General features: G+C 37.7%; 4 protein-coding genes and 1 long non-coding RNA gene across 7 annotated transcripts in view; 3 read left to right on the forward strand and 2 right to left on the reverse strand.

Moving 5' to 3' along the window:
* Positions 1 to 2,307: 2,307 nt before the first annotated feature.
* On the reverse strand, positions 2,308 to 19,061 carry LOC115430454 (uncharacterized). Its single transcript, XR_003936939.1, has 5 exons — positions 18,871 to 19,061; positions 11,908 to 11,913; positions 11,855 to 11,860; positions 4,586 to 4,590; positions 2,308 to 2,318 (listed from the first exon to the last, which is right to left on the reverse strand). It is a non-coding gene; the product is annotated as an uncharacterized LOC115430454 (long non-coding RNA).
* anxa4 (annexin A4) lies at positions 9,240 to 24,813 on the forward strand. 2 transcript variants are annotated; one of them, XM_030150462.1, is made up of 13 exons: positions 9,240 to 9,341; positions 12,012 to 12,059; positions 13,469 to 13,556; positions 14,670 to 14,764; positions 15,515 to 15,628; positions 16,836 to 16,926; positions 18,576 to 18,655; positions 18,773 to 18,829; positions 21,515 to 21,608; positions 21,856 to 21,951; positions 22,246 to 22,304; positions 23,744 to 23,866; positions 24,022 to 24,813. In XM_030150462.1, the coding sequence occupies exons 2-13, from the start codon at positions 12,051 to 12,053 to the stop codon at positions 24,076 to 24,078; spliced, it is 963 nt and encodes a 320-aa protein (XP_030006322.1). In that variant the 5' UTR covers positions 9,240 to 9,341; positions 12,012 to 12,050; the 3' UTR covers positions 24,079 to 24,813. The 2 variants fall into 2 exon arrangements, with proteins under 2 accessions (XP_030006322.1, XP_030006323.1); XM_030150463.1 differs by lacking the exon at positions 9,240 to 9,341 and adding an exon at positions 9,384 to 9,511.
* A 7,807-nt stretch (positions 24,814 to 32,620) lies between these two features.
* On the forward strand, positions 32,621 to 62,544 carry LOC115430440 (AP2-associated protein kinase 1-like). Of its 2 annotated transcripts, none has more exons than XM_030150446.1 (20): positions 32,621 to 33,635; positions 35,807 to 35,925; positions 37,900 to 38,008; positions 39,523 to 39,665; positions 41,012 to 41,133; positions 41,357 to 41,438; positions 47,493 to 47,625; positions 47,753 to 47,856; positions 48,164 to 48,246; positions 48,396 to 48,556; positions 50,089 to 50,210; positions 52,501 to 52,833; positions 54,164 to 54,306; positions 54,437 to 54,618; positions 56,623 to 56,700; positions 58,606 to 58,674; positions 58,935 to 59,042; positions 59,906 to 60,076; positions 61,563 to 61,670; positions 61,939 to 62,544. In XM_030150446.1, exons 1-20 carry the CDS (start codon positions 33,476 to 33,478, stop codon positions 62,037 to 62,039), a joined length of 2,631 nt encoding a protein of 876 aa, XP_030006306.1. In that variant the 5' UTR covers positions 32,621 to 33,475; the 3' UTR covers positions 62,040 to 62,544. The 2 variants fall into 2 exon arrangements, with proteins under 2 accessions (XP_030006306.1, XP_030006307.1); XM_030150447.1 differs by having other exon boundaries at positions 56,626 to 56,700.
* Positions 62,545 to 74,498: 11,954 nt separating this feature from the next.
* oaz1b (ornithine decarboxylase antizyme 1b) lies at positions 74,499 to 84,291 on the forward strand. Its single transcript, XM_030150464.1, is given in 6 exon segments — positions 74,499 to 74,705; positions 78,612 to 78,663; positions 78,665 to 78,751; positions 80,015 to 80,187; positions 81,809 to 81,894; positions 83,189 to 84,291. Coding segments are annotated over 6 exon segments (654 nt in total). The 5' UTR covers positions 74,499 to 74,580; the 3' UTR covers positions 83,320 to 84,291.
* Positions 84,292 to 99,315: 15,024 nt separating this feature from the next.
* Positions 99,316 to 144,179, reverse strand: part of uhrf2 (ubiquitin like with PHD and ring finger domains 2) — a 104,488-nt gene continuing 59,624 nt past the window's right edge. Inside the window, exons 8-16 of the mRNA XM_030150445.1 lie at positions 114,833 to 114,940; positions 113,395 to 113,499; positions 112,091 to 112,197; positions 110,783 to 110,945; positions 109,039 to 109,176; positions 107,633 to 107,867; positions 106,460 to 106,608; positions 103,727 to 103,825; positions 99,316 to 100,612 (exon numbers count right to left, since the gene is read on the reverse strand). Coding sequence (XP_030006305.1) covers positions 100,466 to 100,612; positions 103,727 to 103,825; positions 106,460 to 106,608; positions 107,633 to 107,867; positions 109,039 to 109,176; positions 110,783 to 110,945; positions 112,091 to 112,197; positions 113,395 to 113,499; positions 114,833 to 114,940 — 1,251 coding nt within the window. The 3' untranslated portion in view covers positions 99,316 to 100,465. The remainder of the gene's footprint in view (positions 100,613 to 103,726; positions 103,826 to 106,459; positions 106,609 to 107,632; positions 107,868 to 109,038; positions 109,177 to 110,782; positions 110,946 to 112,090; positions 112,198 to 113,394; positions 113,500 to 114,832; positions 114,941 to 144,179) is intronic.

Here is a 144,179-nt window from a genome sequence, read left to right on the forward strand (position 1 = left end):
ATCATGGTGCATTTGCTCACAACATTGAATGTAATTTATTAAGATCTCCATTAGCAACTGAAACATCAGCGTCCAGCTGACTTGTTTCATACTGGAGATACTGAACGTTTAGTGGAGCGGGGGCAGAAATTGCTTGCAGGTTCCAGTGAGCTCTTTGCACTTTCAAAGCTCTTCTTAAGACAAGAAATGTGACATAGCATGTTTTGTGCCATTTTATCTTTTCGATTTCTCTGTCCAGAAATTTCTGGATTCTATGCAGAGCATCAGTATATTCTACATCTTTGTTTTTCACTCTTTTACTTGCTCTGACTCTAATAAAATTCAGGGGTTCCTCAGATGGTTTTCTTAGCTGTTTATCTTTGCTATATTTGCCATAGTCATTTTGACAAATAAAATATTTTTGTCAATTTATATCTCTTGCTATTAGGGTTTTTATTTTTTATTTATTTTTTTAAAAAAATTTTATTCTAGGCTTACAGCTCTCTCTGGTTACATGTTAGCTTATCTGAAAGGCAAGGAAATGTTTATCACTACTCTAGCCTGGTGGCATCTTATGAGGAGGCAAAAAAAAAAAAAAAAAGAGAAAAAAAAGAAACATGGATCACTTCAATGTCATCAGATGTAAGCTGAGTAATTGACTAGCTAACAAGCTGGTTAACACTTTTAGCCAGCAGAATCTAGAATAGGATACTGTGAAGCAAATAAATTATTCCCAGTACACATGCACAAAAAAATTTATTTACCTTAGTTGTAATTTAGAAGGTACAGTAGCTTAGCTACCTACCTAGGAAGTTTAGCTAGTTGGGAGACAGGTTTGCCTATCTTTTTCAGTAACATTTGGTGGTAGAATCTAAGGTTTTTTGTTTGTTCCACAACCCAGTAAAATTTTATCTTTGAGTTGTTTTTATATTGCATCCTCTTAATGTTATTAATAAGACACATTGTGTATTGTTACGTTTCCTTCAAAACAAATTCCAACAAGTGGTTCCAGGCAAAACAAACCCTGGCCCTCGCACATATTGTAGCTTATTTTGGCATCAATCCAGCTGATGTCATCATGTCTATGCATGTGCAGATATCAGCATATCAACTGCCTCTATTTATATGCCAATTCTGAAGTAAATTGAAACAAAATTTGTTTTTATAAACATGTGAAATTCTGCCCATTATAAGTAAATGGGAAAAGAATTTTTTTTTTTTTTTTTTTTAATTCATAAAATATTTAAACTTTGACCTACTTTTCGCAAAATGCAATCACATCTGTTTAAGGTCACTGGCAATCTATAAACCCAATTTGGTATGAATTCAAAAAATAGTTTTGCTGCTAAAGTGTTTACTAATCATCAAAGAAACAAACCGAACCAAAAACAATACTCCTCGCCTCTCCTTCTATTTATTCTTCTATTCTATTATTCGGGGGTTGGGGTAATGGAAAGGTAGGCCTTAAAAACTCTGGTGTGGAAGTGGGAGTCAGTGGTCAGGATGAAGGTAGACAAAAGGGATGAAACATGGCCAACTGACAAACTAAGTGGGGGACGTCAACCAAGGAGCCACTGTTCTCTGGACAGTTCACAGCCAGCTGAGCTGCGGAGCTCCAGCTCCTTTTAAAGCCTACCGGACTAATTGCAGCCAGGTGAGGGCACCACAGCAGGTGAACCTGAGAATCCCAAACGGCCTGTGGCTAAGCTGTTATGTAGTTTTATAGTATCAGTGAGCTAAAGTTTAGAGTAAGGTCAACCATGTCATGTCTCGTCAGGTGTGTCAGTCTTGTTAATGTTTCGTGTTTCATGTCTTGTCTTTGGTTTTCAGTGTTTAATTAGTGTTTGATTAGTCACTTTATGTTAAATTAGAGTCGTTCACATTTGGTCCTGTCTTGCACTTCCTGCTTTATTTTGTACACATCTCTTCCCTCTTGTTTCAGACCTTGACTTCCTCCCTTTGTGTGTTTTCCTGCCAGTGTGATTGTTAGCCCCACCCCTGATTGGTGTCACCTGTGTCCCCCTACCTCATGTATAAATAGTCCCTATCTCCCTTTGTCTTGTGCCAGTTTGTCGTAGTCTGTCAGCGTGTTCATGTCAAGCATCCAAACCAGGTTATTTCATGTTTGCCAGTTTTGCTTCAGTTTTTCTGTAAGGGTTTTGTCTTTCATAGAGATTCTTTTGAGTAGTATTATATATCCTCCTTGGGAGTGCTTTTTGTTCAGTCCCTTTTTCAATATTAAAATACTTTTGTTAAAATCTTCAGTTTACGGTGAGTCGTGCATTTGAGTCCACCATTTTGGGTATCAAGGACTTTACAAACCACTGCCTTTAACTCCTCTCACTCTCTCATGAATGAGGAGTTATTCAAGTAATAAACATTAAACAAACAATAAATAATGTCAAACAACTGGACCACTGAAAGTTTGCTTCATGGAGATACAGCAAATTGATAGGACCAATATTTTGGGAGATATTAGTAATTTTGAATACAATAGCCTTACAATGACATTGCTATACCCAGAACGTTTTGGCGGTGACTGCTAGTCAAATGTGGTACAGCATGCACGAATACACCACAGCAGAAAAACTACCACATCTAGAACCTGTGGATCCCAGTGAGTCAACGCATTAGTATTTCGTATGTTCTATTGTGTCTCTTTTGGTGTTGAAGCTTTAATTAATTTGCACACACACGCACACACACAAACACACAAATCACAAGTCATATGGCCCCATAATATGACAAAAAAAAATTTCAATTCCATGGCTCCTATAATGGGAAAATGGTTGAAACTGGTGGAATACAGTAAAAATGTCAAATATCACTAGTTCTCTTCAAAATGAAATGTTGACATTACAGAATGTAAGATTATATAGTATAACGGCATTGAGATTAAAAATGTGGTTGGCATTTTTGTCCACAAGGGAAACCAAGGGAGTATCTGACACTACAGAAAAAATACTAATGACATCAAATCAATTTTGTCACTAATTTGACATATCCAAGGCTCTAATAACCACCAATGTCCCATCCACCTACTATTTATTATTATGGAAAATATCAAATTTTTTGTGTCTTTTTGTAACAAATCATCCAGAATTCAAATAAATAAACTGGCATTTAAAGAGTTAAAATCCTGACAGTTGTTGAATGTTGGGTAATTTTGTTTAAAGCTGAAGCTGTTTAAGAGTTCTTAAAAAAAAAAAAAAAAAAGAAAAAAGAAAGAAAGAAAAGCAAAAAAAATATAGTAGTGTATGAGGATTTTATCGCAGTTTTTTGTGCGTGTACAGTTTTGCCACAAAGGTAATGAAATTTTACAGAGCATAAGGTTCAACCGAAAGTCCCTTCCAGTCCATTGGACAGATAAGTCTGCAGTGATCATACACAGTTGTACATGAGATACTGTTCTGTAGCTGTAGAGCACTGTACTGGTAGATCACCTCCTGACTGTTTCCAGGTGGTTGATATTTTGTCCCACATTAATTAGACATATCTACTTATAATTAAATTGTTATAAGTACAAAAATGTGCAGAACTTCAATTCGTCTTTTTTAGGCATTTCTGAACTTGAGTTGTATTGAGGAAGAAGTCAATATAATTTTCCAGTGTCACATTTGAACCCATAAAGACCCTGTGCTACTTTTGTGTCAGCTCCCAAATTATTATTTTTTTCTCTATTTAACCTTTAAGTGATTTATCACCATTCATTTCTGTTACATTCATTTCTGTAAATGATTTTAAAAGTATGATGGAGAATGCAGTGAAGGAGGAATGTCACAGTTTTTCTTGACGGTTAAAAAGTTGTTATTGTGTTTTATTGTTAATTGTGTATCATGTATGTTTTTTATGTTGTTTGGAATTTGTATGTCTGCTGCCTTGGCCAGGTCTCCCTTGCGAAAGAGATTCCTAATTTCAATGGGACTTCCTGGTTAAATAAAGGTAAAATAAATAAATAAATAAATAAATAAAATCCTCTGTATTTTGCATTTTTCACTGCAAATCATGTATTTTCCTGTATTTACTTTCCTATATTTAATGTAGATGTTCGTGAAAACAGTAAATTCAAATGTTATTGTATCAAAACAGAGAAAACTGAAGTGACAGTGACTTGTTCAGCTAAATCTCTCATTAACTGAACATAAACCCAGTGTGTCCATCCACTGTCATTGATCCAACTCCATGGGTTTTACTGGTGAATCAATGTTGTAGAAGATGACGGTGTTTCCACGGTAACTACGGAGCCTCTGAACGTCCAAATGGGTCAAATCTGATGACCATGAAAAGATGAAGAACTGTATTTTACATCAGTTATTTACATGGAGTGATAGGAGTAGTGGATCAACAAGTATTAAACAGTTTAGATCAGTAGATGGTTTAGGTTAAAGGTGGATGTTTGGGTCTTTATGGGTTAAATCATCCCAGCAGTGGACATTTGTGTGGACAGAAGTTCACCCAGTCTGATCATCATCATCATGGAGCTGCACTGAATCATCAAAACCTCCAGATGTCACTGCAGGCCTTTGTTATCCAGGACAGAGACAGTAGTTTTACTTCAACACATGTTTTCAGTGTAAAGTGACCCATCCCAAAAAGCTGAGCTCACATACACTATAAGGTGAATATTTATTCCTTAGTGAGAGTTGGAAAAAAAAAAAAAAAAATCAGGGAGTTACTGTGGTATAAAATGATAATTTGTGATCACAATGTAACAAATATTTGAGAAATATAGAGGTACAACATTGTTATTATAATAAAAACTATTGAATCCTTGTGTGAAAGTAAAACAGCATTTTTTCAGAACTGACAAAACAAACTCTAGAGATGAAAAAGAAACATTTATTGAAATTAGATTCATCAAAATATACAATTATTTCTTGACACTGTCCTCAGCCTGAGTCTGGAGGAATGTGATTATTACGATAATTAGGTGGAGAGGGTTCATTTAAGGACACATCCTCCTCCTCACAAAGCCAAGTTTATGTTCAACACAATAAATCTGTTTGATAATCTGATATGATATCACTGATTAATACAGTTTTGGATGGTAGAGATCTAATATTCAGGAGGACACATTTTATTTTCTTGTGCTTTTGTATTGTTGGAGTGTTGTTGTTGATTTTTATTAGGTTTTAGTGTACAGCTGTTTTTGTCTTTGTTTTAAATAAATTAACTTTAGATGGTCGGGGACAGACAGAGCCTCTATAAGGTTTAAAACAAGTATCTGCTCTGGAGGCGCAGAGAAGTGTGTAAGACTGTAACAGGCCAAAGTATACCCCCAGGCCAGAATATACCCCTGTTATATCAGTAGTGTTGAGTGATATACACAAGAATTATTTAATTTTTCAAGACTTTTTTGGGGTTCAGCTTTGTCAGACAAGTTAAGTTAGAAAGCTGACTGATTCAAATTTTAAAACTCTAATTTACTTTTATGACTTCAACCAGAAAAACCTTAATCAGTAAAAATATTAGAGTTCCACAGAGATCAAAGATCACTACCACACTTCTCAGTAGTGTTTACACATTAAAATAAAAGCACACTGAAAATAAAACATTATAATATAATTGGAACATAATGTTCATGTACTGTACATACTACAGTAAAGTAGTATATGTAGTATATGTTAAGTTGTATATTAAGTAGTATATGTTTTCCCAGTTATCAGTTAAAGCACTGCATAGGAGGCATCGCCTAAAAAAGATGCAAAAAATGGACAAAGACATATTGTATTTGGATGGACAGATCAGGAAGGCCCGCCTAGGAATTCAATTAGTGGAACACCAGTTCAGGTGGGTGCAATGTCACAGGTGACAGTTGATAATAGTTTGGAACAATATTACAGATCCTAACTGTTGTATTTTTACTATTAGGGAATAAAGAAGAACAAAATGTGAATTCTGTGTCTTTATTTGACTGGTGATGACTGTGGTAGAGGATTAATCTGAAAAGTAATTCCTGCAAAATTAAATCTGATGCCCTTCCATCCTGGACATCTGCAGGTCAATAGGATGGTCATCCTCAGGGTCAGTAGCATGGTCGTCTTTGGGGTCATTCGTCTGGGGTTAGCCTAACCCTAACCCTAACCCTGTGGGTGTTGATCTCCTCTAATAGTGCCAGTATTATGGAGAACAACACATGCCATAGTGATGTCACTTACCCTCTCTGGGGTCACCCTGAGCTTACACTGGCACTGGGACCAGGATTTGACCATGTTTATGGTCATCTGAACCCTGCAGTGGAACACATTAAAATGTTTTTTGAGGTCAGGGGTCAGCAGAGAGGGCTGGCATGGATGTCTTCTGTCTCCTAGAAGGTACCAATCAGCCTGTCCTGTAAGTAAAGTGGATACACGTGGGTGTGTTTTATATCAGGGAGACAAAAATGATATTTGCACAAAGTGTTCAGTTTCTTACCATGTACCATGTTATTTACAAAGAAAATACTTACATTTGTGTTTCTTTCATCACACTGCTACACTTTTTTGCTGTGTTTACCTCCATCTTGCCAATGATTCAAACAGAATTATGGGAAATATCTCATACTCTTCCATTTGTTGTGTGGTCCTGAAAAATCTCCACTGGGAGGGCCAAACAGCCCTCCCCCCTTAGCCCTTCCCCTCTGACTCATCGAGAATCCCCATCCTTACCCCGTCACATGAATGTGCAAGATGGGGGTGGAGGGGTAAAGGGGAGGGGCCAAGGGATGAACTGGCATTGGGCCTTATCTGTGGGATGCTACGGACAACCCAGGTCTAACAGTGTGTTTCAAGTGGGAGGAGTCAGGTGAAACTCAGGGTTTCTTAAAGAAAACCTGCCAGTGAGCAGGTTATGTTCACAGATGAAGTTACCATGGTGACAGACACAAGGGTTTACCTCTCTTTCTGGAATGGAAAACCCAGAGTTTCCCTCATCTCAGGGTCAACAGACTCAGAGTTTTTACATAACCCCCTTTCTGGAACACCCCTCAGTACTCCTTCAGTCACATGTGTCATGATCGAGAACAGCAGGCCCTCCATGTTCTACGGTGCAGACATGTAAAGAACTAACATTATGATCCTAGATATCAATATTAAAGTTTAACTAACTCAACTTCACAAATGCACTGTACCATCAGGAACATAACTGTGATGTGTGTGAGGGTCATGAGACATTGTTGACCAATCGGTGTTCCATTCAGCATACCAACATCACTGTGTTTGTAAAGAATGAAGGTTACACACTAATCAGATTGTGTATAATGTGTATTCCTCTGTTTAAATGTATGTGGAGGAATACGTTCCTCTCTGTCCTTCTTCCATCTGTATCTAATTATCTTGAATTTCCAGACGCTACGTCATCAGTCACTCAGTATTTGTGAACTTCAGCCACACCCAGAAAATGACAAGTTATCTACCATTCTCTTCTGTAAGAATTTAATCCTTTTAATACTGTGATATCTGTTCCATTTCTATGTTCTACCCCTAAGAATAGAGGAAAGTTAAACTAAAAGCAGAAGGGTTCCAGCCTTATCTACAGTAGGGTGTGGTCCTAGATAAGTACATAGTAAATAAGTCCTCTTAAATAAATGTACACATAGCTCTGACTATGGGAAAACAGCCTATTAAAAATCACATTATATAAAATGTATGTATAGTAGTAAATCCTATTTGGAAATACATATGCTTACAGTTAATAATTAACCCTTTCATGCATGAATTATGAGAACCTTAGTCAATAATTTTTTCTTGAGTGTTTTTATTCCTCTTTAGGCATGAAAAAAACAACGCAATTGAAAAATTTTTTATGAATCTATTTTTGTAGAGTTACAAACATGTCCACTCAGCTGGACACCATGCGTTTAATTTTTGAAGCAAAGAAACATGTATTTAAAACTCATCATCAGAAAGTGATAAACTGTGTAAAAACTATGAAATAAAAACATTTTTAATGCAGCTAATCTGATGTTTTCTCACATTTTATCATACTCTAATACTAGTTATTATTCACTTCATGGAGATAATTTACAAAAAAAAAACCTCTTTATTTAAGAAAACAGTTAATTGTAGTGTAATTACAGTGTTAGTGTTACAATTATCCTCAAACATGTTAGTGCAGATCATGTTTATCCAGAACAGCAAAGTTACAGTAATGGTATGAATGTCAGTGTATGGCACAGGTGTCAAACATGCATCCCGTGGGCCAAAACCGGCCCGCCATAGGTTCCATTCCAGCCCACGGGATGAAAGTGCAAAAATTAACCTGAACAGTCAAGGTTATCAAAATCATTTTGGTTCAGGTTCCACATACAGACCGATGTGATCTACAGTAAAAATAACAACACAATAACCCATAATTAATGACAACTACAAATTTTCTTTGTGAAAAATTATGTGGAAAAAATTTAAGTGAAAAAAATAAGATGACACAGTGAAAATATTTACATTTACAAAACTATTCTTTCACAATAAAATGCAAATAAACACATAAGTATAAACAAAGATGAACAACCTGAAATGTACAATTTTAACAATATTATGCCTGTTACCAAATGTTTATGTATATTGTGTGTAATGTAGATGTATGAATAATAAGTCGAGTCATAATATTGTTAAAATTGCACTAATTTTTCAAATGAAATGTCTGTTTTTTCAGGTTATTCACATCTTTTTTTGTAAAATGTAAATATTTTCATAATTTAATTGGGTTGTTTTTGTACTAAAACAAAAAGAAAAACTTGGATTTGTCATTATTTATAGGTTATTAAGTCATTATTTTACTGGTCTGGCCCACTTGAGATCAAATTGGGCTAAATATGGCCCCTGAACCAAAATGAGTTTGACACCCCTGATGTATGGGATGATGGATGAACGTCCACTGTATTGGCTGATATGCAAATAAAACAGCAAAACCCATGAAGATACAAGTAGAACAGCTGTAGAATAGCTGTCCACTGTACTGACCACTATGCATGAAAGGGTTAATAGTAAAGGACAGTCTAAAATCATTTATGAGCTCATCAGTTGTGGTTCTACACTTTAGTTGTTTATGTTTGTCTTATTTATTTGTTTGATTTTCTATAGTCCTTTTTTTCCCCATAATTTCCACTCTACTGACTTTCACGTGCTCGGAAGGAGGGTCTTGTCAGATGTATCAGAAGGGGCGGGGCTTGAGGTGCCTTGTGAAATATCCAAGGGGGCGGGGCCTGAGGTGTCCTCTCAACTATTGAAGGAGGCGGGGCCTAAGGTGTCCGCTGTCATATCCAAGGAGGCGGGGCCTGAGGTGTTTGTTGTCATATCCAAGGGGGCGTGGCCTGAAGTGTGTTAGCTTAACTTCTTCTTTCTCTTCCGCTTCTTCTCTGACCATCCGTCTCTCCTCCAGCTGTGGTAAGGTCTTCTCCGGGGACATGTTCGTTCCGTTTCTTTGTCTTTTTCGTTCCGTTGCTCTGTGTTTGCCTTGTGAACTTCAGGGTGTGTCTCGGTTCTGACTCATTCCAGTTCTCCGGTACCGTGGACACCGCCCTTCTTCGTCAATCACCGTTTGTTTGTGCTTTTCGGTTCCTACTGACTCATCTGTAACATTTCGTCATATTTGTGATGTTTGTAGAGATAATTTCAAATGCTTTAATAACTTAGTGGTTGTTGTTGCAGTTTTTTCCTACTCGTCTGTTTCCAGTAAAGTTGTGATTGTACTTGTCTGCTACTCAGCCTTTTGGAATTCAATAATATTACAATTCAGGATGATTTCTATCGTATTTTGTATTTGCTTTGTTGCATTCTACTGACAAGTTCATGTCCAGGAAACTAAAACAGGCAGTAATGAAAGCACAGTCTGTCCTGTCAGTGGAGTACTTTCAGAGACATCAAAAAACCCACACATGGACATGGAAAAAACCAGTAATGTGACCAGTGGAGACCCTCTGCATGTAATTTATGGCAAAAAGACAAGCGGGTTATGTAATATTTATATTCCAAACTCTCAACCATAGGGGAAAGATGAACTCATTCACAGCTGCTTTAATATCAATGAATGAATGAATGAATGAATGACTGCTCTGGATCACTAGGGTTTGGATTACTGTTGTATGTATTTGCATTATGGTGTCATCAAGTTATTTCCTTCAAACAATAATTCACAGTTGCTTATTTGGATAGCAGGTCGAATGAATTAACATTATGGTAATGTTAGGCAAGGCAAGGCAAATTTATTTGTATAGCAAAGGGATGTTGTTTTAGATGTATCCCTCTTCCAACACACCTGATTCAAATGATAAGCCTATCATCAAGCTCTGCAGAAGCCTGATAATGACCATCAGGTGTGCTGGAAGAGGAAAACATCTAAAACATGCAGGATACCGGCCCTCAAGGACCAGGGTTGCTGACCCCTGGTTTTAGCCCAATTCATACACAGGGCAATTCACAGTGCTTTACAAAACTGGAAAAGAGACGGGTTAAAAACTCACAATTACAATTAAAACATAATCAATAAACATAAATAATAATCAGTTAAAACAAAGTGAAAGAGAAGAGTGCAGATAGAACCCTTTCAGTTGTTCTATGCACAGTTGAACAGCTGTTTTCAGCCTGAACTTAAAAATTGTCACAGTAGAGGTCTGTCTCATGTCATAAGGAAGACTGTTCCAGAGTTTAGCTGCATAGAACTGAAACGCAGCTTCACCTGTTTAGTCCTGACTCTGGGCACCAGCAGAAGACCAGTCCCTGAGGTTCTCAGGGTGTGAGATGGTTCATATGGGTCCGACATGTCACAGATGTACTTTGGTACTAGACCATGGAGAGACTTATAAAAGAGCAGAGCTGTTTTAAAGTTTAGATAATCTCTGGTCAACAGAAAACAAATCCATCACAAATCCCTCCTGTTTTCTGTGAGATTTGTGTTATCAATAGTTTAACCAAAGTTTGAGAAGAGACAGGTGTTCATTGTATCACAGAAACCCCCAGCAGCCTAGGGTCAGGGTTGGGTTCTGGTGATGCTGCAGAACTGAAGGATGGTTCCAGTCACCTTAGATCAGCGGTGTCAAACTCATTTTCGGTCACGGGCCACATTCAGCCCAATTTAATCTGCTGTGAGCTGAACTAGTAAAATAATAACATAGTAATATATGAATAACGTCAACTCTAAACTTTCCTCTTTGTTTTAGCATGAAAAAAATTACATTATGGAAATGTTTCATTTACAAATTATCCTTTAAAACAATGAATAACATAAACAAACTAAAATTTCTTAAGAAAAACAAGTTCAATTTTAACAATATTATGCTTCAGTTTATCATTTTCACATGAGCATTATAACTTACAGATCACAGTGGATCTACAAATACACAAAACTTTTAATAACAGACAGAATATTGTTAAAATTTCACTTCTTTTAAGACATTTCAGGTTGTTTACATTTGTTCAGGTTATTCACGTTTTTTTTTGTGAAATGATAGTTTGTTTTAGTGTATGTACAGTAAAATTACATGAAAATGTTTGCATTTACAAAGAGAAAATATTTGAGTTTTCATCATTTATAGGTTATTATGATAGTATTTTACTGATCTGACCCGCTTGAGATTGAATTGGTCCGAATGTGGAACCTGAGCTAAAATGATTGTTAATATGTTCAGTGTAATTTTTGCATTTCACACATTCATCTCATGGGCTAGACTGGACCCTTTGGCAGGCCGGACTTGGCCCCTGGGCCGCATGTTTGACACCCCTGCATTAGATAGTCCCAGTTATAAACTTTTAAGTTTATTGGAATATTTATGTATATATAATTTTTCAAATTTGATCATAATAGGATTTTAAGTGCAGTTCTACATTGAAGAGATGAAGCGACACTAATGCTGATAATCTGATCTCTGTATGTTCCTGTGACTTCAGAGGTTTGGATAAACTGGAGGCTTTTATGGATTTATTTGAACACTCTCATAGTAAACGGCTACAGAACTCCAGCCTGGAAGTAACAAATGTATTTAACAGTTTTTCTGTATGTTTTAATGACCATCCTTTGTATTCCATATGTGAATATTATTTCCCTGTCTTTTTTTGTAGTCTTCTACACCCTGACTTTGAAAATCCACTCATCCCATCATGGCAGCAGTAAGTTGGTTCTGTACTATTTAGTACGTATACATACACATTCTTCCAACTCTAGACACAACATTATTTTGTTGTGCTTTCTTTTGTAATAGAGGAAGGAACAATTACATATTATCATTTTCTATATTATATATTGATCATATTATAAATGTTGGTATTATGATACCAGATTACTAGAGATGCATTAAAAAAAAAAAAAAAACAACTGTTAGTGATATATGTGCTTTTCAGTACAGTAAAACACTCACACACTGTTTAAGACCATTTTCTAAAACATTCAAGACTGTTTTTGGCCTAATGGACAGGATATGTTTTGGGTTACCAATTAAATTTGGGTTTCAAGCTTTAGCATTTATCAAAACTGGTTTACCTGTTCCAGAAGGTGGTGCCGTGTTAGCGGCAGTAAAAGTGGTCAGTAAGTTTAATTGATGCACAAATTAAATAGATGTATAGAGATACGAATAGTGGTGTAGAAACTCTATAATGAACTGGGTCACAGTTGTTTGTCATTTGAAAAAAAGAGGTTCCTCATAAGATAATTGTGGGAAACACTGCATACACTTCCTTTGAGAATAGCGTTACGTTAGAAATGTATATTTGTTAAGGTATTATTATATAAAATGTCAAGAATGTCTCTAATCTGAACTATAATTGTAGTTTGAACAATGAAAACACCCTAACCCTGAATGAAGGCTGGGTTCACCGTGTATGTGTTAGCAGTTCATCTCAGGGCTGATTCAGACATAGAATGACCATTTCCTCTCACGTTGACATAAGGGTTAGGGGTAGGGTCACAGGATTGTTATTAGGGTCAGGATTAAGTGGGTGGAAGTCAGAATGTCCAGGCACAGAAAACTCTGCCCCTCGCATGTACTGTAGCTTATTTTGGCATCGATCCAGCTGATGTCATCATGTCTATGCATGTGCTGATGTCAGCATAGACGTAGACAGCATAGACAAACTTCAGCCATTATAAGTAAATGAGGGGAAAAAAAGATTGTAAAAATTCAGAAAAATTTTTAACTTTTACCTAGTTTTCCCAAAATGTAATCACATCTATTCTGTCTCACTGGTAATGTATAAACCCAATTTGGTATGAATTCAACCAATAGTTTTGCTGCAAAAGTGTTAACAAACAAACAAACAAACTGAACCAAAAATAATACCCCTTGCCTCCCTTTCAGGGGTTGGTTTGAATATGATTCGATAAATACTTGGATTGTTTTTTGTTGTTTGTTTTTTTTGTCTTGAATACCTCAAAGAAGACAACGCTTTAATTTTGTCACTTTTATATTTTTAAAATGCAACACTGATAAAACAGATGAATGGACAAAGGTGTGTTTCTGTTCATAAATGTTTATCATGTTCTTTATTTAGGAATATGTTATTTTTTAATTGTTTCTGATTAGATCGGAAACCGTGGGACAGTGACTGAGGCAAGTGGCTTCAGTGCAGAAAAAGATGTCGAGAAACTTAGGGGAGCCATGAAGGGAACTGGTGAGTGATCAATACTATTATTAGAAAATGATATGTTTAAGTCTAACGTTCAGACTAGGGTTTTTTTTTTTTTTTTTTTTTTACCTGTCCTGTTCAGAAGTTTGTCCTCCTGTATGAGTATACTGGTGACAGTTTTGATCTAACCACTACCACCGACCCCCAGAGCCCAAAGGACCCTAAACCACACCTCAGAACCCCCCTCCCTCTTAGCAAGCAAATCCTCAGGGAGACCACCCACCCCACTGGGGAAGGCAGACGGACTGACAAAGGTGGAGATAACTCCAGTAGTGCTGAAAAGCCAGACCTGACACCAGGCCCCCACACCAACAGGGGGCATGGCCACAGAAAAGCACCCTCACCCCCCGCTTGCCTGCCATACTCATCCTCCCCCCAGTCCGTAGCTGTGTATGTGTAATGTGGTCTGCAGGTGTGATGAGTGTCTAATGTGCAGTTAAAATTGAGGTTGGACTAACCTCTTCCCCCTGGCCCTAGGTGCTTGAAAGGCTGGTTGCTCCAGGTTTAGCTGACCTGGGGCAACAGCAGCCAACAGCCCCCAGCCCCTTAGGCCCCAGGCCCCAGGCCCCCAGGCCCCCAGGCCCCCAGGCCCAAAGCCCCCATCCCCTGGGCCCCAGGCCGACCAACCCAGGGATGCCAACCATGGGGCAGCCAGCCTAGGGATTGTGTGTATGGTGGGTTCATGTGATACTGGGAGGAGTTGGGGCCACAACAGAGAACCAGCGACGGGCCCACACCCCCGACCTCCGCCAGCGATGCAAAGTGTTGAATCTTAGTGCTTGAATGCAGGTGCAGTCTTAATTATCATAGTTCATTCATTCAGGAGAGTGTGTATTGTATTTTGCCTCAAAGATGCACATTCATCAAAAACTTAAGGGGCCTATGACAATAATTGCTTTTTTTAAAAACAGTATATTTCTGTTCCGTTGATGTTAATGTTTTTGTAGGTTGGATTATTCTTCCCCTGATTTAAGATTCCTGATTGATTTCCATACTCATGGCAGTAAAGCTATGTTCATGAATAAGTCTTTGTCCTAAAGATGATGCCACAACCTGTTGGTAAAAGTGGTATGTGTTTAAAGTATTTTGTTGTTGCAGGCACTGATGAGTTGGTTATCATCGACATCTTGTCACATCGTACCGTGGCCCAGAGGCAGCGCATTAAGGAGGCTTACAAGCAGGCAATAGGAAAGGTAAGTTCTGTGGATTTTTTTTACTTTAAGGTAGAACTATTTCTGATACAAAAGTGCTTTTTTTCAACATTTAACAAACATGCAGGAAAAGATGCAAAGAACTGACTCCCGCACCACAAATAATGTTGCTGGAGGCCTTTGGTAGTAGCACTGGCTACCACCAAACCATGTCCCTGTATGTTTTGCATTTCAGGTTTGCTGGGTTAACATCTAACTGATAACGTGTATGTTAATTATTAACTGTAAAAAAGAAATAAGCCAACAGTAGTAAAGACCTGAACAAAGAGAACTTTGTTGTTTGTAGGAAAGGAAGTAATTCCCTATTTAAAAACATAGGTTGTTTAGGTATGCTTTCCACTGACCACTTCTCTTTTTTAATGATTATATGGATCAATATATTAATGATTAAAAGAGTACACTGTGCAGAGCCTAGCAAAGGATCAATAAGGTCTAACCGTAAATTCTTAATGGATGGAGCAACAGAAACTGAAAAGCAGAATCTGAGCCTAAAGGATGAGTGAAACCACCATTGGAGAACTGTGTTCAGATCAATGTCCCGTCAGTTCATGGGCCCCTCCAGTGGAGTGAGGAATGTGTCATGTCCACACTGTCAACACTAGTATGGACATAAAACCTGTCAGACTGATTAAGTCAAAGTCAAAGTGCACGGTGACAGTCTTGTCTTGGTGTAGTTCTGTATCTGATTGATTTTCTGCTTCATTCATTCATTCATTCATTCATCTATTGCAGGACCTGGCTGACGATCTTTCCTCTGAACTGAGTGGGAACTTCAGGAGTGTCGCTCTTGGTCTGCTGATGCTGCCTCCTGTTTATGATGCCTATGAGCTGAGAAATGCAATGAAGGTCAGAGTCAAAGCGTCTTTATCTGTCTAAAGAATAACTGCTGAGGGTCCATTTTTTCCTTATTTTCCGAATCCATGCAAAGACCAAAGCCAGCGACAAAGATATGGTACCAACGTTTATGCAGTTACAGAGTACATAGAACAAATCTGATTAACATGTCTCATCAATTTATTTTGTAATGAATGTTTTAAATTGTAAAGACACTTTGTGGACACCCTGTATTGTGTTATACTTTGTCATTTTATATAATATTTGAAGTTAGACAGACATGCAGGTAAAATGTCAAGATGATGAATCAGTATTCATAGTTTGAACAGAGGGTGAAGTTCACATTTATGACCTGGTTTTAATGATTTGCATCCGGAATAGGAACTAAGTAACTTGTGCAATCAACAGGGTGGAGAAGTACTATAGTGTTAAACTGTAACAGGGTAGAGAAGCACTGTTAAACTGTGACAGGGTGGAGAAGTACTATAATATTAAACTGTAACAGGGTGGAGAAGTACTATAGTATTAAACTGTAACAGGGTGAAGTACTGTAGTATTAAACTAACAGGGTGGAGAAGTACTATAGTATTAAACTGTAACAGGGTGAAGTACTGTAGTATTAAACTAACAGGGTGGAGAAGTACTATAGTATTAAACTGTAACAGGGTGAAGTACTGTAGTATTAAACTAACAGGGTGGAGAAGTACTATAGTATTAAACTGTAACAGGGTGAAGTACTGTAGTATTAAACTAACAGGGTGGAGAAGTACTATAGTATTAAACTGTAACAGGGTGGAGATGTACTATAGTATTAAACTGTACCAGGGTGGAGATGTACTATTAAACTATAACCGGGTGGAGAAGTACTATAGTATTAAACTGTAACCGGGTAGAGAAGTACTATAGTATTAAACTGTAACAGGGTAAGAAAGTACTATTGGTATGGTTGTGATTTTGGTTGTAGTTATTTTTTGGTTGTAGTTATGGTTATGGTTGTAATTATAGTTATAGTTATGGTTATGGTTATGGTTGTAACTATAGTTATGGTTGTAATTATAGTTATGGTTATGGTCTAGTCATGGGAGATGATATTCATACCAATCATAGGATGCATCTTGGCACTCTTCAGCTTCATAAACCTGATTTTTTTTCTTCAGTTCTGACCTCCACTGTGTCTTCATATGTGGTTTTAATGTTCAGCTTTCCCCACTGACCACAGGGAGCAGGAACAGAAGAGGCTTGTCTCATTGATATTCTGGCTTCGAGGTCAAATGATGAAATAAAAGCCATCTGTGCTGTCTACAAGAAAGGTAACAGTCTGTGCTGTTCACCTGTATGTCTGTTGATGCTTATGGATGTGAATGATACTGAATATTCTGTGTCTGTCAGTGACCCGTGTTTCTTTGTTTGGAAATACAATCAAATCCATTATTAGGTAACAGTGGATGGCATCAATGATTCATGAGTCCACTTGTGGCTGTATATATATCGTCTGCTTATTTGCCCCTTCATGGTTGCAGTGACACCACCCAGTTTTCTTTTTCCAAGGGCTGTTGAAGCCACGTTGTCTTTCAGTTTGTATAAATAATATTTTGCACAAGTGTTTTTACCACTGGGAATTGTTTAAAATGTTTGTATACCTGAACACATATGGATACGTGGCCTTATTTAATACCAGCTATATACCGGTAATACTACTTCCTAAATGACAGTGTGCTATTCAAAGCAGTTTTGTAATGTAAATATACAAAAGATTTTAACATAATGTGGTGTCAGCACTCAACATTTCCACTCGCCACAGTTTTTACAACTTAAAAAATGAATCTATTGACCATGATTTTAAATGATTTGTTGACATAATACCATTAATAAAGGTTTAAACATAATTTAAGTGCTACATCCACTGACATAGACATTATTTACTCCTTCAGTATTGACACTGACACCATTTTGCTTCTTTTACTTGATGAGTTATTTCTATGTATAGTGTGTATTTAGTAGAATGCAGATCCATACTGTACACATTTAGATACCTGGATGAATGAAAACCATTATACCACTTACACACGTAAAACACAGAAAAGCAAAAACTACACGTATTGTTCATTTCTACTGTTAATGTGTAGTGATGGCTCTGTGTGCTCAAAACAACACATTTGAGTTTTGTCTAGTTGTGCAAAAGTAGGTTGCATTCAAGCAATAAAAACAGAACGTTACAGTTGAATATAATACAGGTTAAATAAAACAAATAAATAGGAAACTTTGGAACAGTCTGGATATCCAACACAAGCAAGGCCAAAATATCCAAGGATTTAAACTGTTATATAAACAGACGGTCTGGTCCCAGTACAAAGACAGAGGGTCCTAATACTTATGTTACATCAATATTCTGTCTTGACTTATTTCGTTTGTTTGTTGTTTTTGGTGCGTTTGTTGATTGTTATGTTTTGTTTGATTGTTGTTGTTGTTTACTTGGCCTTATTGTTTACTTTACTGTGTATTCATTTGCGTTGCCTTCAAGGATTTATGTATGTATGTACTTATTTATTTATTTACTTTTCTGGTATGTCAATATGGGTGTATATGTATGTGTATGTGAGGATAATAAGTGAGGTTAATTACTCATAAGAGATCTAAGGGACTTGACTTTTCATATATTCTGCTGATAGGAAGCTAAAGGATAGACTGTTGTGTGCAGAAGGGGTGGGATTAAATAAGTTCTACTTCCTCCCACTCCTTTTCGAATGTGCAAATGAAGTCATACTTTGTTTTCGTGTATATGTAGTTTTTGTTTTTTTTCCCATGATTTCTTACTATCTGTTTTATTTCTAAGGACTAAGTAAAATTACTTTGTTTTGTTGCATATTCGAAATGTACTAAACTTAACAAAAAAAAAAAAAAAAAAAGTGAAGACTGAAAGCAGATGAATGAATGTGTTGACGCTGTCGTCCATGTCCAGAGTATGGGAAGAGCCTGGAAGACGCCATCTGTGGAGATACTTCTGGAATGTTCCAAAGGGTTCTCGTGTCTCTGCTCACGGTCAGCAAACATTCAGCCCCGTTCCCTCTTCAGCTTCTCAAAAACACACAGTTCTTGTCTTCAATAGTGAACTCTTACACTTATTTTTTTGTTCTTGATCTGGTTTGTGTTTTTCAGGCCGGACGGGATGAAAGCAGTGCAGTGAACGAGGCCCAGGCTGTTCTAGACGCCAAGGCAGGACATCCAGTTGAACTATGAACAAGACAGTTGGTTACAGTGTTGCCAGATGGGAAATGACAAATTATCGTACCAGAAGCTTAAAATTATCGTATTTTGAGGAAAATTATCGTACATACCTGATTTGACGTTGCTCAGGACCATCTGCTTCCGTAAAACATGACCACAGATGGTGTATAGTATGTCTTATAATGCAGTTTGACCTTTAAATTAACTAACAGCACTGTTGGAAAAAAGAACAGCACCCCCATCTGTGGAGGAGGGTGAGCTGCTGCACTGAACAGCCCAGAATATCAGTCACATTGAACCATATAATGAACCATCATGGATCAAGGTCCCGCGTCATAAATATTTAAAAATGAATCTGTTTATACATTAGAAATAAACCTCAGTCTATCCACTTCAACCACTAAAATGCTTAATAATGGAAAAACTTGCTGAAGAAAGGTGTTTTACAGTTTTATTGGGTTCAAAACACACTTTCTAAATCAAAAATGAAAATCAGGTGTCTCTTCAAACAACACTTTACTGGAGCTGCTGAAACCTTCAGGTTTTAGAGTCAAAAATTAAAATCACAGTCATGTCCCTTGAAAGAACGCTTCACCTGAGCTGCTGAAACCTTCATAAACTTTTGATTACATTTCGTGTTGCCGTGCTACGTTGTGCATTGATTGGCTGTAAAGAGACACATGAGACAATGCGCAGCATCGGGTGCAGTGCAGGATGTATCCTGTTTGTGTTTGTTAATATTCATGTATTGAAGGGCTCACATTATGGTACACTATGAGATTTTTGGAATTATTGATCGTACAGAGGGTGAATTAATCGTACAAATACGATAATTATCATACGTCTGGCAACGCTGGTTGGTCATCACTCATCACATGTTATTTATACAACACCACATCATGACAATAGTTACCTCATGACACTTTACATTTGGAGCTGGTCTAGACCTGGTCTATTTCTGGAATGGTTCTCTCTCTCTATTGATTTTGTTTGTCAAAGGTCAAGGGTGTGACCTGACACATCCCATCTTTGGCCTTAACTGCCACTAATAGAGACGTCTGTATGAACCCATTATGGTGCAGGGTTACAGTAATGATGCACCGTCCCACAAATATTACCTTCTAGTTCTCTTCTTTCACATTCATAGATTTTCACCCTTGCATACTATATGTATGAATTCACATGTTCATACAATCTAAATTACTAATTTGATCTATATATACCTTGTATAATTTAAAAATTTTTTTGTTATGCTTAAACCACGTTTCATTGTTATTATTAGGGATGTCCCGATCCAATCTAAGATCGGTATTGGCTGCCAATCTGGCATTTTTTAGAAGATCGGATCGGACTGGATTTAGTCACTAGTTTGGGCCAATTTGGGGGGGCAAGAGGGGGCCTTAAATAAGCGTCCTGCCCCCTCAAATTAATGTTTCCAAAGGTAGGGAAAAGGAAAATGAGCTGCACAACAGCAGGAGGCTTAGAGGAATTGGTAAAGTGTCTTAAGATTCATTTTTACTTTGTACGGTCGTATGGTCTGTGCATACTCATTGTGAGGTATGTACGGCACGGAACACCCCCACCCCCATGTAATCCCTGGATAGACTTGTCCATAGACGCTCTATAGCAGGGATGGCAAACATAGGGCCCGCACGCCAAAACCAGCCCACAAAAGGTTCTAATGTGTCCCACAGCGTGAATTTGGAAAGTACAAAAATGATACTAAAGTTATTAAGAGTCAAAGGTGTCATAATAGTTGTTTTAGTTCAGGTTCCACATTCACCCAGTTGTGATCTCAAGTAAAATAATAGCATAATAACTTATAAAAAATGAGTCCAAATTTAAATCAAAATTTCATTGTAAAAAGTATCGGATCGGTATCAGCAAAACTAATCATAAAAAAAATCAAATCGGGTCGTAAGCAAAAAAAAAAAAAAAAATCCAGATCAGGACATCACAAATTATTATTATTAGCATCCAGTGACTTAAATGTTATGAAATACCATGAATGAGATGCAGGATAATAAATTTAAATGACATATATAATAAACGTCCATTCTGCACATTTCTTATTTTCGCCTTCATGGCCATTTGAGTAGATTTATGAGTTTACAACATGTACTTGAATGCATCATGTTGTTCAGCAAATTTCTTACTTTTCAATTGTCTCCTGAATGCAACACAAGTGTTTCGTAAAGAGAGTAATACATGCATGAATGTCAGCAAACCTCAATGGTGTTAAGAAGAGGTCATCAAAACTCCTCTACAACAATGTGAGAGTCAGATAAAGTCACAGATGATGTTTCTGTGGTGACGGTGTTCCTCTGAGCTGTTGAACCATGGGCTCACCTTGGTTTTTCGCACACTTTTCCATTTTGGATTCAGACTTGTTCAATAAATAATGACTGATGTCTGCTGCTTTATACCTGAAGTTAGATTTCAATTATTTTAAAACCCAGAAAGGACCAGATGATTCTTTTAATATCCTGCAACCTAAAACTGAAACTGTTGAATAAAAATAATAGTGTATTTAGTTTTTGTCATCAATGTCCATACATCCATTTCTTTCGTATATTCATGCATGAATGAGCGACTGTAAATACATGTGGGATAAAACTACTACAGTTGTTTCTGTTGTGTGTCTCATGTGTGTATTTGTTGTATCGGTTGTAGGAGATCTACGAGGCTGGTGAGGCTCGATGGGGAACGGATGAAGTGAAATTCCTCACTGTTCTCTGTGTCAGGAACCGAAACCATCTGCTCAGAGGTATTCCAACAAGTTTGCATATATGATGTTGCAACTCTTATCTCCATGTTTGTCTTTGTCATCTGCTGTGGTTATAAACTTTTATAACTTCTTCAAATTAGCAACTGGCAACAGAGACATGCAAAGGAACATGGAGAGTTAACAGAGTCACACAAATATGGACGTATGAGCTTCTAGTGGAAGTTCAAAATGTAATTCTCAAACACAAAGACATGATCCACTGATTACACAATGTCTCAACCTTAAGTGTTTGAGGAGTATCAGAAGATTTCTGGAAGAGACATTGAGGAAAGCATCAAGAGGGAGATGTCTGGAAGCTTAGAGGACATATTCCTGGCCATCGGTGAGTGTCAGCTGATATAATAGTACAAATAAGACCTGTAAATACACCTGTAAAACAGTCCGGTTCAAAGTTACTGTAATGGATCTCCAACAAAGAAAGTGGTAGAAGGGAAAAAAAAACGTGTTAAAAAGGAAAAAGAAACAATGTTTTGAGTCCAAAATATGAATATGAACCTTTTTTCATTTTATAGTTTAATTTTACAGATATGACCTGTTTCTTTGTTGGGGATTCATGACGATAGCTTTGAGAGACAGACAGATGCAGAATATAAGTTTTTTTTTTTTTGTATTCCAGTGAAATGCATGAAGAACAAGCCTGCATTCTTTGCTGAACGACTGTACAAGTCAATGAAGGTATATATTTGAATGAAGCTGGTGAAATATACAACAGCTGAATACTACAATACTGTCAAGTACAGCAGTGACAGTGATCTGAGGATGTGACAGTAGTGCAAAGAAAACACAGTACTGGAGGGGGGGGGGGGGGCGTCCAGTCCACAGAGGACAGTATAACTGACTCATGACTTTGTCAGAACAGATTTTACTGCTCAGTCCAGTTTCAGTGATGATCCTGACCACATGAATCACATGACTGTATTCTTGAACAATTACAAACCCTAACTTAATTGGATTTGATGCCTTTAGTCCTGTCATAAACCAAATAACTGTTCCTGATCAGTTAATTATAAACAAAATTAAGATCCTGGTCAAGACCAAGTGGATCATGTCTGTTAAATAAACTTGACTAGAATAGAACTGGACAAACTGTAATACTTCAATAACTGTAAATAGAAGTTATTTTTGATGGAACCAACAGCTGTGGGTTGTCCATCCATCTGTCCAGTCCATATATGAAACAGGCATTTCACAAACTCCTTGAAGGTTGTCTGAAAGAAGAGGAAATACAGTAAATGAATGAATGAATTTATTTTGGTTTGTACATCAATAATTGCACTTAGTACAATAATTACGATAATCATAAAAACCAATAAAGGAGTAGGCTAGAAGCAAAAGCTTATTTTTTTGCCTATTCTTTTCACCTGATACACTGCTTACATTAAATTAAATGTGTACAGCATCGAGCATTCACACCATAAACAAAAAAATAAATAAATGAAAAACAACAAAAACATATCTACCATCTCAATTCAATATTCCTAAATAATTTGAAACTCAAGGCTTTTTTTTTTACTTTGCCAAAGGAGTGAATGTGGTAACTTAAATGCATCATTAGGTCCATCCCATAATTTCACACCCACAACCCCAGTCCATCTAGACTTTACATTTGCCCTCACTTTAGTCCACAAATATGAAGATCTCTGAAATTAGAATTACTCTCTCTTAATTCCAAGAAATCACGAATGGTATTTGGGACAATACTATTTATATCCCTCATCTTCCATATACTTATTTAGAAAAAAAATGTTTATACCTCTTTTTAAGTATATTTATGTTTGTACTTTGCTTTATATCATTCTTTAAAGAAAAATGTAGTTAGATTTCACAGAAAATCAGGATTGTAATTATGGAGCAGAAAATAGAGGCCTAGGCGATTGATTACTAGAAGGAATGTTTGTCATAATTTTGAGATTTTCTTCTTATAATTATGTGATCAGAATCCCATAATAATAAGATCTTTTCCTGTAATTGTGATATTTTTGTAAATTATTTGTGAATTATTTTAATGTGCTGCTGTACTGTTAGTAATAATAACTTTGATTCCAGGGTTATGAAGGATTCCATGAAAGAAGCTGGGTGTTTCTCAGGACTGACACTGTTGTTTCCTTTGTCAGGGTCTGGGTACCACAGATAGCGTCCTGGTCAGAATAATGGTGGCTAGAGCTGAGATTGACATGTTGGATATAAAGGCAGAGTTTCTGAAAATGTACAGCAAGACTCTCTTCTCCTTCATTAAGGTGAGTCTATATATAAACTGTCTGAAGGTTTGGACTGTGAATCATTTTAAGGTATGTCTGGATGGTTGATTTTCATCTTGTAAAAGTTTAAATGTGAATCAAATTGCTGCATATATAATTTTTGTTGGAAGCTCACTTTTTTTTTTCTTAAATAGGGAGACACATCTGGAGACTACCGCAAAATCTTACTGGAACTCTGTGGAGGCGAGTAACGGATACAAAAGAAAATGTGCCTAAGATTTCATCCAGCAAATCCTGTTATTAGTCCCCTCTTCATACATGACTCCCCCTCCTGTACTTTTATGCTACGTTCAGACCGCAGGTAAATGTGTTCCAAATCCGTTTTTTTTTTTTTTTTGCCCATATGTGACCTGTACCCAATCTGTTAAAGACAGTTTGAACAGCACTAATCTGATTTTTTTCTTATCTGACCCAGGCCATTTTCAAATGTGGTCCTAAATCTGATACGTATCTGATATTTTCCAATGTGACTTCAGTCTGAACGACCAGGTTGCATTTATCCAACCTTTATGTCATTGAAATAGATAGATACTTTTTAATCCCGAAGGAAATTCAACAAACGCGACAAATGTCACAATTCTGCGTCCTAGGACAAGGAGTGGCAGGAAAACCACATTTAGTTCCGTAAACACAGTGTGTGTCTGCGTGGTCACCTATTACATCAGGACCTCTTTTGTGCATGTGGCTCACTTCAGGGTCACATTCAGTTCATACTCAAAACGGATAGAAGTCGCACTCAATGTGTAATAAGAACGAGCACACAAAAAAAAACAACTAGATTTCACCAAAAAATCCGAATTGTGCATGAAGACCTGCTGTCTGAACGTAACCTTAGATTCTGTGTTCTATGGCCTTTACATTTCACTAACACTGTCTTATTTGATTGTTTTCATACAAATTAAACCAAAGATCAGTGACCTCTTAAACGTCTGTGTTTTTGATTCTGTGGTAAGGATTAATTAGCACTATTAGATAAAGATAAATGTGTCTCACATCCCTTATGTACATAAAATAGAAATATCACACCTCCAGCTCTTTGCTTTTTTACACCATATTTGTATCATTGTGCAGTCGTTGAAATTAATTTGTTTACTAGTTTTCAGTTCCTCATGTTTAGAGTCACAACTGATATTTGACTCAGTTACATTAAAAGGATCTGCCTTATTTTTAGGACATTAACCCTTTCATGCATTAATTGTGAGAACATTAGTCAGGATTTTTTTTTTCTTCAGTGTTTTATTCCTCCTTAGGCATGAAAAAAACAACGCGATCAAGGTTTTTTTTTTTTCTGTGGAGTCACAAAAATATCCATGCATTTAATTTTTGAAGTAAAGAAACGTGTTTAAAACCCAATATCAGAGTGGGATATGAAAACAATGAAATAAAAACATGTTTAATGCAGCTAATCTGATGTCTTCTCACATTTTAACATATTCTAATGCTATTAATTCCTCACTTCGTTGAGATAATGTGCAAAAAAAACCTTTTTGTCTAACAAATAACAATTGATTTACACTCAAACATGTTAGTGCAGATCAGGTTTATCAAGAACAGCAAAGTTACAGTAATGGTATGAATGTCAGGATATGAGATGATGCATAAGTGAACACTGTGTTGGCTGATATGGAACTAAAACAACTAAACCCATTAATATACAAGAGAACAGCTGGAGAAGAACTGTCCACTGTAGTGACTTATGCATGAAAGAGTTAAAAGGTATTTTCAATTTAAGGAGGATGTTCTGTAGCTCATTCTAAATTTGTAAATGCTAGCAAACATGTAGCATCATTGTGCTAGCTAATGTGTTACATGGTTATGTTTGTCAAGGGACGATTTGAGTCTCTGGACGATGTGAGTTGCGCATGTGTAGAAGCATTTAACTCTGTCGGCCATGTTTTACAACTCGCTACGGCAACCTCAGTAGAACAAATCACTGTTGTATGAGTCAAATTATGTTAAAGTGCAGAGACTTTACCTTCAAAGAGTATCTTTCTAGCAATCAGAAGTCAATTTATATGCCTCCTTTAAGTTTATTTCACAGATGAGAGCCTATCCAGCTGACAAATGTTTTGATGTAAATCTGGGGGGAACTGAGTGGTGGAGAGTAATCACAGCCCCGTAGTGAGTCGTTTGTCCTAGCGTGGTTGCCATTGTGAGTCGTAAACAATGGCTGACAGATAAATGCTTCTACGTACGCGCGACTCAAATCGTCCCTTGACAATGTGAGCTAATGTGTAGCATGGCTATGTATAACGGTGCTTCAGCTGATTAGGGCAAACCATATGAATATGAACAGTTCTTCAAGTGTTTTTCATTGAGGCTAAAGATTCCTCTACATCAGTGGTTCCAAGCTTTTTTGTCTCCTGACCCCATTTTAACGTCACAAATTTCTGGCAACCCCAGACATTCGAAACAGAGACATTTTTTTGCTAAAATTAATTTGTTTTTGATCATGTAATAGTTTGCTACACTATGTTGCAAATAAAGGTTAATTTTAGTGGACATTTAGTCTATGTAATGTATATTTTTCTGGACGGAGGCAGAAAAGCCAGGTGTAGATTACTGCACAAAGGGAGAATTTGATTTTCCTTGGTCAGGATATGTACAGTCAATCCAGCTTGGATTTACAAGGCTGACAATTAATACTGAACAAACAAGAACTCAAACCATGAATTATGAAAGAGCTGCAGCATCTGAAACTGACCACAATGAACATTTGAAAGATAAACAGAACCACAGTGCTTCAGTTTCAGCTTCAGTTTGTCATGTCTGTTATGGATTGGGATTGTCTCCCTCAGCTCACCATATATTTATTTTTTATCAATTACTAGAAATTTCAGGTGACCCCATTTGAATTCCAGGTGACCCCACGTGGGGTTGTGACCCCAAGGTTGAAAAACACTGCTCTACATTCTTATTTTTCTCCTTTTCTTATTCTACAGTCTGTTGTTTTTTTTCTCCTTTGTTATACCCCACCCCCCACCCACCCCAGAGGGCAGGTGTATAATATATACCAGGGATTCCGTCTGTCTGTCCAATATTTTTGTCCAACCCATTTGTCAAACACTATTCACCCAATTCTTTTCAAAACTGACACCTGACATGTTCTTTACATGTGTTTTTTTCTTAATTTGGGCCTTTTTTTTTTTTTTTTTCTTTTTAAAATATTTTTGAAAAGATTGAAAGTTCAGACTCCAAATGAATCCCTGGGTCAGCGGGGCAAAGTGTTGTGTGACTGGGTGGGGGTATTAGTAAGCTCCGCCTACCTTTTCACTTGTTTATTACATTTTGGAGTTATTAAACTCTGAGATGTACAACTGAGTTTCTGATTCCACATGATTGGATTAGAGTGAGTTCTGTCAGCTGAGTCTGTTGAAAATGAGGAGTGTCTTCTTTGTCCAGCCTGTTCCACGATGACAAAGATAGGATTTATCGGTCGAATTGGGTTGTAAAAGGGTGATTCAAGGTGTGTGACGCATCATTTTCAACTATGCATTCTTTCTCACAGGAGTCATTTTGTGTAGGACCAGTTGAATGTGACCTCTGTGCTGCACGAGTTTTAATCCTTTCAAATGTTCCAGCTACTGATATGGAATTTTAACTGAAGAATTCTCATGCGTTGTCCATCTGGAAATGTTCCAATGTTTTATTCCAGTTATTGTGTGTCTTATTCATCTATTTTCTCCCATACAATCAGGACTTCTTGTCTGTGTGACCTTTATATTTTAGCATTATAGCACAGTCATTCTTCAAATCAGGGACAAAACACATCCATTATATTAAAAAAAATGTACAGAATGTTATTAATATCCAATGTTAGCACAACAAAATGATTCCATGTTTTTGAAATATTCTTAATTCTAATTTATACAATATATGACCAGGGCCTGAAAAAAATGATCCAGACTGTCATTAGTACAATAGTTTAAAAAAAGACAGTTTATGTTAATTAAACGTCACAATGGATTTGTACAAGTACCTGAGTAAATAATTTCATGGGTGTCAAAAGCTACAACTGAAAACTCATCATGTATAACACTGGTCAACAACAAATTTATTGTTTAAGTTTTTTGAGTTGATTTAGGATAATTTTGGTGTGCTGAATCCAAAAATCACATTAATTTTGCTCAGTCGGGTCAACTTTCTGAACTATGCTACATATTGGCTTTTTAACATTTTTGCTTACATTTATGGGCATTTTCACATCATATGATACAAAATTCCTTCATATTTCTTGCAATAAACGAGCTCTGAAGATTTTACTTTTGCCAATTTATGATTAATGTTTTTTTTAATGTTACAGGTGAATGAAATGGCTTCGACTAGAAGATCTTGCAAAAATAAGCCTGACGTATTCTGCTACATCTGCGGTGAATACATAATAAATAATAAATACATCCTGTTAGAAAATGATTTTTTTTCTCTTAAAACCTATTTTGGGTGAGAACTATACAAAAAAATCAACTGATAAAGTCACAAAAAATGTAATCAATTTTGTGAGAAGATCAAATTTTTCAAAATCAAATTAGCAAAACTACCTGACCTGATTGAGAAAAACAGATGTCATTTTTGGATTTAGCGGTGCAAAATGGTCCTAATTCAGTTGGAAAAACCTAGACAACTTGCAAAAAAACATTTTTTTGTAACCCAGTGTAATCATTGTGGGCAGTGAAACCCTTACCCCCTTAACCCTTACCCCCTTAACCCTTCCTGACAATGACTGTTCAGCCTATGGGTTCAATATAACACAACAGAAGTATATTCCTAATACAGTTCATTATGGACATAGGCTTCATAGGAAATATTCGTATAACTGGTTGTTGGTGTTTGAACCTCCTGACCTGAGCAGTTGAGTCATACCTGGGTCTATTGCAGACGTTAAATACCAACCTCTTATAGATCATGACTATAACATATAGTTCAGTATAAGATATAGTATCAGTGTTTAAAGGTCAGTCTGTCATCAGGGTTGTCCAGTGTAACTGAGAAGGACATGAGATGGACCTGGAGATGGGAGAGAAAATCATCACATTCCAGGTTTCAAGAGCAGAGGGTTTGACCAGTCTGGATGTCAGGATTAGAGGTCGACCGATATGGGTTTTTCTAAGACCGATGCTGATTTTTTTAAAAACTGGTCAGCTGATGGCCGGTATCTTTTGAGGCTGATATTTAAGGCTGATTCTTTTTTTTTTTTTTTTTTTTTTTTTTTTAAAGTACATTGACTGTAAAATACAATTGAAACAGTCAGATAATTAAGATTTTTATGTAGCAATATAAATGAAATTATTAATACACATACACATAGTACTCTTTTAAAATTTATTGAACTTCAAGTGCTGCCCACACAGGTGCCTGATCAAATATCTCATAACATTTTTACTACTGATCAAATATCGGCTTTCAAAAAATATTAAGGCCAATGGCTGATATTGGAAGAAAATCTAAATATCAGCTGGTCGATATAATGGTCTTCCTCTACTGAGGATTAAATTGGGATTTTATACACACCTTTTGTACCTGCTTGTTCTGGGGTTTTTGATGCACAAATTGAAAATGTATGTAGAGATGACGACATGAAAACAGACCTAGTGACCACTGACAGACTGAAACTTTGGTCGATCACAGTGTCTCAGACCTTCTCTGTGTTTAACTGTGATTATCTGGTGAAACTGGACAGGTGTTTTAACTTTTGCAATAAGACTACAACAAGGTTTGTTTTTGAAAAGATGGGAAAGATGGATTAGGTATGTCACATCAGTTTGTCCATCATTTATCTAAAACCATGTCTTATGTCCATTTCACCCCTTTTTTCCTTTTAAACCTTTAAAAACTGTCGTGAGACAGGTTAGTTTTACCCTACTGATGATGTGTTGTTGCAATACTAATCCTGCTTTTAAACGGCTTTTAAACAGCTTTTAAACTTTGTATTGATGTTTTTTTTTTTTTAAATATTATTATTATTTTATTTTTTTAAATCACAAATGTGCACCCCAGTATTCCTGTTCTAGGGAGTTTAGTTCTTAATTGTGTATTGTAAAAATTACATCTTTGGTGTTGCTGAAGAGGGACCAATCATCCCTATTTGTATTGTCTGAGGAGTCACGGACATATCGCTGTGAGATTCAATTGTAATTTTCAGATGAATGGATGAGAATGATGAATAAATATGGGAACCATGGAAAATACCAATAAGAAAAGAACTGAGAAGAAACTGGACAGATTTCTGGGTTAAACCTGCAGTATTTCCGGGGTCAGACCGCAGAACGCCAACAGGACCAGAGCAGATGCCATGTTTGCCTGCAGAAGACACATACGGTCCACGCCCACGCCGACTTACATTTATATCCAACGCAAGCTCATCTTAGCATCTGTGTTAAACTGAATAATATGCACCAGACACGTCCATCTGTTAATATAAAGGGACACCTGGTGTCCACAGTGGGAGAGGGCAGTTTGCTGCTGTGGGCTTTTGTTCATCATTGAGGTCAGTGTGAGATCCAGCCTCCTTTACCTGGAGAAATTACTCAGGTAAATGAGTCCAATGATGCCTAAACAGAAAAACTGCCAACACTCAGTATCTTAGAGCACATTCAAATTAATTCTGGAGCAGAAACATCTAGAAGCACTCGGAGAGCGCAGACCTCCGCCAAGGCTGATCAGTGGCGCCCCCCGTGGCCCCCCCCACCCCCGATCACCACCAAAATTTAATCATTTCTTCCTTATCCCATTTCCAACAAACCCTGAAAATTTCATCCAAATCTGTCCATAACTTTTTGAGTTATGTTGCACACTAACGGACAGACAAACAAACAAACAAACCCTGGCAAAAACATAACCTCCTTGGCGGAGGTAACAAACAAGTGTTTTCTGTGAAAAGACTTTTAAAGTGTGACTTCACCACAGTCAAAAACTATAGTATGCACCACCGTGTCACCCTTACAAAGTATATATATATATATATATATATGAAGTCAGTGGACTAGTGTATTTGAACTTACACATTGACTCAGGCTTCAGTTTTCTCCCATGATGCTTCTCTCTCCTTAGCAGCAGCAACAGCAGCAGAGTTGCCTTTTCTACTGAATACCTTCATATTCCCCGTACGTTTGAACTAGAACCTCTTGTTCCAGTGGAGTAATAACTGGCATGTTTGTTGTCAGCAGTTGCCATGGTGAATCCAGGTATCGGGGCTCCACTGATAATGGCTTGTTTATTGTGGTTTGTGCATGTGCATAACTCTGGGTAAACCTACTCTGGGTTGATTGAACCAATTCAAAGCTGCTGTTCTGGAACCGAATACTCAGAGTTTAGGGTTAGACTTAGAGTTTGTTGAACCTGCTATCTGAAATTCTCCTGGATGTAGAGTTTTAATCATCAGGATCAGGATACACTAACCCCAACCCTGACCCTAACCCTAACCCTAACTCTAACCCAGGAGGATCAGGAGACTTTAACTCTAACTCTAACCCTGGAGGATCAGGAGACCCTCATTGTAACCATGGACACCTGTGGTCCATGGATGTATTAAAAGGCCTTTTGCGACTGATTTCATTCTTCCCTCTGTACAGATCACAGATTTTCAAATCACCTCTCTGTAATCTGACCAAGAGACAGACTCAGACTCTCAGACATCAATAATTATTTTATTTATGGACAAACAACATTTCATTATTAGAATTAAGAAAATTATTGAAATTATTGAAGGGTTTAAAAACTACATTCCCGAAGGAATCTGAAGGAAACTCCATATATTTCCATATGTTTCCATGTACATATATCCACATATCTATGTGTATATACACATAATTACACGTATATCCACATATTTACATGTATTTATGTATATCCATGTATTTCCACGTTTACACACACACACACACACACACACATATATATCTCCACATATTTCCATGTTTATCCACATATATCCACATATTTCCACATATGCACATATATCCATATATTTCCACAAATATCCACATATTTGCACAAATATCCATGTATATATTTCCAATATTTCCATGTTTATCCACATATATCCACATATTTCCATGTATGCACATTTATCCATATATTTCCACATATTTGCACAAATACCCATGTATATATTTCCATGTTTATCCACATATATCCACATATTTCCACATATTTGCACAAATATCCATGTATATATTTCCAATATTTCCATGTTTATCTACATATATCTGCATATTTCCACGTATGCACATATATCCATATATTTCCACAAATATCCACATATTTCCACATATTTGCACAAATATCCACGTATATATTTCCAATATTTCCATGTTTATCCACATATATCCACATATTTCCACGTATGCACATATATCCATATATTTCCACATATTTGCACAAATATCCACGTATATATTTCCATGTTTATCCACATATATCCACATATTTCCACGTATGCACATATATCCATATATTTCCACAAATATCCACATATTTTTACATATTTGCACAAATATCCATGTATATATTTCCAATATTTCCATGTTTATCCACACATATCCACATATTTCCTCACATATCTCACTGGAGCTGCTCTAAACTACAGCTTGGTGCGGTATGTTACGTGTTTGACCTGTGTAGTTTTTCAGAACATGGACATTTGGATTATGAATGGAAGCAACAGACAGGCAACGCAACATAATCATCAGTTACTCAACAGTCAGGGATGGGGAGGCTCTGGACTACATTACCCAGAAGCCCCCCGCGCGTCAACAGCAACGACTGGGATGTAGCGACATCGCTGGCAGCCAAAGATTGCTGTGATTGCAGTGATGTGGATGCTGAGTAGATACCTCAGTATAATGTTTTGATAGATGTCATATTGTGTAGTTCGGGCACATGAAGGCTTTACATTCATGTGAACTCTGCGGTTGATCGTGTCGATGAGAGGCAGGTTCGCGCTAATGCGTTAGCTTAGTCAAATCATAGTGTTGTAAATGGACGCAATTAAATAAGGAGACGAGTAGGTAATGTGGCATCGCACGACAGATTCACTCGACTGAGGATGGAAACAGTTTTTCTGGGAACGTTGTGTCACCGGTTAAACGTGGGCTCCATCGCAGTGTAAAACATTATCTTCAGAGGATACTGTGGGTAACCTTACACGAAATGTCATAGCGCGTGAATAGCTAGCACTGAGCTAGCTGTAGCTGTGTAATGGCTGGATCAGATGAAGAAGGACCTAATGTTATCAACAGCAGCCGTCCGTAAACAGCTGCCTGCTTAGAGCTCAAACATGCTTTCTCCGGAGATGCTTTAGCCTCCTAGGTGGTGTAATTCATTTACATAACCGTTAGCTGTATCCGCTCTAGCTACCACCATCTGGCTTGGGTTGGCTAGCAAATGGGAATTTCGCCACAAAAAATCCAAGCTGTCCGCATCATCTTCAGTGTCAAAGGCATCCGTGCACATTCGGAGGCTGTAGATAAGACTGTCAGAGCCTGATCTGCATCATCTGAGTCTGTGGTGCAACTCAAGTACAGCACAGACGGTAATCTGCGCATCTGGGAGCAGTGGGTTTGAAGCCGCAAAGAGCATCATTACGACAACATGAGGAAGTTCTTTGATTCTCGTCGGGAGTTGGTGAGCTCTGGGCCTGGTTCTGGAGGAGGTGGAGGATCTGGGTCCAGTCATGCAGGTGGAAATTTCATTGGACGAGCCTTCACCGTTGGGCGGTACCAGGTTACAGTGGAGGAGATCATAGCAGAAGGTGAGTCTGAGTGTGCTCTGTCCACACATCAGGACATGGATGCCATTGGCTTCTCTACATTTAAAGGCATGTCATTGAACTAAGAAGTTGGTGTGTATGCGTCAAGTGCATGAGTCACATGACAACACAGGAATGCAATTCTATACCTTCTCCTCAGCAATGATAGAGCAAAACATTTGGAAATGCACTTATGCCAAACCCAGGCCTACTGCCTTCTTTCAGTTGTACATAAACAAGAGTTTCCTGTTTTGGATTCAGATGTGTGAATGAAATGAAGGAGTTATTAGTTTGTTTTGAGTATGATTTAGTTTTCATGATAGTTTGGTATTAAATTCATCTCTTGATTCAAATGCACAATGATTCTTGGTGCATCTCAACATTAGAGGTGTAAGAAAATATCGGTTCTGCAATATATCGCGATATTTCATTTCACAATACTATATCGATATTAAAAAAGTACTGTATAGATATTTTTAGGTATTTATTCAAATGCAGATATTGTGGAGGTCCATTTTTGTTTTTTGTTTGAATTTTATTTATTATTTAACACTGTTTTGTTAAATAATGTTAGTTCCTTTGTTGGGATTGAATTAAAATAATATTCTGATGTTAGTTCTAAACTAATAGAATATGAACATTTGAACAGGATCTTAAACTGTAATGTCTGTAAAACATAATTTAAGTTTGAACACAGGGACATTTTGTGATGTAACATTAGATCCTGTTCTTATCAAATAAAAATATGTTTAGTATTTGTACATATTTCTGGTGTAATTCCAGGAAATAATCTTTTAAAAAAGAAACAAAACAAATAAAAAAATTTGCCTTTTTAACAGTATCATGATATATCGTGTCGTGATCCTAGTATTGTGATTTGTATCGTATTGCCAGATTCTTGCCAATACACAGCCCCACTCAACATGTCAGGTTCCAATATTACTACATTTGACTACCATTTATACAAGCCGTCAGGCAAATCTGAATTCCCGTTTAATTAGAAAGGCCTTTCAAAAGCACCGACCACAGGCTGTAATATGAACAGTGTCTTATGCATCTTATTTTGTGAGCATCATGTTGCATCTTTGAATTGAGAAGTTTCCACGCCACACGTTAGACTTCTGCAGAGAGGCAGTGAAACGTCATTATTTCAGTAATGAAGGGACACGGCTTACGGGGTAATTAAAGGGTAAAGTTGATCGAAATCATCTTGTGCTGAATAATGTTAATGTGTTTTTTCAGTGGTCTTTTCTGGCTGTAGACAAACTCCAATATTTCTCAGATGAATTGACTGACTGTACATAAACTGATGCATTTTCTATGAGTTTTCATCCCCATAGGCATAAGGTCATTATTATTGCTACAGTGTTAATCTTTCATCATGACTGTTCAGTCAATAATAAGACAGTGTTCTGGTCAGAATATCTGCATTTATCTTACATACACATGTGGAACACATGCAAATATTAAAGCACTACAGTGTCTTACAATACCCTTTAATAAATGACGGGCTGAGCATGCAGAGTAAAATCAATGAGTCCGTCGTTGCTGAACTCCACAAACTGAATTTGAGGTCTGATCCACACCAGATGGTTAAGCTTCAATGAAGGCCTGTGTGTAAACCCTGCAGCATGACATGACTAATACATGACACTATAAGGCTGCACCAGTTGGATTCAGAAGACTGTGTTGTTACTGATTTTCAAAATGCTTGTATGTGGACATATGATTTATTTGATGTAATCATTAGTTTACACGCATATAAAACAGTTGGTGACACTAACAGAACATGTCTTCTCATTGTTTTCTACATAGTTTGACTGTTTTTCTGTCAAAGTCCTCATCACATTGTTTCTTATGACGATGATGGAGAATGAGTGTTGCAGGGTTTATTTAGAGTTTGTGCATGGTTGGATATTTCAGTAATGTGCTTTGTTTACTGAAGTCATGTCATATTTGCTGTATTTAATGCTCATATTTCTCATAAGGTGTATGTGAATAATTAAACTGTTGTTAGATTTATACAGACAAATGTGGTAAACTTAGTTTTTAATATTGCCACATCCTTACTTTGATGTTGATTTGAATCGGACATGTCCAAATGTTAACAAGCAGGATTTGGGGTATTGGCCTGTCATCTAACCAAGGTTTCACATTTTCATTGGTTCCCACAGGTGGTTTTGCAATAGTTTTCCTTGTGAAAACAAATCAAGGAGTGCGTTGTGCGCTGAAGAGGATGTATGTCAACAATGAGCATGATCTGCACGTGTGCAAATGCGAAATTCAAATAATGGTGAGTTGAACCATTTCTCTGCTGGTTTTTATTCTGGATTTACAGGTTTGTCTGTGTGTTTTGAAACCACAATTCAAAACACGTGTCTTTTGAAAACAAATTGTGCATATTTGGAAGAAGTTCCAAAATACCCTTTTCTGTCCATAAAGCAGCTGATTTTAGCCCATGCTCGGCCTCTAGTGGATGGTTTGGATGGAGTGTGCATGTACACAAAGTGCTCCCTTCTATTTTGCCTGAGCTGCATCATAGAACAGGTTGATGTAATATTTCTATGCATGTGAAGTATTAAAGCAGCGTCTGACTTTGATCCCAGATGTTTGTTCAAATGTGTCCAACCCCAGTCAGACCCTAATTATCTCTAATCCATTAGTCTTTCTGTGCTTATGCACCTGAATCACTTCCCTCATGCTGAACGACTTTGAAGATGACTCCATCATAAACACAGTCCGCTTGTTTACAGAACAAACCCAAACGTCACTCGGGCCTTTTTGGAAATTTTATTGTGAAGTGCATTGTGGTCATGTGAGTTCTGTGCAGCAGCAGTTTGTCTGTGCGTTGGTGAGTATTGAACCCAAAATGTGTCCTTTACCTCCATCCACCGACTAGACTCATTCTGGAAAACCACCCTGGTGAACTGGAGGAGTTTACAGTGGAACCATCTGGATCGTTTTCTTGCTGAATCTGTGAGAAACCGCTTTTGCTTGGTTGCTGCATGGAATTCCCATTCCCACAATGTACTTCGCAACAAAATTTCCGGAAAGGCCCAAGTGACATTTAGGATTGTTATGTAAGCAAGTGGACTGTGTTTATGATGGAGTCATCTTTGAAGGTGTTCACTGTGAGGGAAGTGATTCAGGTACAGAAGCACAGACAGACTAATGGATTAGAGATAATACGGATCTGACTGGGGTTGGACACATTTGAACAAACATCTGGGATCAAAGTCAGATCCTGATTTAAGGACTACTTTTTCCTTTTTTTTTTTTTTTAATATTTTTCCAACACAAGTTGTTTTTGCATTTTAATTATATCTTAATCCAAAATGTAAGACCAGCAAATACCTTATCGTGTCCCCGCTTAAAGAAATACTGTTTATTTTCACATGGTCCAAAATAAGGCTGCATTGTTATTCAAATCACAGCCTTAATCACAACATCAGCCTGTGCAATAGTAGAATCGCCAAACACTGTCGTTTAGGTCAGATTCTGGAGGATTTAGGTTATGAACAAATAAATATAACCTGTGTTTACCTGAATGGTGATAATTTGACACTGAACACAGAGAGGTACTGTGTAAAACATGTCAAATCAAAGTTTCATTTTGTTCATCAGTTAAAATGTGTTTGTTTTTGAAAAAATATACATTTAAAATGAGAAATCAATAAGAAATTGAAATTCTAATCGCACGTTGGAATATTGCCCACAATATATATAATAAAATGTTTTTCCAAATTGTGCAGCCCTTGTCAAAAGAAGGATACGTTTTATGATATTGTTGTTGTTGTTATTGCTGATATTGTTGACGTACAAATGTCCTGAGAGGAGCTCAAATATGTTAATATTTCTTCAGAAGCCTGGAAGAATTTGCTTTTCAATTGTAGAAGTGTTGCCTTAAAATTCTTTCTTTCTTTCTTTCTTTCTTTCTTTCTTTCTTTCTTTCTTTCTTTCTTTCTTTCTTTCTTTCTTCTTTCTTTCTTTCTTTCTTTCTTTCTTTCTTTCTTTCTTTCTTTCTTTCAATGGCTGCTCAAATAACTAAAGCAACTGATTCTGCAAACATCCAACAGAATGTTGTACATGCCAACAACTTAGGCCTAAGTGGGATTTTACACTGTTGCCTATATAGTTGGAATAAAATATTTTATTTTGTTTTATTTTACCTTATTTTCTTGTACAAGTATCTCATGTTGGTGTGTCCTTTTTGCTCAAGAGGTTTTGCACTTTGTTATGTTAAATGTTAAACTTTCTGCTCTTGCAGAAAGACCTAGTTGGCCACAAGAACATTGTTGGTTATCTGGACTCCAGTGTCACAGCGATGGGTTCAAGGGACGTATGGGAAGTCTTCATACTCATGGACTACTGCAAAGGTGAGTTCTGAAGGAAACAAATACAGCTACAGCATTGAATAACTGACAGATTATATACAGTACACCATGAAACCTCTGTTATGATCCATCACAGTACTGAATTATATATAATAGAAATGTCATATATTATGTTGATCCAAAAGCCATGGACAGAATGAGTAAACATAGGCTGTTTATTGGCTTATAGGGTTCCAGTTCTTTTTGTGTTTTCGTACCTTAGAAAGAGGCTGTGTGTCTCTCAGTGAAAAATGAGAGAAAACCGCCCCCCTGTTTTAAATGAATCAATAACGCACAGTGATATAAGGCCCCTGTTCTGTGAGCAAAAGGCAGGAGAGTCAGCAGCAAGTCTGTCAGAGGATGATTGGAGAGTTTCCAGAGGATTTTTATGTTTAAGATGCTCCACAAGGAGGCTGCACCTAAAGGTGAATTCTCCTGTTGGTGTCCATGACCATGGTACTGATGAAGATCTGGAGTTGGTCCCTGAACCCCTTCAATGGCAGAACACTTATACTGTGTGTGCTAATGCTAATGCTAGGTACTGTGTCTGTTTTAGTGCTGCCACTAACGACACATTTTCTAACCACTAATCTTTCGATTAGTCGACTAATCTAAATGACTAATTTAAAAAAAATGATTAAGTGCTTGTAATTTTGTTGTATCCATTTTATTTTGAATTGGGGTGGGGGGGGTACGGCTGCAGGAGCCAATGCCGGTATTCTGTGACAGGAGACCAGCATGGATTGCCTTGGCACCACAGCATACCCGTGCCATCACGGCATACCCGTGGCACAAAGCTGCGGCCATACCCGAGGCTTGTCTCTGGCAGCGGTTGCAGGGAGATCCTGTTCTTACTGCATTTGAGATGGGGGGGAGACCAAAAATAAATAGGCAGTTAAGAGTAAAACAACTAAAAAAATTGCCGTTGACTAATTTACGTGGTTGATTACGTCAACTAATTGTGGCAGCACTAGTCTGTTTATTGCGATGGGTAAAATACGGAAGACCATATTTCCCTTTGGGGGTAATAAAGCAAGTTAGCCTTTAACCTTTAATCTTATATGGATATAACACAAACACAACATAAGACAACGCTATAAGAACCGGAGTGATGAAAACCTGTACCACTTTGAATTGATAGAAATATCAATTAGGTCTTAGTTACAACAACAGACATATGTTCTAACAATGAAACAGGCACCAAAATATGGATATTTGTACATGTAAATTTAGTCAGAATCAGGGTTCACTCCTTTTTCTCTGTATCTGTGTTGGTTGGTGATGGTGTGTTGATGTAGGTAACTGTAGGTGCAGTGGATTCATTGACATTATCTTGGTATCTATGACTGATGTCCTGGTAGAAAAGTGTATCTGGTATGATAATGGAGGTAAAAATGAAGTCAGTATGGCAGTTCATGGGGTATTCTTGTAAATTGGACTCATAAGGAGACATAAAATACATAATTTTGGATCTAGGGGTAATTTCTCTGTTGCTTGTGCTGCTGTGTATGATGCAGGTGGGCAGGTGGTCAATTTGATGAATCAGCGGCTGCAGACCGGCTTCACTGAGGCTGAGGTGCTGCAGATCTTCTGTGACACCTGTGACGCTGTTTCTTGCCTGCATCACTGCAAGACACCTATCATCCACAGAGACCTAAAGGTGAAAGAACGTGTCTGTATTTGTTACAGGGAGCATCTAGACCAGGGGTCAGCAACCCTGGTCCTAGAGAGCCACTATCCTGCATGTTTTAGATGTATCCCTCTTCCAACACACCTGATTCAAATGATAAGCCTATCATCAAGCTCTGCAGAAGCCTGATAATGACCATCAGGTGTGCTGGAAGAGGGAAACATCTAAAACATGCAGGATAGTGGCTCTCTAGGACAAGGGTTGCTGACCCCTGATCTAGACTGTCCTCTGAAAACAGATGTACCTTCATCATAGTGTTGTGACAGGCATTGACTAACTCATTGATATGTTTGCATGAGTTGAAATTGTGTTTAATGATTGGATTGGATTAAGGAGACTGGTCACCAATAGCATAGTTGTCACATTAATGTGGCGTTACTGGCATAATTCACTGCAGATGTTCTTATTAACATCAAATATTTTAACCCCATAAAGTCTGAACCATTAAATCATTGACAGAAAATTCCAGTTCTTTGAAACTGGAGCCTTTATTGGTGCTTCTGAATAACCAAAAAATTTTTTTTTTCAAATGTCAATTTCCATGTATGAGTTTCAATTTCGTATCATATTTGATCCATCAGATCTCAATGCTCAAATATTATTATTTTTGAACAAACAAAAACATAATATAACACAAATGTGTAACAAATTGGTAATTCCTTTTCAAAACTGTCAAAGTTCTTCCTCCTTCCTCATTAATGACAGTCTTGTAGTGTTGCTGGAAAGGCCTCTGGTGAATGAATTCCTCCCCCCTGGTGGATTATCTGTGTATTACATGTATCTAATTGTATACATTAGGTTTTTCAAGAAACAAATATCACACTGATCATGTAGAGGGCTTCAAAACTCATTTGGCGTTATAGGGTTAATTATATTCAATGTGGATGGACAACCAGTCTTACATACATATAAGTAATAATGATACATAATGTAACTTAGTATGTGGCTTCCTCAATATATCACATCCCTTTTTTAAAGAAATTGAAAACAAATGCAGTTTTTTGTAGATTCAGAGAAGGATGAGCTCAAAGGATCATGATGACCACTGGAAGTGGAGTCATAATCCAGTATTTCAATCACAAAATTTTGCACCACTTTAACATGACTTTAACATGTTTTCCAAGAGTTCTGTCAGATTTCTGGAGGACTCTGGGGATGAGTGATGGCTATTTCTAATCAGAATCTCTGCATTTTTCAAAATTTGAAGCAATCTTATTGCAATATTTAGTTTGTAAGTGATGAATTGCCATAATTATTCACTGCACAGTATTTTCCTCACAGCAAATAAAATAACTTTGATCTTTGTTTGTTTACAGGTGGAGAACATCCTCTTGCACGACAAGGGTCATTATGTACTGTGTGATTTTGGCAGTGCAACAAACAAGTTCCAGTGTCCACAGACGGAGGGAGTGGCTGCTGTGGAGGAGGAAATAAAGAAGTTTGTACATCTTTTCACTGATCTGGGCATATCTGCATCGTCTAGCCCTTCAATCCTCTTTTATATAATGTGGCACAGCTTGTTGTTTTAATGGAAATACTGAATTTTGTCCATGTTCCTGCAGAGCACTGCTGTAAAAATTCTGATGTATTGGCTTCTATGAGAGCATTATCTGCAGCATATTTGTGTTACTATTTTGTCTTCTTCTTTTGTCTTCTTATAGGTATACCACTTTATCATATCGGGCCCCTGAGATGGTGAACCTGTACAACAACAAGATCATCACCACAAAAGCAGATATTTGGGTGAGGGATGATTACACTGCCTACATTTAGATAAAATAAGTGTAACTACGAGTTTGAATATTATATCCTCCACTGTTGTGAGACATAGTCAAAGTACTGACTGTACATGTGTTTCTCAAACAATCAGTTGTGTCAGAAATTGAAAATTGTACTGTGTTGGGAAATAATTCTTTGATTATGTAAATTTACCCCTTTAAAAAGACATGAACAGTCCATAATCTTTATAGTAGGTTTATTTCAACAGAGAGGGACTGAGTATCTACAAAAGATTCCAGAAAAAAACAATAAATGAAGATTATAGATTTATTTATATTTGAGTGATTGAAATAAGTATTTGATCCTCAAGCAAAATGTGACTTGGTACTTGGTGGAGAATCCTTGTTGGCATAGACGTCAGACGTTTCTTGTAGTTTTATCACCAGGTTTGCACACATCAGGAGGGATTTTAGGCTACTGTTCTTTGCAGATACTCTCCAAATCCTGAAAGTTTTCAAGGCTGTTGCTTGATAACTTGAAGTTTCAGCTCCCTCCACAGATTTTCTGTGGGATTAGGGTCTGGAGATTGGCTAAGACATGTCCAGGATCTTAATGTGCTTCTTCTTGAGCCTTGTTATCTTAACTGTATGTATTTGGGTAATGCTGGAAGATCCATCCACAGCCCATCTTTAATGTTCTCATCCAAGATTCTACAGTGCACCCTAACCCTAACCTGTTCATCGGCCCCTCAATGCAGTGAAGTTTTCCCGGACCTTTAACATCCCCAAAACAAAAAACACCCCCAAAGCAGAAGGTTTCTACCTCCCTGTTTGACAGTGGGCATGATGTTCTTGGGGTTATATTCAGTATTTCTTTACCTCCAAATAAAGTGACTCAAGAACTCAATTTTGATCCATCTGACCACATCACATTCTCCAAAGCCTTCTGTGAATCAGTCAGGCCTTCATTTGTAAACTTCAGACGGGCCTGCGCATGTGGCTTCTTCAGCAGGCATGGCAGAATCTCAGTCCATTATGGTGAAGTGTATAACCAATGGTTTTCTTGGTGACTGTGGTCTCAGCTCCCTTGAGATCATTAACAAGGTCCTCCTGAGTAATTTAGAGTCGATCCCTCACTTTTCTCAGAATCATCCTGACACTACAAGGTAAGATCTTGAATGGAGCTCCAGATCGAGGTGGTTGACTCCTTTCTTGTATTTCTTCCATTTTTAGCTTACCGGCTAATAGGTTGTAAGCTATTGTCGTCATGCAGCGTCCGTCGTCGTCATCGTCTGTCGTCTGTTACAAATATTTCAATCGTCTTCTTCTCTGAAACTACAATTCCGATTGACTTCAAACTTGGTATACAGCTTCTTTATGATGATGTCAACAAAAGTTAGTGAAATTATTTGGATCCGGATCTGATTCTGGATTTGAAAATTTCCCCATTATAACAGATAGGAAGTGGATCGATGCAATAACTCTGTAAATATAAATGATATCAAGTTGAAATTTCTACAGTCCAGCCCTGATGGGGAGATGACCAGAACATAATGGCCACATGCTGATCAGGATCTTCTTCTGGATCCAGGAACTTATGGAAAATTTAACATGGGCTCTTATGGGGAAAACATTTCAATCGTCTTTTTCTCCCAAACTACAGTTCTGATTGACTTCAAACTTGGTATACAGCTTCTGTATGATGATGTCAACACAAGGTATTGAAATTATTTCGATTTGGATCTGATTCTGGATTTGGTGTGACTTTGAAAAATTTTCCCATTATAACAGATGGGAAGTGGATTGATCCAATAAATCAGTAAGTATCAATGATATCAAGTTGGAATTTGAGTTTTTTACAGATCTGATTGGAATATGACCAAAACATGGGCTATTTCTGTAATATAATAAATACACAGAACTGGGTGATAATAAATGGCGTCTGGATACATTTCCCATAGCTTTTAATTTGGCCGGTAAGCTACAGGGCCATTGGTCCTATTTTTGAATTATGAGACCAACAGTGGTCTCTTCCGTACTAAGCTTCTTGCTGATGATCTTTATAATGTACCTTTATAATATATATTTGTTAAACAAAAAAGGAACATTCTTGAATAGATTGAAAATTAAGACTCAAAATTAATCCCTGGATAGGCAGGGGTATCAGTGAGCAGGAGGGGCAAAGTGTTGTGCAATGCGCAGAGGTATTAATAAACCCTGCTCACTTGTTCCACTCGTTTTGATAATTTTGTCTTACACCTCAAAAATTTTTTAAAACTGTTTCTCAAGATATTAGATTATTTAATTTCAAGCTTGATCAAATCACCTTTTTTGCATTACATATCATGAATCTCTCAGTCTGGTTCAATGGCAACTACCATCCTGCAGAGTTGACAGTTGTCCAGAAGACACTCCTTGACACATCCCAAACACAAGGAGGACGAACCACGCCACAGAAGGTCATGCTGAAAGGGCTCACTCTTCACAGAGTGCTCTACCAAAGTGTATTCTTGGAAAGTTGAGTGGAAGGGAAAAGTGTGACAGGAAACTGGGATGACCACAGGAGAGGAGGAGGTTGTCAGGCAGAGCTGATTTTAGAACATGGGTGTTGTTCGCAAAGAACAAACTGTGGCTAAAGTCACTGTACCAAGAGCCAAGGTTCGAGGAGACTATTGGGACCCGTAGGTAGATTTGTTCTGTAGAAGCAGGAGAGGACATCAAAATACACACAGGCATTTAAAACACAGGACAGAAGTGGAGACTAAAGCAACACTAAACAGAGGCATGGGCCGGTACTTAGAACGTTCTCTGATCAGCATTACAAACAGAAATCAGGATTCAAAAATAAAAGCCACTAAAATGCCAATAAAATCCTGTTGAGAATGAGCAGGGGACAATAAATAAGTTAAAACCAGATTAAGCTTCCAATAAATAGAAATAAATAATGTGATTGAAGCACACAAAGACTTGTTTAAAAGAGAAACTGCAGCAGGAACAAAACAGTTCCTTATAGCATGTTGTATTAGCTCTCAGAACTTTAAATCTCCATCCAGACGACAGGAGCTGGAACTCACTTACTCAAGGCTGAGAGTCATCATTAGAGATGGAGCTGGCTGTGACAGTATACAGTGACCCTAGGTACAGCTGGGACTGTCCAATGAGCGGACTAGACCAGACTAGACCATTCAATGGTTAGATTGAGTGAGTTCCTTTCTTTTAAGGGCAGGTTCCCAAACCATGACTCTAGTAAAAAAGATTTAAAAAGTAAATAAATACATTAAAAAGAGTAAAAGTAAGACTCATCATGCATGGACATGTCCAGTAAATGGGCTACAAGTGTTCCATTCCTAGTGACATGCCTGAACTGTAGACGTCAGGAGAGTCCTACCTGAGCTAAGGAGAAAAAGAACGGGACTACTGCTTAGTGGTCCCAAGTCTCCATTACACATCAAGGTTATAATAGTTTTGGATTTTTCATTAAAGTTTAGTTTTATTTATTTTGACTTTTTTTTCTCTAATTTAGTTAGTTTTAATTAGTTTTTAGAGCAGGTTTGCTAGTTGTTATTAGTTTTTGTTATTTTCTAAATGCTTAGTTTCAGTTTAGTTTTAGTTTCTTTATATATTTTTTGTCTTCTTCACCGTCGTATTCAAATAAATCGCAGACAGAACTCTGCTGCTTTCTCCCAACTTTAGTCTCCATGTTTCCAGGTAGAGTGGGGACCAGAAGATGACTGTAAACCACAAGTGACGACAAGTGACGGACCGTTCAATGTCATATGGTGCCACTAGCTAAAATTGCTTGAGGGAAATAAATCAATTTCATATCAATCTGACATTGACAAAGACGAAAACAAAGGGAATTTTATCCATAATTTGTATAAGTTTTAGTTAGTTTTGTAAGCACACAATACAATTTCAGTTATCGTTTTTTTCTTTTAATTATAGTTTTTTTTTTAATTTCAGTTAACGAAAATGCTTTTACAATTCTAGTTTTCGTCATTTCGTTAGTTTTCGTTGACTGTAATAACCTTGTTACACATTCAAGCAAATTTTGTTTTTCTTTTGGAAATCAAGAGCCCAGAGTCTGGAGGAAGAGTGGAGAGGCACAGAATCCAAGCTGATCAAAGATTTTTGAGCATGTCACGCTTTCGTCTGCTGATGAGCTTTATGGACATGAATTTCTTTTCCAGCAGGACGTGGCATCTGCCCACAGTGTCAAAACTATTCAAACCTGGCTTGCTGACCCTGGTATTATATATTGTCTATGGATTCAGGTCAGAATCCCTTCGTATATGAGTTAATGTTCAGAGGAAGATTCAACAATACAAATGAGCTGAAGGCCACTGTCAAATCAATCTGGACTTCCCTACGTTGGTAGTGCCACAGGATTACCTCCATGCCACACCACATTGATGCAATAATTAGTGCAAAAGGAGCTCCAACCATGTATTGAGTGCATAGATCTACATACTTTTCAGAAGTTCATCAGGAAACTCATTTCCACTGCTTGTATCCATGATCTTATTGATTTTGTCACTACCCTCAGTTCATGACTATAGGTGAAAGTAGGAATGTAGATCAACCAGTAAATTGAGAGCTTCACTTTTTGGCTTAGCTCCCTCTTCACCACATCAGGCCAATCTACTTGTTGATCTCTCACTCCATCCTTCCGTCATTTGTGAAAGAGACCCAGAGATACTTAAACTCCTCCAATTAGGGCAGGAGCTCTTCACTAACGTGGAGGAGGCTCTCCATCCTTTTGTGACAGAGAACCATGGCCTCAGACTTGGAGGTTCTAATCTTCATCCTGGCTGCAAACCACCTCAGTGTAAGCCAGAGGTCATAGTTTTATGATCCAGCAAGACCACATCATCTACAAAAAGCTGAGATGTGATACTGAAGCACCAAATCCGACAACTTCCGCCTTCTGACTGTGCCTAGGAATTCTGTCCCTAAAAATTCTGACCAGACTTTGACAAAGGGCAACACAGGCAGAGGCCAACCCCCACTGAGAATGAATCTGAGTTGCTCCATTCATACAGGGACTGAACTATATATAGATGATACCTCTCAACCTCCGGCAACAACTCATCCTTCTTCCTCACTAGGATGGTGGTGTTCCAAGTTCCTAGAAGCAGTTTAGGCAGCCAGGGATCTGACCACCAGGGCCTCTGTACCCAGCTGACACCTGATTCACAATGCACCAGACCCATATGGCTCCTTCTGTGGGTGATGGGCCCACAGGAGGGTCCTTTCATGTGGCTCCTTAGGGCTGAGCCCGGATAGGTCCCATGGGCATAGACCTGGCCACCAGGCACTTGCCAAGGAGCTACTCCTCTAGGCTTGGCTCCAGGGTGGGGCCCTGGTAACCCTGATCTGCGCAAGGGTATCTGGATCCTTTATTGTTCCATCATAAAGATCACGAATTGTGCTTTGTCTGACGCATCACTTAGGGCCAGTTTTTCATTGTGAGACCCGAATAGGAGCCTCGATAAGGCTTATTTGGCTTTGGCTTATTTTGAATCTGGTCTAGACCTACTCTAAATGTAAAGTGTCATGTTATAACTTTGTTGTATGATTTGGTGCTATATAAATAAAACTTGATGTGATTTTGATTTGATAACATAGCTTTTACGATCATTCAGTCACTCAAACCCCTCCACCACGGTATTCAACTAAGGGTTTCAGAAGTTTGACAAATCTATATTATGAATCTTTTTTTTTTATCTTAGGAAATATTGTAATATTTTGAGATATTGAGTTTTTTATTTTCATGAACTGTAAGTTGTAATCATCAAAATTAAAACCACTAAGGCTTGAAGTATTTCACTCCTTGTGTAATCAATTTAACATAAATTAAAATTTTACCATTTGAATTAAATGAAAAAACATTTTAGGTGATATTTTAAAGAAGACAGTCTGTGTATATATAAACCTGGTCAGATGATCTCATTTTGGTATGTATGTAGTATCATAAGAGTGTGTGATGTGTTTCTTTGTTGTAGGTGTGTTTAATTTATGCTTGGCTCTCTTTTCTTGTGTGTTCATGTGATGGCACGTGTGTGATTTTCTTCTCCAGGCGCTGGGCTGTTTGCTGTACAAGTTGTGCTTCTTCACTCTGCCCTTTGGTGAAAGCCAGGTGGCCATCTGTGATGGAAGTTTCACCATACCAGATAACTCCCGTTACTCTTATGATCTTCATTGCCTCATTAGTTAGTACTTCTGAAATATTAACTTGTGGATTCATTAAAGTTTTTACAAAGGCTTTCACTTTAGTGCATTTTTTTTAAAACTAAATCTGTGGTTCTTGTCCCACTCCTTTTCATGGTATGTTTTTAGGGTACATGCTAGAACCAGACCCAGACAAACGACCAGATATCTACCAGGTGTCGTACTTTGCTTTTAAACTTGCCCAGAGGACTTGTCTAGTTCAGAATGTGAAGGTTAGTATATCTTTTTTTTTTCAATTCAGTTAATATCCTAGTTGTGTTACCATCTGCTGAGGTGTTGGCATTGTCAACAGACATCTGACTTGTCACCCTGTGGAGAAGAAAGCACATTCATTAGCTGTATTCATTAGACACAAATGTTAGCATTCTTCAATGTTATTGGCAGCTGCTAGAGTCAGTATGTTTCCACAGTGCTATACTGACTTTTATGCTAATAGATGTGCTTTTTTCAGTGATCACTTGGTACTGATATTGATATCTGTATAGTTTTAAAGCTTTAACATTTCTTTTCCGTATCCAGAATTCTTTGATTCCTTCTAAACTTCCGGAGCCAATCAGAGCAAGTGAGGCTGCTGCAGCTAAGAAAAGCCAGACTAAGCCCAGGTAAGCACCACCTGCTTACACTGTTACCATTAAAGCTATAGGAGCACTTCAGCTTGTGAAATAATTAGGTCCACTTGCTGATCTGATATTTATGAGCAGATTTATCATACATTTATTAACAGAAGGCTAACATCCTCCCTTGTTTCCAGACTGACAGATCCCATTCCCACTACTGAAACCTCCATCACCCCTCGCCAGAGGCCAAAAGCTGTCCATACCCAGCCTGCTGCTGGGATCTTACCCATCCAGCCTGCTGCCCTCACCCCTCGTAAACGGGCTGCTCTGTCTGGTGGTACTACTCAGCCTGTGGGTACGTACGGCATTCTGTCTGCCTCCATTGTCTCCTCTCATTGAGCGGGAAAATAGATTACTTGTTATTTTAATAGCATATACTGTAAGTAACAGGAATCCTTTTAATCCTTTATGTATAATGTGAATATATCAATTCCCACATGGAACAGATTGTAAACACAGGTTAAGACCACCACGAATTAAATTGATTTATAGTTTCAATCAATCAAATTCTATTTATATAGTGTCACATCATAAGAAAAGTTATGTCATGACACTTTCCATTTACAGCTGGTCTAAACCAGACTCTTACGCCAATTCACAGACACCAATAGAATCCTCCAGGAGTAAAAGAAGGAAAAACTTCCTTTAACAGGTAGAAACCTGGAGCAGACCCCGACTCTGGAGGATGGATGACTGACATGAGCAGATAAAGGGTTAAAGAGAGAGGGATAAAGGAAGAGAGAGAGAAAGAGAGAGAGATTGGTGGAGAAGGGAGGGAATGGGGGGAGACACATGGATGCACAGGAAACTGAACTATAACTGTTGAAAACTAGAACTGCTGTTACTAGTTTTACTACCAGTACTAGTACAAATACCCATAACTGCTAATACTACTACTGCAAATATAATACTAACAGTGGATATACTACTGCAGCAGCTGTTAGTACCAATAATAGAAACCTCTACAATCTATGGAACTATATAATAAACACTATCACAACTATATGGATAAATGAATAATGATGATGAAGGGGGACCATACCAGCAGGTCCAGAGATGATCCAGGGAAAACCTGTGAGGACATAAAGCACAGAGACTCCAGGGAAAGAGAGTCAGTAACATGGATTTGGAGGAGCATAAATAGAGGAGAAGAAAAGGAGAGAGGAGGTCAGAGAAGAGGAGGAGCAGAGAGGAGCTCAGTGTATCCCGATGAGTGTCCCAGCAGTCTAAGCCGATGGCAGCTGAACTCAGATCAGCCTGAGCCACCCTAACTATAAGCTTCATCAAGAAGGATGGGTTTTTAAGTACATACTGTACATAGAGAGGGTGTCTGCTTCCTGGGCCGTAGCAAGGAGGTGGTTCCACAACAGAGGAGCTTGATAAGCCTGCATGTTTACAGCGTAGTGCTCTAGATGGACTGCATGGAACTAAAAGCTCTGTCAGATCAGTAGGGGCCTGGACATGAAGGGCTTTAGAAGTTACAGGGAGCCAGTGCAGAGAAGCCAACACAGGACAAATATGGACTCTGATACTGGTTCTGGTCAGTACACGGTCAGCAGCATTCTAGATTAACTGAGGGGTCTTTAAAGACTTTTTGGGACCGCCTGAGAAAAGTGAACCACAATAATCTAGTCAAATTATTGCCTGAGGTTACTGTGATTACTTAACCCTGAAGCTTATCAGTTCTTAAACAAGATCCCTTCTGCAATACTTGTTGCTCCTGTGTAACACTTTAAGAACATTGTTTCACACACTGCATCTGTGTTGTTATTATTACGTTTGCCCATGCTCTTGAGTAATGTCTGTGTTGTTTTTAAAATCCCACAGGTATCAGTTTAGACCTTTCTCAACCAGCTGCAGCCCTCCAGTCACAGAGGGCACAGACTTCAGCTTTGCCACTCGTCCAGTCGCAAAACAATTCCAGTCAGGCTGCAACACAGCAGAAGCAGGTGCATACAGAAAAACCTCAATCATACAGAATTGTTCTCTAAAGGTGTACATCAAAAATATACAGCATTTGCAAAAATGCAAAGACAAAAGAAAATAATCCATGTTTGGTAAGATCAGTAGATAAGTTTGAAGAAACAGAGTAATCTGTTCTGTAAACACAAATAATACCTTTTTGTTATTTTAGCTGAATGGATATATCCAGTAAGTCTAGACATGTTGTTTTTAGTTGATTAAAAATTTCAATTAGAAGCCACACCTCAAAAACACTGTAATTGATTAAAAGAACATATGCGTATCTAAACACATCAAACAAACTAAGGACAAGAAAATAAAAATGATTCCCGCAGGGTGTAAAAATTGAACCCTGGGGTAATTACTTCTATTTTCCAATGAAATCACAGACTCATGTTACCCATTCACCTAAAGCTTAAGGAGCCAGTTCAAATCCCTTAGAGAATCTAGTTAAAACCACCTTCAATAAGGAGGAGATAGAGAAAATGTGGGGTTTGAAGGCAACAGTGGTACCAGTAGTGATGGGGGCACTATGGGCAGTGACCCCCCCAAACTGAGTGGATGGAACCAGCAGATACCAGGAACAACATCAGAGATCTGAGTCCAAAAGAGAACAGTCCTAGGAACAGCTAAGATCCACAACAGAACCTTCGGGGTCCCAGGGTCCTCTGGTAGAGGACCCGAGTCTAAAGGAGGCACAACACCGGTGGGCCAGAATATTATTTATATTGTTTTATATCTCCAAATAATTTTCAGTGCCTTGTTATGGACTGGCCAACACTGATGGTTTCACAAGGAATAATTTACCATCCTACAGTATCTGAAGTATCTTTGCTTTTAGTAAATACAGTTAGGCTACAGGTTAAGAACTAATGGATAAAAATGTAGGTTTAAGTAAATAATGGTTCTGAAAATGTATTTTTAATTTTATGAAATTGTAACATGTAAAACCAAGAACAGTTTTTAAAAATAAATAAATAAATAAAAAAGGAAATTGGCCAAGAATAACCCATCTCTTAGACACTCTTCAGTTTTAACTAATAAGATAACTTAATAATTAGAGGTGTAGTGAATTAATTACACTCAGACTCATTTTCTCTTACAGTTTGTTGTTTTCACACTATCTTCATGCACTCATCACCTGTAACAATAAATTTTTTTTGTGTTTTACATGATTTTTATCTCCTGTTGGTTCTGTAGACATCACTTCGGAGATTATCTGAACTTGAGCTTCAGTCATGATGACTTTATCTCCTCACTGGCAGCGAAATGCAAAACTCTTGCAGGTTAAAATGAACAAATCAAATGTCTTTAGTGCAGACAGACTAATTATTATAAATAAACTTCATTGGTTATGTTATCCGAGCATCATTAATCCTAGAAATGCATGTTAAACAGTGGCTTCACCTGCAGATCATCTAACCTCATCCCCAACCTTAACCCCTTACCCTAACCAAATCCTAACCCCCTAACCCAGTGGTTTCCAACCTTTTTTGGTTCGTGACCCCATTTTAACATCACAAATTTCTGGCGACCCCAGACATTCAAAACTGAGACTTTTTTTTGCTAAAATTAATTTGTTTTTGATCATGTAATAGTTTGCTATACTATGTTTCAAATAAACATTAATTTTAGAGGAAATTTAGGCTATATAATGTATATAATGCACCTTTCTGGTGTCTGCTTGTCAGTTTCTCTTAGATGTCTTAGTGGGGCCAGGCGGGCAAATCTGTCCATTTTCTGTTTGGTCCCGTTTTCTGACTGTGACTGTGTTCGAGCAGGTTGAAGTGTAGTAACGCATTCGGTCACATGATCGGGTCAATCAAGATATGCCCTCTTAGATGTTATATCCTGCATTTTATTTGAACTTGATTCTTATTAGGAAAAGTGTGTAGTGTTTTAGTTCTAATGAAATATATATTGAGTCATTTAAAAAAAAAATAAAAAACAGTGATGGTTGAATGACTTGAATGCCTTTTAATCAGATGGAATAAAGAACTGTAATCAACAGAAAATACATAAATCGTAACCTTATTTTTTTCCTCAAAATGATACTTAATTTTTGGTAGGGTTTGGGTTAGGATTATTTGGTTTTGTAAATCCCATATGAAATAAGACAAGTAAGTTTGAGGTAATTTCTAAAATTCTATTGAGCTTCTCCAGTTTTAAGATTTTCTGTAATTTGAAATGTTGGTTAAAAAAGATGCTTCAAAGCTAAGATATCACCATTAGTTCTGACAAAATCTGATGAGTCTTTATTTGTATGTTGCTTGACAGGCTGCACAGCCAGCTGCAGCTGCAGGACCAGAGACCGCTGCAACAGTCGCAGTGTCACCGATGACTAAGGCTGAGGTGCAACCACAAGGCCAAGCGCAGCCGGCAGTCCAGCCACAAACCACGCCCCCCTCTGCGGTCGGCGTAGGCTCCCAACAGGCAGCACAGGTTCTGTCCAGCCCGACCCCACCTCAACGCCCAGCCCGCCGTAAACAGGCGGGCCAGACTCCGGCCTCACCTTGCAAAGCTGCCTCTGCTCAGCCTCCTCAGCAGCAGACGACACAGGCGTCGGGTCAAACCGGGGTCACGGAGGTCAGCCAGAAAGCAGCTGAGACGGTAACAGTCATGACACGTATAACAAGGCTTTGCGTTGTTGCCGTAGCCATCTATTGTCATGTCCTTTTCAGTATTTTCTCAGTATTTATTTAAACATTCTAAATGTGAGTGCGATAAAACCTGCTAGCCTAAATCCTGTCACTAAGGCTACATTCACACTGCAGGCCTTAATGCCCAATTCTGATTTATCGCTCAATTCTGATTTTTGTTTGGCTTTTCACATTATATTTTTAAATGTGGCCTGTCTACGAATTGCTGTGTGAACAACTCACGCTCCTGAAGTGACCTCTGTACGCAGTTGATCATTGATGACAGCAAGCACACAACGGTGTTTATGGAAGTGAACATGGCGGCAACCAGTGTCCTTTATGGTCTAATTTTAAAAACAATTTGTGGTGGCAGCCGTCAAATTTGTGAGCAGGTGATATTAAATAGGAGGAAGAGGAGAGAGAAAATGAATATTTTAATGATGTCTCTTTGCAGAACAATAGCCTCTGTGGATGCGGTGTCGGAGCCAGGAGTGGTGGGATCAGGATGTGGTTGGTTTCACAGAGCAGGAGTTGTTGGTTTGTCCCCCAGTATGCGGTCCAGCTCATCATAAAATGGACACGCAATCCGACCACGACCGCTACGGTGGTTGGAGTCTTTAGCCTCTTTGAACCTAGCATTTAGGCTTTTCACTTTATATTGGCATTGCAACCAAGTCCTTCCATGGCCCTGTTCGAACATTTCTTTCGAAATGCATTCAAAAACAGATAGGTTACAAAAAGACCCTTCAAATTTGGCTTTCACCAAAGTGTCATCCCAAACACTAATTAGGTCTAAAACGTCACTATCCCTCCACTGGCTGCCTCCTTCACTGCTGTCCTCCATGTTTGTTCCTGTTCACGCCTGTGACACAGAAGTGCAGTGTGTGTCATGACCCCTAATGACGTCAAAGTTGCAATCAATGCGACCTGGCTGATCAGATTGCAGTCGCATTCTAAAAAATCTGATATGTATCTGATTCAGTGTCACATTTGAAAGTGGCCCAAATCTGATTTGAAAAGATCAGATTCCATGTGACTTGTGCCGTTTACACTGTCATGAAAGAATCTGACCTGAGTCATACAGGGGGCAAAAAATCGAATTTGGGCCAAATTTGCTTGCAGTCTGAACATAACCTTTTACTCAGTTCAGTATTTAATAATGTTTAGTATCACATAGCAGCAGAGATGGGTGCACTAGCTGTGACCCTGCATTTAGAACTCACAACATTAGTGTGAAAAAAATGACCATTTGTTGAAAGAATTAATAAAATGGGTGTGGATCTTTTCCCTCTGTCAATCAGACTCCACCTGCTTCTCCAAAGACAACTGAAGCACCAGGTCCCCAATGTCCTCCAAATGACACCCCAGTGAGCAGCGGTGCAGGGCGTCCTCCAAACCAACCACAGCAGTCCCAACAACCTAATGGAGATTCTGCCACCAACCAGTAAGTGCTGGAGGAAACCTGTCCTCACATCCTCAGCCGGATATCCAAACATAAGTTGCTTTTGGCTTTGTCTTGTTATTTTAGTGTCCTCTGTGTTTTTGTTCCCTCCCTATCCCCTCCTTCTGTAAAGCATCATCCTGTCCAGTGTTAGCGATGCAGGTCAGGACCAAAGCCAAGCAGCATCCACTATTCCTACCTCCACCTCTGTCCCTGACACCTCCACCCAGCCTACATGGAACCCATTTGATGATGACAACTTTTCCAACCTCGGCACAGACGAACCGAAAACGGATGACAAACAACTTATATCTGGTAAAGTCTACATGTTTATTCTAAAGCTTCAGGAAACAGTTGGTTTTTTAGATGCAATAATTCTACAATCACTGTTCAGGGTAAAAAAAAAAAAAAGTATTCTGAGAGTTCTTGTCAAGACTCCACCACACATATGTCCACTGCATGGACTTCCCTATACATGACATTTTCAGGTGACCAAACGTCCTCTTTTGCTTGGACATGTTCTCTTTTCACGTCCTGTTTGGAGTGTCTGGGCGGTTTTTATAAATTAGCAAAAATGCCTGGTTTTCATTGTTTTCACAACAAAAACTCTTTAAATACGTATATGTAGGTGCAAGTGCAATATCGATGTCTGTCACTGTCACTGTTCGTGTAATCGAAAAAGTTCCAGATCCTGCTGGAAGAAAAGACTTTGGGCTTTCCAGTAATAAATTGGACATTAGTGCAGTGAAAGGCACTGATCCACATTAGCCTGTGGATGTGGGGTTGGACAGACCTGTCCATAGACACACTATAGCAGGGGTGGCAAACATACGGGCTGTGGGCCAAAACTGGCCGATCAAAGGTTCCAGTTTGGCCCTCAGTATGAATTTGCAAAGTACAAAAATTATACTGAAGTTCTTAAGAGTCAAAGGTGTCGAACTTGTTTTAGTTCAGGTTCCACTTTCAGACCAGTTGTGATCTCAAGTAAAATAATAGCATAATAACCTATAAACAAGTGGTGCCAGGCACAACAAACCCCGCCAATCGCATGAATCTCTCGTATTATATGTACATGGGAAGTTTTTTAAAAATCATAAAAAATTTGATCTTGAACTATTGGCAAAATGTAATGACATCTATTCTGGGTCACTGGCCAATCTATAAACCCAATATGGTATGATCTGAACCAATAGTTTTACTGCTAAAGTGTTAACAAACAAAGAAACAAACAAACTGAACCAAAAACAATACCCCTTGCCTCCACTTTGTGGGGCGGGGTAATAATGACTCCATATTTACTTCCACCAAGGAACGTCGGAGGTTATGTTTTCATCGGGGTTTGTCTGTTATGGACGAATTTGGATGAAATTTTCAGGAAATGTTGATACTGGCACAAGGAACAAATGATTAAATTTTGGTTTTGATCCAGGGGACGACTGATCTGCCTTTGAGTGCTGAGTGCTTTTCTAGTTTCTTTTTGGTTTAATGTGAAAAAATGTAAATGATATTATGCCTATAAATAATGCAACAAAAACCAAAACATTAAATTATGAAAATATTTACATTAACAAACTATCTTTTAACGATAGAATATGAATAACCTGAACAAATATGAACTGAAAAAAGGACATGAATATAAACACAGCAGCTTTTATGACACTTCTACAGCTGGAATAATACAATAATTCCAAGCAGCCTGTTTCACTGAAACACATTCTTTGGGGTTATTGGCACTTTGCATAGAATACTACGGTATTTACATAGCATGTGATCAAGTATCTCGAGGTGGAGCTGAGTGTTCTGTTTTTTGGAGAGGGAAAGAGAGGGCACAGTCACAGGAGGAGGGGTTATATTTAGTGGATTTGGGTTTTTTGCCTAACTGAATCCTGCCTCCTGAAGCCCTTGGATGTCATACCCTGCAGTGTCCATCTGTCTCTGTTCTTCAGTTTCAACACCGTTACTGGTAACCGAATCCGATCTCCTTCATGTTTGGTATTTTGGTGAAACTTGGAAAGCTCTCGGGCGAGTTCATTGGGTGTTGACCTTGACCTTCATTTTCAAGGTCAGATTGGGGATGACGCATCAAATTTGGACAGCAGTTTTGACCTACAAATTTCAGGTCTTTTGTGGTCAGTGTATGGACATGCAGACAGGTACAAGACACACAGGTGGGGGAGGGATACTGATGGGGGGGCAACAGGGGTACAGATGCAGGGCAGCCCTCATTGTCAAAGGTGGGGGGATTCAAGGGGTCTTTACAACATGTAACGCTGGTCTTGTTAAGTGTGAATTAAACTGTCAATAACTTTTTGTGTTTGGCAGACGCTGAGACAACATCTGATGAGCTGATCCCAGGATTACAGGCCTCAACAGTGGACAGTGCACGCAAAGAACTGGGTAAGGCACAGGGTCTTGAATGGACTGGATTTCATTATATCTTATTTCCACAAATAAGTAACTGTTTAAGGAAACAAGTGGCTCATGCAGGAAACTGGACCATATTGTATCTAAGGCAAGTTTGGCATCAAAGGAAAAAAACACAGGGAAACAAAAATGAGCCTCTGTCAGATATCAAATACAAAACAGACTCCGTATTTTCTGTAACTGAATAAAGTACTATTCGGGCTGGGTTAGTTTTACATGGGTATGTGGGGTAATGCCACTTTACCACAGGACGTCGGTAATATTAATGGCCAATTCACACGGAATAAGAAATATCAGTAAAACTACCACAAGTGGGAGGGGCCAATCTAGTCACGCACTGCCGTCCCCTCCAGTCGTCATGTGCGTATGGCGTTGCTTTCCAATTAGGCTTAAGTGTCCAACAGAGCCCAGCTCAGGATGCATATTTCTGTCCAAACCCGACCTGTGCCCAACACAGTTGTGTCTGAACCCGACAAGCGCTTCAATGTTTGTGTCCGAAGCCGATCGGTTAAATCCAGTTGTTGAAGGGCTGCACGATATTGGAAAAAACTGACATTACGATTTTTTTTAACCCTGCGATATGAAAAAATACTCAGGAGTATATAATAGCTGTGTGGTGCCGATGTAGATGGTCAAACAAAGTTGTTTCCTCTTGTTGTAGTGCAAGGCCCTGTCGACACAGAACACATGTTTCAATATCATCCTTCTTGTGGCTGAAATAATGCTTTTCTTTTTGGCACCAAGTCTTTGTTTTCAGTGATTTTATCTTGTTCGTTATTCATTTTTCAACGTTGCAGTGTTTCCTGTGGAAGTGATCTGTTGGTGTGGCGGTGTGTAATCGGGGGCGAGGTACATGTGCGTGTGATTCAGCCTGGGGGGGGTGGGGGTGGGGGGGTCAACTGGTTTCCATCCGACTTATAATACTATGGGGGTACCGTGCCGCCCTCGAAGTGAAAGTGAAACTTAACGCTCATTGTTCTTTTCCCTACCTCCGGAAGCTTCGCAAAATTTCATTTGAGGGGGCAGGACGTGGCGCTTCACCACAGCAAAACCTTACCAGCGGAAATGCTGTGATGTTACCAGCGACTCGCTCCCTGTGCAGGGGCGTGGTCTGCTTCAGCAAACTGATTAAGAATGATTGTGATTGGTGGATCACTGTGTGCAGTGTGTGTCAGGTACCCTTGAAATTAGATGAGAACACGTTGAGTTCATTTGCCTCCAACATCGCAGGACCTTGCGATCTGACTATTGCATACATGTACATATCGCGATGACAACGCTCAAACGATATATCGAGCAGCTCTAAGTTGTTCCCATATTGATGTTATAGATTGTCATTAAATTTACTCGTTGACACGTTTGTGGGAGGTGAAGAGTATCTTTATTAAATGACTACATGTGCAATATATGCTTTGCGTTGTCACTACAGAAATGAAACCTAAGACTTGGGGTGACACAAGGTTTCACACATACCGACTGCCTACTGGAAAACTGAGTGCTCCTTCAATAGGCTTCATGCTTGAAACTCTGCAAAAAACCACTTGTAAAAGATATGACGGAACGTCTACACATATTAACTACTGGTCTATTCACATGGAATTAGTATTACTGGGGCTCATGTTCCTGGACCCTTTTACAGAAGGTAGAAGTCATGATAATCTTTACTGACATTGTTTGGTAATGATAAATGATATAGCACATTCGGACAGGATGCAATTATTACTTTACCTCACGTACCTATGTCAACCTAATCCCGTCCAAATAGGGCTTAAGGCAGGAGTAAATAAACAGATTCCTTTGAGATGCTTTGTAAGGTTCATTTTTAGACTTAACAAAGACTATAAGTCTTTGGTGTAATACATGTTTTCTGTTTTATAGTTGAGAGACCATCGACCATTGTGGATGTAGATTCAGGTGTTGCTTTGTTGGCCGTTCCAGATGCACCAGGTAAATATGAGGCTGTTATTATTATTAGTAGTAGTAGTAGTAGTAGTAGTAAGAATAATAATAATAATAATAATAATAATAATAATAATAATAATAATAATAATAATAATCATCATCATCATCATCATCATCATAATCATAATCATAATAATATTTATAAAATGATTTCAGAAGTGAACATTTTTGAAAACGATTTGGTTTGTGTTGATGTCAGTGTCTCTGAACTACATGTCTGTGTTTTCTTTCTTCATGGTCTTCAGTGAAGCTGATTGAAGGACTCAAATCCCCAGACACGTCTTCTCTCATCCTCCCAGATCTGCTGTCGTTGTCTGATCCCTTTGGTGGATCTGTAGAGGACTCTGCTAAAGGTGGGTCCACCACAGGCCAATGCCGCATTTGGTTATTGTTTTGGTCCTTTTTGCAGTTTGGGATGAGGGCTGAACTCAGGGTTCCCTGAAGGTCTTAAAAAGTCTTCGAAGACTTGAATTTACAAATCTGCATTTAATACCTTAAAACAGTCTGTAAAAAGTTTTAAATTTAATATGGTAGGTCGTAAGTTATGTTGCCATGAACTTGTTGGCTGTATTGTGTTTAAATAAGTCCAAGCTGCAAAGAAAGCAACGTTAGTCGACTCAGTTCCACTTGTTCCAACCCGACAATTTATACTGGAATTAGGAATAATTATTGATAACTTTACAGCCCCTGGTGAGTATGAATGTAATATTCAATCTCTGTTGATGAAAATAAATACACTTTCCGAAATTCTAGAAGTCATGAGTTTTTGCCAGTATGGCTGTGAAAATTATGTGACATTAGGGGCATTAAATTCTGTTCTAAGTAGTCTTAATAATATCTTAAAAAATCTTAAATGTAACTTGTCGGAACCCTGTGAACTCGTTTAGAACTGCTGTTTTCATCTGTATAAGTGTGCATCTGACAGTCGTCCATCTTTTAATGCTTATTTTCTGTACCATCCACCTACCAACTCAAACACAAACAGTTGGAACAGTCTGGCAGAGGCTCATTAAACACTCTACTGAAGTGTAAGGAATGAATGTGTATTCACAAATGAAGTGAAGTCGACCAAACAAAGTATGACATTCACTGTGTTCACATTGTTTTCAATGAAGTCAGTGAACATTTGAATTTCTCTAAAGTTTTTGATGTTAATTTTCCATAATCTTCCACATGCTTCCTGTTTCGGGTGGTACCTGGGTGGTCTCTGTCCCAGACCCCCTCAGTGCTGATGACCCTCTGCTGAGCTGTTCTCTGATGTGTGGCCCAGCGGCGCCTCCTGCAGGAGGCAGCGGCGCCTCCTCTGTCTCCTCTGCTCCCACCTCGGTGGCTTCTGTTCTGGATGATTTCAGTTTGTTGTCTGGAGAGTCTGCACAGCCCAAAACAGGTAACAAGCATATTAAGGTTGTGAATAAAAGACGACTAACTCAAGTACTCATGTTTTAGAAACATTTTATGGTCTTTTTGTTTTTATTGTTTTAATTTTTTTTTAATATGTAGTTTTGTGACATTTTACCTCTCATTGTTCTTATTTATCTGATTCACTCAGTTTGTATTTTATTGACTGAAAATATTCACAAAAATTAAATAGTTTTTTTATAATTCCTTTTTTTCATTTGGAAAGATACTTTACAACAGACAACTAAGCACATACCATGTCTGAAAAATCAACTGTGGTTAAGCATGAAATTTAACATACGCACGTTCCATACAAGTTCTGTGTTTAAAAAAACAACTGTTCTTAAAGGAAGTCTTCCCCCTTTTTTTGTTATATTTTGTTAAACATACCTTAGAAGAAAAAGATGTCACATTTTCCCCTTCTTTTCATTATTCTTATTTCCAAATCCATGTGTTTCAGTTCCAGTTCATTCAACCAGTTCAGTTATAACTTGTCATTTCCAGTTAAGTTCAATCTGGCCTCAATGGGGTGAATATATACAGTCCATTTTGACCACATTTCTATAAATTTATCCTGTTTTACTTTTAATGAAAAGGACAGATTCTTCATTATGTAGATTTCATAGATTGCTTTTAACCAATCTTCATGTTGTTGTGCATCTGGTTGGTGCCACTTCCTTGTCAGAGCTTAAAAATTAAATAGTTTTACTGAATTACCTTTTATTTTGATTGTCCTTTTTTGTGTTTTATTGTTTGTTTGTTTTTTTTTACAAATATGGAAATATGAAAAAGAAGTTCTTCGTTTTAATTTGTTGTTTTCCGAATGAAAAGGTTAACCCTAAGTGATTGGGAATATTTTATATATATATATATATATATATATATATATATATATGTGTGTGTGTGTGTATAATTTTTTTTTTTTTAATTCGATTTTTTTTTTTTTTTTTTAACTTTTCTACATTAATTACACACAAACCACCTTTTAACTTTACCTCAGAGGTAAACCATAGCTTTGTGAATACAAATAAGAGTGTTCAGTTCTTTTCCCTTTTCCTTTTTCATGTAAACCTTTATGCACACATGCTGCCATCTGACCCCGGACCTGTTTTATTCTGTTGCATCATGTATTTGAAGGATCTTCACATGATTTATGGTCGTGTCCACAGTAAACTGTCAAAAATATAATCAGTCATGATGATGCTTTTGTTTTTTAGTTCCACTTGCGTCACAGACTGGTGTAGAGTATCAGTCTTCAGTGTTGTCCCAGGTTCCTGCAGCCTGTGGCCGTCGTCCTCCTTGTTCTGACAGTACTAACATGCCTAAACCTCTTCGTAGTCATCCTCTCTGCTGTATCTGTGGGATCATTTGTCTCCTTTTTACCCTTATTCTCTCTCTCATTCATTCTGACTCTTTTTTCCTTGTCCAGCTCTAATTCACTAACGTAGCTCCGTCTTTCCTCACATCCTCTACAGACTCTCCTCTGCTGATCTCAGACTTTGAGTTGCATCAGGCGTCTGCAGAAGCCGGAACGGAGGACGAGTTCGATCCTATTCCTGTCACAGGTCGCAAGAATTCACAGGGTAAGTTTGGAAAGTGTGTTTGTTAGGACGCACTTATAGGACACCGTTAAATAAAGTGTCTGTGTTATTGTAACCTCCTGATCAGATCGACTGTTAGTAGACCCATGGATGTAAATGGGTCCCTTCTCCCCTTCTCTTGTTTGTTTATCTTTTACCCCTCCTCGACTGCTTTCTTTTGCCGTTCACTCCTGTTCTTCCTGTGCTTGTTGTCCTTTTGTTTGCCTGTGTTTGTCTCGGCTCCTGCCCCCGCCCCTTCCCCCCTCCCCAGTTTCAGGAGGCCATTCCCGCAGTAACAGTGGTGGTTCTGAATCCAGCCTGCCCAGCTTGGCCCGCTCTCTGCTGCTGGTGGACCAGCTCATCGACTTGTAGCGCGCATCTGGATGCAGTAACACTGGATTATGACTGGAGAAGCAGAATAGCAATCAATACATTTGTCAAAGCTAGAATCCTACCCCCCCTGGTGTCCCTTCACTGTAGTCACACCCCCAGCCTCTCAGTGCTTCTTCATACCTGCTTTCTCAGTTGTATCTACTCAATCATTTGTGTCCTCTTCAGCTTTCACTCGCATTCTTCTTTTTTGTCATTTCTACACATCATGTCTTGTCCAGTGGCCAGTGCACTCACATCATCCTTTTATTTTCCATCCGTCAGGTTGTAATATTGCTATCCAGTTTGCGTAACATCTAATAGTAGACAAATAGGTCATTGCTATAATAGGCATAGTTATAAGTGGTTGTAGTTATAAGTGTGCGCAAGTAAATTTGTCATCATTTGCCTTGTTAAATGCTCCAAACCAGAATTATTTTCACATTTTAAAGTGACATCACTGATGAAGTTTAAAAAAAAAAAAAAAATCATAATGTGTCAGTTACAGGAAGTACACTATATGGACAAAAGTATGTGGATCTGTTGAATTCAGGTGTTTCTTTTCTAACAGGGGTCTGGGATACAAAACAATAATGACTAATGTAAGAATATAGTTTTATATTGTGTTAAATATCCTTATATTGGTGAGTTTGGTTTACACTGTTATCTTTGATTCCAAAATGCCTCAGAGATGGTTTTGACTGAATTTCAACCTTGATTTTGGCCGTTTTTTGGTTGGGTTTTTTTTGTGACTATGATTTTAAATGATTTTATGATTTTAAAATTTTCAACCTTAAGGAAATATTGATGTTTCTAAACTATATGGACATAAATATTTGGACACATCATGTCTACTGCTGTAAGATGTCCTGTTCATGAGGATTTGACCTAAAAACATCAATATTTCCTTAAAGTTTAATGGGAGATTTTTCTTCCTCAGTGAGATGTGAAGAAAGTAGATGGTTAGTTGTCATAGAAAATTATTATTTACAGTCAGAGCAGGACAAATATTTTAGAAATTTAGATATAGAACATTTAAAATTAGTCGTGGAAAAAAAAAATCAATGTTTAGAGAAATTAAGTACAAAACATCTCTGAGGCATTTTAGAAACAAAGATAGCAATTTAAGCCAAACTAACCAATGCTATTGATATTTATCCCACAATATAAAACCATATTCTGATATTAGTCATTATTGTTTTGTATCCCAGACCCCTGTTAGAAAAGAAACACCTGAATTCAACGTGTCCACATACTTTTGTCCACATAATGAATATTCTGAACTAACCTGATCCGTGCAGTCACAAAAATATTTCTCTATCAGAAAAGTATTTCATTCTAGGCCTAAACTATTTAAAGCTGCTATAACTTAAAGTTGTCTTGATGTTTCAGTTGTCCCCTCTGCAGCTGAAGTGGCACAAATTTGTGTTGTTAGAGAGGATATTTAAATGACCCCAAAACTAATGTTTACTTGCTGTTTCATCTATTTACAACTTATTTATCACATGATAAATTAGGTCATTTAACTCTTCATAGCAGTGTGCCATAAGAAATGAAAATATTGCATGATGTCATTACAAATGTTTCAATAATCAACAGCAGTTTAGCAATAGGAACATGCACAGCCCGGCCAAAAACCCTCCCACTCTGTAATATTTCACTGGACTGTCTTTTACTTTGACCATGGTACAACTGTGCTCATACGTTTATGCAGTTTGTTGCCTTTATTTGTCATTTTGTGGGTACTAAATGGTACTGTACCAAACCTAACCAACTGAAATAGGCGCTATGCATGATGGGAAAATCATATTGTTCACCTCTCTTCTCACCCGGATGCGCCCATTATTCTGGAACATGGTGAATTTGGAATCATCACTATTTGACCGTTTTTCTCAGTTCACGGTTAAACTTTTGTTGAGTTTTGTTAAAGAACTGAGACGCTGCTCACTGCATCAGATGAAGATAAAGAAGTTATTCCAGCTGAAACATATTAGTCTGTGCACATCATTATCCAGTGGGAGGCTCTGAGTTCAGTTCAGACGGGGACATTTTTTTGGCCAGGCTGTGTAGAAGAAACATAGTATTTAACAATGTGGCATTTGAAAATGGTTTTCAGTCATTATTTAATTAACAATAACACTAATTCATTAATTTCCATGCAATTCATCCCACATTCCTGCAAACTGTTTACTACTAATTCATGTAAATATATATCTGCAAACCCTGCAGACTGTAATTCTGTCTGTGTATATATCATTGTCATAAAGCTTTACCTGTAGAGAGAGAAGAAATAAGATTAGAGTAAGAAATAAATATTATTAATATATTATTAAAAAAAAATATGATTGTCAACATCATAATCACTTAATAGTATTGAGGAATACTCTATATAAATATTCCATTCTTCTTTATGGAACCATGTGTTGCCAATGTTTTTTTCTCTGGGCTTGATCGACATAGACAGAGTCAGAACATACAGATGTGTAGATAATAATCTAGTCTTCATTGAGTTTGGAACATGAGGCTGAATGCCTTGACTCGTTCCACCTCCTCTTATTGTGTGAAAAGACAGTGCACCTTTTATTCAAAGCCGTCAACGGTTTTCTGTAAGGAGAGACTCCACCTGTTGAATCTTAGCCTTGTTTCATTTCACTGCAAAACGACTTTTTTTTTCTTAAAGTGTGGTTGTAAAACTATGTTATGCTTACCGGTTTTAGTGATCACAGAGTTCATATCAAAAATAGCATGGCAGTGTTGTTGAATGTTCCGTTAATGTGTGCTGGTGTACGGTGTTATGATAAGTGTGTGTGTGTGTGTGGGTGCGTGTGTGTGTGTGTGTGTGTGTGGAGTCAGAATTGTTGGATGTGTTTGACAGTAGCCGACTTGTGTTGTTGTTTGACCTTGGTGCAAGTATGGCCATGGTAATGTTGTCATTAAAATCTCTTTGAAAAGCACAGGCCGCCTAAATTCTCTCAGGTCGTCAGAGCTACATCAGCGGCTTCCTGCTCCTCTGTCCCCGTCCAATGGACGTCTGAGTCCTTTCTGCTGGAGGCCGTCCGTCCGTCCAACCACTAACACTCTGTCTGATCTGGAACCTGTGAGGGGCTCTGTGAAGTGTTTGACAGTTAACATGCAAATAGAAATGAAGCAGCTGTCTGCGTTAGAAATAAATATCAAAATATGAGCAATACTGATGCTTCTGGAGGATCAAACAGTTTTTTCCCCTGCATGATTACAGTGGTAACACTACCTCCAAATCCCTCTACATCGTCTCATACTAGAGCATAGTCTAGTATGTATGAAACCTACTGAAAATACTGTGTTCTGAAAGTACAGTTCAGCATGCAGTTTGAGTAAAGAGTTCCAACTTTAAACATAGTAGTTTTGTCTTTGATCCCAGATGTTTTTTCAAATGTGTCCAACCCCAGTCAGATCCATATTATCTGTAATCCATTAGTCTGTCTGTGCTTCTGCACCTGAATCACTCCCCTCACAGTGAACACCTTCATAGATGACTCCATCATAAACACAGTCCACTTGTTTACAGAACAAACTCAAATGTCACTCGGGCTTTTTCAGAAATTTTGTTGTGAAGTGCATTGTGGGAATGGGACTTCCCTGCAGCAGCAGTTTGTCTGTTGGTGAATGTTGAACCCAAATGTGGCCTTTACCTCCATCCACTGACTAGACTCATTCTTTAAAACAGTGTTTTAAAGGGGGGCAGTACCGGCCCTGTTAAGACTCCATCGGGGGGCATTTGGAACGAGAAAGCTGAGAGGGGGCGCAAGTCTGTAGAAGTATCAATGTCAAGCAGCATGCTATGTAAATGGTGAATTTCCATGATCCCCACTTATTGAATTAGCCCTGCCTGTCACAAAAAATTTTTCGGGGGGGCGGAGGCTCATGGTGACATAAAGGGGCATTTGTTCAAAGGAGGTCAAGAACCACTGCTTTAAAACAGCCCTAGTGGACTATATAATTGTCATTGTAGTGATCTGGCTCGTTTTCTTGCAGGATCTGGGAGAAACCACTTTTGCTTCCCACAATGCACTTTGCTATAAAATTTCCGAGTGACGTTTGGGTTTGTTCTGTCAACAAGTGGACTGTGTTTATGATGGGGTCCTCTTCAAAGTTGTTGAGGGAAGTGATTCAGGTGCATAAGCACAGACAGATGAATGGATTCGAGATAACTAGACTGGGGTTGGACACATTTGAACAAACATCTGGGATCAAAGTCATACACTGCTTTAAAGACCAGTGACTTGTAATTGGCAACTTTGAACCAATTTCAAGCAAAAAAGTCCAATGCTTGATGGATAAGTTCCTTTCTGGGTTCTTGCTGGATTTGAATTGTTAGTTGACTGAGGGTTTTTTTTTTTTTTTTTTTTTAAGATTTGCCTTGGGTTTTTCATGCCTGTATCCCCATATGTAAAAGGTCATTTCCTCATTTTTCTTCCGACAGTGTAGGGGGTGGATTTAATGTAATGTCAAATCGTTGGGTGTAAAGCTAAAAATATTTACAAAGTTATCAGGTAGCGTCTTACAGTACCAGGGGCAGCCACAGTTCCACAGATGTTACAATGCATGTATTATACACATTCTGTACATGTACGTAAGCAGAAGAACAGCAGCTAAAAGCTTGATAAACCCAAATATGGGACAACAGAACACAATCGAAACAAGCACTTAAATGGGCAAGTATCCAAGATAAGATAACAGTCTGAGACCAGTGTATGTCATGGGTTAAATCCCACTCAAGGAGCCACAGAAGAGCAAGAATAAAGCTCACACTATGAAGCAATGGACGAAATATTTGGCCGATTAATGAATATTTTGATGATCATTTCAGTTGTCAAATGTAGTATTATGCACTTTGACGCTCTACCAACACAGACATTTCATAGTTTTTTTTTTCAGTTGACCCTCATGACTGCAGAGTATTTTCAGTAGGTAGCATGAAAAAACTTAAATTAGGTTGTAACTTTTCCCACTTTAGTCCTGAGAAATCTGCCAAAAAGCGTTCAAAGACCACCTGACCCTTGCGTCTTCTGTAGTTAGTGCTACTGAAGGCTTGTGTCGACCCTTATCCTCTCGATGGTCTTTACATTCAATAGCTCAGCTGTTTGCATTTACTGTTTGAACCTATGCAACTCCCAAGCTCCTCCCTGTAGCCACAAGTTTACTGTTGTAATCAGCAAAGCCTAGCAGTTAGTCCCTGATTTTGCCAAAAATTGAAGCTATTGATTTTCTGATACTAATGAGTGTTTTGAGGCGCCTTTTGTCTTTATGGCCCAAACCTGTGTCCGAGGTGTGGTATTGTGTGCTCCTTATATTTTTGTGAGACAATTAAAGAATTGTAAAGGGATGTTAAATAAAATTATAGTGTCAATCTCAATGTATTCTGTATTGTTTGCACATTTATTTATTTGTAATATTTTAGTATCAAATTTTAAAGGTAAAAGTTCTTCCCAGCTCCATTTGAACATATCCTCACATCTGACTGCATTGACATGATATCCCCAAAGGAAAAAGGCTTAAATACCAAGGATTACATTTGGACCTGCACGGAGAAATGATATTATTGAAAAGAACGTCCCTAAATAATCTATACATCTACATAATAGTAGGGTGGCCCAGAGGTGCAACAGCCCAAAAAATTACCCATTATAAGAAAAAAAAGAGAACAGTCCAAAAAATTATCTACTTATAGGAAAAAAATACAATAACCCAAATAATTATCCACTATAAGAAAAAAAAGACAACAGCCCAAAAAATTAGCCACTATAAGAAAAAAATCAGACAACAGCCCAAAAATTAGCCACTAATTTTCCACCAAGAAAAAAAGACAACAGCCCAAAAAAATTATCCACTATGAGGAAAAAAAAAGTACAGTCCAAAAAAAATTATCCACTATAAGGAAAAAAAAGACAATAGCCCAAAAACTTATCCACTATAAGAAGAAAAAGACAACAGCCCAAAAAATTATCCACTATAAAAAAAAAAAAGACAACAGCCCAAAAATTATCCACTATAAGAAAAAAAGAGAACAGCCCAAAAATTATCCACTATAAGGATAAAAAAGTACAGTCCAAAAAAATTATCCACTATAAGGAAAAAAAAGACAATAGCCCAAAAAATTATCCACTATAAGAAAAAAAAGACAATAGCCCAAAAAATTATCCACTATAAGAAAAAAAAGACAAAAGCCCAAAAAATTATCCACTATAAGAAAAAAAGACAACAGCCCCAAAAATTATCCACTATAAGAAAAAAAGAGAACAGCCCAAAAATGATCCACTGTAAGGAAAAAAAGGAGTACAGTCCAAAAAAAATGATCCACTATAAGAAAAAAAAAGACAACAGCCTAAAAAATGATCTACTAGTCCAAAAAAAATTATCCACTATAAGGAAAAAAAAGACAATAGCCCAAAAAATTATCCACTATAAGAAAAAAAGAGAACAGCCCAAAAATTATCCACTATAAGGAAAAAAAAGACAACAGCCCAAGAAATTATCCACTATAAGAAAAAAAGAGAACAGCCCAAAAAATTATCCACTATAAGAAAAAAAGAGAACAGCCCAAAAATTATCCACTATAAGGAAAAAAAAGACAACAGCCCAAGAAATTATCCACTATAAGAAAAAAAGACAACAGCCCAAAAAATTATCCACAATAAGAAAAAACAGAGAACAGCCCAAAAATTATCCACTATAAGGAAAAAAAAGACAACAGCCCAAGAAATTATCCACTATAAGGAAAAAAAAGACAACAGCCCAAGAAATTATCCACTATAAGGAAATAAAAGACAACAGCCCAAGAAATTATCCACTATAAGAAAAAAAGACAACAGCCCAAAAAATTATCCACAATAAGAAAAAAAGAGAACAGCCCAAAAATTATCCACTATAAGAAAAAAAGAGAACAGCCCAAAAATTATCCACTATAAGGAAAAAAAAAGAGTACAGTCCAAAAAAAAAAAGATCCACTACAAGAAAAAAAAGACAACAGCCTAAAAAATGATCTACTAGCCCAAAAAATTATCCACTATAAAAAAAAACAAACATCATCCACCTTTTCAATTAAGGGGGCGCTATTTACCTGAAAGGTCTCTTGCTTTAAAATTAAGGCCACCACAAAAAGGTTGAAAATTTTTAAGATAATTTTTTTGGACTAGTGGATAATTTTTTGGGCTGTTTTCTTTTTTTTCTTATAGTGGATAATTTTTTGGGCTGTTCTCTTTTTTTTCTTGTAGTGGATAATTTTTTGGGCTAGTGGATATTTTTTTGGGCTGTTGCACCTCTGGGCCACCGTAAAAATACACACATACACACATTTGTTAAAAGACAATAGACAGAAAACAAAGACTAGACCAAAAAATAAATAAACATACAATAGACAAAAACAGATTAAAAAAGACAAAACCAAACAACAAAAGTACCTTGGAGTCCTAAAAATACCCTCACGTCATTTTTCATTAAAAAATACAGCCCATCCCAACAGGTTCCATCCTCCTCCTCCTCCTCCCTCCAAGAATCAGTCTCAGCCAACATCCCTCCAACCAAGCCCCTCCCACTTCTGACAATGCACTTCTAACCTCTTTTTGTTTGTGGCTATAATTTTTTCTGTTACAAACTGTTGATATATTTCATTCTTAAAGTATGACCAACAAAGAAAATGTTCATCTTTGTGCTTTGGAAGAACTCATTGAATCCACTAGGTGGAGCCTGACCCACCAACCAAACCACTGTCTATGATTGGTCACTGTAAGAGGGTCATGTGATGGCCCACTACAGGAACCCCATGGCCATCCTGACCCTTCATCCTGGGACGGTCTTTGGACCTGTGCCTTCATGCTTTCCTTCCATCTGTAGGAGAAGCAGCTTCTCCTGAAACCCTTCCAAGGCTCTTTCTTTGAACTGAGTCCATGACAGTCAAGTGTCTGTTTGAAATGAACCAGTTTACAGGGTTTACTTCAGGTCAGCCACTACAACAGAGTGGAACCAGCAACCTTTGAAAGGAGGACGAAGGACAGCCACAGATTCTGCAGCACAAACGCCTTCAAAACCAAAAGGCAGGACCTTGATCTGCTCAACCATGGACGAAAAAAGAATTTTACAGAAACATTCATATTTAAATAAATGAGCTATACATGATCCAGCCAGTGAGTACCATGTATAATCTGCATTCAAGTGGAGTTTAAAGGAGTGATATTTTACTTTTTTTTAACCTCCTGAGACCCAATGCATTTTTGTCCTCTGTAGGGGACAAGAGTTTCACAGCTTTATTGAGAAAAAACAAAACAAACGATGTCCACAGCAAAGGACATTCCATATAAATGTTAAAAATGCATGTGAAAAAACTGTTGCATTGTGCCATTTCCAATAAAGGCAATTATTCAATGTAAAAATGGCAAAACTTGTACTTTCCTGGGTTTCAGGAGGTTAAATGGAATTCTTCATTTTCCAACATTTCCCTGTGGTCTCCATAAACTGTAAATGCTCTGCTTGGGTCTGAATTCTTCATTAATACAACTCCACAGGTCCATCTTCAACCCTATTTCTGAGTAATGACACCAGAAAGGTGGTTTGGAGCGCTGGCCCTTTAAATGCACATGAGCCACTTCAGGCCCCGCCCCCTCCAGGTTGTTGGCTGTGCTGCTCTGTCCCATTCAACCAACATCCAGTCGTTTTACGTAATGGGCTCCAAGTTTGGACATATTTTCAGTATGGACTACAACCGCTGCTGCTGACAAACAATTATGTCGAACTGGAGAAATGTTTGTCTCAAGTCTGGACCTTATATGTGCAAATGTGGACACGGAACTAGTTATAAAATGTAACAAATTAAGCAGGAATTCAAACAGGTTGTAGAAATCCACTGGATTTTTGCCCCAAAATACAGGATTTCTGGAAGAATGTGCAAAAGGAGATTAAACAGATTCTGGGTATGAATTTAACTGTGGAACCAGCCCTTTACATTCTGGGTATAATTCCTGATAATATGATGGATAAGAATTCAGAATCTTTATTGAGAATCCTGCTTCTGATAGTGAAAAAGACAGTAGTGCCAACACCAGTACCACTGCAGGTGGCAGCAGCAGTGGAAACTCCATAAAGAAAAAAGAGACTAAATACTTTTAAACAATCTTTTCTGATGTAAATGATTTATTATAGTGTTAAGTTAATTGCAGCAACAAGGGATAACATTGATGGATATGAATATATGTACAGACTTTAATTAATATTCTCTATATTGTCATACTTTCCAAGGAATGTTTGACACTGCTGGTGTATTCTCCATCTACACATTTTACAAGCAACCTGTGTTTAACCCTTTCATGCGCAGTGGTCACTCCAGTGGACAGTTATTCTACAGCTGTTCTCTTGTATATTCATGAATTTTTGTTGTTCTTTTCATTGTTGTTGGGTTTTTTGTTTGTTTGTTTGTTTTTTTAGACATATCTTTACTAAAGTTTTAAGACACTCCATATCTTTTCTGACATGAATTGGTATCATTATGTAAATCTCTCCTGAGCATAAACCCCCAGAATCACAAATCCTCCCCATAGTTTTCACACAATTTATCAGTAAATACATGTTTCTGTGCATCAAAAATTAAATGTGTGGTGTCCAGCTGAGTGCACATTTTTGCCACTTTATGAAAAATAGGTTCATAAGAAATTGTTTTCATTATTATTATTTTTTTTAAATGTATTTTTTAATTTTTTAAATAATTTTTATTTTATTTATCTTCTTCTTTTTTTTTTTTTTTTTTTTCAGAAGAAAATTTTCAATCGCATTGTTTTTTTCATGCCTAAAGAGGAATAAAAACACTCAGGAAAAAATTTTGATTAAGGTTCTCATAATTCGTGCATGAAAGGGTTAATTAAAGGTGGGTAAAGCAGTCTGATCATCCGTGGGTGATCTGAGCCTTCATCTGTGGTTGAACCATGTGTTGGATGGACAGGAACAGTGTGAAGCTTGGACACTTTCGTCTGGACTGAGCGACACAAACAGGAGACAAATACAGCAACAATTTATTTCCCACTGTCATCATCAGTGATTTATTCATATGAAAATTATAATAATGCACTGATGATGATAGAGGGAAATAAACTGTATATACAGTATTGTGTATAAAGTTTCATATCACCATCCAAACCAATGTTTTTGTCATTTTTAAATATGTGTTGAACTGCACACACGCATTGATTTGTTTGTCTTGATTTCTAATTAATTATTCTTATTTAGTAGATTATTTTTTATTATTGATTGAGTGATTGATGTATTTATGAATGTAATATGAATGTGTATATATGAATGTAAAAATAGAAGAAAATAAACAAAACACTTAAACATAAGACATGACATATAAAGTGTATTTGAAAGTAGTGAGACGGAGCATAACTTCTACACTCCCAGCCCTTCTCCTTAAATAATTAATAACAGTCATAATCTTCCTAGTCTAAACATATCTATACTATTATACTATAATATGACTGATACTTATTATTAAATAATTTTGTTTCTGGCTTTACATTATTATGAACAAATATAATACGATTTACATAAACACATAATACAATAACATATATAAGAATATTACATATTATATGTTATTAGACAGTATAACTTAAAAAAAAAAGTCATCTACAGTGTCACGAGGTCAATTTGAAATCCGAAACTTAACATAAAACTCAAGAATAACATTTAGTTTAGTGACGTATGTTAGTTAAACTGACACTTTTTTAATATCGTTCTCAGCAGATATGTGATGTCGACAGGAGTGTGGTGTTGTTCTCATAATAAAAGCCCCTGTCTGTCTTTGTTTTTACTTTGGTGTCCTTGGTACTTTTCCATTAACGCCTCCATGTAGATCAACAGCCGCTGGTCCTGCTAATGCTAATGCTAACAGTAGTTTTCTTAGCTAGGGAAAATGCTAGAAGGGCACGTTGTCGCTTTTCGGCAGTAGATGTATTCTAATGCGTCAAAGCCAAAATGCTTAGGGTGGATATTCGACATATATTGTGATGTTTTGTTTCTGCTTAAATATCCACAGGTCAAAGGCCAATCAACTTGTTTGGGTTAAGTTACGGTCATGATCCTTGCTAGCATCGCTCACATTAGCATGGCGATGTTTCCGGTTAGCGTTAGCTCACTCGTTAGCATTGTAAAGTTTCATAAAACGAAGCTGTAACATGTGGTGTAACTGGGACAGCGGCGTCTTCCTTCAAATTAAAGGTCTGACACATTAGCAACAAACATGCTTTTTCATTCACATTTCTTGGAGATCAGTAATATTTGAATGTGTCATATATTATTATTATTATTTTTTTTTAATTAATTAATTAATTTATTTATTTATTTTTAATGCAGATTCTACACTTGTTAAATACTGGCACCAGCATCTTTATACTTGTTATTGAAGATAGGGTGTGTGCATGCGTGTTGTTTTTATATATATATTATTTTATTTATTTTTAATGTTTATTGTGCTCTATGGACTGTAATTAGTTTCATTTTTGTTTCACAACAGTGTTCGTTACGTTAGTTATGGACCGAACCCCCAGGTATATAACTGCGCGCCTCCCCTACCCCCCGGCTCCAACAAAAAAAAACTAAACAAAAAAAAAAACAAAACAAAAAATCCCCCATGCACACAGGCACACACAAATACACACAGTGTTCTAAACAGTTGGTTCTCTGTCCTAAAATAAATAATTTGGTTCATTGTGTTGTCAGTGTTTCTCTTCAGTTTGTTTAAAGAGAATACCAGTTTACCCTCTTGTTAATGTTGTACTTCATGTGGAATTTTTATGTTATTTTTATGCAGAATGTGAACTGACAGAACTGTGATTAGATTTTTCTTGTTTGTTTGAAACTACCTTTCAGGGAAAAGTGTAATACTAATGTTTAAAATACATTTAGTGATATTAATAATCAATTTTATTTTATATTTGATTTGTAGCAGCAGAATTATATTATTCCTGTTTTTCTATATTCTATTGTCTCCAAAAATTGGGGGAAAAATGTTTTAAAGAATTCATAAATGCATTAATAGACATTTTGAGGGGTTTTCTTTCTTCCCGTACCGAACTGAAAAAAAAAAAAAAAAAAAAAAAAAAAAAATGAACCGTGGCTTTGAAAACCGAAAATGTACCAAACCGAAAATTTTGTGTACCATTACAGGCCTAGTAAATACATATTTATTTGCTTCAAAAATTAAATGCATATTATCAGGTTGAGCGGACATTTTTGGAACTCCATGAAAAATAGGTTTATAAGATAATTTTCATGCTTAAAGAGGAATAAAAACACTCAGGGAAAAAAATCTTGATTAAGGTTCTCATGAAAGGTACTGTATTGCGTTGCGAAACAAGCTTTTATTCTGAAGTCAAAGCATCACCCATACCGGAAGTGTTGGCCCCTGCCTGCATTAACTTGACTCGTGTATTTACCATTAGCGCCTGCCTCTGCTATCGTCCACTACGCAGCTGAGCATAGCACAGAGCAGTCAGCCTGTCGTGTCTCTCCCCGAGGCCGGATGGTAAAATCCAACCTCCAGCGGATCCTAAACAGTCATTGTTTTGCTCGTGAGAAAGAAGGAAAAAAGCAGCCTCTTACTACCATGGCGGATCTCAGTAGTGGTATCTGTGATATGATTGGGAAGTAAGTAAACGACGAAAAATACCTCACCTAGCTTACTGTGCTAACCCGATGTGGGGGAGGGGAGGCTAAGCTAAGCGAGCTAGCATCCACAGAGAAGCGGAAGTTAGAAGTGTTACTTGACGTTTTAATGTTTTTTTTTACACTGTGTCGTACTTTCAAATTCCACAGTTGCTCATTTTTGTGGCATACCTTACAATACCGTTATTATAAACGCGTGTCACTGAAAAAGAAACACTAATAAGGCGAGTTTAAGTCGGTAGCGCGAGCGACAAGTTCATTAGCATTAGCTAGCTAATGTCAGCTGCGAAAACTGTCGAACTTGTGTCGTTAGCCACGTCGCATTTTTAACTGTCAAGCAAAGCCAGAATACACATTTGAAGCAGATGAGTGTGGTTATGAGTAATCTTTCAAAAGGATTGGTCAGTCTGTTTTGTCGAACACAGTGGTGTCGATTAACTGACGGGGCTCAAAGAATGAACGTGTAAATACAGGGTTCCTTCGGTGCTTGAGATCCTTGAAAATGCTTGAATTTCAATGTTTTGTAGTCAGGGTCTGAAAAGTGCTTGAATTTTAGTTTAAGTGCTTGTAGTTCTATGGCTGTGATGTAGTTTGTTTCGTTATTTTTCATATTAACTCTGCCAGGTTAGATGTCCAGCCAAAGCTTCCTATGAAAAGGTGAAACATTTAGAAAAAAATAAAACTGTATGTCAAAAAACACATTTAGCTGGTGTTCTTAGGTCAACTCCAGGTACATTTTTATCTTAATCTTTGTCTTGGTGCGAGTGTGTCTGAAGAACGCCAAGTGTCTTCCTTTTTTTGGAATAAAACTTTGTGTTCTCCTTGACTTTTTGCTATTATGAAACATCATTTTAGATGTTTATAGCATAATACAATGTACATCATTGTGATTAAAAAGGGAAAAAAAAAAATCCTGAGTTTATGTATTCCTGTACATATGGACTTGACCCCAGCGATATTGTGATGTGCTGGAAAAATGTGAAAATAGCCCTTAAAAGTGCTTGAATTTGACCTTGAAAAATGTGTAGGAACTCTGAAAAGGAACAGTGTGAAGCTCTTCAGGTCAGAGATCACACACACTAACTGTCTTTAGGTAGTTCCAGGTCTGTAATGAAAGCCTTTAAAGGGGGCCTTGAACAGGCAGACCTTCGGTGCTAATGTCCCCCTCCCTCAGACTGGGACAGCTGGGACACGTGTTCCTTATTCCACACATCTGCCAGTTTAAGTCAGCATATTCATGAGGGTAATAGGAAGCACATCTCGTTGGTCCCCTCAGTAAGTTGCTGACACACTCTAGTGGGAGATGGTTACGTAACAGACAGTAAACTGCCGTGGTCCGCGTGACGATTTTATGATGTTTGCTCTTCTCGATGATGTAATAAGTCAATATTTAAACTGCAACTGTGAAGATGAACAGTGGAACATGCTCATCCTTTTATTTTTCAGTTCCTGCTGTAGATAGTAAATCAGTTGTTTTCCTGCGATAGATTTTACAGTGAATGTTGGAACAATAATGTCCAAGTGAAGTCCAGTCAGTTGTCTTTATACAGTTCACTATCACAGTTAATTCATCACAGTCATTGGGTTTTATTATCTGTACAACATGCATCAGCCTCTGTCCTTCAGCCATAACTGCATTTTACATCAATTATTTATATGTTCTGATGGGATTCATGGATCTACAGTTAGGCCAGTAGATGCTTTTGGTCGATGGCTGATGTTTGGGTCTTTATGGGTTATTTTATGAGAGCATTTAAGCCCCAAAAGATGCAGCGAGAGCATTTAAATAATGCAAAATAAGTCAATTAGTGAGAGTGTAGACTGTTTTCAAAGACAAATGAAGTCGTTCAAGTGGCTCTTCAACTAACTACTTTTTTTCAATGTCATTTAATTAGACACATTTTTTTGATTACTTGTTTGGTCTTTAAAATGATTAAAATGATATCCTCAAATATCTTCTTCCATAACCCAATATTTGTAGTTTATTGTAATTGGGATTAAAATAAAGCCAAAAATAATTAGATTTAAGAAGCTGGAAACCCTTTTTAAAAAAAACAAAAACAAACAAACTGACAAGCAATCTGTCAGTGGTTGCAGCTTAAAAACAGGTTCAACACAAACAGAAGTTGGGGATGCACAGATGAACCTTAGTATCAACTGACGTTGGCTTATGAGCAAATAAATGGATGTTTCACCTGTGGCAGTGGCACACTGTATTCGCCAAGTATCTTCAAAAGAAAACAAGGAATTTTACTCCCTTTTTTTAAACCATGCTCTCCCTGCACAACATAATAAACAAGCACTATAAAACAGAACTAAAACAGATTATAAATAAGTAAAAAAGCATTTGCACAAAAAATATTTATGTGGTATGTTTGATTCATTTCTCAGATTGAGTTTGCACTCGTTCCAAAATAGTGTGATGGAGGTCTGAAAGACTTTAAAACAGTCCGGTTACTTTTGTCAAAATTTAGAAAAAAAATTCCTTGTTTTCCTGTTCTAAAGGTAGAACATGTAACAACAAAATTCAACTAAATGCGAATAAAACATCAGCATGAATGGAAAAAATAAATAAGTAAATAAATCTAGAATGTTTTCAGGTTCTGTTGGAAGTGGACTGTGTTTTGAGTGTTGGTTCTGGTCCACTTTCAGAGTAGAGCCAGTACCTGTAGTTGTACTGACCTGTAACCCAAAGCTCTTCCTCTGGTTTCACTGCTTATGTAAGAATGACTGCAATGACACTGTGGTCTGCTGTTGGAACATGGTATGGATTATTAAAATGTTCACAGCTTCAGGATGTGTCAGTGTTCATGGTGAAGGTGAAGCTAAATGAATGACGTGTGTTACATGTAGGGGTGTGTATTAGCAAGAATGTGGCGACACGATATGAATCACAATACTAGGATAATGATACGATATATCATTATATATCATGATACTGTTATAAAGGCAATTTTTTCTTTGTTTCTTTTTTAAAAATGATAATTTTCTGGAAGAATTGAAAATTACGCCAGAAATATGCACAAATACTAAACACATCTTTATTTGATCACAACAGGATCTAATACTAAATCACAAAATGTTCCTGTGTTCAAACTTAAAATTATATTTTACAGACATTACAGTTTAAGATCCTGTTCAAATGTTCATATTCTATTAGTTCATAACTAACATCATAACATTATTTTTGTGCAGTCCCAATGAAGGAACTAACATCTGCCTCTCAGACAGTAAGAAGTGCTTTTAGGATGCTTCAAATAACCATTAATTAATAAAACAGTGTTAGATAATAAATAAAATATAAACAGTAAAGAAAACCAAAAACCAAAAATTAACCTCTGCTATATCTGCATTTGAATAAATACCTAAAAATATCGATACAGGACTTTTTAATTTTAATACAGTATTGTGAAATTAAATATATTACATATATATATATATATATATATATATATGATATGTAAAATGTGATAGTTGAAAACTAAAGGAGGAGGGAGGTTGTTCCCTCTGCACAGCGGTGTTGGCATCAAATGTCTGTGCCCTGTGTGAGCCTTTGTAATTGAATTGTTGCTGTCACATGATATTTTAAATATCCTGAATTATCTTTAGGATGAGTATGTTGTAGGTTTCGGTGGCAGACGGAGCCAACAGCACCAAATCATGATAATGCAGTTGTAATTTTGTTGTCACATTTTATTTGGAGGAGGTTTTATCTACATGAAAGATGAACTGTTACGCACCCCCTTTCAGTCTAACAACTCCGATTACCCTTGGACACATTTGACTTTGTTCGTAACATTTCAGGGTAAATTGCCAAAAATCTGCTCTACCAGCTGCACCCCGGTCTAAATCCAACTCTGTTAACGCCTGTGGTTTTGTTCTCCTCAGCCTGTCCCTGCACTGTAGTAGTACCCGTGGCCCGGGGCCTCTGTGGTGCTCCTGATGCCCCTCTCCCACCCCTGAAGATCCCAGGTGGGCGAGGGAATGGCACACGGGATCACACTCCTTCAGCTCGGCCGCTCTACTCAGTAAGTATCAACAAGAAGAGCTGTTTGTGTTGAACCGCAGCAGCTTCCTGTCATGTGACCTGCTGTTAGAGCTTGTTTACACGGCGGTAGAACGGTCCCTTAGGGAGTCGGCTGATTACAGTCATCTTTTAGAGCACAGGCGTCAAACATGCGGTACGTGGGCCAAAACTGGCCCACCCAAGGGTCCAGTCCGGCCCGTGGGATGAATTTGCAAATTAAAAAAATTTCACTTAAGATATTAACAATCATTTTAGTTCAGGTTCCACAAGCAGACCCATTCAATCTGAAGAGGCTCAGATGAGTCAAATACACCATAAGCTATAGATAAGGACAACTCCAATTTATTCTCTTTGTTTAATGTTTACATTAACAAACTATCCTTTCACAAAAAATGTGAATAACCTGAACAAATATGAACAACCTGAAATGTCTTAAGAAAAATGTAATTTTATTAATATTCTGCCTGTTATCAAATGTTTGGTGTATTTGTAGATCCACTGTGATCTGTACATTATAATGAACATGTGTAAATGATAAACTGAGGCACATATTTTTCTTTGTAAATTTTAGTTTGTTCATGTTGTTTTTTTAAAAGATAGTTTGTAGATGTAAACATTTTCATAATGTAATTTTACTTTTTTTCACTATAAAACATACAAGTTAGGAATAAAATGTTGGGTTTGACATTATTTATATATTATTCTGTTATTCTTTTAGTGGTCCGGCTCACTGCAGATCATATTGAGTTGAATGTGGGCCCTGAACAAACTAACCCTGACCCTGTTTTAGTGCATGTTTAACTCTATTATTATTATCATATTTATTAATGATTGTATTTGTTGTGAATATTTGAAGTGCATATAAATATTATAGTTTATATTAAAAAACGGTTGATTATGCAAATCTGATTGTGTGTGAGGTGACAAAAAGTGTATGTGAATGGTTTGTATGGATGCTTTGTGTTATTGGAAAAATATACAGAAAAAAGTGTTATCAAAACAAAGGAAGCAGAATTGATTAAATTATTAGTTTGTAGTTTGGAGGTGGGAGTTTATAAATTATACTTCTTCCCACTCCTTTTCAAGTGCCAAAAAGTGTAGTTTGACCATGTTGTATGGTTCTGTGTTATCTGATTCAATGTGCTCGAAATAAAACTAAGTATTTGATCTGAAATTCAGGAAGGATAAGAAAGACTTAGTTCAGTCATACAGGGACAAAACCCCCCCAGTGCTGTTTTCAGACGTTCATCCTGTTTGTTTCCAGGATCGAAAGTTGACAGTAACAGAGGAACAAGCAGGGAACGGTCGCCCTGGAATCCTCCACTTCCAAAGCCGTCCCACTGTTACCAAAACTATACAGTGGGATGCTGTCCTGAGCAGCAGTGCACTCTACGTGGAGATACCTCTGGACCCTCTTCCCGAAGGCAGCAAGGAGAGGTGAGGTCACATGACTGACGGCCGCAAATCCCCTCCACACAAAGGGGATTATGTTTCCACTGGGCGTTTGTTCTCCATAAAAGCCTGTTCAAGCCTCCCCCTTCCAAACAAATCCCCCTCATAGTCTCACATTCCATCTGGAAGTTAAAGTTTGAACTTGTCACTGTCCCAGAGTTGATACTCAAAGGTTTAACTGCAGAGGGCTCACATCCACTGTGGCTGCACAACTTCAGCATCACAAGCTCTAGAACACCTCTACAAAATGTTTTCTCTCTGTTTGACCTCATCTAGCTACTCAGTAAAATAATGACACAATAATACATTAAAGATGGACTGGAGTTACCCAGTTGATCCTAAATGCTGCATCAGCCTTCGCAGTTCTGTTACAGATGCAGGTCAAAGGTCAAATCAAAGTCCCAGCATTCCTTTTCCTTGGTGCACATTTTTAACGCCGCTCAAACTTTATATGATTGACTCTTTAAATGAGAAACCAGTGCATTTTCCCTGACACTCAAACAAGTAATCACATTACAATCAGGGTTCATACAGTGCTGAAAATCCTTGAAAATGCTTGAATTTTAATGTTGGGTTTTCAAGGTCTGAAAAGTGCTTGAATTTTAATTGAAGTGTTTGAAATTTTAACTCTGTGATGTGATTTGTTCTTTTTTATTTATTTATTTTTTAATATTAACTCTGCCGGGTTAGATAGTAAACCAAAGCCACTTAGAGAATGCTGGGACATTTAGAAAAATAAAACTGTCAAAAATGAAATGTTGTCAAGTTGACTCCAGGTACAGTTTTATTTTAATCTTTGTCTCACTGCTAGTGTGTGTGAAGAGCACCAAGTGTCTTCCCTTTTTTTGGGCTAAAACTTTGTGTTCTCCTTTAAATCCTAACCTTTTTGCTATTATAAAACATAATTTTAGGTGTTTATAGCATAATCATGAGTATATGTTTTCATGTACATATGTATTTTATCCCAGTGATAAGGTGCAGTGCTGGAAAAAATTGAAAACGACCATTAAAAGTGCTTGAATTTGACCTTAAAAAATGTGTATGAACCCTGTCCGATATCAAATGGAATAATCCCAGTGTAATGTTTCCACCAGTTGTACAACCTTAATATGATGATGTGTAGTGTCCCTGATAAACTCTGCTGTGTCATGTAAACAGAACGCATTTTAAGACGTGTAAAAACAGTGGAATTCATGTCTGTAGTACAAAATGTGTCGTAGAACAAAACGACACAGATCAAAAACACATGGACCTAATGATGAGGGACAGGAATTCAAAAGTCACAGTTCTAGGCTTTAATGGTTCATTATTGAAGTTTGAAGGGGTTTTCACTCCAAACCCACATGGAAGTGAATGTCTTGTGTCCGTTATCGTTCACGTGGACAAACAAAGAGGCTGCGACTGATGAAATGCACTAAAGCCTCCATTTGACCGGATGTGGTCCGAGTCCAACCACCGTGAGATCGACTCCACACACGTCCAACACAGTTTACATGGAAACAGAACAGGAAATGCATTATCTTATTTGCCCCCCCTCCCCTTTATGCTTTGCAACTCCAACAGTATCTTTGTGTTTTGTAACCGAAGCTGCCCTGTTGTGTTCCAGTTTTGCGTCTCTCCTGGAGTATGCTGAAGAACATCTGAAGGTCATCAGTGTGTTCGTCTGCTTTTACAAGAACAGAGATGATCGTGGTAGGTTTGAATTCTGAACATATCGACTGTTTTCATAATTTGGAGGGGGGGGGGGGTCTCCTGAATGTTGTACAACGCATTATCAAAGACTATTGCATGTTCAGATTGAAATAAGATCTAATTTCACTTTACAGTGTGAAATGATCATTTATGGGTATCCTCACTCTGAGGATGCAGAAGATTTTTTTTTTTAGTTTATTTTGAATATGCAACGAAACAAACTAATCTTACTTAGTCCTTAGAAATAAAACCGTAAGAAATCATGAGAAAACAAACGTATACGTGAAAGCAAAGTATGACTTCATTTGCACATTCCAAAAGGAGTGGGAGGAAGTAGAATTTATTTAATCCCACCACACAACAGTCTATCCTGTAGCTTCCTATCAGCAGAATATATGAAAAATCAAGTCCCTTAGATCTCTTATGAGTAATTAACCTCAGTTATTATCCTTATCATCATCAATTTCATGACTCATTAGATAATTTCCCTTCAGTCCACTGTGTATTATGTGTGGAAACAAACACATTTTAATGTTAAAAATGATTTCTGCTGTGTGTTAACAGGCTTTCATATTGAATTCCTCCAGTATTTGTATGCTTTGAAAAACTTTCTGCACCGTGTAGAAGCCAATAATGTAATAACAACTGATAATGTAATAATGGCCGATAACGTAATAAATTTGTCATTTTTAAACTGTAATAGGCCAATAACGTAATAAAAGTCCTGAACCGATAACGTAATAACTTTTGGCCAATAACGTTATAACTTATTACGTTATTGGCTCAGTTATTACATTTGCAAAGAATTTTTTTTTACCAGGCCAATAATGTAATAACCAGCCAGTAAGTTATAACTTTATTGGCCAAAAGTTATTGCGTTATCGGTTCAGGACTTTTATTACGTTACTGGCCAGATATTACGTTATTGGCTTATTACATTTTAAAATTGGCAGATTTATTACGTTATCGGCCATTGTTACATTATCAGCTGTTATTACTTTATTGGCTTCTACATGCCTTTTATAACTTTATATTTTCATAAACTTGGTTCAGTGTTAATGACGCTGAATTTAGGTGAAAGTGAGATTTTTCATAAACTATGGATTTGTGACCGAAAAATCAGTTTAAAAACGTATCCTACTAATTTGGTACAAACCTGATAAAAGTCAGTCAGAGTGAATGTTCCAGAACCAGAGCCTAAACTGTCCAGACCAGGCTGAGGTCCAGGAGAATCCCCCGTAGACCCGGGTCCGTGGGCCTGCTGTAACGCTGCCCCTCTGCTTTACCGTTGCAGCTAAACTCGTACGTACATTCAGTTTCCTGGGCTTTGAGATTGTGAAACCGGGCCATGCCCTTGTCCCACCTCGACCCGACGTTCTCTTCATGGCCTACAACTTCGACAGGGACTCCTCGGACGAGGAGTAGATGCCTGGATGGCCTCTTCAGTCCCCCCCACCCCCACTCCCACATCTACACAGGCACCGTGTGTTTGAAACCCTCGGCCATTGCTCTGTATGCAAGTATTCACCCCCCCCCTTCCCTCCCCCCACGCTGTTTGTGTTCCAGGGAAGACAGAAGACGTGCGTCCTCTGTTGAAACTGTTTCTCTCTGTGTTTTGATCTTACTGTTGTCATTGAAGATAAATTGATGTCGTCACCTACACAGGAGGGAATCTTTGTTGTTGTTTTTTTTTTTTAAACTTCATATTGCATTTGTTAGTCTGGTTTCATTTCTTCCTTGTTGTCGAGTCTTTGTTTCGTTTGGGTTTGTTTTAACGATAGACTAAGGCGGAGGATTTGTCACTTCTTGAATGTACAACTAAAGGTCATCAGGTTTACACTGGGGGGGCTCCAGCTGTCTGTGATTGGCTCATCAGCGACTCTAAATTATCCCGTATTTTCTTCTTTCTGAATTGAATTTCAAATCCATTTCAGGGGGACCACTCTTATTTTCTAGTACTAATATCTTCTAAAAAGGTTTTTTTTTTTTTTTTTTCTTGCGACGTTATTTTTAAGCCACAGCCCCAGTAATTGGTACTTGTGTAACTGGGTAGTCCAACCTTTTTAGCATGGACGGAGTAGATGAATGCAGTTGTGTGTCTGCTGTAGACCCTTCAGTTAAACTTCAAACATCAGACCATGAGTGAACTGGTACAACGTGAAAGGAAAGTGAAGAATCCAAAGTGCTTTTTGCTTCTTTTTGCCATGTATATCTGACAGGAGTGTTTTTGTTTCAGATGTTGAAAAAAATGCTGTGATGTCATTTCTATTTTCCTTTTCTCTTTGAGATGGGGTTAGCATTCCTTTAACTTTTTTCCTCATGATAGTATTGAGTTTGACGTTCACCTGCATAGTGGTACCTGTTGTGCTTCTGTGATAATAAAACAAACAAAAAACATTTGTCTTTTCCTGTTTTCTGTTTAATATCGGAGCCCCCGTGGGTTCCGCTCCTCCGTTGTCAGGTCACGTTTTCCTGATGCTAGAGCCGACAGCCTGAGGACGATGGAAATCAGTCCAGTACATCATCTGGCATTAAACTCCTCCTCCTGTTTCATCTGCTGTTCTTTTTCTGTTCAGTATTTAAATGAATGAAATGAGGCCAGTTACAAAAGAGCAGCTGGACACTGGCACAAACACAGGCTGTGCTGTGTGTGTACACCACCAGGGGGCTCCACAGGACACTGACAACACTGAGCTGATGAGTTCAAGAGCAGCAGAGGTGTCCAAAGCACTTCAGCTGAGCTTCCACATTCAGCCTGATATGATCTGAACTGGGCCAGACCAGGAAAATAAGAACAAAGGAAAAAGTCTAATTACATTATGAAATCTACAACATATCCTTTAGAAAAATAAACCACAAACAACCTGAAATAAGTGCAATTTTACCAATGTTCCGCCTCCGTTCATCATTTCCACATGTACATTATAACACACAGAACACACTGGATCTAAAATACATAAAACGTGTAATAACAGACAGAATATTGGTCCAATTCCACTTCACATTAAAGCTCCAGGGTTCATTAGTTTGTTAGAGTCGCTGTTTAATGACCTTTCAGAAGATTCTACGTACATGTAGGCGGAGTCTATGGTTTACTTCATCTGCACTGTATCAGTCACATGTCTACATTTATTCCATTTCAACGCTTTTCTACTGAAAAATAATCCCCTCCCCCTCCAGGCCAGGGGTATTCTTTTTGGTTCAGTTTGTTTCTTTAACACTTAGGCAGAAAAACTCTTGAATTCATACCAGTTTATAGATCACCAGTGACCCAGAACAGATATGATTACATTTTGGGAAAAGTAGTTAAAGTTCAAATTTTGCAGGAATTTTTGGTTTCGCTTTGTTTTCTCCCATTTTCTTATAATAGCCGAAATTTTAAATGTCTATAAAAACATCAATTTTATTTCAATTTACTTCAGACTTGGCACATATATAGAAGCAGTTGATATGACATCAGCACATGCATAGACATGATGACATCAGTTGGATCGATGACAAAATAAGCTACAGTATGTGCGAGGGGCGGGGCTTGTTGTGCCCGGAACCACTTGTTCACATGTTTTTCGTTTGGATAGTTTGTAAATGTAAATATTCTCATAATGTAATTAGGTTTATAGATTACCAGTGACCCAGAATAGATGTGATTACATTTGGGAAAAGTAGGTCAAAGTTTGAATTTTTTATGAATTTTTTTCTCCCATTTACTTATAATAGCCGAAATTTCAAATGTCTATAAAAACTGTAACCAAAATGTGGTTATGTTTTGGGAAAAGTAGGTCAAAGTTCAAATTTTGCATGAATTTTTTGTTTCTCTTTTTTTCCCCTTCCATTTTCTTATAATGGCCAAACTTTCACGTCTATAAAAACATCAATTTTGTTTCAATTTACTTCAAACTTGGCACATATATAGAGGCAACTGATATGACATCAGCACATGCATAGACATGATGACATCAGCTGGATCGACGACAAAATAAGCTACAATACGTGCAAGGGGCGGGGTTTGTTGTGCCTGGAACCACTTGTTCACATCTTTTTTGTTTGGATAGTTTGTAAATATAAATATTATAATTAGGTTTATAGATTACCAGTGACCCAGTATAGATGTGATTACATTTGGGAAAAGTAGGTCAAAGTTTGAATTTTTTAAGAATTTTTTTTTTCTCCCATTTACTTATAATAGCCAAAATTTCAAATGTCTGTAAAAAATGTAACCAAAATGTGGTTATGTTTTGGGAAAAGTAGGTCAAAGTTAAAATTTTTTTGAATTTTTTTTCTCCTTTTTTTTCTATTTATTTATAATGGCCGAAATTTCAAATGTCTATAAAAAATTTTACTAAAATGTGGTTACGTTTTGGGAAAAATAGGTAAAAGTTCAAATTTTGCATGAATTTTTTATTTTTTTTTCCCTTCCATTTTCTTATAATGGCTGAAATTTCACATCTATAAAAACCTAAATTTTGTGTGGCCGTTTTGTGCCTGGAACCACTTGTTCACATCTTTTTTGTTTGGATAGTTTGTAAATGTAAATAATGTAATTAGGTTTATACATTACCAGTGGCCCAGAAAAGATATGATTACATTTTGGGAAAAGTACAGGGTGGGGAAGCAAAATTTACAATATTTTGAGGCAGGGATTGAAAGACAGTGTATGACCAATTAGTTTATTGAAAGTCATGACAATTTATTTGCCACAAGAAAATGTACATAATAGAAAATGTTTTTATTCTATGTGTCCTCCTTCTTTCTCAATAACTGCCTTCACACGCTTCCTGAAACTTGTGCAAGTGTTCCTCAAATATTCGGGTGACAACTTCTCCCATTCTTCTTTAATAGTATCTTCCAGACTTTCTCGTAATAGTTTTGCTCATAGTCATTCTCTTCTTTCCATTATAAACAGTCTTTATGGACACTCCAACTATTTTTGAAATCTCCTTTGGTGTGACGAGTGCATTCAGCAAATCACACACTCTTTGACGTTTGCTTTCCTGATTACTCATATGGGCAAAAGTTTCTGAAAAGGTATGGATAATAGTGTTAGGTATGATTATGACATCAATATGTGTTTGGTTTCAAAACAATTGACGTAGTGCCTGCTGAGAAAAAACAACTAAATGTTCATTGTAAATTTTGCTTCCCCACCCTGTAGGTCAAAGTTTGAATTTTTTTAAGAATTTTTTTTCCTCCCATTTACTCATAATAGCCGAAATTTCAAATGTCTGTAAAAAAAAATGTGGTTATGTTTTGGGAAAAGTAGGTCAAAGTTCAAATTAAAAAAAAAAAAAAATTCTCCCATTTACTTACAATGGGCGAATTTTCACATCTGTAAAAAAAATCAATTTTGTTTTAATTTACTTCAGACTTGGCACATATATAGAGGCAACTGATATGACATCAGCACACGCATAGACATGATGTCATCAGCTGGATCGATGACAAAATAAGCTTGTTGTGCCTGGAACCACTTGTTCACATGTTTTTTGTTTGCATAGTTTGTAAATAATGTAACTGGGTTTATAGATTACCAGTGACCCAGAATAGATGTGATTACATTTTGGGAAAAGTAGGTCAACGTTCTAATTTTTTATGATTTTTTTTCTCCTTTTTTTTCTCTACCATTTACTTATAATGGCTAAAATTTCAAATGTGGTTACGTTTTGGGAAAAGTAGGTCAAAGTTCCAATTTATTTAAATTTTTTTCCCTCCCATTTACTTATAATGGGCGAATTTTCACGTCTATAAAAACATCAATTTCCTTTCAATTTACTTGAAAGTTGGCACATATATAGAGGCAGTTGATGTGACATCAGCACACACATAGATATGATGACATCAGCTGGATTGATACCAAAATACGGTACAATACCAGCAAGGGGCGGGGTTTATTGTGCCTGGAAGCACTTGTGACTTTGATTGACAGTGACCAGTACAACTCCCCAATACCAGATCGATGTTAATGAGATCTGATTTCAAATGGTTTCTGTTATGTGCGTCATGAATCCTCACACACAATAATAAAAACCACAGGACAAAGAGTATAAACAATGTTTTCTGAATCCAAATATTTAATAGGTACATATCAAGTATTATTATGACATGTATAAAATTTCAGATCACAATATGAAGCCATGAAACTCCTCAGACTGGCATATGCTGCAAATGTTTGAGGTCGCCACATAAAAATGACTAATGATTAAAATAGAAGAGAAGCGACTAAAATGATAGAAAAATGGCGTACAGACATACATAATAGTAAGCATTCTAGAAAATCAAATGTGACTTTTCAAACATTTCTCTTTAATTAAGTGCAATAAAAAAACAAAAAAACCAAAACAAAACAAAAAAAAAAATAAAACAAAAACCAAAACACAGCACTGAAGCCAAGGATCCACAAGACGTCTAAGAACTGTTAGTACTGTAGGTTCACGGAGAGCAGAAGTGACGGCAGAGAGAGAGAGAGAGAGAGAGAGACAGAGAGAGAGAGAGAGAGAGAGAGAGGACGAGGGAGCAAAGGTCACAGCAGAGAAACAAAGGAGAGATAGTTAGTAGTTCGCCAGTCAATGCAGAAAAAACAGAATCTGTCAACAAGAAATAATGCACATCACAGTTAGCTTTATAGACCATAGTAGCATTTGAACTTGCATGTTGATAAAAACCAAAAAAAACAAAAAAAAAAAAAGCTCAAAAAAAAATCCTGAATGATTGAACGGAAACGAGGACATCACCACAAACAGCCCGTCAACTAAAGGGGGAGGAGTCCAGATGGGAAGGAGTCTGACAGCCGGGGTGTCCGACGGGACCATGAACAACAGGAGCATGTGACCACCAACACACGCCTTAAAGGACAAACCGGGAACTGTTGTCCCATTCGCATCCAAATATTCATGCGTTTTGGAAGGTGATGGTGACGGTGGTGTCATGTACTGGGATATTCAACTCCACTGAGTCCTCATGTTCTATAGATTTGTATTTTTTGGGACATTACCGTTCTGAAAAAGGATGAATATTTGGTTAAAATACTGTTAATAGCTGCAAAAATATATATATAACAAGGATCTGGGGGAAGGACCAGTGGATAAGTACGATGGAAGAAATATTTCAAATGGACAAATTAACACAAACTGAGACTGGAAGAGACACAACGGGATAAAAAATGGACAATACAATAACAAAATTTAATTAAACATGGGAGTCTGTTTTCCACTATATGAATATGTTACCTGGTCTGGGACTGTACACAGGGCTCGTGACTGCGACTGAATTACGGTCGCATGCGCCTGAGAATTTCGGTAGTGCGACTGTTTTTGAGATTACGATCGCACGGTGCGCCAATAAAAAAATGAGCGAAAATTAATACGTGCGCCTAGAATAATGGCTGCAGAAGTAACTCGTCAGCTGAAAATAAACAAGCTCCACGCCCCGCTGACTGAAGCGGAAAATCTAGTCCCCGCCCCCTCGCGTGCGCAGGCGGCATAAACAAAGGGATCAAATAACTCCACCGACGTTTGAAACAATCTCCCGCCAAACCCGGTTAGTAGCGCTGGCGTTGTTCCAAGTATTTTCCCATGACGTAATGCATCCTGCAAGTCAGATGATCATGTTGCGCGAATCAACTTGCTACACGATCAGCTGACCGTAACCAGCGAATCGAGGGGCTAATGAATAAACAACAAGCGGTATCCAGACGTGTACATGATTCTCAAAAGTTTCTTCCTCAAAAGTTGGTTGTTGCAAATAATGGTGTGATTCGTCTTTCTTCTCCAAGAACCAACTAAAGTATATACCACACATTGACAATTGTTTTGCACCTGTGTCAATGTAAGCTTTTTCTTTCATACTCTATTCAAATACTTTATTCTAGGTTGTTAACATTGCTTAAATACATATAGGAATATTACTTGGTATGGCCAAGAGTTTTGCTTGTTCTCCAAATTTTTTATATAATAGTGGTGCGCCTAGATTTTAGCCTGTGCTCCTAACTTTTTAGGGTTAGGAGCACAGTGCTCCTAGGTCAAAAAGTTAATTTTGAGCCCTGGTACATACATTTTAGTTGTTTATATTGTTATTGACCTGGTTTATTTATTTTCTTTCTTTAAATGCACCAGAAAGCACTGTCTCATTATGGGTGTTTTGTGCGAGAAATGTTTCATGTTTTTTTTTTCTTTTTGATAGAAGTCGCATTTAACGTGGAATATGAACGAGCGCACAAAAAAAATCGGATTTCACCCAAAAATCCAAATTGTGCATTAAGACCTGCTGTGTGAACGGAGCCTTGGTTCCAATTTTCAACATGAGTTTCTTTTCTCTTCAGGTGTAAATTTACTTCTGTGGACTTCGAACATCTGGTCCGTTCCTCCAGATGGAGTCTACGTGGAAATGCGCGCTAATCGTGTGTGAGCGCTCATGCGTGTCTTTTTTGACGACTTAACAAATGTCCAAAGTCATGACACGATGACGCACCTGATGCATCAACGCTTCTGGATCGACCAATTGAAATGGATTTGCATTTCATGTCACATTTAGCATCACTTCAGTAACGGTGGGACTAAATATAGTTCCTGCTCTCATGTGGGGAAAATGAAACTGATCTCATGGAATCGTGTTGTATGTCTCACCAGTTCTTATGGCATTTGTTGTGTTATACGTATGCATTTTTGTCCTTTTATATGTGTGATTCAACGCCATTTGATCACGTGTCAGTTTAGATGGTATTTGACGCGGCATGAACATATACGTGGAAAGCTAATAATGCGTACAGATATCGCAGCAATCAAAAGCGGTCTGTATATTTAGACGATTTCATGGTATCACGTCAGGGAAAATGCCAAAAAAAGTCGAGCCAAGTCAAGGCGAGATGAAACGAAATGAACGGATTGTTTCTTCTACACTGTCATTGTTGTCTTTGTTTTATGATCTAGCAGAAAATAAAAAACAAAATCAAATGGAACAACTGGAACATGTATTTTTCTGTGGCGGTGTTCAATAAAAAAATAAATAAAAATAAAGTTGAAAAACAAATGAAGGAACGGTGGTTGGAGCTCCAGTTTGTTTGTTTGTTTGTTTATCTAGATCACAGGTGTCAAACATGCAGCCAAAGGGTCCAGTCTAACCCCTGGGATGAATTAGTGAAATGCAAAAATTACACTGAAGATATTAATCATTTTAGTTCCAGTTCCACAGTCAGACCAATTTAATCTAAAGTGGGTTGGATCAGTCAAATACTATCATAATAACCTAGAAATACTCACAACTCCACATTTTTCTCTTTGTAAATGTAAATGTTTTCATGTCATTTTACTTATTTCCACTAAAACAAACTATCATTTCACAAAAAGTGCAAATAACCTGAACAAATATGAACATTTTGAAATATCTGAAGTGAAAGTTTACCACTATTCTGCCTGTTATTAAATGTTTTATGTATTTGTAGAGCCGCTGTGATCTGTACGTTGTAATGTACATGTGTAAATGATAAACTGAGACATGATATTGTTAAAATTACACTTAGTTTTCTTAAGAAATGTCGGTTTGTTCATGTTATTCACATTGTTTTAAAGGATAGTTGGTAGATGTAAACATTTTCATCGCATAATTGTACTTTTTTCACTCTTTTTGGAGTTGACATTATTTCTATATTATTATGTTATTATTTGACTGGTCCGACCCACTTCAGATCAAATTTGGCTGAATGTGGAACTGAACTAACATGAGTTTTAACCCCCCTGTTCTAGACCTGTTAGTGCACAGGTGTCAAACATGCGGCCCGGGGCCCAAAACCGGCCCGTGGGATGAATTTGCAAAGTGCAAGTTAGGACATCAAACTCAAAAATAATATCATAATAACCAATAAATAATGACAACACCAATTTTTTTCTCCTTGATTTAGTGCAAAAAACATTAAATTATGAAAACATTTACATTAAGAAAACCATCCTTTAACAATAAAATGTGAATAACCTGAACAAATATGAACCTGAAATGTCTAAATAAAATTAACTGCGATTTTAATGATTTTCTGCCTGTTACTAAAAGTTTTGTGCCTTTGTAGATCTGATCTGTAATGCACACGTATAAATGATTAGTCAAGGCATAATATTGATAAAACTGTACTTATATTTCTTAATAAATGTCAGTTTTCTCAGGTTATTCAAATCCTTTTTTTTTTTGATAGTTTGTAAATGTAAATATTGGCATAATTGAATGTTATTTTTTGCATTAAAACAATTTGGAGTTGTCATTATTTATTGAATCATGTTATTATTTGACTGGTCCGGCCCACTTCAGATTAAATTTGGCTGAATGTGGACCTGAACTAACATGAGTTTGACCCCCCTGATTTAGAGTTTACCTGTTAGTGCACAGGTGTCAAACATGCGGCCCGGGGGCCAAAACCGGCCCGCCAAAAGTTCCAAAGCCCATGGGATGAATTTGCAAAGTGCAAATTAGGACATCAAACAAAAAAATAATATCATAATAACCTATAAATAGTGACAACAACAATTTTTTCTCTTTGATTTAGTGCAAAAAAACATTAAATTATGAAAATGTTTACATTAAGAAAACTATCCTTTAACAATAAAATGTGAATAACCTGAACAAATATGAACAACCTGAAATGTCATTTATTTTGTTTTAGTTTATTTTAGTATCTGTCACTTTTCCATCTTTTTAGACCCAATACTAAAAGGTAAATGTAGACATATTCCCCCCCAGGATGGACCTAATGATGACCTCAGATAAAAGACAAAAAAATTATACTCTTGCTCCGATCCATCCCAGAATTAATGAATTTTTAATCATGAACAAATATGAACAACCTGAAATGTCTAAAGAAAATTAAGTGCGATTTTAACAATATTCAGCCTGTTACTAAATGTTTTGTGCCTTTGTAGATCTGATCTGTAATGCACATGTATAAATGACTAGTCGAGGCATAATATTGACAAAACTGTACTTATATTTCTTAATAAATGTCAATTTTTTCAGGTTATTCACATCCTTTTTTTTTTGGATAGTTTGTAAATGTAAATATTGGCATAATTGAATGTTATTTTTTTGCATTAAAACAATTTGGAGTTGTCATTATTTATTGAATCATGCTGTTATTTTACTTCAGATTAAATTGGGCTGAATGTGGCCCCCGGTAGAAAATGAGTTTGACCCCCCCTGTGTCAGTGTAAATCAGCTCCATTCACTGATGTGGAATTAAGTCAGATCAGATTACCAACCTGTTTATTAGTGTGTTTATACAAATGACACAAAGTTGACACTGATATCCATTAACAGTCTGTCTTAATATTTCTGATCTGGCTGACGGTTTTAACATGACACTGTTAGCCTCTGTGGTCAGTTAGCGTTAGCTTAGCCCATATCATCCTCTGTTCTTTCCCACATCCACCCTCTTACCTAAAAATATACTTGTTTCCAAAAAACCACCACAGCGTCAGACATTTGGAGCCTTGGACACAGTCGTCTACAACCCCGTCGGTGAGATCACAGAGGCTTCATTCACAAATCTATGTACAGCCCACGGTGGTGAGATATTCAACACACATTTGGAAAAGCAACAGACGCCCAGAGCAGAACCAGTGGGGACTGAAGCTGCTACCGTTTCCACTGACAAAACCTTCAACATCATTCTTACTCACTGCCCTTCACATCCTGAAAACAACACCACCGTGCACTTGTGGAACGGTAAGTACGGATGAAAATGTTACGTATTTATCCTTTAAGGCTTCAAATCAGGGGTGCCAAACATGTGGCCCGTGGACCTAAACCGGCCCGTGGGATGAATTTACAAAGTGCAAAAATGACACTGAAGTTCTTAACAGTGAAGGGTGTTGAACTGGTTTTAGTTCAGGGGCCTCATACAGACCAGTATGACCTCAAATACAATAAGAGCGTAATAACCTAGAAATACTAATAATTCCGAAAATTTTTCTTGGTTTAATGTGAAAAAATAATATTACATTATGCCCGTAAATAATGACAAGTCCAAAGTTTTCTCTTAAAAATAATATTAAATGATGAAAATATTTACATTTACTGACTATCCTTTAACAATAAAATGTGAATAACCTGAACTGTCTAAAGAAAATGAAGTGCAATTTTAACAATATTCTGCCTGTTACTAAATGTTTTGTGCCTTTGTAGATCTGATCCAGAATGCACTTGGATTAATGACTTGATGCATAATATTGTTAAAATTGCACTTATTTTAAGAAATTCCATTTTTTTCTGGTTATTACCCCAGCTATTATTACCTCCGGCTATTGTTTTTGGTTCAGTTTGTTTATTTGTTAACACTTTAGCAGCAAAACTATTGGTTAAATTCATACCAAATTGCGCTTACAGATTACCAGTGACCCAGAATAAATGTGATTACATTTTGGGAAAAGTAGGTCAAAGTTCAAAATTTTTATGATTTTTTTTTCTCTTTTTTCCCCCCTCCTATTTACTTATAATAGCCGACATTTATATGAAAAAAAAGTAACCAAAATGTGGTTATGTTTTGGGAAAAGTAGGTCAAAGTTCCAATTTTTCAGATTTTTTTTCCCTCTCATTTACTTATAATGGGTGAATTTTCACATGTCTATAAAAACATCAATTTTCTTTCAATTCACTTCAAACTTGGCACATATATAGAGGCAATTGATGTGACATCAGCACATGCATAGACATGATGACATCAGCTGGATCAATGCCAAAATAAGCTACAATACGTGCGAGGGGCGGGGCTTGTTGCGTCTGGAACCACTTGTGACTATGATTGACAGTGACCAGTAAACGCCCCAACACCAGATTGATGCATAATGCATAATATTGTTACAATTGCACTTATTTAAGAAATTCCATTTTTTTCCGGTTATTACCCCAGCTATTATTAACTCCGGCTATTGTTTTTGGTTCAGTTTGTTTATTTGTTAACGCTTCAGCAGCAGAACTATTGGTTGACTTCATACCAAATTGGGTTTATAGATTACCAGTGACCCAGAATAGATGTGATTACATTTTGGGAAAAGTAGGTCAAAGTTCAAATTTTTTATGAATTTTTAAAATCTTTTTTTCCCTTTTTTTTTTTTATAATAAGCACAATTTCACACATCTACAAAAACATTAATTTTGTTTCAGTTTACTTCAAACTTGGCACATATATAGAGGCAACTGATATGACATCAGCACATGCATAGACATGATGACATCAGCTGGATCGATGCCAAAATAAGCTACAATACGTGCGAGGGGCGGGGCTTGTTGTGCCTGGAACCACTTGTTCACATGTTTTTTTGTTTGGATAGTTTGTAGGTGGGTGTTTCTATGAAACTGGGTTTACTTTAGTATCTGTCACTTTTCCAGCTTTTTAGACCCAATAATAAAAGGTAAATGTACACATATTTCCCCCCAGGATGGACCTAGTGATGACCTCAGATAAATGCAAAAAAAATTACACTCTTGCTCTGAGCCATCCCAAAATTAATGAATTTATAATCAAATACTGGGTCCAAAAAAACGACCCAAATATGGACATTAAATCTCCCTAGGTGTCAGTGCATTAGATGTGAAAACATGTCTGTAAATGGTCTTATATAGATTTTCTCTAGAATCCTAGTGGTTTTTCTAATCCACACGTGGGTTTTTCATCAATCTCAGTCTCATTCCAGGTTTGATGTGGAACCCATCGTGTCCACTGGTGTTACATGCAGAACCTGAACATTTAAGCACAAATAAATTGTGAGTGATTTTGCAACAGCAGTCATTTTGTGAAACATTCTGCCTTGAATATTTACTTCAATTCCCAAATGCACCTGTGAGAGAATGAAAAATATATTTTTTAAAAATAGCGTGTAATTTTTGTGTCCTTTTTGACCGTGTTACATGTGGATTTTTGTATGAAATATAATGTAAAATAATATAAAAATGTGTTTTATCTGAAAAATAGTTTCTCTTTTATCTCGGCAAATATTTATTTTTCAAATAGACCCAAAGTGCTTGCAAACTTGCTTCACAACATTAGTTTACATTTGGTTTTTAAGACCAGTTTCATAGAAGCATCCAAATAAAATAAACATTCTCATAATGTAATATAATTTTTTGCACTAAAACAAAGACAAACATTTGGAGTTGTCATTATTTACAGGCTGTTATGTTATCACTGTACTGGTCCGGTCCACTTAGACCCAACAGGTCTGAATGTGAGCCCCTGAACTAAAATGAGTGACAGCCCTGCTTTAAATGAAATGGGATCATTTCCTGGAGGATGAGTTGTCATGGCCACGTCAGAACCGGCTCAGTCCTATATGCTCTCCATGGGATGTTTGCATTCAGTTCCTATCAGACCTGCCAACCTTGGACATTTTTAGAACCACATCAGCAGAGAACAGGATGTTAACCTCTGTGAGCTGCTTGACATGACAAAAGGAAAGACTTCTGTGGATCTTGGATGGGTGTGTTGAGTGCAGACTGCTGGTTTCTGGCTTCAACAACAGTGAAGACGGTGTTTCTTTGTCATCACATTACAAAAAGAAAGGATGCGAGGCATATTAGTACAGTTGGACTGGGACTGTCCGTGGTGTCCCATGTCTATGTACAGTCTGTTTATGTGGACGTGTTCATTATAATGGGCTAAAGTACGTCACATTCACTTTGTCTGTGAACTAATCAGTAACATACATGACAATAACAATGGAAGAAAAGATACTAGTGCTTTACAAGAACTCATTAAACCTTCGTCATTGCTAAATCTCAGTCAGGCCTCATCAAAAAATAACAGGAACCAGTTCATTTGGTTTCCCTGTAGCATCTGTATTCATTTATACAAATCTATATATAAACTTTAAACTGAACCTAATCTTTTTAAGTGTAATAAATTACACTGTTTGGTTCAAAACTATGCCAAAAAATGTACGTAAAATGTTCTTTTGTGTCAGTGCATATTAGATTTTAAATTAAGGCATTTAATGCCAACTTTGGTAACAGGACACTTTCAGTCTCCTGTTGTTCTGCAGGTCCAGACTGATGTGGAACAGACCATAATTTAGACTTTGATAGTAGTTGTGTTTCCATAAAACCAAACACAAACTTTTGAAAACTTACAAAAACAAAGATGCAAAGTATGTGCACTTCCATGAACTGGTTCCAAGCAGGTAACCTACGGTAACGTGAGGTGTTTATCAGAAGGTGGAGGCCAGTCATGGAGGTTAAACGTTCACTGCCTGCATCAAAATGGATTCAAAGAAGAGGTTTTCCCATTACACGCATTAGCTAGTTTTAAAAAAACTAACAACTTAGAAAACTCTTTTTTTTGCCATTTTCATTAACATTTTCAAATGTGAAAATCGGAAATTCAGATAAAATGCATTAGACGTGCACGTTGTACCTCTGATTTACCATGACAAAATGAAGCTCTCCATCAGACAAAGATCCAAGCAGCTGTTTTTGTCTAAAACGCTGATATTCCTCTATCGTACGACCATCAGTTCACTTTATTCATATACAGATGTCACTAAACACCTGGAACTCTCAAGAGGATTTTACTTGTTCAAACAGAGAATAATGGCAGATGCAGATCTGCTGAATACGATCCATGGTAAAACCATCTTTGTACCAAGGCCTTCTTCATATCGGTTGCTTAGAAACAGCACCACAACGTGCCCTCCAAGGATAATTGAAAAGTGCATGTGAGTGGAGCTCCTCCAGCCTTTCACTCACTCGGCTGCAGTTGATAATAATGCGTTTAGAATAGGAGGTTTTTTTAAATGACAGAACCAGTAGTCTTTCACTGGTAGACAAATTCAAAGACACTTTGGACTGAGAGGACTTGTGGACAGCAGAACAGAGCTGATGTCCTCAGTGTTGAAACACTTGAGCAGCTGTCCTCAGATTCATTTGTCCATGTCTTTAACATCCTTTTTTTATGTCTGTACTGTACGTGTCTGATGGATGACATTTATGTTCACGTGTGTTCATGTTAAGAACGTTTGTATAAATGTGTGCTGCTGTTCTGTCAAATCTTTGGTGTCAGTGAAGGTTCAAATGTATGTTTTTGACTTTGCATAACTATACAGATCAGCCTGTTGGATAAAGACAATAAACCAAACCTGCTCTGCAAGTGCAATCAAAGGTACTTCTAATGGCATTTGGTGTTTTGTATCAGCACACAGAATACTAAAGGTCTTCTCTACTAATACCTTCACTAATACTGTGTTTACTACTCCAGTTGTAGTCAGTGTACATCAGTGTTGGTCCATCAGGGCCAAGGTCTTCTCTGCTGGCTTCATCATCATCACAAACACTGACCTACATTTACAACCTAAGCTCTAATATTTGTTCCATGAAATTGTATTAATTTATTTCAAATAGTGACATTCCATGTCCCAAGTTATGGGATGTATGGTATGTCCCGCTCCCTTCTGCACATGCTCTGTTCTGTCGAGATCAAAACTGGATGTTTCTGCCCCTGGTCACACATCCAGGGCATGATGTTGAAACTGTTAAGGATTCAGTTTTGTTGTTTTTTCTTGTTAACAATAAACCAAAAAATGATTTGCATTTAGTTCCATCTGTCTGATGCAGCCACAACTTTGGAAACATAAAAATGTTTCATGATAAGATTATGTAAAACTTTATGTGTCTTTAAACTTTTATCCTCTACTGTATAGTGAGAACAGTAGGTAATGAGCTACACTGGACTCATAGACACTTACTGAACTTTATTCACGTCAGCAGTTGTGCTAAAAAATTACGTAACATTACGTAACATCTAGACACTAGGGTCCTGTATTTTGTTAGCTGCTAGCGTACCTGTGATAAGCTAACAGCTAATGATAGTCAACCATTTTCTTCTGTAGTTAAAGGAGTGATATTTGTCTTCTTTTAAATGGAATTCTTCCTTTTCCAACATTTCCCTGTGGTCTCCATAAACTGTAAATGCTCTGCTTGGGTCTGAATTCTTTATTAATTCAACTCCACAGGTCCATCTTCAACCCTATTTCTGAGTAATGACACCAGATAGGCGGTTTGAAGCGCTGGCCCTTTAAATGCAAATGAGCCACTTCAGGCCCCGCCCCCTCCAGGTTGTTGGCTGTGCTGCTCTGCCCCGTTCAACAAACGACTGAACATTTTAGGTAACTGGCTCCAAGTTTGGACATATTTTCAGTATGGACTACAACCGCTGCTGCTGACAAACAATTATATCGAACTGGAGAAATGTTCGTCTGAAGTCTGGACCTGATATGTGCAAATGTGGAGACGGAACTAGTTATAAAATGTAAGAAATTAAGCAGGAATTCAAACAGGTTGTAGAAATCCACTGGATTTTTTTCCAAATAAATATAAAGATAGTTTTGCAGCAGCTGGAGGGTTCAAATTCAAACTGTATGAACTATTAGGGTCCAAATACACAAATAAATGAACCACAGCCTAATAAAAGTGGGTTTAGAGAAATATGAGCCCTTTAATAAAACTTTCACAGAATATTGCCTATAAAGTGTCTTCCTCTGGACACACTGACATTATTTATTTGTGTGTAATCTAAGTAGGTATTACAATGGAAGGAAGATGTGAAGGTGACTAATACACGAGACCAAGGAGGTGTTTCTACGTAACTGGAACACACAGTTACCACTTTCATGTTTTTTCCGTGTTTTCACTGCATTTGAACTGAACACCATCATTGGGTGGAACCACAATGGGTTGCAACGACTGCTGACCGCAACGTACATACCTTTGATTCCAAGAGACGTAAGTAAATAGCAGGATATTAGCATGTGATGCTAAATAAACTACAAAGCATTTCTTTCATCTTTCATATGTCACATGTCTCGCTGGTCTCTAAATAAGTGCTTCAGGGCTATAAACACGTTGTGCTTCGGTTGATATATAAATACACAGTCATTTTTTAACCCAGTGAATGTCTGGACCTACTTGCACACATTAACTATTATGCATAGGATGGTATCAGACTAGGCTTCAGTTTGTGTCGCACCATTAGCCAGTTGAGGGATGAAATGACAGCACTGTATACGTACATGCATGAAGCAGCTCACAGGTATTTTGTTATGAAACTCCACACATGGTACACAAAATGCATACAGGTTGGCAGGAATCTTATTAAACATGGTTAATTTCACGGTACGGCCAGACAAGGGAATTTAGACTGGAACGATGCACCGTTTGTCAGTTTGTTTCAGACAAAACAGACGAGGCACAAACTAAAAAAAAAAAATGGCCAAATGTCTTGAGGGACGTTTTTTTGTGTAACTTTTGTGCATTTATGTTCGTGTGCGTTTGTTGGGCAGAACTAGGGAAGTCCTAAATGTCCTTGGTTGAATTTCAGGCTGGTGATGTTAACGGAGATGGTCCAAGTTCAACGGATGAGGTCAGTCCCTACTGAGGTTGTTTGTGTATGAATGATTGTATACATAAATGGCTGTATATGTATTGTATATGTACACTTGCCTGTGGGCTTTAAAGTGGAGCTCTACGTACTTGACGGTACACGAGGGTGCACAGAATGGATGCTTGTGTGCGTGTTATGTACATTTTTCTACTAATAAATGTGTTTGTGACCTCATCGGCCCTTGCTGTATCCAGGAAAGAACTGGTCGAGCAGCATCTGAAGCGTCTTGTTTTGGGTCATGGCGTAGTCTTTGCCCAAGTCGTGGCGGCAGGCGGGGCAGGTGTACACCTTCGCTCGGAACGACCGCTGGAGACAAGTCTGCGGAGGGAGAACAGCAGGGTTGCTATGATAACACATGGAAGTTAAATAAAAACCACAATGAACAATAATGTACAAAGGACATGCACTGGTCTCCTATCTGTTCAGTCCACTTTGGATTTATTTTATGAATTGGTGAGTGAGTGTCTCAGTCAAATGCATAATTACCTCCGCCAAGGAGGTTATGTTTTTGCCAGGGTCTGTTTGTTTCTTGGTTAGTTAGCAGCATAATTGAAAAAAGTTATGGACGAATTTTGATGAAATTTTCAGGAAATGTCCAAAATGGGACAAGTAACCAATGATTAGATTTTGGGAATGATCTGGATCACTGTCTGGATCCCGGAATTTTTAAAATGATTCTTCATCATTGGGAGATAGGGATATTTTCAACATATGTATGTGTAACTCCACAATGAATGGTCAGAGTGCTTGGTAAAAAAAAATACAAAATAAGTTCCCAACAGGTTCTACAAGATATTGAAGATTGATTTGTTTGTTCGTCTGTCTGTTTGTTTGTTTGTCTGTCTGTCTGTTAGCAAGATAACTCAAAAAGTTAAGGAAGGATTTTGATGAAATTTTCAGGAAATGTTGATACTGGTACAAGGAAAAAATGATTAAATTTTGGTGGTGATTGGGGGGGGGGGGACGACTGATTTGCCTTGGCAGAGGTCTGCGCTCTCCAAGTGCTTTTCTAGTTCTGTCTATAAAATCCTTTTGGATCATGTTCAGTGATGCATGACTCAGTTACTGAAGTAAAAAAGTCACAACCATCATTATTACCTCTGCCAAGGAACAGGAACGGCGGAGGTTATGTTTTCATCTGGGTTTGTTTGTCTGTTTATTTGTTTGTTAGCAAGATAACTCAAAAAGTTATGGACAGATTTGGATGAAATTTTCAGGGAACGTTGCGACTGGCACAAGGAATAAATGATTACATTTTGGTGGTGATTGGGGGGGGTGATCTGCCTTGGCAGAGGTCTGTGCTCTCCAAGTGCTTTTCTAGTCTCCAAATGGATCCTTTATCCTTGATCCTGATAATGTCTGTAAAACTAAGTTTGGAACTCTGCTGGATTCATTGGGACATGACTGACTCAACTGGAAAGGAGTTCCACTAAAGCAACTAATGATCTGAAGAACAACAAACATGAGTAAATCAGACCTGTTTAGGTGATCAGTTGGATGTTCCATTCACTTCTACATGGAATGGATCAGTGTTCAACCTTCTTAGTTGTCCTTCAAATTAAACATCTGTCCCTGCTCGTAGATTCTACAGCTGATATATTTGATGGATAAATACAGTGTGTTGAACAGATTTACACCAATAGAATCTCCAAGGTGGACAAGAATGTTCTTTTAGATTTGAAAAGTCCAACCTAATGATTTGACCGGATTTTCCACCATGATATTCAAATGAGTTTAGGTCAAAGGTCATGTTTGGTCATTCTATGGAACTGGAGACGTATTAAAGGCACTATTTCAGTATTATATGCATGAATGATATAGAAGTGGATCCAACTGCATCAGAGCTTTGATGGGATTTGGAGGAAATATTGGTGGTTCGAGGTGATGTCAAATGGAGCTGAGTTCAGCATCTGGAGGTTTAGAGAGTTGGACAAGATCAATATCTGGAATCGGAAGGCTCCAACAAGGAATCAAACATTCTACTATTTCTGAGTCTGTGACAGTGAGACAAGTAGGGACAGAAAGGACACAGAGCCTTAGGACGAAACAGAATGCAGGTTAAAAAAAAAAACAGTCGAAGAAGAAATAAAAGTGGAAAAAAGAAACAAGAACTGTCAGAGTGTCTTTGAAGCTGTGTTTGACAGACTTATGTCTTAGTGATGCTATGATAGTGATGCATTCACAGGTATTTTTGTTCTACTGTTAATGAGACACTGTATAAAACTGGAGGCTGACAGGTTAGATGCCAAGCCAAAGCTACTTATACAGAGGTGAAACATTTAGAAAAATAAAACTTATGTCAAAAAAGAAAATTAGCAGGTATTCTCTGGTCGACTCCAGGTACATTTTTATCTTAATCTTTGTCTGTGAGTGTGTCTGAGGAACGCTAAGTGCATTCCCTTTTTTTGGATAAAAATTTGTGTTCTCCTTTAATTTCTAAACTTTTTGCTCTAATGAAACATCATTTTAGATGTTTATACATAATACAATGTACATCATTGTGATAAAGAGCGAAACAAATAATCCTGAGTATATGTATTCCTGTAGATATGGATTTGACCCCAGAGATAAGGTGAAAATGACCCTTAAAAGTAAGGATGGGAATCGATAAGAATTTAACGATTCCTATTCCATTATCGATTTTGCTTATCGATCCGATTTCTTATCGATTCTCTTATCGATTCTCATTGGGTGAAGGAATAAAAGAGTACAAACGGGTGTTTTTGTGGGCAGGCGGGAGTACAATGAAAGTGAAACTAAAGACGCTTTACTAATTCCTCTATTGCCGCATTTCCACTATATGGAACCGGTTTGATTCGGCTCGTCTCCCGTTGTTGTGCACCCCATTTCCTTTCCCTTACCTTCGGAAACTTGTATTTGAGGGGGTACAACATTATTTGCCCGCACCAGCACCGGAACTGGGCTCGGATAACAGCCTGGTGTTCACTCTGCCGCTACATTCACCAGCGCCGCTAAGTAGCGAATCAAATACGTGACATTCCTGTAAATGGATCACATGCTGTGGACAAATGTTTGGGCAGATTGGAGGGATTCCACCCTTTTGAAGAAATGGAAGTTTTGCAAGTGTTACAAGTGGACCTGGTGTCATCTTTTTAGACCGTTCGTTTCTGCTTTAACACCATGTTAGCTACGTTCTGACCAAAACAATGCAGCGTACGCGTGACGTCATCGCACATGCACAACAAAGGCGGAATTGATAAGCAGAATCGTTAAGCAGGCAGGCAAACGATTCCAAGGAATCGAGCTACTGGGATCTGGTTCTCAATTCCCATCCCTACTTAAAAGTGCTTGAATTTGACCTTGAAAAATGTGTATGAACCCTGTATTGAACCACTGCATCATAATATAACGTGTGCAGGAGATACTGACGCAGACGCTCAAAGCCTGGAGTGCTGAATGCTTGGTCCATACCTTGCAGACGTTGTGTGAGCAGGCGGTGGTGATGGGTTGGAAGGCCAGCTCCTGGCAGCACACGCACATGAAGATCTGTTCCATCTTACGCAGGAAATTCTGTTCATGCAAGAAGAAGCAGCAGACAGAGAAAATGTTTGGTGTAGTAGGTATGATTCATGGTGCAGGGGGGGAGGCTTTTACTCTTTTGGTCAAACTAACTTTCATATGTTGATACACTTACAAACTTTCAAGAAGAAGCAGATTTTAATGTTCATATGATTCTGAAAATAGGCAAAAGAATTACAAAAATGTTTGAGGATATTGTTGTGATAAGTGAACTTGGACAGCCTAGTGAACCCTGATGAGAGGAGAGGAAAACAAGAGCCTATTAATGGAGTTTGTAATAGATGGAAGTGTCGGACTGATGAGATCAGACAGAGTTACATCCACCCAAACAGCTGAGGTAAGCATTAATAGAACACAGATCCAGTCCAGCCTTTCCCTCAGATTTTTGGTTTGAAATGTCTCTAGATTGTTTTTTTATAGGGTAAGGTTGGTGTCAAAATATTCATGTGCATATTAGTATATAGTTGTGTGAAAAATAAATACATGTAAACTCTTGAATGAGTTCAGTTGTACATCAAATGTATTGTGTGTATTTTATCAGAATACGAATAAGTAAGTTTTGACAATAATTACAAACACAAATACAACTGTACGATTGTTCTTTCTCCATCACGAATATGAATTCACCAACGTGACTCTACTGTCCAAAATCCGTCCCTATTTCACAGGCATTATTTATGGAGCAGAGGATCCATGGATTCACAGACTGACCATGAGTTCAGGTTCCTTCTCTGTGGTCAGAACTATGGACTAATGGTTGGATTGGACCTGGTTTGGTTCTCTGACTTGGTCGTCCATTTTGGACAGTGATTCTGCCTGATCTGGACATGATCTGGAACCTGAACTCATGGTCAGTCTGTGAATCCATGGATCCTCTGCTCCAGAAATAATGTCTGTGAAGTGGGGACGGATTTTTGACAGTAGAGTCATGGTGAATTCGTATTTGTGATGGAGAAAGAACAATCGTAAAGTTACATTTTGTGTTTGTAATTCTTCTCAAAACTTATTCATTCGTCAATGGTAACAGGAAAGAAAATTGCTCCTAATGTTTTTACTGTTTTGTTTGGTGTTGTACCTGCTCCGTTTAAATTTACCTCTGCTAACAAAGACTTGATTGCATTTACATCTTTATTGGCAAGGAGGCTTATATTGTTAAAGTGGAAATCCTCATCTCCTCCAACCTTCTCAAAATGGATCAAGGAAGTACTTTATTTTCTCAAACTGGAAAAAATTCGTTTGACATTAGCTGGAGCCTCCAACACTTTTGAAAAGACATGGACTCCTTTTCTGACCTATGTGAATAGTGCAATCTGTCATGTTTCTCTTGACTGAGTATCTTGATGTACTTTTTTTTTTTTTTTCCTTTCCTGTGATATTTAAAGTGGAAATTTTGTACTTCTATTTTGTATTTTATTTACTGTTTATTTATTTGTTTATTTTTATCTTTCCTGTGATTTGAGGGGACGTGTGCCAGGGGAGGGGGGGATTTGTTCTGCTTGTTGTTTGTCTGTGATGGACTTATGTATCATATGTCGGAACTATGTTCTTTTTTTTTAATGTAAAAAAAATAACAAAAACCAATAAACAGATGGTTAAAAAAAAAACAAAAAAAAAAACAACTTATTCATTCACATTCTGATAAAATACACACAATACATTTTATGTAGGATTGTATGGAAGAGGATTAGGACAACTAGAAAAAAAAAAATTAAGGTCCAATATATATTTTTTATTATTATTCTGAGAAAAAAGTCTGAATTCTAACTTTAATCTCGGAATTCAGATTTTTTCCTCATAATAATAACAATAATAATAATAACATTGGACCTTAATGTTTTGTTTTTTTCCAGTTAGCCCTATCCTCTTCCGTATGATTCAACCCATTCAAGTGTTTAAACATATTTATTTTTTGCACAACTACAGACTAATATGCACACATATCTGTCATATTTGAACAGCTTCCTTACCCCATAGTTCTTCAACACCAGATGTTGTTGAGAGAACTGGGTTTGGGTTGTCATTTATTTAACTAGATTTTATTTCTTTATTCAATTTGTAAAGTAGGTATTTCATGTGACTTCTGCTATATTTTTCACTTACATCTGCACACTGATAAACCTGATGTCACATTTACTCTTCATTCCTTTGTTATAACAATGAAAATGGAAAAATTAAAAAATGGAACAAGAATGATTTCTATGGCTGCATATCTCTGCCTTTACTGTCTCATTTGTAGAATATTCAAGAATACATGCTTTCAGTAATATATACATGAAACCCTCTTTAAAATGGTTTCCTTATTCAAGATAATTTATATAGTGATGTGGTAGATTCACACATATGCACTTCTCACTGTTTATAGATTAGCAATAGTTTGTCATTTTTAACAAGAAATGTAGGTTCACTGATGTGTTAAACCTATGCACCGTGCTTTAAATCACTTTAACACTAATAGTAATAGTTGAGAAAACAGATTTGAAATGGAGACTGACAGATAATGCTGTAAGTCCTCTGTAAAAACATGTGACTGACACTGGTGTAGAAATGAAGAAATCATAGAAGGCTGAGACGGTGAGGATGTGAAGATGATGACATGTGTGGGTCAGGGGGTGGTGGGGTGCGTACCGGTCCCTCTCTGAGGTGTTCCATGGCTTCATCCCACAGTTTCTTGTTGGCTGTGTCTTCTTGGATCAACTGCTGCTGCTGCTCAGACAACTCGAAGGCCTCTTCCAACTTCACCCGCTTAGAGGGAGGCTCCTCTGCAGGGGCTGACTCTGGACAGAGACCAACACAACAAGATGTAGCTACTCCTTAAAGCTGAATAGGACTTCTGTCGCCAATTTTTTATCAAATCTGTAAAACCCCAGTCATAGTTGAAATATCATGAATCTGTAAGTCTGTCAGTGATTATTCACCTGAATCTCTTCCCTCACAGTGGACAACTTCGAAGTGTACTCCACCATAAACAAACCATTCGTTTACAAACAGAGTCGGTAGGTCAGCCAGGCATTTTTGGAAATTTGTCGCGACGTGCATTGTGGGAAGTGGAGCTCCAACCATTTCCGTGTTTGTTGCTGCTGCGGCCATAATGCGACTGCGCGGAGCTTCGCTTCCCACAATGCACGTCACGACAAATGTCTAAAAATGCCCGACTGACCTATTGGCTCTGTTTGTAAACAAATGGAGAGTTTATGGGAGAGTACACTTTGAAATTGTTCACCGTGAGGGAAGAGATTCAGGTGAGTAATCATAGAAAGACTTACAGATTCGTGATACTGAGGTTTGAGAGATTTGATGAAAAATTGGGAACAAAAGGCCTAGGGACTGCAAATGAAAAGTAGTTGTTTTTATTAATTCTGGCATATTTACATGGGTGTATTTTTTATTTTTCATACAGCGATGTTCATAAATGTGCATATTTCCTATTAAATAAACCGATAAATAAAAAATAAAATAAAAATACGCAGCTTTAACCTCCTAAGACCCAGCTACAGGTTTTCTGTCCACATTTGTGGACAAGAGTTTCACAGCTTTATACAAAAAAAAGAAAACTGTCCACCACAAAGGACATTCCATAAACATTTTAAAAATTGCATCTGAAAAAACTGTTGCATAATGATGTTTCCAATATAGGCACTTATTCAATAAAAAAACAAAAAAAGCTTATACTTTGCTGACATTTCCTTGGTCTTAGGAGGTTAAGGGACACATATACACACACACTCTCTCTCTCCAATGTTTTCCTTTGTAGGAGGTTTGAATGAAGCTGAGGACGGCTCCACCCTGACCTCCACCCACCATTATCCTTGGTTGATTCTCCGTTACTCTGTGGCTCCTCTTCCTCCTCTTCCATATTGGCCATCAGCTGCTCCTCCTCGTCGTCCTCGTCTTCCTCCTCTCTGTCCTTGAACTTGCGATGTCTCCGTGGACGGCCCCGTCCAGGACTGTGCTTACCCCGTCCAGCGCGTGCAGGTCTGGTGTTGGCCTCCTTCTTACTCTTGTTGGCCATGGCTGCCAAGTATCCTGGTGGGTACTGCACATGCACATGAACACACCAGACAAAGGCTCATGAGCCCCGTCACAAAAACAACAACATGTCCATCTGTTGTGACATTCAGTGTTGGGAGTAATGTGTTTCAAAAGTAATGCGTTACAGTAACAGATTACTTTTTGCTGTAACACAGTAGTGTAAGGCATTACTAATCCATCTTCAATTTTTTCAATTTTTTAATATGTTACTCTGTGGATGTTCAGTAGTGCTTGTGTTATAACATACTTTTCACCCATGATTTAATTGCTCAAATGAAAAAAACAAAAACAGCTAGACAGCGAGACCTTAAGGAATCCAAAATGCGTCTGTAAAGTTCTATTTCCTGTTGGTGTTGAGCCAATGAGTGAAGACGACAGAAGACAGTCCATTGTCCACATGGACGTATGCTTATTACTAACCCTAACCCTGGTTTACAGAAGCTAGTTAGCATTAGCATGACCCCTGTGATTAGCAATGACAAGGTAACTTAAAATTTTTATGACTAGTTAGAATTCTTTATCAACTGCAGATTTATCTACCGGCGTCCTCGGCCACGCCCCCTGTTTGAACATGGAAAATGTTGAAAAAAATGCAAGTGTTCCTGCTGGGATTTGAACATCGTAGACTGTAGCGTTACTTACTGAGCTATCCGTCCACTTGGACTTCAGGGCGGAAATTTATGTGTCCCAAGGCTCTCCTATCTGTTGTAGTGTGTGTGTGTGTGTGTGTGTGTGTGGAATGGCGGTGGGTTTTTTATTTGAGTTTGGGGGGTTGGGTTCTACTGGGCACGCGCCATTTATGGTAAGAGTCTGTAACTCCCAAGTAATACAGAACTCATGTAACACAGTAATATTGTAAGGTGAGGAACTACTTCTAACCTAGAAAAGCACTCGGAGAGCGCAGACCTCTGCCAAGGCAGATCAGCCCCCCGGTCACCACCAAAATTTAATAATTTCTTCCTTGTACCAGTATCAACATTTCCTGAAAATTTCATCAAAATGTGTCCATAACATTTTGAGTTATCTTGCTAACTAACCAACAAACAAACAAACAAACCCCAATGAAAACATAACCTCCGCTGTTCCTCGGTAGAGGTAATAACAGTAACAAGTAATCTGTAATAGATTACAGCTTGGAAGTAACTTGCTCAACACTGACTCTCACTCGTACTGACCTGAACAGCGAGGCCCAGTTTCTTGATCCTCTCCAGACCTTCAGGGGTCCACGGAGCTGGTTCCATATCGTCACGTCTCAACAGGTACCGCCACACCAGGTAACCACACTTCCCAATCTCCGGCCAGTACTTGACCACCTACAGCAACACAAACAGCACTCACCTCATCTGTTTCACACATCAACTGACACAGAGACAGTTTTCCTGCCTGTTCTATAAAGAACTATTCAAACCTGCCATCCTTCAAAGAATCCAAACACATTCTCATTAAACTGCCATCATGACCTGTCACGACTGTGTTGTGCTAGATTTCTAAAATCTGTATGGAATACAGTGATTTAAAAACATCCAATCGATATTTGTACAAATTTCCATTTAAAACAGATGTATTGTCACACATCTGTTTGAGCAAAGATTCACTCATGTCAGAACTAGGGCTGGGACTTTAACGCGTTAATTTTGATTAATTCATTACAGAAAAAAAATAACGCGATTTAAAAAATATATATATATTTTATGGCACTTTAACTCTTGGTCTGTTTATTTTTGGCCAAGAAGATTTATTTATCACTTTACTACTCTTTAGAAATGTACTTGATAGTACTGTTTATTTACAAAACAAACATGTTTAGTAGATTATATAGAGTAATAAACAGGATTTGTTTGTTTAAACGTATGCATGTGTCTGTCTGGTCCTTTGTGCTGATGTAGGAGGTCAGTACAAATGGATGTATTTACTGATTCAAATATTTTAGAGCCACATGGACAAATTATTTTTATAGATGTTTTTTCTTTGCACAGGGAATTGTGTACTGTGTAATTCTAGAAGTAACTGAAAAAAACCCAAAACAATTTAGGTCCGGGCTGTCAGTCATAGGCTGCGGTCGGACTATATGTGAACCATAATGAACCCTTTTTAGACGACTGTGTCTCCAGAGACACATTTTTACATACGATGTCATTCAAATTACTGGAACTCCAGCATTTGGACTATCGACAAAATTCAAACGTCATCTGAAAGATGAGATTCAGATCTTTCTTTAACTCTTGGTCTGTTTATTTTTGGCCAAGGATATTTATTTATCACTTCACTACTCTTCTGAAATGTACTTGAAAGAACTGTTTATTTACAAAACAAATATGTTTAGTAGATTATATAAAGTAATAAACAGGATTTGGTTGTTTAAACGTATGTCTGTTTATTGATTTAGTTATCTACTGTTTGAACTGGAACATGATGCTTCTGGGATCAAATATTGATATGCGACTACAATACGATCCCACTACTAGTTCAAACAGTATTTTAGAGGCTGATGATACTGGAATAACAGCTGGTCTGCTGTGACTGTAGTCAGTGATAAATGACTTGTACTTCAGTTTCCATGTTGAATTCAGAACTGGTGGTAGTTCAGACAGATCCAAGGCTGGATCCTAATGGTTTGTCTTCTGTTCAAAAGCATCATGGGATGTGACAGACACAATGACTCAGGAGGCAGCATCTGCATCCGCATCCTCCTTCCATACGTGTCTGTTCTAGTTCTGACACATTCACACAACCCCAAACCAAAACCACATGTGAAGGATCTTTAAGCAGAGCGGTTTGGACACCAGCTGGACACCAGGTGGACACCAGGTGGACTCCAGGTGGACACCAGGTGGACTCCAGGTGGACACACAGCACCACAAGGACACAAACACTGGACACAAATACAGGACTTCCAATCAAAACCAAACCTGTCAGTACCTTGTAAATACCGTCATAGCGGTTTCCCTCCTCTGGAGCATATTTACTGATACGTCGGCCCTTGGAGCTGCGTACCACTCGCACCGGTTTCCCTGCTCGCCAGTTCTTGGACTCCGCCCCATCTTTGTCATTCAGAGGAGCGTCACAGTTTAAGGCCAACGCCCTAAACGAGTCGGAAGGAAGTACAAAATGTCAGCCTTACATTTTCAATTTGTGTTTTGAAAAGATAATAATACTAATACTAATAATAATAATAACAACAAAAGCACTCAGAGAGCACAGACCTCTGCCAAGGCAGATCAGCCCCCCCCCCCCATCACCACCAAAATTTAATCATTTGTTCCTTGTGCCAGTATCAACATTTCCTGAACATTTCCTGAAAATCCGTCCATAACTTTTTGAGTTATCTTGCAAAGAATCAAACAAACAAACAAACACGCACGCACACACACAAAGCAAAGTGATCACAATACCACCTGGCGGAGGTAATAATAACATAGATTAACTAGAAATACAAATACTTTACAAAAAGAAAACAGTTCTTTAGCCTAAATGTAAATATCTATCACAATCCATCGTAAACCTTTACAAAGAGAAAAACAAGTCCATCACATATAAAAACTTAGCACTCATCATGCCGCAAGCCACTAAAATGAATTTTACATAAAAATACGTATCAGGAGTACCAGGTACAGTTGACAACGGCCAGTGAGTTTGGGTCATACTGATAAATAAGTCAATATCTGGTCCTTTGTGCTGATGTCAGAGGTCATTACAGATGGACGTGTTTACTGATTCAAATGTTATAGAGTCACACGGACAAATTATTTTTATAGATGTTTTTTCTTTGCACAGGGAATCATGTACTGTGTAATTCTAGAAGTAACCGAAAAAAAAAGAAGCTATTTAGGTCCAGGTTGTCACAGTCATAGGTTGCGGTCAGACTATATGTGAATCATAATTAACCCTTTTCAGACAGCTGAGTCTCTAGTCGACTAGAGACTAGAGATTGAGTCTCTGAGTCTAGTACTCCATCACATGCCGTCTGTCTGTTTACATACCAAAACCAAACTGTCACTCAGGCCTTTTTGGAATTCCATGCAGCCGCAGCAGCAAGAAGCAATGAAGTCGTTTCCATCTTTGCCACTGTTGCGGCCATACGGTGGCTGCATGGAAACCCGAAAAGGCCTGAGTGATGGTTTGTCTTCAGTTTGGTATGCAAACAAACACATACACTTCAAAATAAGATGTACATTGACTATACTAAAGCAGGAAGCTTTTTCTTTACTTCTACTGTAGTTGTTGTACCTGTTCATGTGTGTGAGGGTCTGGTCAAAGGAGTGCTCGCCAATTCTTTTGTTTCCTGAAAGGTCACGACCCCCACTGCCTGTGTAAGTGAACTCATCTCCTCGGTCCTACAGCAAAATACAGGAAAAGTCATCAGATTCAGAATCAGAATACTTTATTAACCCCAGGAGGAAATCACTGGGTGTTACAGTGGCTCTATTCAAGTAGAATAAAAAGGAGCAGCAAAGATTCTATCAGTACAACAGAAAAAAAAACATATATATATGTATGTGTATATATATATATATATATATATATATATATAGATAGATAGATAGATAGATAGATAGATAGATAGATAGATAGATATATAAAGCTCTAAATATACAAACATACATATAGCTCTGAACACACACACACACACACACGTATATATAAGGGTTTTCAAAATTAATGCGTTAATGTGGATTAATCCATCATCATGATTAATATGATTCTAAATGTTAACTCCATGAACCCATCTGTAGAATGACTGTGAACGTCTCCTCCAACACATTTGGGTCAGTTCGTCCCAGTAGAGTTAGCATTAACGCACATGAAAAAATGGTCAGTTGATCTGGTAGTGACAGGCAGCAGAACCAACCCTTAAAGATGGAAGACAATAAACAGCACGTTGGCCTCCGGATGAAAATATGAGGACAAAAAAACCAAGACTGAACAGCTGGGGACAGTTGAAACTGTTGAAGGTGTTTCAGAAACACGTTAAGTGCAGATGTATTCCCTCATGAAAAACACGAAACGCAGACCTCCGCCAAGGCAGATCTGCCCAATCCATCCATAACTTTTTGAGTTATCTTGCTAACTAACCAACAAACAAATACACTAACAAACCCCGATGAAAACATAACCTCTGCCAATCCTTGATGGAGGTAATGAATGATATTTAATCGTGATTAATTGAAATTAATCCACAGCAATCCACCTGTGATTAATCTGATTAAAAATTTTAATAGTTTGACAGCACTAATATCGACATATATATACACACACACACACCAGTTATAAATATTAAAACACTCTATTAAGACCTAGATTAGACAATATATGATCAATATGATAGTTAAAGAAATCTACATAACAAGTGTGCCAAAATATCGTTGTGTGTAATTATTACAATTATGTGGTTATGAAGTGGAGTTAAACAGTCAGAAAACAGAAGAACAGAACAGAAACTCCCTTTTCTTGTCACACTGTTCAGTACACCACCTGTTCCATCTCTGTACTGATGGAATCCTGCATGATTTCCGTCTAATACAACAACCCACCACTTCATCTTCAAAGCCTCCGGCCAAAACCAGCGAGTAGGAGCCATCATTACTGCGCCCGTGGATCCCACCGACATGAGGTCTGTGAACACCGGCCTCGCTCACCTGGACACATGACATCACACAGTGAGACAGACAGGAGACACCGCACAGGATGGGGACAAAGACAAGACACAAAAAAGTTCACAACTTTACACAAGTCTGAATATTATCAGCTGAGTTTTTTACAGCCCCATTTCATTTGAGTATATTCAAGTGTGTCCTAAAGAAGGAAAAAGCTGACGGTCAATAATCATCCATGATCTCCCCTCCTCCAAAACACATTAAACATGTCTAACATTAACCATTCTTCACTTCATTAGAAAGTGGAGGATAAAAGTCAAAGTAATAAATACCTGAATGGAATCACAGAGTCATAAATAAATGTGGAACTGAATGTCAAACAACACCAAAAAATCTACGCAGAGGTGACTATTGTCTTTCCCCGACTTAATGGTTCCACTATAAACACCTGCTTTTAGCTGTTGATCACTGTGGGTACTGACTTCAGCGCTGACGGTTTGTAGTACGGTTGATAGTTCAGCTGGGCTAACAGGTTCATCCCATAAAGACCCAGCGCTACTTTTGAGGCTGATTTATCACCATTTATTACAATATTATCCTCTGTATTATGGATTTCAGTGAAAATCAGGTATTTTTCTCTTTTTCTATGTAATTCACTGATTACGTAGATCACATCATGTCCCTCTTCCAGTCCACCTGACAGTCGTTATCAGTCTTCTGCAGAGCTTGATGATAGGCTTATCATTACAATCAGGTGTGTTGGAAGAGGAATACATCTAAAACATGCAGGATAGTGGCTCTCCAGGACCAGGGTTAGCCACCCCTGATGTAAATGTTCATTAACCCATGAAGACCTAAACATCCACCTTTAACCTAAACCATCTACTGATCTAAACTGCTTAATACCTGATGATCCACTAATCCTATCAGTCCATGTCAGTAATTGGTGTAAAATACAGTTATTCATCTTTTCATGGTCATCAGATATTGTTTCAAAACAACAGATATTTATGTTGGTCGCCATGTTTATGGAATGACTTCTTATGACATCTCATGATAATAAATAAACAAATCATTGCATTTGTGATTTAACTGAAAACCGACATAACGCACTTCTGATTTTCAGACATTTAGTAAATATTGGTAAAGTTTTGTGGAGATGTCCAATGGAAAAGCAGCTAGTGACACATGAAATCTTCCCAATTGTTAAAAAATTTTTTTAAAAAAACTGAGTGTGAAAGCATTTATCAAAGTGTGTGTAATGGTCTGATGTGAACTGTGAATATACAAGTGTTTTCAAAGTAGAAAGGCTGGAACAATAAGGTCATCAACATGTTACATCTTCTTTATGTCTACACACTTAAAAACTGCTGACCTGAACTCTGAATTTCCAGGTGGTTCCCACGGGAACACCAGGTATCGGTCCGTAGTGGTTTGAGGGAACAATTGTGCACTCCTTGGTGCGCCCCACACAGGCCATACCCTGCAATGACATCAACAAGAACGACATGAAGGCACAGTCATATTAGAGAAATTCAGACATCTTCAACAGTTGCTTTGGATGATGTTTCTGAAGGTTGTCATGACGGCAGCTATTTGGGTTAACGGTTTACTCGTCAACTCACTGTTAATATGAATCCTTTCATGCATGAATTATGAGAACCTTAATCAAGATTTTTTTTCCTGAGTGTTTTTATTCTTCTTTAGGCATAAAAAAAACAAAACAATGCGATTGAAAAAATATTTATGAAGCTATTTGTCATGAAGTTGCAAAAATGTCCACTAAGCTGAACACCATGCGTTAACTTATTGAAGCAAAGATGCATGTATTTACTGGTATACTATGTGAAAACTGAAATAAAAACATTTTAATGCTGCTAATCTGATGTTTTCTCACATTTTAACATACTCTAATACTAGTTATTTTTCACTTCATAATATGCAAAAAAAAAAAAAAAAAGCACATTGTTAATTACAGTCTAATAACAATAACAAGCAATGGATTTACACTCAAACATGTTAGATCAGGTTTATCAAGAACAGCAAAGTTACAGTAACGTTATCAATTGCACTGTATGGGATGATGCATAAGCGTCCAATGTGTTGGCTGATATGAAACTAAAACAACAAAATCCATGAATATATAAGAGAACAGGTGTAGAATAGCTGTCCACTGTAATGACCACTATGTCCACTGTAATGACCACTAGGGTTAAAATGGGAAACACATGGAAGTGCTCATGGACATGGAAACAGTAGCCCTCTGCACTGTTCAATTCAGTTCAACAGAAATGTCCTCATAAAATGGACTAAAATAGAGTGGAACTTACAAACCTGATCCAAAACCAAGAAATGAACCAAACTGGGGATAGACTGGACATGTTTGGATTTGTATGTCCAACACATGTAAGTCTGTTTTCTTTGGTTACGTTGTGAAAACAATTAAAAGAATGTTGTTAAAAAAAAAAAAAAAACAGCAAATAAATGCATTGTCTTTAAGAGGGTTTACAACTGTGATAATATAAAAAACCCTGCTGTGTGACTCAGAGCATTTCTATGTGGATGAAACACACGAACAAGGCTGTTTTCAATTAGTCTGAGGAGAAAAGCAGCATTCTGCTAGAGAAAAGACTTATTTTCCGTTAGCAGTTCCAGGAAAGTGGCTAAGTCATGCTTAATGGCATTGTTCACATTACACCGTGGAGCAGAGCGTCAGGGAAACGGAGACGCCGCTGTGGAACGGAGCCAAACAAACCTATGAGTGCAGTCATGACGAGAAGCAAGGCCTGACACATTCTGAGGAACGTACTGACACGGTTCAAAGCCAGACTTTCAACTAGTGATAAACTGCAGCCATGTTACTGTCAGCAGCACATTCAGCTTTAAAGACACAAGTGACATTTCCTTGTATTATTTAAGAGAGGACTTAGGACTTCCAAGTGTTTATCAGGAGGAAAATCTTGATAATTACGCATCGTTATCGTCATATCATAACTGCCTAACTCATACACAAATGGACAAAAATATGTGGACACGTTGAATTCAGGTGTTGTTGTTTTTTCTAACAGGGGTCTGGGATACAAAACAATAATGACTAATGTTATAATATAGTTTTCTATTGGGATAAATATCATATTAATTATTAATATTGCTTAAAATTGTTACTGTTTAAAAGTGTTTTTACTCTTGTGTTTAAGGTGTTTTTTACTACTGTGCTTTAAGTTTTTTATTTAACCTGTAAATTTCCCTCTGGGATGAATAAAAAGTATCTATCTATCTATCTATCTATCTATCTATCTATCTATGTTTCTATGTTAAATCCTCATGAACAGGACATCTTACAGCTGTAGACATGATGTGTCCCAATATTTTTGTCCATATAGTTTAGAAACCTCAATATTTGCTTAAAGTTTAATGGGACATTTTCTTCCTCAGTTAGATGTGAAGAAAGAAGATGGTTAGTTGTGGTAGAAAATTATTATTTACCGTCAGAGCAGGAAACACATTTTAGAAATTTAGAGGTAGAACATTTCATATCAGTCAAAAAAACTAAATCAATGTTGAGAGAAATTAAGTCCAAACCATCTCTAAGGCATTTTGGAAACAAAAATAACAATTTAAACCAAACTAAGCAATGCAATGACATTTATTCCAATATAAAACTATAACATTATTGATTTGTATCCCAGACCCCTGTTAGAAAGGAAACACCTGAATTCAACGTGTCCACATACTTTTGTCCATCTGTGCATGAGTTAGGCAGTTATGCTATGAGGCTAATGATATGGTATTTGTAGAATTTCAAGTCCTATGTTTGAGTTATGCAGACAGGGTCAAATCGAAAGTCTGATCTGGGACATCTGATAGGATGGAATGAGCTCAGGTTCAAACAGTAAATACTTGACACAACTTCAACCAAAGAAAAGGCTCCTGTAATCAAAGAAACCTCGAAACACAGCTGGACAATATCCAACTAAAAATGTTCAAACAATAATGAAAACACTGAGGAGTGAGTGAGTCTGCAGAGAATGAATGAAGAGAAGAAAGACTGATCCATCCAAACCTTCAACACTCTGTAAAAGAACAGCTACACCTTTAAGAAGTTTACAGCCATTATTCAACACAGAAGGAATGAAGCAAAAAACACTCCTTTAATAGAAAAAATACCAAGATAGTACTTAAACCTGGACTCCAAATAGATTACAACCTCAGGCCAGTGTAGGGGTAAAGAACACACAGAATATAAGGAAGATAATGTCATCATAAAAGACAAAATGAAAATATGGAAGGAGATTATCAAGAAATAGAATTTGGAAAATGATAGTCAGCTCCTGGTTTGGCCTTCTCAGTCATAAAAGTCTGCCCCAGATATATCTGATAATAGATTTCTGAGGTGGAGAGAAAAGGGAATAGCAGCCATTTGTAAACTCCCTGAGAGGAAAACTTTTAAATCATTTGAAAAAACCTTTAAATCATTTGAAAACAAACAAACAAACAAAAAAAAAACAAAAAACATAATTTGGAGGACAAGGATCAGTTTTACAGCTAAAACATTTTATTGACAGGGAAATTAAGAACAACCTCAGGCCAGTTTAGGGGTAAAGAACACACAGAATATAAGGAAGATAATATCATAAAAGACAAAGTGAAAATATGGAAGGAGATTATCAAGAAATAGAATATGGAAAATGATAGTAAACTCCTGGTTTGGCCTTCCAGTCATAAAAGTCTGCCCCTGATACAGTATGTCTGATAATAGATTTCTGAGGTGGAGAGAAAAGGGAATAACAGCCATTTATAAACTCCCTGAGGGGAAAACCTTTAAATCATTTGAAAAAAAAACAACAACATAATTTGGAGGACAAGGATCAGTTTCATAGCTAAAACATTTTACTGACAGGGAAATTAAGAGTAACTTATCAGAGGACAGCGAAGTGATTAAGGCAGGGGTGTCAAACTCATTTTCGTTCACGGGCCAGATTCAGCTAAATTTGATCTGAAGTGGGCCGAACCAGTATAATAATAACATAATAATATATAAATAAGGTCAACTCCAAACTTTTCTCTATGTTTTAGAGCGAAAAAAGTTAATTTACACTACCAGGCAAAAGTTTGGACTCACCTTCTTATTTAAATGACATGAGATGGACCACAGATGGTCAACAATTGCTCAGCATCATTTGGAATTCCTTCCAGACTTTTGGAAAACATTTCAGGTGATTACCTCATGAAGTTCATCAAGAGAATGCCAAGAATGCACAAAGCAGTAATAAAAGCAAAATGTGGCTATTTTGAAGAATCTAAAATATAAAACATGCTTTGAGTTTTGTCCCACCTTTTTAAACTACATAATTCCATATGTGTTCATTCATAGTTCTGATGCCTTCAGTGAGAATCTACAATGGAAATAGTCATAAAAATAAAGAAAAACCAGGTGAGTCCAAACTTTTGCCTGGTAGTGTACATGATGAAAAGGTTTACATCTACAAACGATCCTTTCAAAAGATGTGAATTACATGAACAAACTGAAAAAATAAGTGTCATTTTAACAATATTCTGCCTCAGTTTATCATTTACACATGTACATTATAACTTATAGATCACAGTGGATCTACAAACACACAAAACATTTAATAACAGACAGAAAATGGTTAAAATGGTACTTGCTTCTCTTAAGACATTTCAGGTTGTTCATATTTGTTCAGATTATTCACATTTTTTGCAAAATTATACTTTGTTTTAGTGTAAATACATGAAAATATTTACATTTACAAAGAGAAAAATTTGGAGTTGTAATTGTTTTTATGTTATTATGATAGTATTTTACTGCTCCTGCCCACTTGAGATTGAACTGATCTGACTGTGGAACCTAAACTAAAAGGATTGTTAATATCTTGGTGTAATTTTTTCATATCACACATTCATCCCAAGGGCCAGACTGTACCCTTTGGCGGGCCAGATTTGGCCCCCGGGCCGCATGTTTGACACCTGTGGATTAAGGTCTTCACAGGAGCAGACAAACAAACACCCACTAAGACTGAGTCTAAATTATATCAGGGTCTACAAAAATGCAATGGCGTGAATTCATTTTATGTTAAATCAAAATGGGAATCAGAACTGAATATTACTCTGAAAGTGAGTGGCATCTATGTGTAAACCACAGTGAACATCCACCAGTTCTAAAGGCTGGTGAGAATTTGGCTGAAAAAACCTCATTCGTTTTTTGATTACACCAAACATAAAAAGCAAACAATTAGGAACAGGGGCGCCACTACCAATTGTGGGCCTCATGAAAGCTAAACGTTGTGGGCCCTTTTACAATAACAACAAAAATAGCTCACAGCAGTTTAATTTCAGAGCTGATATCTATCCATTTTCCATGTTTTCTTGATAATAACCAAAATCACTTCAGTTCTTCCAACAATATCTATGGTATTGTACTGACAAAAACAGTGCTTTTAGGCATTCCATGTTTTCTTTTCTGTCCGTTTTAAACAGGGTACACCTGTGTTTTTCAACCCTGGGGTCAGGACCCCACATGGGGTCGCCTGAAATTTCTAGTAATTGATAAAAAAAAAAAAAAAACCCAAAACCTTACTAATAAAAATTATATGTTGAGTTGACAAAGACAATCACAATACATAAAAGGCATGACAAACTGTGAAGCTGAAACTGAAGCACTGTGGTTCTGTTTATCTGTCAAATGTTCATTGTGGTCAGTTTAAGATGCTGCAGCTCCTTCACAATTCATAGTTTGAGGGGTTTTTTTTAGTATTAATTTGCAGCCATGTAAATACAAGCTGGACTGACTGTACATATCCTGACCAAGGAAAATAAAATTCTCACTTTGTGCAGTAATCTACACCTGGCTTTTCTGCCTCCGTCCATAATAATATACATTTTATAGACTAAATGTCCTCTAAAATTACTGTTTATTTGCAACGTAGTATAGCAAACTATTACATTATCAAAAACAAATGAATTTTAACAAAAAAAAAAAAGAATAAAAAGGCTTTGTTATGATTGTCTGGGGTCTCCAGAAATTTGTGATGTTGATATGGGTCACAAGCCAAAAAAAAGTTGGGAACCACTGGGGACACACTTAAAGATAATCGGGCTGTTTTTGTCCCGATAATCCCTTTTCCCAACCAAGGACGGCAAACGCAAGATTATTTTATGTTTTATCAGATTATCCTATAAGATTATCCTGTGGTCTGAGGTGTGTTAAGAATGAATTTGTCCAGATAACTGGCTCCGAAACAGGTCAGGGACGACAATCGGAAATATTAATCTTGTTCAATATTTACGACCAAAAATCTTCGTGTGTGGGAAAAGCCGACGACTGCTGAGTCAGGACTCCGTGAATTGTGACGTAGAACTGAATGTAGCCAATCAAGAAGCGAGCTGACTGAGGAACAAGGAAGCAGGGTAAATAACGTTTGGTGGACCTCAGAAATGGGGTGGCCATGGCTCAGGAGGTAGAGCAGGTTGTCCCATAACAGAAAGGTTGGCAGTTCGAATCCCGCTCTGTCCTACTCATATGCTGTTGTGTCCTTGACACTTCACCCTCCTTGCCTCCAGTGCTGCTACTCACCGAATGCGTATGAATGTTCGGTGGTGGTGGGAGGGGCTGTAGGCCGCCAGGACAGCTGTGTATACAGATGTAGTTTACCACCACCGGAGTGTAAATGTGTGAGTGAATGAATACGCACTGTACGCACTTTGAGTATGCGTTCATAGAAAAGCACTATATAAATCTAATCCATTATTATTATTATTAGACATGAAGTCATGACATACCCTCAGTACATATGTAGCATAAATAATAAATAAATAATAAATAAATAAATGGCATCTTGTATTGTATTGGAACGACTTACTTATATTTCAAAAGGAAGGGGAGGGGGTTTTGTGAAAATATGGTCACCTTTAACTGAGTTTCTCAGATGTTATGAGACCAATTAATTTTGACAATGGTGCTGATTTATGTTTATGTTTATGTTTACGCATTTGGCAGACGCTTTTTTCCAAAGCGACTTACAGGGGAAAACCAATTAAATCACTCAATCAATCAAATTTTATTCATATAGCGCCAGATCACAAAAAAGTTATCTCTTGGCATTTTATATATAGAGTTGGTCAAAACCAGACTCTAAGTCAATTCTACAGAAACCCAACAGAATCCTTATTTATTATTTATTATTATTATTTATTATTTCCTTGATTTATGGAGCAGTATGCCATTTATTTATGCTTATTTTATTTTATTAAATTTTTTTTTTCTTGCTTTCATTCATTTATTTATTTGGGGGGAATATGTTGCTTATTGTTTGCTTTATGTTGAGTATATTGTTAATTATTGTGTAATATAAAGTTCAATAAAGATATAGTTTTAAAGTTAAAAAAAAATGAAGTCATGATATGATGTTGACCAGCTGGTGGAGCTGTGGGAAGTCTGACAATGTCTATTCAACGTCTCCGCCAAGTCGTACCACAACCGAAATGACATGTTGCGTGTTGTGTTTTCCAGTTGTTGCTATGTTTCTTCTTCATTTTTGTCAGATCACGTTTGATCAGATTTCTGTCTTGGAGGACTAGATTCTAGATCGGTGGTGGGACAGGATCGTTATGTATGTGGTGCGTTGAGATTATCAGAGCACATCACACAGTACCAGCAAAACTGTTCAATGCCTGATTTTTTAATCTTCATGTGTGGGGTCTGGATGTTTCGTTTTGTGTCTAGACTTTTGAAGACACTGTTTTGTTGAATGAAAAAGAAAAAATTGCAGTAAAAACAATGGAGAAAAACAAGTGACACTCAACAGCCACTACAATGGCTGAACATTATAGAGGAAATATATGACATGGAAAAATTAACATTTAATCTGAGGATTAAGGTGGGAACTTTTAATGGAAGATGGGACAAATGGACCACATTCAAGGACACGACTTCTTGTTACCAGATCTGATGTGGAAAAGCAGATGAATGCAAACAGAACAGCATCCACCCGTTGTTTTATGCACTGTTAATGTTGTTACTGTGTTGTAAAAGTGTTAAAAAACAAAAACAAAAACTGGACTCAGAATAGATCAGACCTACAAACTATGCTAATTCAAACCCAGAGGATTTATCCTGTTCAAGTCCAAATGATGAATTAACTGAATGTACATCCACTTCCAAAGATACTGAAGTTTTTTTTTTTTATTTTTTTTACCTGGATGTTAATAAAACAATGTGGAAGACTGTTGGAGTGAATTAGTGATTATTTGTTTCATAGCTTTGTAACAGCATGATCCAATTCATCCAAGTTTGTTCACATATTTATAAGAGTTCATGTAACTGGGTCAAAGACGAAACAGTTCCAAAGAATAAACGTATTCAACAACTTAATTTTTTTTGTTTTGTTTTTTGTAAATTGGAGTGTCTATTGCTTAACTTTGATATTTTCAAGACAAAAAATAGTATTCAACATAGATTTTTACTGTTTTCTAAATCATGACCCCTAAAATGTCATTCAGTGTAATAAAACTGATAGTACAAAAAAGTCTTGTATTGCATAAGAACAACAGAAGGAGCTACATGATTTATTAAAATACTATATTTTTACCTCTACATTGAAGCTGAAAAAACATATTAATGGCCTTTTGAAATCTTTCCACTTTGCTGATCATCTTACAACCACTAGGTTTTATCCATTCGTCAGTAAGAAGTTTTCACATTGAAGTGAAATCTGTTAAAATTACAATATTACTTAGTTTATTTTTGCATATATTTTCATAAACACAATCAATTATTAGCATTTTACTTCATTTTTACATTAATATATGCATTACACGGAAAAACCACAGCTTCGTACACTGACTGATGACTTGTTAAAAAGCTATTATGAAATGCTACCATCAGCACTACTGTTGTTGTAATGTTATTATCATTAGAGTACAACAGTCACAGTCCTCAATAAATGACAGCAGAAGTAAACATTGCCAAATAATTGTTATTTTATTGAAAATATGTTGAAAAAAAAACAGATTGGTGCATTGGTCTTGGCAAACAGGTACGTTCACTTATTTCATTTCATGTCACATTCAAATCTTAACCTTATAGATGAAATGGATGTAATCAATCATTAGTTGAGGTAGAACATAAAACTGAATAAACAAGAACACATTCCACGCTTAGCTGCCTGAACAAAATACACATGAGAACAGTCACTTAATGACATGGATATAATCAGAGTTATTTCATAGAATACACTCACAGAATACACAAACAAACAGCTTCTGATGACTCCATAAACTTTTTCCAGTCTGAAACAGAGTTTGGACTGCCTCATTGTTAAAGGTTCTGGCTCAGACACAACAGTCGTTATGTCTGACCTGAAGTAAAAAAAACAAACTAACAAAAAAAAAAACAAAACTGTCTGCTGTTTCTGGCCACACAAACACATTCCTCCCTGCTGCACTTTGGTGCATACAACTGACTTCCATTTCCTGGCCTACAACCTGCACCACTTACATGGCTTACAGTAATATAGGACGATCACAATCTTCCCTTTCAAATCTTATGCTAACATCTCAGGAGCACGTGTTTCAGAATCTTCTGTTTCAGGTTGTTGAAGTCAACAGGTGTGGGTTCCTCACAGTCACAGTGGGCTTCATTTCTGTGGCAAAAGCAGGAAATGTCTCTGAAGAATCTTCCCTGGCTGGGTTGTCTCTACTTGAGTCAATCTGAAGGTTCCTTTCACAGGTGGCAGACCGTCCTTTTCCTGTACTGCTTCATCCTACTTGGTCATTTTCTTTGACCCAGAAGAACCGCATATTGGATGCTGTTGTTTTCAGGAATTTTAAGAGGTCCTCTGGTGTTTGAATATCTGCTCCCTTTTTGACATGACCATCCATAAGTCTTTTTACAGCACCCCCCCACACCATCCAGTGCGCCTTTGCCGTGACATGCCTCTGAAAAGTTCCATGTGATCTTTTTGAATCCAAGGAGAAATGGTACAGTACTCGGTAGAAATTGCCTTTGTTGCGATACTGGGTTACTGAACCATCACTCATGCAATGAAGGATTGTGATTGATGGATTTTCTGTCTTAAGCCCCTCCAAAACTGGCTTTAGATGTGCCCAGGCTGATCTTTCATCATGGCAAAGTGAGTCCAAAGTCATGGTGTATGACTGAGGGCCATCAGACGTGTATGCCACACAAGTGTGGATCGTAGCTTGCTCTCGATTTGGACCAAAATTTAAAGCCTAGATCTCTCTGTTCAACTTGCAAGCATGATTTTCTGAAAAATCCACATGGATGACCTCCTCTTTAGAGAGACTCTCTTTCATCTGCCTGCACTTTTCTTACATGTGCGATTCAGTTAAACTGGTGTCTTGCCAGTGAGTATAGCTTTCTGTTGAAGAGTTGGACGAGATCACTTAATGTTCCAGTTATTTTCCTCTTCTTGAAGTTTGACACCTCCTTACCACTTTTCTGGGTCTTCTTCACCTTCATAAACTGCTCCCACACAATCTCCTCTGGTTCTTCAGGCAGCTCCATTTCAATCTCATTGTTGCAGCGCTTTGAACATAGACGGTACATGCACTTTTTTTGGTATGGATCACAGACAATCGCTGCCAAGAGTCGTGATGTAATCGTTGTTTTAAGTAATCCTCTTTGCTTGAGCCTTTCAACTAGGGGGCCGATGTTTTCATGATGAATGCAAGTGCATGTATTTCGATCACCTGCTCTTGGCTCAGTGATGTGAAATGGTCTCAGGCGTAAGAACTGCCTGTAGGATATGGAGTCCTTCTTCACCTCTGAGTTGTACACACAGTGGAGTTCCTTCAGTGTCTTCGCCAAAACACATCTTTGAAGTTTAACTTTGTTTTTGGTTATGGTGTCTTTTTTATACCAGTTGTCTACTGTTTATTTCTTGGCTAAGAAAAGCAAAGACCTGTCCTCAGTGTGAGGCCTTTTAGTTCAAACTCATTTTCTTTGCTTTTTTCTCTTTTAGTTGACTTTTTCTTGCAGGTCCTTCCTTAGGTTTTCATTTCTTCTTTGGGCTTGTGCCAGTTGTTTTTTCACTAGGAAAAGTTCTTTTCGCAGTGAAGTGTTTTTGTTCTTTAGTCGATCATGACTTCTTTGTTTTTTCCTTTCTTCTGTTGGTGTGGAGAAGGCCAGCAGCTCACCAGCAAGTGAACACTGAGGTGACGAAATGGGCTCTGATGGTGGAGATGGAGGTGGGGCAATGGGCTCTGATGGTGGAGATGGAGGTGACAGAATGGGCTCTGATGGTGGAGATGGAGGTGATGAAATGGGCTCTGCAGGGTGGCAAGATCTTTGCCAGGAAGCTCCTCAAAGGGCTCTGGTGTCAAATCCAGGACTGCTCTGATACTCTTTGCTGCTGCTCTCTTCTTTCATTGGTTTTCCCGCCATTGTTGTCTCTTCTTTGTGGCTTCAGCATCTGACGGAGACCTGATTGGTGGATGATCAGGATTCACATCCAAGGCTGCTTCTTTTCTTCTCTTATAGCTGAAATGAAGATTTGGTATAGTTACTGATAAGAACACACCTTCAGTCACACATTATAATGCAGACCTTGATACTGAAATTCTATACACTTTTCTCATCTCTTTATAGTAGCTGTGTGTGAGGTTTTGGGTCTGCATTTATTTTTTGTTGGTGCTCTGCAACTGCCGTTTTGTTGGAGGGCATCTACAAATATCAGTAAAAGTGATTCGATGCAACATCAGAATACTTCAATTGTAAATAAACAAGGCATTTAAAACACAATGCTGAGTAAAATGTTAACAAAATATAATGCATTATACCAAATGTGAATTATATTCTTGCAATATTCTTATTATCATCATAATACATCAATATTACTAGTATTATATGTATGACACAAAACTAAACTGAATAATCGCGAGCAGTTATGATGAGCCCTCGCGCACCCACGCAACCCAGGGGTGGGTCACGATCGAGGGGTTTAACAACCACATGAATACAGGGGTCTGATGTGCCTGAAAATGTTGACATACTGAATAAGATGTGAGTTCCATTGTCCACCACTAGGTAGCGCTATGAGGCAGATTCAATATTGTTATGTCATTTCATTTGGGGCAAGTCTATTATCATCAACTACATCAAGTTTGGTGCTGATCGGACAAAAAAAATGACCAAGTTATAACTATTTCGTTTTTCATGGAAAGACATCAAAATTCGCCGCCCCACGCTGACCGCGTCGATGGTCCCCACCCCCCAATCTGTATGCCACTTTTCATCTACAGCCTCTCAAGACTTAACTGACCAAGTTTGACGCCCATTGAGTTAAACCCCCAGGAGGAGTTCATTCAAATAGATTGTCAGCCAATCGCCAAAAATTCAAAATAGCGGACTTCCTGTTGTCTGACGTCATCGGCCTTACTGATATGTATACATGTACATATGTTAGGGGGTGCTACCGAGCCATTTTTGAAGGTTTGTTCATGAAACCTATCGCGCATGTTCAGGCCCTCAAAAATGTCACCGAAGACCACTCCCCCCCCCCAAAAAAAATAAACAAAGCAAATACAATAGGGCCTTTGCAGGTTGAGCTTGGGACCTAATTACACTGAATGACATTTTCATACTTTAACATATTTTACAGGCAAACAGTAAGCCACCTATATCCAAACAAAGACCACGACTTTGTAAAGTTTATGACAATTGTTTACAAAATAAAGTTGTTTAGATAAAAATCTAACTATAAGTGCTTTCTCGGCATTTCACTGAATGACATGGATTTGTATTTCATGTCACCAAAGAATGAAAATATCTACTATTTAAGAGAGATAAACTCACCTTGCTTCATCACCTCAGGAGTCTTCAGGGGTCCTTTGATGATGTCACAGGACTATCAGTTTTTGATATGATTTCAAAATGGTCTCTTGGTCTCATTACACCTCATGACCTCTAATGAACTGAATATGAGGGACAAAAGCCCCTGATGATTTTAATATGAAAACAAAACGATAATGCAAAGTACTTTTAGTATAACATTAATAACACTCATAAAAATACGCCCAGAAAGTGAAAGTATAGTTTTCTTTGTTATTTTATATATTTATTTAAAGATCTAATAGTAATATTGAAGTTCAGACCATTACACCGAATGACAATTTTCCACTTCGTGAGATAATTTTACACATATGTTTGGAATTAATTTGCTTTAAATATAAGTGAAATTATAAAGTAGACAACATAGTTAAACTTTAAATATTCTAAATATATCTATTTCTATTTTTTGATCATTTACTGTATCTGGACACAAAAAAATGGCTCGTCACGTCTTTGACCCAACTGTATAGGCAATATTTCATATTAGTATTGAAAAACTTAAGAAAAGATTGACTCAATACTTTCTCAACAGCCAGTCAGTAGGAAATACAACCGTAAGAACCATTCAACCGCTAACTCTGATTGGACCAAATACTGGCACGCTACATTCATTAGAACACGTACAATGTTCCAGGTGCACTATGGGAAATGTGCATGTGCTTGTATGGATACGTGAATCCAATCCCATGATAATCCTGGAACATGTTCTGTTGGTTTTCAGTGCCCTATAACCTGCCCCTATCATTAGACATCCAGCCTCAGCGCTAAACAGGCACAGACGTCATGTAAAACACATTTCCAACAGACAATCTGTCATGTACAGTCCTATGTAAAAGTCCTGGTCTGACATTAGGTTTGTAGGTTTAGTAGAGTTCGAATGGCCACATGTGCATTTGTCTCTGTACTTAGATCCAATCTGGATCAATGTGACATATGAACAGTTAACGTGAGAACGCCTCCCTTATGAACCACAGTGGTCATATTTACTGTCCCCTCTTTGTACTTAACATCTCTTCAACTCTTTTGTTCCCACAATAGAGGGTTTACGGCATTCATTTTCGGAATGTTTTAAACCAGGTTTCATTTAACATGTGTCAGATGTTTCTAATTGTTTCTGCTGCTTCCTGTCATGGGGTCAGAGGTCACAGTAAATAGTGACTTTAACGTTAAAACAAATTCAGTTCTGTTTCTTGTGCATCTCTTATGGCTGTGCATGTCTTTCCAGTATTTTCTTGTTGTATTTGAAGAAAAGAGAATGAGAAATAAATATATAGTGGAGTGTTGACCACAGGTTCTAGATCAGGGGTCTCAAAAATGTGGCCCGGGGGCCAAATGCGGCCCACCAAAGGTTCCAATTCGGCCCGTGGGATGAATTTGCAAAGTGCAAAAATTCCACAGTCAAGGCTGTAAAACTCATTTTAGTTCAGGTTCCACATACAGACCAACATGATCTCAAGCAAAATAATAGCATAAAAACCTCCAAAAAATAATGACTCCATATTTTCTTCGCGGTTTGATGTGGAAAAAAATATTACACTACGCCTATAAATAATGACAACTTCAAATTTTTGTCTTTGTTTTAGTGCAAAAAATAACATTAAATTATGAAAACACTTACATTTACAAACAATCCTGAAACAATACAATGTGAATAATCTGAACAAATATGAACAACCTGAAATGTCTAAAGAAAATTAAGCACAATTTTAACAATTTTCTGCATGTTACTCAGTGTGTAGTGTCTTTGTGGCAGATACTTCAGGGCAAAAATAGGGCTGACAAGCCACTCCAGGACCCACAAAAACTGAAGTCATGGTCGTCATCGAGACTGATGGACGAACAAGTATCTTTGTAGATTCGATCCATAATGCACATGTATAAATGATAAATTGAGGGATAATATTGTTAAAATTGCACTTATTTTTCTTATGAAATTTTAGTTTTTTCAGGTTATTCACGTCTTTTTTGTTTGGATAGTTTATAAAAGTATTTTCATAATTTAATGGGGTTTGCACAAAGACAAAAATTTGGAGTTGTCATTATTTATAGGTTATTATGCTATTATTTTACTGGTCCGGCCCACTTGAGATCAAATTGGGCTGAATGTGGCCCTTGAAAGAAAATGAGTTTGAGACCCCTGTTCTAGATCCTCTGATCCAGTTCATTCCTTTCTTGGTAAATTCCATGGTCATTTTCAGTTGAATAACCTCTCAGCTGGCATCTCTGTTCCTGCACATGAAATTTGACACCATGGCAATGTGGCCCTATTGTAGGGATGTCATGAGAACCGATACTCACGATACCATTCAATACTATGATGAAAAAAAAAACCTTGATACTCATTTTTTAAGAAACAGAAAAACCGATGCCCACGTAAGAATCAATACCATCGGTAGGCTACTACTCTTCTGGAACTGATGGGGTCAGTACGAGCTGACAGTACACATGTAACAGGTACAGGAACTTGTGACAGAATGAACACAGCTGCAGCTAAAGCTCCGCCTCTTCTAATGGACAAAAAAGGGGCCAAAAGTCGTGTGTGGAAGTATTTCAGGTAGACGACAATGACGTGGTTATTGACACACACAAGCCACTGTGTAAAACGCTGGCACCGTGGAATTCAAACGAAGGCGGCAATACCACGAACCTATCAAAGTACCTTCGAGAAAAGCACCCAGTTCTGTTTAAAGAATCCAAGGAGAGTTCTGTTATTCAGCATTAAACATCTGACATGAGATATCATCAGGGCTCCACATTGGCACTGGTCCGATACAGTTTTTACAGCAACAACAAACTATACCAGCAGTCACAAACAGGGGTTCCTGGTCTGGAGAGTATTTCTTGTTTAAGAGTTTTTATGATTGTTTTTTTTCTCTCTTTTTTTTTTAAACGTGGTATCGACTTTGGGATCAAGAATTGTGTGATTTTAGTGGTATCGGTATTGACTACTGACTTTTTGGTATCGTGACATCCCCTCCCTATTGTTTATCTGTTGCCAGGTAACCCACTTTAATTTGATGATTCTGGCCATAGCAACGTGATTGTAAGGCTACTGTATTCCAAAATTACTAATGTCTCCCAAAACATTGGTCCTATCAACTTGCCATTTTCGCTAAGTCTCTTCATTGACTAAAAATACAAAAGTATGTCAAACTGCAGCTGTTGTGTTTGTTTTTTTGTTTTTGTGTTGTGTGATGTTTTTATTCTATGTGTCCTCCTTCTTTCTCAATAACTGCCTTCACACGCTTCCTGAAACTTACGCAAGTGTTCCTCAAATATTCGGGTGACAACTTCTCCCATTCTTCTTTAATAGTATCTTCCAGACTTTCTCGTAATAGTTTTGCTCATAGTCATTCTCTTCTTTACATTATAAACAGTCTTTATGGACAATCCAACTATTTTTGAAATCTCCTTTGGTGTGACGAGTACATTCAGCAAATCACACACTCTTTGACGTTTGCTTTCCTGATTACTCATATGGGCAAAAGTTTCTGAAAAGGTATGGATAATAGTGTTAGGTATGATTATGACATCAATATATGTTTGGTTTCAAAACAATTGACGTAGTGCCTGCTGAGAAAAAACAACTAAATGTTCATTGTAAATTTTGCTTCCCCACCCTGTATAGCTGTGAGGACTGGCCCCTGTTGCTAGGTAGATTTGACAACATAGGCTTTTTTTGACTGGCTACTCAGAGAGAAACTTGAAAAGCAAATAGTAGACACTGTATTGCTAGCATTTTGCAGACCCAACTCAGCAATATGTAGTGCTGTTAAATTGAGCTTTTGACATTCATTTCTTTAATTTAAAATCAGTATTAAATTATTTCTCTTCATTACAATTACATTATCCCACTATATTACATATTTACACATAGGATAATATAAATATTACAATATAACAGACATTTATCAAAAATAAATTGTTCAATGAATATTCCATAATTAGCTTAATATAGGTGACATCTGGAATGCAATTTCTGATTATTTTTATTATTGATTAATCTGCACAATATTTTTAATTGATTTGTTTTTGTCTATTAAGAGTTTGAAAATAGTGAAAATGCAGTGTAATTTCCCACAGTCCAGTGTAATGTCTTCAATGTCTTGTTTTGTCTTACCAAGAGTTCAAAACCAAGAGATTTTTTTCAAAGTAGTAGCTGATTAATTACTTTATAAATAATAATAATGGATTACATTTATATAGTGCTTCTCTATAAAGGCATACTCAAACCGCGTACAGTGGATCCATTATTAATTCACTCACACATTCATACTTTGGTGATGTAAACTATATCTGTATCGACATCTGTCCTGGACACACTGACAGAAGCATGGCTGTCAATCCACACCTACGGCCCCTCCCACCACCACCAACATTCATACACCAGTGTGAGTAGCCGCACTGGAGGTAAGGTGGGTGAAGTGTCTTACCCAAGGACACAACAGCACATGACTGGGACAGAGTGGGAACCGAACCGACAACCTTCCAATTATTGGACGACCTGCTCTAAATCCTGAGCCACGGCCACCCCATTAATTAGCAGCTTTGACATTCATGCTTTAAAGTTTAAAGTAAAAAATTACTATTAGTCAATTACTCTACTAACTGTACTCAAGTGCAGCTTTGGGCCTTTTCAGTTATGCATATCATATGAGGACATCAGTTTTGACCTACTCCAGCACTCTAAACTCTAAAAAATATCTACATGTTACTTTGACACCTTCTCCAGCCTCATGACTCCATTTATTGTAAATTAATCAAGATTTTCCTGCATTTTCAAAGCCATGTAAGTATTTATCGTAATATCCATGAAAGATTTAACATGAGATGATAGCAGAATTGCTTTATTTTATTGGAATATAACTGAACTGAGGGCAGAGATTTTAGTCCACATTACCACAACCACAATGTTGAAGAGTTCCGATAGGCTATTGGACATGAAGTTTTTTTTAGAAGATTTTACGCCTCTCATCTGAGAAGCTTCTTCAGTTCGAACTGAGGGTGGGGAGTGCTAGAACTTATATACTGTGAGTGTGATGGGGAACAACAAAGGTGCCTCAGGTCAGGGTGGGCCGTTGGGGTCACCTGGAGAGGTGTTACTGGTTATTGGGGGTACTAATGGGTTGGTGACTCCCCTGTCCTATTGGTGTCAGTCACATGTCTCTGTGATGTGTGCGTCTGATGGGAGAAGGTGAGAAGTGAGTCTTCTAGGTATTTTTCCTAAGAGGGCCTTGTAAGTGGGTGACAGGTTGTGTGTGAGACCACCTCCTCTGTTGAGTGATGGTTTCTTCTAAAAAAATCTTCACGTCCAGCTGCCGAACGGAAATCCTCAACCTTGACCATCCTGAAAAAACTACTGGAAAGCTAGGCAAAGGACCTCCTTTAACACTTTTAAACATTATCTTAATACAAACCCAGTAGCTGTTAACTCTGTCAATCCCAGTTTATCCTGAAAAAACTACTGGAAAGCTGGGTACAGAACATCCTTTAACACTTATACACATTATCTTAATACAAATCCTTGATAAAGGACTTCATTGAACAGTTTTAAACAGTATCTTGCCTCAGATCCAGCTGCTTAATAACATGAAAATAAACTACAACCGTTTCCTGTTTTTGGATATGATGGAATTGTAGACTTGGTTCTTAACATCTCTCCAGTCGCGACGGCAGAGTATCGGTTCTGCATGAAGAGCCTTAAGACAAAGTTCTTTACCAGGAACTCTGTTCAGAGTGATGTGCTGTCCGAGCTGTCGCCATACTGCTGCCTTTTCTTCAGAACTCCAAGGCCTACGATGGCATTTCTTTTGTGAGAGAAATTGTGGATCTGTACCTGAAACAGAAATTAGAAATGGTACTGGCATCCTCAGTGTTGAAAATCATGGAGTCCTGCATATGGGACTGATGGCTTTATTTTTCTACTCTGAATTTATGCTCATGGAGGTTTTGAAGACACACTGTCACAGAACTGCTGAGAAATTACTGAAATATTTTGGTTACAGTATTATTATTATTAGAATGGATTATGCCGTTTTTATACCAGCAGTACCTTAGGAAGGACAGGAGATAAACTATGCAGTCGTTCTTTCTGGTTAATACTTGGTAACTGTCTTTCATGTGAGCAGTATTGGAGCAAAATATCCATCAGTTCATGGAGGTTACCTGTTTTCTCAGTCCTTTTCAGCTTGTGTGATGGTCTTGGAGTTGAGGTCTTTTCAGTCAGAATGTCTGGTTCTTCTGCAAGAAAAGGACAGGAAGCATGAACTGTAGCTCATCCTACTGGCAGATACATTAATATACCATATCACAATACCACTGCAATTAATTACGTTCATACCATCTGAATCTTGAACAGGCTCAGAAACCCTTCTTGTCCTCTTTTCTTTGGAGGATGCTTCAAGAGGAGACACACAGCAAGAGAACATTAAAGCTACAAGCAGAGATGGATAGGCCCTCGCAGCCTGCGCATGTCACCATGGGCATTCACTGCTTGGACCCTAATTACCATTGTGGTGTGAAAATTACATAGTCTAATTTACTTTTCAGGTAATTTAGAGTATATTAAGAATATATAGCATGATTGGACAGGATTATTACTACCAATGAGTGGGAGGAAACAAAAATAAACTGGCAGAAGAAGAGTTTACCTGTTTTCTCAGTCCTTTTCAGCTTGTGTGATGGTCTTGGAATTGAGGTTTTTTGAGTCAGAATGTCTGGTTCTTCTGCAAGTAAAGGACAAGAAGCACTGAATGCAGCGCATCCTACTGGCAGACACTACTACTAGATACACTCACACAACTATTGTCATTTTGTGACATTCAGAGACAACAATCATAAAATATGGAAAAAAAAAAATCTGCACATTAATTAATCAGTTGCAGCCAAACTAACTTCATACCATCTGAGTCTTGAGCCTCACTTCCACTGACTTGTGACTCCTGCCCAGCTCCCACTGTTGAGGATGAAGGCCATGTTTAGATAGAACACAGACACATAACGTTCTGTTAAAAAAACAAACAAAAAAACACCACATACTTTTTAAATGTGAATTTAACTGGAATACTTTCACACTCACTCTGTAAGCCTAAATCAATCTCGTCAAGAGATTTGCCTTTGTAAACCTCAGTTCCAAGTTCTATGGCCATGAGCAGCTTGCTAATCTTTGCGAGCTGAAGCGTGTTCTCTGTTAGACGGTAATATTCACGATGAACACGAATATCATGTCCCATGAATTTAGCAAGTTGGTCTAACTCATTTTCTTTCAGGTTCATTATCTGACTCATTGTAGCCACATGTTTCCTCAGGTGGGTTGATGTGAGTGTTTCAGGCATCCTTGCACCACATGCAGCTGCATATTTCCTCAGACAGTCTGAACCTCGAAGATGGGATGCTGAATTCTGTCTTGCAAAGACATACGTATTACTGTCCAAAATGTCATTGTCTTCACTCCTTTGTTCAATGAGAAAATCAAGTGATTTGGTCATCTCTCTGGTTAGAAGCACAGGCACTTTCCTACCCCTCTTCCCTCTGACCACCAACCTGGTAAACTCATGGCTCAGATCTTGCTCCAGTTTTGAGAGGCCCTTCATGACATCTTCATTAGGGTCCTCTGTGGCTCTGTTCATGTAGGCCGACAGAGGCATTTTTCCTGCCTCACTATGCCGTCTTCGGTTGAAAAGAATGATTTGTGAAAGAAGGCACTCACTGAGAGTCCTGTATGCTTTAGCATTAGGTCCTGCCAAGAGTTCCTGTTTTGTCGCCTCCTCTGTGGCCTTCAGGACTTTATTAAGTTTCATTACATCCTCTGTGAGAGGAATCATTTCTTTTTTGTTCCACCTGTCCTCTTCTAAGTTCGTCCGAGCACGGCGTGACACAAAGAGGTCCCACTCTGCAGATACCAAGCCCAAAAAGCTCCTTACTCTGGCTGCAGCTGCTTCATCTTCAACCTTTACATGTTGTCCTATCACAATGTCACACGCCGCCTTCAGTGAGTGTCCTAACTTTAAAGCAACAGATGGTGTGTCGTATCTGTGCTTAGACTTGGTGAATCCAGATGCTTTTTTTGCTGCCTCTACAGCTAACTGAAAATTAGGTGGCACCAAGACATCTTGCAGTAGCTTCACTCTGCCATCAATGGACTTGGCAGCGAGTACAAATCTTCCCAACTCCCTCATCTTTTGGCTGATATGGCCATCTTTTGATTGATCACGCCCATGTTTCTCAAGGAGTCTGTCACCAAATTCACAAATGAGTGGATCATTTTTAACCTCCTGAGACACCTTATCAATTATCATTCTATTAACAATGTTTGAGCACCTTTGTGATGTCTGCCCTCTGTATGGAACAAGAGACAAAGCAGAAGCCTGAACTCTTCGCTTTTTCTTGGACTGAACTTCTGGCTTCCCCATTGTTTTGAGACACAGTTTTTCATGTCGCCATAGTTCAGTTTTTATGAAGAATCCAAAACATATGTTGCATGGTAAGTATTCCTCTGGATTTGTACGTTCTGATGGCTGTCTGTATGTTACTATTTCACCTTGTCCCCTTTGCAATACCTCGATGTTATGATAATAATTGCCTTTCCTGCGGAGTCCCTCTAACATCTGACGACGTTTTTTGGAGTTTGGTGGAAGACAGGTTGCTAGGGCCACTTCTTTTTCGTCACTGTGTTTCCGCTTTAGATGCCGCGCCATTTTACTCTGTGGTTTTTTGCAGTATACACAGTAATGTCTCTTGTCCCACTTACGTTTTTCTCCCTTGATGCAAAATTTCACAGTGATTTGTGACCTCTCCTCCTCCTCCTCATTGTCGGCGCTGTAATCTGTGTCACTGTCATCTGCGTTGCTGATTTTTTGATCTGAGTTAGTTAATTCTTGTGTTATAGTTGTATCAGCTTCTCTGAGTTTATTGCGTTTTTTCTTGAGAGTCAACGTTGTGTTATCCTTGTGGCAGCTGGAATCGTCTGAAGAATCTGACATTGATGGCATGTAATCACTTTCCAGGTCATTGCTGGATTCAGACAAAGAACCATCTGTGACACAGTCCATCTGAAAAAAATACATTAAAAATTTAACTAAATCTAAAGCTAATTTAACTTGTGAAATTTGAATGCACCCTGGACAAACTGAGTCAAAGCAAATTTTGTGAATAAATATTAAATGAAAGTCTACTGTATATGGATATGTGTGTGCAGTAAATATTGTGAATACTTTTATCCAAAGCCAGCAGATTATTTTGCTATGCTAGCCCACAACAAAATGAAAAACAAGTCAAAACAAATACATACCTGCTCCTCTTGTTCCTCCTGCTTTTTTATCTTCATCATCTGTCAAGCAAAATGATAAAAAAAAAAATGTAAATTTTATCATTATATATTATTGAATGTTTTTTGTTTGTTTTGTTACAGTATATAAGTGCAATGCACATTTTGTAAAAAAAAATCGTGCCAGAGAATCGTGATGTCAATTCTATGCAAAAAAAATCGCTTTTCACATTTTTCCCAGAATCGTGCAGCCCTAGTTAAAGGTGGTGTTGCATTGGACTAAATTATACTACACAGGATTTGCCTTACTATTATAAGGCTTGGGTGCAGCACCCAATCCATTTTTAAAAAATGATGCTGACATCAAAGTAGAATACATGCAGGGGCATTTATGCATAGCAGTAAAGACTGAAACAGGCTTCAAATTTTTTCTTCATTACAATCAGTAAGTACAAGGAAGAATAAGACAAATAAGTAGTCCTCCAATTATGTAGTTTAAAGTAGTAGTAATTACATGTAGCAAATGCACATAACAAGTGAGAAACATATTACTGAAGTTTGGGTCAGGTGAGATAAGGTGATTTCTGATTTGTATTCAGACATGCCAGCATGGTTTATCTTGACAATCCACACTTTAAATCACATGCTATATACCCATTAGTTTGCAGTAACATCAACAAGGAGAAACCCTGTCAAATGTGGAATACATTTAGTTGCTGTAATTCCATTCAAGTTTCCAGGAAAACAGCAAAGACTCAAACACTGTCCTTTAAATTTGGCCTTGTTAACTACATTGGTGTTATGGTGTTACAGCTGTACAACCACTGGGCTCACACTGTTCCACACACACCAATATTAAATGCTTCAGAAAATATAACAACTAGGGTTACAAAGGGGCGGAAAATTTCTGATAAATTTCCGGAAACTTTCCATGGGAAGTTAAGCAGGGGAATTTTGGAAATATTCGGTAAAACCACTAATGCAATGGCATGAACAGAAATATAGTTGGCTAAACAACTGGAATGGTCTTCAAAATATTTTACAACTGATGCATAAATTCTTGTATGGTTACAGAAAACTTTCTTGCAGGAGTCAGAAGAAACAGCATCACATTTGAGGTAGCTATAATTAGCTAGCCTCTTAAATGGTCGATGAAATGAAAAATAGCTTACATTTAGCATCTAACTTACCAGCTAGCTAGCTACTGTATGAATACATTTTTATTTAATTTTTGCAAGGTAAACAGTAATACCATTATAGATCAAATATATTTACCCCATAATTAGGGCTGCACGATTATGGCCAAAATGATAATCACAATTATTTTGACCTATATTTTAATCACGATTATTCAGTGCAAAATGACACTTTAAATAAGAATTATAAATAATAAAAAAATTATAATTTACCCAAGAATTTAAAGTTTACCAAGGGCTAACTGAATAAATATGCTATTATTATTATCATGATGATGCTTGGAGAAATAATTGCGTGAGGGGATCACATATTTTTTGTCCAGTGTTTTGACCATTTTTCTGAAGCCCTCGTTGCTGCCGTTCTGTGGGTCTGAAAACGCCGCTACAGTCCGGACTTGGGTCTACAGTCCGGGCCTCATTGTACTGTATGGACCTGGGTCTACAGTCAGGACCTGGGTCTAGTATCAGGCCCTGGGTCTACAGTCAGGCCCTGGGTCTACAGTCAGGCCCTGGGTCTACAGTCAGAGCCTGGGTCTACAGTCTGGACCTGGGTCTACAGTCTGGACCTGGGTCTACAGTCTGGACCTGGGTCTACTGTATGGACCTGGGTCTACAGTCAGACACATTTAAAACTTCAAAACTTCTTTAACAGCCTCACATATCAGAAATATTTAAAATTCTGTTAAATGGTACCATTTCAACAACAAATGTGCCTTCTCTGTGTGTGATATTGAGTTTCATTCACCTTATTTTGAAAAAAAAAAAAAAGTGAAAAGTCACTTAAAGCACAAGACAAAAATTATATTTACACATCTGAGACTCAGAACTTTAACATTGCTGTAAATTTGAGACTGACATAATGTTACTGAGTTTTACTCCCTTACAAAGTTAGCCTGCACTCCATCACGTTAAAGTTAGCTAACATTAGCTTAAAAGTTTCACTTGAGCTGGAAAATGCAACAGACAGATTGAAGACTTACAAACGTAGCTTGACAAAATATGAATTATGTCTTACCTTGATTAGTTTTAAGTTTTTTTCGTGCTCTATTTGGATTTTTGCGGTTAGTTCCTCTTCATATCTCGTCGCACAGTCTTGATGATGCTGCCGGAGCACCTGCGTGAAGTTGCCCCCCCACCCAACGAAAACCTCTGGATGAATATTCTCATTCGTTTGTGCTTCGTTAGTGCTGTCTTGTGCAATTAAAACTGTCGTTTGTGCTATTATGGTTATATAGATATTAGAAGATTTATTTTCAGCCGATGACATCACGCAGCCCCCCACTTCCTCTAAATCGAGCGGAAATGGTTGCGTTTGTGCGTCGTTAGTGCTGGTTAGTGCCGTTAAAATTGTCGTTTGTGCTATTATAATTATTGAGTTATTAACAAATCTTTTATAGGTCATTCAGAGGTCACTCAGCCCCCCACTTACTCCAAATATAACCAAAATGGTGGCGTTTGTTTGTGCTTCATTAGTGCTGGTTTGTGCACTTAAAATTATCGTTTGTGCTATTATGGTTTTATCGATATTAGATTTATTTTCATCCGATTACGTCATGCATATTTATTTTGCACATAAAATCAGTGCTACAAACCTTAGTCATTTTTATTCATGCAGTCATCAACTTCAAATGCATATCTGTATCCCTGGTCCTCCAGATCTACTATCCTGCATGTTTTAGATGGATCCCTCTTCCAACACACCTGATTCAAATGATGAGCATATCATCACATGCTGCAGAAGCCTGATAATGACTGTCAGGTGTGCTGGAAGACGGTGACATCTAAAACAAGCAGGACAGTGGCTCTGGAGGACCAGGGTTGAGGACCAGCGATCTATAGATGTACATACATATATCTATACACATGTAGATTTATTATATCAATCTACAGTTTTAGTGTTTGTAGGCAGTGCTGGCCAGTAGTGCACTGCTAGTAATATTACTGTAATTACATTACTTTTTTCCAGTACTAAAGGAGGTTTGGTGCTCACTCCTTGAAGAAACATACTTTCTGCTCAGAGGTTTGAGAAGCTTCTGCTAATGAGATACAATCACTGTTTCACTTGTAAACATTAAGGCCCTGCTAAATGTTTCACTGCAAAAATAAACAAAATGTTAAACACTCTTCTTATATCACATTCTACATTTTATTCAATGAGCTGATCTTTGCTGTTTTTATGAGGGACAACGCAGAAAGTATTACTTTAAAAGTCAGAAGAGAGTTTGTTCATCTGGATTTTTTGTTTACATGTGTATTATTCACAGTACGTCACATACTGTGTCCCATCAGGTGATGAAACACTGCAGTGTTTACAACTCTAGGTTTTCTTCTGCAGAGTTAAGGTAATGCAATGTTCAAATAAAATAAAATAAAGTGTTTAGTTCCCCAAGGAATAATCTGTTCAACATCAGTTTTTAGGGCAGGAAAATAATTATTAACTTAAAAGTAATGAAACTAATTCATTTTGCTAAAAAGTCATAAGTAACATAAATTCATTTTAAATGAGTAATAAATGAAACGTAAGTTATTACACATTGTTAGTAACTTCACTGTTTGAAGGTGCATCCAAAAATACTCATCTTTGGTTTGATATTCTGTCCACTGTAGCTACCTGAAAAAACAGTGCCTTATAAACCAATTAATACTAATCACTCAAATAATTACTGTTTAGCACAATAACCTAAAACAGCTGTTACCAAAAATATCATGTGTAGCCTAGCAGTTTGTCAAACCACAGCAACACAAATGTACAAGGAAAACTGAACATTAAACAACAATGCTGATATAGCTAACTGATCTGATGAGGATCATATCCCTGCAGTTGTTTTCTACAGTCATAAAACAAGCAAAACACGTACAAATATTTACCTGGAGTTCTTGTTCAGGGTGGCATCCCAAGAGCTTGACTGGAGGCTGAGTGAAAAACGCACCCAAGCAGACAGAACCAGGAGGAAAAAAGACGAGCGTGGACCACAACATAACCTGTACAATCTGTTTGTGCTTCACGTGTCTTTAATGCATTTGAATGAACGGGAAACACAGACCAAACCATTTTTGTAGTTAACTTGGAGGGGGACGGGGTTAATGCTAACAGCTCAAACAAAACTTTAAACAGCACTGACCAGCACTAACGAAGCACAAACACACACAACCATTTCCACTCAATTTAGAGGAAGTGGGGGGCTGTGTGACGTCATCAGCTGAAAATAGATCTTGTAATATCTATAAAACCATAATAGCGCAAACGACAGTTTTAATTGCACAAACCAGCACTAACGAAGCACAAACAAACACCACTATTTCGGTTAATTTTGGAGCAAGTGGGGGGCTGGCTGACCTCAGAATGACCTGTCAAAGAATTGTTAATAACTCAATAACTATAATAGCACAAACGAAAATTTTAACTGCACAAACCAGCACTAACGAAGCATAAACGAATGAGAATATTTATCCAGAGATTTTCGTTGGGTGGGGGGCTAACTTCACGCAGGTTGCCAGAGCTCCTGCAGCCTCTGTACCCGTCACTGTCGAAGCGTGTTTCTGGTGATGCATGCACTTTCACAAGGAGAATCCGAACTTTGAACTTTCATGTTGTAGTGAAGATTTACAAAACTTTGTAAATGCTACAAAACTCAAAACTCTTCAGTGACCCAGAAAGAATTTTTGTTTAACTGTTGGTCATGAAATATCTACCCCAACATCAGAAACTTGAACAGTCCTCCGTTTTATTATAAACAAGGTTAGTAAGGTGTAAAGCTGTAATTTCCAATTCCGTTGAATGCAGCATTGGCTCCAGGTACAGGCGGTTGATTGCTGTCTCCCCTCCCCCACACTGAGTGTGGCCTGAACTGACCTGTCTGTGAACTTACATGAATTCAGTCTGACACATGTACCCCTACAACCCCACACTATTTGAAATGTTGAACACAGTAATGAATCAGTAATTCTATAAAAATACACTAGATTGTTGTACATCATTAAAGTTTGTTACATGTACATTTGTATCTTACTTAAGCTTAATTTCTAATTGTAGATTTTAATCTAACCACTGTGGTATTATTACTTGTCCTGATAAATGTGATTCTGTGCTTTATATTCAACTTTATAGCCTTTAATCAGGCCTTGTGTCCCAGTTGAGAAGTGGAGAATATTGTTTGGTCCTGTGCTGCCTTCAGCTCAGCCTTCGTTAATGGCCCATCAAGGGGAGGGGCCCTCCACCCCCCGCACCTGGACTGCTGCTGCCTGTTAACCTGGTCTTCCTTCAGAATACTTCTGCTGCTGCTTCAGATCAACTTAACCCCTAGAATACATTTACATGAAGTTTCATGTATATTAAATTATTAATAACATATTATTGCTGTAATTACCTGACAAGACAAAATCATGTTGTATGAGCATTCAGAATGATTTCCTTAAACTCAAATCTTAAGTGTCATGTTGGTAATATTAGAGTATCTGAAATATTATTAAAATATCCAACAACAAATCCTTTTTGCTGATTTATTAGTTTTTATCCCCATAAAATATGCTTCCTTAACATACTACCAGAACATACAGGTCCAAACTGTCCTGGCTTAGAGTTCCACGTTGTAATAACAGCAGTTTTACATCGACAACCCTGTAGATTAAAAGTCTTTGTAGTGACAGCTTCCATCTACCTTCTATTCCAGAACAATTGATCTAATCAGTTTCAAGCATACATACACTCTTGTGATGGGCATACCAAGATAAACCTTTGAATCTCTAGCTCCTACTCCACTTAACAGGTGCTGTGGAGCATGCTCAAAGAGGAAGATTTACTGAGTTGTCTAGATAAATTTGTTGAGTAAAACTTGGTATAGCTTTCATATCATGAATTTGGAGGGTCCAGAATATAGAATGTAAAGGAATGCAAAAGTAAACCTAGTTCTTGGGACCTGCTACTGAACCAGTGGAAAAGAAAAAGAAAAGAAAGAGAAGTATTGAAGCTCTATACACCTTTCACTCTACAGATGTGGCCATGATGGATAATAGCACAGGATAACTGCACCAGTAATACAGTCGGATACACACAAAAATGGATTATGGAAGGCAGGGAGGCCTCAAAAACAGGCAAGAGGTCATGCACACAGATAGGTCGATCAAAAACATGGCTAGAAAAGGCTGGGGAGTCTGTAGGAAGGAGGTCAGCGAGCAGAAGAATGATTGTGATGGGCCGGGGAGGGAAAAATAGGGTCTGGAATTACCAGAGATTAAAATGGCATGGTGACTGGAATGACTATGAGAAAAGGAGTAAGACGCAGATAAATTACTCAGGAATGTTGATGAGTGATTATGAAATGCACTCTAGTGATGTAGCCTTGAAATGAACATCACCTGTGTGAAAAACCATTGTTGCCTGATACTGTGAGATAAGTTGTATTTAAATCTGTTTACTTTATCTATGTACAGTTGAAAGTGGTGTTGAATTTCATTACATTTTACAGATGTGTATACTGTGAGCACAGCAATACATTAATAATTAGAAGCCATTGATAAATGATAAAATTACATTGTGTTATTCTACATCATTTAAGTTTATTTTGATGCTTATACATTTGTATCTCACTTAAGCTTCATTTTTAATTGAATGCAGCGAGTTGCAGCTGCCCCAAGCCAATCTACTGGATCAATTGTAAAAGTTTTTATCAGTACTGTTCACATACACAATTTATAAACAGGTTAAAATATTTTTGAAGTGTCAGTTTAGCCAGCAGTAAAAGAATGAATTCCTTGCTTGACTTAGTTTGGTATTTAACACAGACATTGCAGTATTATTTTTTAGTGCTGGTTAGTCATGTGAAGTTGAAAGAAGTAGTTCATTTTCATCATCAAATGAATACTGATACATGTACTAGCATTAGCTGGCTTGGCCTCCTAGTTTGTGTTTGTGCGGCAGTTCCCCCAACCCTACGAAACAAAACTTTAAAAAAAAAAAAAAAGAAGATGCATAAACTTTATTGATCCCACACTGGGGAAATTCACTTGTTCTAGCAGGTCAAGAGTAAAAGGCAAAACAAAAAAGTTAAGATAAAAAAGAAAAAACATGTAATCTGTATACACTATATACACTTTTCGCTACACAGCTGTTACCGTGATGGATAACTGCACCAGTAGCATTACTGGTGAGGGCAATCAGATATATGCAAAAATGGGCTATGGAAGGCAGGGAGGTCTCAAACAGGAAAGAGGCGGTGCACACAGACAGGTCATTCAAAAAGGGGACTAGAGAATGCTTGGGAATCTCTAAGGAGCAGATCAGTTGGTACAAACTGATTAGGTGATGGGTTAGGGTGGGAAAATCTCCATAGCTGATAGGCAGGTGAGAAATGGGGTCTGAAATAACAAGACAGATTAGTAAAGCATGATAACT

This window comes from Sphaeramia orbicularis, chromosome 12, assembly GCF_902148855.1.
Source record: "Sphaeramia orbicularis chromosome 12, fSphaOr1.1, whole genome shotgun sequence".
Lineage (NCBI taxonomy): Eukaryota > Metazoa > Chordata > Actinopteri > Kurtiformes > Apogonidae > Sphaeramia > Sphaeramia orbicularis.

Coding starts and splice junctions, on each gene's coding strand:
- anxa4 (XM_030150462.1), top strand. Junction 14,765..15,514: donor ACAAGCAGGCAATAGGAAAG/GTAAGTTCTGTG, acceptor CATCTATTGCAG/GACCTGGCTGACGATCTTTC. Junction 16,927..18,575: donor CTGTGCTGTCTACAAGAAAG/GTAACAGTCTGT, acceptor GTCCATGTCCAG/AGTATGGGAAGAGCCTGGAA.
- LOC115430440 (XM_030150446.1), top strand. CDS start 33,476: ATGAGGAAGTTCTTTGATTCTCGTCGGGAGTTGGTGAGCTCTGGGCCT. Junction 38,009..39,522: donor ACTCATGGACTACTGCAAAG/GTGAGTTCTGAA, acceptor TGTATGATGCAG/GTGGGCAGGTGGTCAATTTG. Junction 60,077..61,562: donor GTCTGCACAGCCCAAAACAG/GTAACAAGCATA, acceptor CATCCTCTACAG/ACTCTCCTCTGCTGATCTCA.